Source organism: Styela clava, chromosome 6, assembly GCF_964204865.1.
Source record: "Styela clava chromosome 6, kaStyClav1.hap1.2, whole genome shotgun sequence".
Lineage (NCBI taxonomy): Eukaryota > Metazoa > Chordata > Ascidiacea > Stolidobranchia > Styelidae > Styela > Styela clava.
In genome coordinates, this window is record NC_135255.1 from 2,502,920 (window position 1) to 2,647,098 (window position 144,179).

At 34.9% G+C, this 144,179-nt stretch overlaps 9 protein-coding genes and 1 long non-coding RNA gene across 17 annotated transcripts; 3 read left to right on the forward strand and 7 right to left on the reverse strand.

The window, feature by feature from the left end:
- Positions 1-1,590: 1,590 nt before the first annotated feature.
- On the reverse strand, positions 1,591-16,459 carry LOC120331793 (prestin-like). Of its 3 annotated transcripts, XM_039398944.2 has the most exons (14): positions 16,229-16,459; positions 15,833-15,964; positions 15,213-15,370; positions 10,575-10,745; positions 10,098-10,262; positions 9,531-9,623; positions 9,148-9,290; positions 8,490-8,634; positions 7,287-7,400; positions 6,716-6,853; positions 6,394-6,536; positions 6,019-6,156; positions 4,995-5,425; positions 1,591-1,992 (listed from the first exon to the last, which is right to left on the reverse strand). In XM_039398944.2, the coding sequence occupies exons 1-14, from the start codon at positions 16,392-16,394 to the stop codon at positions 1,832-1,834; spliced, it is 2,298 nt and encodes a 765-aa protein (XP_039254878.2). In that variant the 5' UTR covers positions 16,395-16,459; the 3' UTR covers positions 1,591-1,831. The 3 variants fall into 3 exon arrangements, with proteins under 3 accessions (XP_039254878.2, XP_039254879.2, XP_077969967.1); XM_039398945.2 differs by lacking the exon at positions 10,098-10,262; XM_078113841.1 differs by lacking the exon at positions 6,716-6,853.
- Positions 16,460-28,632: 12,173 nt separating this feature from the next.
- On the reverse strand, positions 28,633-30,013 carry LOC120339406 (uncharacterized). The gene is made up of 2 exons (XM_078113772.1): positions 29,888-30,013; positions 28,633-29,565 (listed from the first exon to the last, which is right to left on the reverse strand). The coding sequence occupies exons 1-2, from the start codon at positions 30,011-30,013 to the stop codon at positions 28,633-28,635; spliced, it is 1,059 nt and encodes a 352-aa protein (XP_077969898.1).
- A 30-nt stretch (positions 30,014-30,043) lies between these two features.
- Positions 30,044-32,467, reverse strand: LOC144424432 (uncharacterized). The gene has a single exon (XM_078113773.1). It carries the CDS (start codon positions 32,465-32,467, stop codon positions 30,044-30,046), a length of 2,424 nt encoding a protein of 807 aa, XP_077969899.1.
- Positions 32,468-43,782: 11,315 nt separating this feature from the next.
- LOC120330948 (uncharacterized) lies at positions 43,783-66,057 on the forward strand. The gene is made up of 3 exons (XR_005567902.2): positions 43,783-43,824; positions 64,859-65,000; positions 65,285-66,057. It is a non-coding gene; the product is annotated as an uncharacterized LOC120330948 (long non-coding RNA).
- LOC120330947 (CCN family member 2-like) lies at positions 44,080-54,614 on the reverse strand. The gene is made up of 6 exons (XM_039397937.2): positions 54,255-54,614; positions 52,458-52,653; positions 52,195-52,348; positions 50,559-50,623; positions 45,464-45,663; positions 44,080-45,376 (listed from the first exon to the last, which is right to left on the reverse strand). The coding sequence occupies exons 1-6, from the start codon at positions 54,405-54,407 to the stop codon at positions 45,035-45,037; spliced, it is 1,110 nt and encodes a 369-aa protein (XP_039253871.2). The 5' UTR covers positions 54,408-54,614; the 3' UTR covers positions 44,080-45,034.
- A 6,973-nt stretch (positions 66,058-73,030) lies between the features above and the next one.
- On the reverse strand, positions 73,031-82,767 carry LOC120331680 (CCN family member 2-like). Of its 2 annotated transcripts, none has more exons than XM_039398802.2 (6): positions 82,437-82,767; positions 80,036-80,231; positions 79,487-79,640; positions 77,703-77,767; positions 75,247-75,440; positions 73,031-75,077 (listed from the first exon to the last, which is right to left on the reverse strand). In XM_039398802.2, the coding sequence occupies exons 1-6, from the start codon at positions 82,581-82,583 to the stop codon at positions 74,742-74,744; spliced, it is 1,092 nt and encodes a 363-aa protein (XP_039254736.2). In that variant the 5' UTR covers positions 82,584-82,767; the 3' UTR covers positions 73,031-74,741. The 2 variants fall into 2 exon arrangements, with proteins under 2 accessions (XP_039254736.2, XP_039254738.2); XM_039398804.2 differs by lacking the exon at positions 82,437-82,767 and adding an exon at positions 81,273-81,571.
- A 9,592-nt stretch (positions 82,768-92,359) lies between these two features.
- LOC120331025 (complement receptor type 2-like) lies at positions 92,360-107,377 on the reverse strand. Of its 3 annotated transcripts, none has more exons than XM_078113657.1 (24): positions 107,229-107,377; positions 106,605-106,793; positions 105,789-105,974; positions 104,966-105,148; positions 104,624-104,815; positions 104,047-104,232; positions 103,398-103,586; positions 102,830-103,015; positions 102,366-102,566; positions 101,485-101,682; positions 100,331-100,528; positions 99,904-100,110; positions 99,432-99,632; positions 99,055-99,252; positions 98,233-98,430; positions 97,804-98,001; positions 97,424-97,621; positions 96,206-97,054; positions 95,778-95,975; positions 94,444-94,641; positions 93,987-94,172; positions 93,432-93,620; positions 93,001-93,186; positions 92,360-92,591 (listed from the first exon to the last, which is right to left on the reverse strand). In XM_078113657.1, the coding sequence occupies exons 1-24, from the start codon at positions 107,293-107,295 to the stop codon at positions 92,557-92,559; spliced, it is 5,016 nt and encodes a 1,671-aa protein (XP_077969783.1). In that variant the 5' UTR covers positions 107,296-107,377; the 3' UTR covers positions 92,360-92,556. The 3 variants fall into 3 exon arrangements, with proteins under 3 accessions (XP_077969783.1, XP_077969782.1, XP_077969784.1); XM_078113656.1 differs by having other exon boundaries at positions 92,360-92,647; XM_078113658.1 differs by having other exon boundaries at positions 92,360-92,667.
- A 5,286-nt stretch (positions 107,378-112,663) lies between these two features.
- On the forward strand, positions 112,664-113,587 carry LOC144424433 (uncharacterized). The gene has a single exon (XM_078113774.1). It carries the CDS (start codon positions 112,664-112,666, stop codon positions 113,585-113,587), a length of 924 nt encoding a protein of 307 aa, XP_077969900.1.
- A 4,698-nt stretch (positions 113,588-118,285) lies between these two features.
- Positions 118,286-125,886, forward strand: LOC120331527 (solute carrier family 22 member 4-like). 2 transcript variants are annotated; one of them, XM_039398615.2, is made up of 13 exons: positions 118,286-118,549; positions 119,132-119,332; positions 119,455-119,667; positions 119,811-119,911; positions 120,149-120,303; positions 120,380-120,551; positions 120,932-121,052; positions 121,132-121,247; positions 122,222-122,436; positions 123,703-123,885; positions 124,614-124,752; positions 124,849-124,941; positions 125,324-125,886. In XM_039398615.2, coding segments are annotated over exons 1-13 (1,722 nt in total). In that variant the 5' UTR covers positions 118,286-118,537; the 3' UTR covers positions 125,325-125,886. The 2 variants fall into 2 exon arrangements, with proteins under 2 accessions (XP_039254549.2, XP_039254548.2); XM_039398614.2 differs by having other exon boundaries at positions 125,401-125,886.
- Positions 125,887-131,341: 5,455 nt separating this feature from the next.
- Positions 131,342-139,947, reverse strand: LOC120331065 (solute carrier family 22 member 4-like). Of its 2 annotated transcripts, none has more exons than XM_039398091.2 (12): positions 138,760-138,803; positions 136,341-136,539; positions 135,978-136,190; positions 135,795-135,895; positions 135,465-135,619; positions 135,214-135,385; positions 134,702-134,822; positions 134,509-134,624; positions 133,958-134,172; positions 132,909-133,091; positions 132,213-132,351; positions 131,342-132,045 (listed from the first exon to the last, which is right to left on the reverse strand). In XM_039398091.2, exons 1-12 carry the CDS (start codon positions 138,786-138,788, stop codon positions 131,949-131,951), a joined length of 1,740 nt encoding a protein of 579 aa, XP_039254025.1. In that variant the 5' UTR covers positions 138,789-138,803; the 3' UTR covers positions 131,342-131,948. The 2 variants fall into 2 exon arrangements, with proteins under 2 accessions (XP_039254025.1, XP_039254026.1); XM_039398092.2 differs by lacking the exon at positions 138,760-138,803 and adding an exon at positions 139,847-139,947 and having other exon boundaries at positions 131,343-132,045.
- Between the last annotated feature and the right edge of the window lie 4,232 nt (positions 139,948-144,179).

A 144,179-nucleotide genomic window follows, 5' to 3' on the forward strand; every position in this document is an offset into this window, starting at 1 on the left:
GAGACCATTCTATCGCATAAAAAAATAATACTAAGAAGTAATCACTAAGCATTGCTTCATTTTATTGGGAATATATACCACATTCGGTTAATTATTTCAAACTGGAAAGCACTAAATTGCTACAGTTTGAGATGCAGATGTGTGAATGGAAAAACGGAACACCAGGCATGAGAACGAAGATGAAGTCAATTGTACATGAGCATCTCGATGTGGTACTGCTGAACTTCGGAGCCTATTTTCTGGATGTTGAACAACTGAATCTTAGTTCTCTAGTAATATGGGTCGTTCAGCCAATCCAAGGTGAAGAAGAGGTTGCTCTCGACCACCTAACTGGTGAACTGCTTGAATTACGATAAGATCTGGTACAAAAGGCAGAGTTCAAAACATATAAAAACTACATCGAATTTTGGGCAGCATTACCAGAAGTTTCCGGGTATTGTAATCGCTTGCACAAAATGCAGTCACCATTCTCGTACGAATGTCAACAACATACCTTTTCAAACAAGTTTTTTTGCAATCATCGGAATTAAATCCGAAAGAAGAAAATAAATTCAATCAAGGGTGTCGATACACTAATGAGGGGCACTGGAAACAAGGTTATTACCTCGTTTTGCACAGCAGGGTGATGGAATTCAAGAGCAACGTTAAATACTGAACTATAGCGTTAACCTGAACACACATATATATAACTAAACAATTAGTTCTCTTTAAATATTAAGTTCTCTACGTATTAAAATGTAGAAAGTGCGGGGCGTACCAAATTTTGAGAAAGAGTTAAAACGGTGTATTATTCTGAAAAAGGTTGACGATCAATGGTCTAGTCTAGACACATGCAATTTAAAATATTACTGACATGGACTCTCTTGATTGGGGCGGCATGGTGTATTCGTGTTACGATTACTAAACACTACGTTTTATACATTTTGATGTCACAATCCAAGTTTATTAAATGTGTGATTCAATTGACATATCTCATATCTATGCAAAGTCGTCATCGTTGAAATCGCATTAAGTGCATAATTCGCGAAATTACCTTAGCCATATCATCACGTGCATATCAACCCTGGAAGAGTTTCATAAAGCAGAAGTTCTAGGGGAAAATAAAGGTATTATCTTTTCTTATAATCTATAGCAAGACAAGATAAAAAAAAAAAACGTTTGTCGACGTAATGTAGCCTACATGTTTGACAATGCCTAATTATATGCGCGACCTGAACTAGTGATCTTGATTCGCCAAATTCTCGATAAGATGGTTAGTCGTTATTCTCTCTTTTTCTTTCAAGCTCACACTTTCTATATGTCAATTTGTTATCTTTTATGAAATTTTGCCCTTCTAACTCTAACAAATCGCCTGTCCGGGTACATTTCATCTCCAACATAGCATTAGAGACATTTCCAATAACGATAGTGTTGGTTGCTACGCTGCTAACATCACTGTTAGTTCATGGAACCCATGATAAGAACATTTGAGCTAGAATGATTTTTGCGCTCGGCAAGCTATTTAAATGACGACTGGGCCCACTATCTATCCAAAACTTCGGAAACCAACTCTTGCTGTGCTATTATAGATTATATACTAAATTGAAGCAAAAATATTTATTATATATATTTTTTTAATTCTGTATGCCAGTGCCCTCCGTGCAAAACTGTATATTAGTGTCCACTAGGTTTTCGTTGTATAATGTGGTAATATTTATTGATATTGTCGTGCGTAGATACACTGCATAGTGAAAAAGAGAACAATTCAGTATTCTCTTCTTATTCAGTAACCAAAGTCAATCTTGATTAGTGTTGAATTTCATTTACATCTCTTAGTGGATGTAATTGTGAATTACACACTCGATGTACCGATGTCTTGGTGTTCCGAAAATGTTGTCAATACATGACCAGACTGCTGTTGACTCATCGCAACATGTACAGCGACGTCCAAAGAAATATACAATGCAGAATCTCTATCTTCCCATACACTCCGTAGCGTTTGTTTCACAGACTCTGAAAAATAATTGGGAGTCTAAGGCAGGGGTGTGCAACCTTTATTACAGGAGGGCCACCTAAAGGTAACTGGGTGAAGCCGCAGGGCCGCACCTTTATTTAACAAATAGTAATTGTTTGCAATTTTTTCATTGATCTTAAGGCATTATTCGGGATCCTTACAATAGTTAAAACGCAGAAATTTCAGAATATAAATGCTATTCAAATTCATTGTCACACACTTTGAACGAATTCAGTGTCAAACACGCTTTTATAACATTGTGTATTTTGCCACAGGATTTTGCTAGCTAGTTTTGACAGTGGCACTCGGGCCCTGGTATACGCTCTGCGACGCAAAAAGATTGAAATTGTTCGCACGTACCAGATTAACTAAACTAAATTGGCACATCTCTGTGGGCCGCACAATTTTTTCTTGCGGGCCGCAGTTTGCATAACCCTGGTCTAGGGCTCTAATTCACGTTGTCCCAATCAAGTGATGGGCATTAATGAATAAATTCTATGAAATCTGCTAAATAGTGCATTTGAAGATTTGCTCGCACGGTTGCAAAATATATTTTTGAAATGACTTGTTCAGTAACCTTGATGTTTCGTGAACGGATCTTCAGAAAACACAGTTCAATAGTAGGCTTGCACGTAATTGACAAAAATCAATTCCGTAATTACGGCAAAATCAATTACGTAATGACCCCGTAATTGCGATATTTTTCCACGCATTTAAACCTATCATAACAACCAATTGAATCCACTTCTTTTCCGAATGGGACATTGAAGTTGGGTTTTCATATTCTTGGCAGTACTACACGCCGGCGGCAGATGTTCAAGACAAATATCAAGGAATGAATTCAAATTAATTTTATTCTGATTTTTATCTTTTGTGTTAGCTTTGGTTTTCCTTTATCACCTTCGCAAATTAACCGTCCCATTTTTATGCGATCAATTTTATTTTATCATTACCGACACTGGTATACGGATATTTATGGAAACTATAGTTTTTTAAAACCACGTATAATCAAACGAGCGTATTCTCTCGTTTGATTATACTTGCGATTTCCTCGCGACGAAGACTTGTTTTTGCAGCGTCTTCTGCATTATCCGACATTAATGCCTTGTTAGCATTTTATAATGATAATTATTGATATAGACTTATTGACGATATTCCGATTACCATGCTTCATTTTACATTTAATCATTTCGCGGACTGAATGTTTATAACATTATATGCGATAAATTTAGATCAAATATTATTTATTTGCGTATAATTTAAATACCGAACTTAAATGATATGCCTTCTCCGAAAATACAAAGTTATATCGCAAAACAATGCATTTTGTGACATTTATTTTACCCTCACGACAGTTAATCATATATGGCCGAAATATTGAGAGGAATTGTAAAAAACATGAGCAAGGCCAAGTCCTGACTGATATATAACGATAAAACCGTTAACAGAACATCAAGATTTTGTAATAGAAAATGGATCTCGCACAGAATAAACACACTGGCTCATATTTGATTATATATGATAGCAGTTAAATTTTTAGCGGTCCGCGAGGAATCCGTCGTTTTGCTGTTTCTCTGCCGTCTCAATCGCTTTACCGATGCCGAGAATGACGAAGTTGCGTTGGTTCATAACGCAATCTCTCTTTTGTCGTCATATTGCTATTTGATAAGCACGACATTAATTATCACGGCGAGGTATTGGCGCGAGTGATCAATCGCTCTTTTCGCTTATTTGGTTCCAATTCGTCGCGAAAGCTCTTCGTTAAATTTCACAAGATCGTCGTGTTGAAAGGTTATGGATATTTTCCTGTTTATACCCCAAGTCTGAAATAAAACAGCCAAAAACAGTATGATATTCAATGTTCATATATCAAGTGTTGATATTAACAATAAAGAATGGTTAAGCATTGCTAATCCACACTTGGTGGGGAATTCCCCTTATTTAAACGCGTGACTATAAAATAGAATAAAATAGAAACGGAACATATATACCATAAGTAACGGAAAACTGGAACAAGTAAATAATAAATAAAAGTAAAATGGATACAAATGTTTGATAGACCATGTTTGAAAGATTGATCTCCTGCGTTCATTAGTCATTTCACCGGAAGAAGTTGAAACCGGGCGTGTTAGCGTCCATCGGTCTTAACACAATTCTCCCCCCTATCTACGGTTATTATGTACATTGGCCATGCTAGATAAGATGCGAGAGAAGTTGAAACCAGGTGTGTTGGCGTCAATCGGTCTCAACGCAATTATATCCCTTATCTACGGTTAAGTTGTGGGAGAAGTTAAAACCAGGTGTGTTGGCGTCAAACGGCCCTACTCAGTTCTTCCCCCTTAACTACGTTAATAATTTACATTTGCCATGCCAGATAAGTTGATAATAGGTTAGTAAATGGCAACGCGTCATGCCTTCCTTCACCTACGTAACAAGAGAGAGAAAAGAGAAATAAACGGCTGCGAATACCGGAACTCTAACTTTTTCTACTTGTTGAGCTTTCATTTTTCGCAATCGACGAAATTGTCTGCTTTGAAGAAATCTCGTTTCAATGCAATAATTACGACTTTACGTAATTCGTAACTTCCCTTCCGTAACTCCAAATAATTACGTAATTACGTAAATTCGTAAATTACGTGCAAGCCTATTCAATAGCCCCGTTCTACAGTCTAGATAACAAATTGAGAACAGCCTTCCCAACAATTAACAAGAGAGCTATGCTCAAATATATGGACATGTAGCGCCACCTAGCGGCAAATGGCACACACAAAAAACGAATCCCATACAGCTCACCGGAATATTTGAAATAAATAAAAATAATAGCCTTCTAGCGAAATATTTAATCTTTGAGCACCGAAAATTTCAAAGCGATTGGTCTAGTAATCAAAGAGAAAAGCGATTTTTTTCTGTGACAAAGAACAACAAGAAGAAGAGTGCCAGCATAAAATGCAAAACGATCGTTATGCCTACTGTCGTCTCCAATAAATAAATACATACATACCACAGCACGAAGTCAGCATCAGTGTTATATGTAAACCACAAAATGAATCATACAATTCTCTGATGAGTTTAGCGCCATCGCTGTCTATGAAGGAACTTTGCTTCATATCAAAAATGACATGACTGTATTTCTGCGCTGGGTCAAATGCTTTTTGCGATATAACAGAATGAACACTAGACATTAGTTCATCAACTTCAGAAGCAGAAACATCAGAGGCGTTGGAATTTTTCCTGTAGCGATGGTTGCCATCTCCGTTAACACTGGACATAATTCTTTTATTTCTATTATTTGAAGTTATTTGCAATGAAACATCGTCTTTATTGTTTGTTTTTCGTTTCTTTTGAAACTTGGATCTTACAATGTTGGATTTTTTTCGTGCAAATTCCTTGATTGGATCAAACCCAAGTTGTGCATATAATTGTTTTGCAAACCTAATGAAAATTATTTTGTAATATTATTTGCCAGAATAAACATATGGTCATAAGCATAACTCACAATGCAGGGGTCGGCAACCGTTTGTCGCCCGCGGGCCAAAATTGAGGGCTGCAAGACATTGGCGGAACGCACATATTTTTAGAAAATTGAAAACCTAACGGATGATACTTTTTATAATAAAATCAAGCAGTGATACATCTCTCGAATAGATTTATTTCCCCATTGCACTGCATCTCAAAAAATTCCATTTGAATATTTTCAGCGCCATTGAACCCTTTGCACTTAGCATCAACTTTTCTGCGTTTTGTTGCCATTTGTTTAATTATAATTAAATTATAGGCTCATTAAACGAGTAATTGTGAATTTTATATTTGTTCGGTTATAATATAATTTAGTCTACACGTGTCACATAATAAATTCTGTTACGTGAAGAATATAATCGTCAAAACAGCTGTTTTGCTACCATAATCCAGTGAAGAGTCGCGTGCCGGATTATATTACTCCGCGGGCCGTAGGTTGCCGACCCCTGACGTACATGTTCGATCAATAAAATATAAATTATTGAATATTAAAAAAGGAGCAACCTCACCTGTCCTTGTTGACAAAATAAAGCGGACTGGTAAACTGATAAATAAATATCTCATCATGTTGAGTACTTGTAATGTATTTCTTGCAGTCACGATATACATTCTCATGGCGCAGCTTTTGTAATTGTACCCCGGTCGCGCTACAAAAATATCAAGATAATTAAGAAAAAGTTTGCTAACTTGTATCCTAACACGAAACGATCCAATTCCAAGGATACTACAATCTGTCGATACTAGGCAGGAAAAACAATATCATATTCCCATTCGTTGTGTCATTGCTTGCAATGACAAACGGCAAAATTGTGGCACGCAGTGAATAATTAGGTTACGAAGCTCAGTAAAATAGGGTTTGAAAAGTACAGCAAAAATAAACTCACTTTCTGGTCCGAAGTATCACAGTGAATATGGAAAATGCAAAACCTACAATCAATCCAACACCGACTCCCAGCAAAACTACAGAAAACCAAGCTACCATCCACGTGATGGCATCCAAGCGACTTATTCTCCACAGTGGTTTAACCTGCAATTGAATAAAGATAAGTTTTCACTTAGAACTTACATCTCGCAACTGGAGTATTTTGATGATTATATTTATTCATTTCAAATCAGTTTTTGCCAGTTTTGTATACTCAATAGCCACAACACCATTATACGAGCTCCGGAATAATATTCCGACGACCAAATTAACATCATACGTACATTTTTCCACATGAAAGCGATGCTTTTTATATTTACAATGATTATGACTGCGAGAGCTGCTTGAGGTAAAGGTTGAAATAATGGTCCTATCCACAACAATACCGCCAACACTACAGCCGAAGATATGTAAGCTCCTAACTGAAAAAATAAAACAGATCATAAATTAATCATCTTTCACTTATTATTATCCCAATGCGACAGACGACAGTACCCAAAAATGTTTCTGTAGCGCGAAAAATACTAATAAAATATAACAACACAAAACCTCAATATAATTCAGAGCGATTTAAGAAGTATATGCACCGTATACAGTAATAATAATAAAATGATAAAACGCAACTTGGATGGTTATATTTCCTTTCCCATACCTAACTCTACGAAATTAAAAATTGCACAATGCCCAACGGCCACTTGCATTTTACATGAATGTTTTGTTTGATATGATTTGTAGATATATTTAGGTGTTATCGTTTCAAAAGTCTCGAAGGCAAAATACTTGTGCTTGAAAATTTTGATCATCCGCAAAACTTTGCTCAGATGCTAGTTCGAAATATTAAGCTATACTATGTACCTGTGTCTTGCCACCAATTTCTTCATAAATAACTGAACGAGAAAGTGATGCTGCACTTGGAAAGCACGAAAAGAAAGCACCGAATATATTACATATTCCAAGAGCGAGTAGTTCCTAGAAAGTGAAAGTAATACATAAAATTCTTTGCTACAAAACTTGTATCGCGAGGTCGTAAAGGGTTTCGACGCCTTCTACGAGTACAACTGTTGAATGTTGATATTGTATCACTGTATTTTGTCAATTCCTGGCAACGCTGTCTGTTCACTTCTTTCATTGTTATGGTTTCACGCTTGATTGATTTTGTATCTGCTTATTTTTGATTCTGATGATCGCATCACGGGTGCTGTGCAAGCTAATATATCGACACCTCAAAACCAAACAGTGCTAAGTCCACTTTTCCAAAAAATGACATTTTTCAATTGCTGATTTTCCTGGACTTAGCTCTACATTTTGGTCTATTTGCCTTATCTCTAGGTGCTCTAGATCTCAAGACAGCTATGGACATAACCCTGCTTTTTTTAGGGCATTTGAGAACTAAACAGAGCTGTGTCTACTATAGTGGACTTAGCTCTGGATAACTGCATTGTAAGTTGGGGCTAAGTCCGTTTTTTGGACATAGCTCCTCTCAAAAAATATAATACAAAGCGCTAAGTCCGTTTTTTGGACATAGCTCCTCTCAAAAAATATAATACAAAGCGCTAAGTCCATACCAGCCTCTATAATAACATAATAAAGGGGCCCTAAGTCCAATAAAATTGTTTTTGGTCCAGAAAATTGAGAGCCAAAAAGGGTTAAGTCCAAAAAAACCCCCCCAAAAAAAATTGGGGCGGAGCACAAATTTTTTTATACCATCTAAATATGGCCTTCATTGTAACTTTGGTGAACCATAAAAACTAGACATCCTCGATGTAAGGTATTAGAGAAATAAAAAAAAGAAACAAAAAAAAAACGTTTTTTGCGTTTTTCTCAGAACTAGAAAAATGGACTTAGCCCAATTTGGATTTCATGCGTCGATATATCTATTCTGATCGTGTAATATAAGATTGCATTATGTGATAATAGTCAGTTTAACATTGAAGACCGGTCACGTGTAAATAAATGTTGACAGAGCCATCTCTTCTTGTAGTGGAAGGTATCGTTATCAAATGTTTCGTATATACGAGGGAAATCTCATTGTCCTGTTTGAGAAAAATTGGGGCTCACCTGATTGGAATGAACTTCATATGCATGTTTTGTGGCGAAGATTTGGCACAGTGATATTTCAACCGTAAAAGCAACAATTGCAAGTGGTATGGCATCAAAAAACAATGAGACAACGTCAGCGCCTCCTGGTACTATGGGTGAGATGCTTGAAATAAAGTAGCACTATATGTTAAACAGCTATATTGACTATGTCTTGATGACAAAAATAAAATCGCATAAGGCCGTCAAATAGATAAGTAAGTAAACTGTTGATGTTACAGCCCCACATAATAATAGTATAAAATGTATTTATATAAAAGTCCAGCAAAAATTAAAAAGCAATGCGTCGTACATTGAACGTCAATTTATCATAACATCATCGAAAAATCAAGCGGGCGTAATTAAAGTTCGGTTGACAATATTTTATTTATAAAAAATTGTTAAAGATCGACTAAGTGTTAAGAATCACCACCGAAGGCATAAAAGGGCATTATATATTTGTCTGGTCTTAACCAGAAACATGCATTCCATATATTGCAATATATTCTTGAAACGGAATACAGGTAATTCACACTGTTCCGAGTATTTTATTATCAGAGTGAAGATTTTCTTAACATAGTTATAATTTATGTTACAGTCTCAAAAATAACGTGTTAAATAAAGATTGAAAAACGCCTACCCAGTTGGTACTTCCCCCACAGTGACAACCTTGTGCCCTTCTTCGAACTGTCCAAAGTAAGAAGCCGCTGTTGCTAGAATAACAATCCCCAACTCCCATGGAATAGGTAAAGGTAACTTCTTCTTGTATTTTGAGTTGAACTCCTGTTATTATTCAAACCGATATGATAAATTTCATAAACTTTTAATGTGTTAAATGTTTTATTTTCTATTTTCAAAACTAATTACATCAACAGAAGTTTTAAATCGAAGACGCCCGTTCACGACAGATATTAATCGCTGGATAGAACAAAATCAGCAAGGTCGAAAGTATATCGCAGACTAAATTTTTGAGTTGTATCGTTATTCCTGCGCTTCATATAAATATTCACCATGAATAATCACCTTTCCCGCCACAAGAAATACTATGGCCACTGAAGATATTACGATCGTTGCCCAATTCGCGGTAGTGATGTTGCGGAAGATATCAATGTAGGTCTTAATATATAAAATACACAGCGAGATTATTAAAAGTGGAATTGACAAGAATTATGAAAGCTGGAATTCTCAGTATTTAATTAGGGTAAAGTGGGATATACCGTGTTTGCAATGGCATACATTTTTGAACATCGATTTTGTCGGAGTTTTTAAGCGAACCTTTATTGCGAAATATGGTAAGAAGCTACAAATGATGAGATTATTTATTGACCAAACGCTTGAACACATATATATATATTACTAATAATGTCGTTCGGCTTCACAACATAAGAGTATTCCACGTGTTTTGGAAGGGGATATAGTTATCTGATCGCGGGACAGAAAATGTGCTGCAACTCCTAAACCTGTGAACTTGTGCAGTGAAAATAGGCATGGATTAGTAATTGCATCTTTAGGACTCAGTACAGTTTGATAATCGTAATTTTGTTTTTTGCGGTACAAATTATAGCTTGCGAGAAGGTAATACACACTTACATGAACCAATGCCAAGGGTCCAGAAAATCGTCGAACGGTGACGCCAACTAGCTTAGGAATTTGTGATGTTATTACGTGAATAGATGCTCCACTCACGAATCCCGACACAAGACTGTCGGACAGAAATACCGTCACAAGACCAAGGTTGAAGAGATACATTATAACCTATATTGAAACATATTTGGCTGTGTTATTTTTCGGGCATAATGTTATCGACTGATCTCACAAAAAATGGATATTACAGCCATGCTTAGGATATTAACTACACATTTTTGTTCATAAAATTGGAGATATCGTACTACTAGGGAGTAGTAATAATAATAGATAAATATATTATTATTTATTACATATAACAATAGTTCTGAAATCCTCATATTGGGAGGGGAATTTTAGATTGGACACGCCAAGTGCACTCGAGAAATGTTTAGTACAAAGTAATACTAGAATGAAATCATTGGCATTGAAGTCCTAATTTACCTGCAGTAATCCAACGCTTACAGCTAACGCAGATGCAACTTCAACTTTTCTTGCCTGGTACAATTTATGACATATGACGGTGGTACTTTCATTAAGGAATGAATCTGTTGAGTTACTTGACGATATATTTAAAATACCTTGATGATCACCACAAAAAGATGCGGGAACTCTCTGAAAACAAAAACACATAATGATGTGGCTTCGCAGTCAATAAAAAAAAAAGTGCGAAGGTGCCCTGGCCGATTTTAACAAGTTAGGTGCCCTAGCTTTTGTTTTAACTCTTTTAAATATAATACGTGGTAGAAAAGCGTTGTGTCGACTGCCGATTGAAATTGATTAAAAATAGGGCTGTCCAATTGAATTCCAAAATATCCGAATCATTTTGCGGTAATTTAAGAATAATCGAACAATTATGACTATGATTAATACCAACGCAAGCGGCAAATAAGTCTTTTAGCTACTTTTTGTGCGTAAATGACTCTCGTTTCCGGATACTTCTCACTCCTTTCTTTCCCACAGAAAACGTTAAGTTTCAATATCCTAATGCCCTATGACAGTGGTTCTTAAAGTATGGGTCGCGACCCAAACATGGGTCGCGGAAGGTTAAAAATGGGTCGCGACAAGGTCGTCAATGCAAGGGCAATCTAAGAGGAGAAGGACGAATTTTCAGCTTTCCCAATGTTTCAATTTAGCTTCTAAACTCTGGTATTTGAAAAGAATGAAATAAAAAATTTCATTCACGGAAAGACCTGTCTTGAGCTCATTGTTACATCACAATTCTGATAAGCCAGTCACGTGTATTATTTTTATGGTATCGGTAACCATGCAAGTCGCTTGTCGTTGTGTTGACTGCATGGAATGTCGTCTTAGTGGATTAAAATAACCAAAAATGGGTGTCTTTTTGGTAATGAAAATTGTAATAGACGATGCAATGAAAAAGCTCGCTTCTCGACATTAGATTATTCAATATCTAGAGAAAATGTGACTTCATCTCGAGGCACCATTTACCGCGAAGAAAGCAGTGCGTGCACATGTGACGAGTAAAAAGTTGTATATTGCGAGAGATACCGAAGGCCAGCTAGGATGTCGTGTTTGCGACGGACAGCGGACGCCTTTTCTGCTACAATTCGCGACAAGGCACTTGTGCGAGCGAGAATATTTGGCACTGACGGTTATCAAAACTAAGCTCGCAATCGCTTCGATACCCGTGACAACTTGCGTATTGCGTTAAGTAAAATAGAGCTGTGTATTGAAGATATAATGAAAAAGGAAATTTCAGTTTCATCAATCTCACTGAGTCAATGGACTGTTTCTAATAAATAGTTGTCTGTATTTGAGTCAAACTGTACCAACATTAAAAACACATTTTGCGTTTTTTTAGGATTGGGTCGCGAGTATTCATAAAACTCAGATTTGGGTCGCGCTCGAAAAAGTTTAAGAACCACTGCCCTATGACATGATGTTAACTTTTAATTAAGTAAGTTATCATCTGTAATCAACAATCAAAATGAGGTTTTCGCGGGAGTATACAGTCGAAAAAGGCAATTTAAGTGTCAAAAAATGATCGTTCTATAAATAGCATAGATCTGTTGAATTGGTAGTCATTATGTAATTTGAGTCGCCCTTTATTTCCGAAAATGATACACCCCACACATTTTGATAGTTGTTGCGTGATAATAAAAAGCAAGGTCATCAAACATATCTTACAATAAATCTACGACCACCATAAATACAATTTTTAATTTTACGCCACGGTTTTAGCTATCATAATTATTCTGAAATCGTTTTGTTTGAAAATCTCCTTTCGTCATACGTCTTCGGAGTATATATTGCATGTCTAATTTCAAATTAGTCAGAGTTACCATATTGCGTTGTTCGATCCTCATTGTTTCATAAATTAGTTACATCAAAGTATCGGATATTCGCAGGGAGAAACGAGTGTTGTAGCACTCTCTCGAATGCTACAGAACCGGTATAATAAATATTTTCATCCCGATGCGACTTGCGGCTTTTGTATATACCGTATTATTTCATACATCTATAGGGACGACACAAATATTTTTCTTCTGCGAAGGTACATGAAATGCAACTAATATTACTCGAAAAAACACCAATATAAATGAGTAACAAGGATATGCTAGCGGTTTCCAACTATTTTTCAGTGTGTAGCCAAATATCATTCCATATCTAAGGGAAATCATTTCATTATGCGCCCCCACAAACGATAAAATCCTGGAAATTAATTCTAAAAACAAAGTACGATTATCAGATATTATACATCCAGTTGCGATACAATCGTTTATGCAAAAAAGCTATCTCACATGTAGTATCGGTTAGTTGTGCATGAAATGTGAAATTCTTATTTTTGCATTTCAACGTTGATGAAATGAATTCATTTTCCGTTCCTCTATACTCGTATGATTAATTGTGTGATTGCGTCCTGAGTTCGTAAAGATCAGGAACCTCTCGTATATACATATGACACTTCCTTTGAGTGGCCAAAGAAAAAACAACACGTAACCCCTTTTCGGCGTGGTGGGTAAATTTGTTTTACAAATGTTTTGAGAAGCGAAAAGAATTGGATCACAGTCAACGATTTACATACATTTCTTTCGCTGACTCGGCAATTTCGTTATTGTTGAACATTTTGGTCGAGCGAAAAAAATATCGTTATGTGATATATTTTCACGCCACTCTTCCGATTTTTCGATTACTCATTAAAAAACCACACATTTTAACTAATTACTTATCGATTTTAATCGGTAAGTATGTTGATAGGTATTTGTCTGTTTGTCTGTCTGTTAGATGCACGCGATATCTCACGAAAGCGAGATTGGATCTGCTGAAGATTTTGCATGTGCCTTCATCATATCTCGTACCAGATGCCTATTGATTTTGGGCAAATTATGTCGTATAATTAGCGAGTTATCGATTAATTAGTGGTAGGACACAAGATGTCACTATGGAGTAAGAGCGCTGTTTTGGGAGATCCCCTAACTTTCGATCGATAAGTCTTCGGTCTCTGACCGATGTTCTCGTTCTATTTATTATTTGGTGCTGAATCTTGTGCTATCGCTCGTTAGTCGATTAATAGAGACGATGAGTAAGTAACATATTCCAAATATCGACAGAAGGGTATGCCCTTTCTATACGGAAAGTGCAGTCGGTATCAGCCTCAATAACTTATCCTAAACACAATTAAAGTCTGTTGTCAATAAATTGCGTTAAGATGATAATATACAGAACAAAAACGCTCTTATCAAGAGAGTGAAATGAGCTGACTGTAAAACGAGGTTTGCTACTTTAAACAGAAAGTAGAACACTCAACATTCATAATTTAAAAACTCACACTAAGTTCACGTAAACGAACTTTTTAATCGGCGGTGATTACTTGATTACATTTGTTTGAGCATTTTGGACAGTTTCGATTTCGAAAAAATGAAAACCCAACATATCATAATTAATGACATACTGAAGTAAACAATACATAAAATACAATGAACATGAGTTTGAAAGTTATTATTCAAGGCAAACAATAGGATCCTAACAAACCTGATGTTGGCCAACGAGATAATAAATAAATACTTTTCAAATTTTTTGTATTAAGTATTAATGGACCAAACATTTTAAAAATTCTGTATCACAGAATAACGTAATTATTTCGAATAGTTACGGCGTCCGTGAAGCCCAGCCATAATAAGCGGAATATTCTGTTTCCGACCGAAGTCTGCACAGCTTCACAACTTTTTGCGATATTTCATCTTGTGTATTCGATCAATCAACTATAGCGAATTGTTTGTTGTTCTGCCAACAGCCGGGATGCAAAATATTTCCGTTTAGTGATATGCTAACAAATGGTCTCGATATTGATATTATACCAGCGTATATCAGACGCAACAAGAAATAGTTGCACGTGATACTTGCAACTTAGAAGTCGGTGTGCTCTGGTCTGTGCTCGAGTTATCGCGAACAAATAGGTATCCTTTTGTATCTCAAAATTCCTGGAAATAACATGTGCTTTTAACATTTGTGGTTGCAATAAAATTTCTGTAAATACGTGTGAATTTGGTGATTTCACAAATCTGTGAGACGCTGTTTAAAGTATGCCGCCAGTGGTGTGTTTGTATCGTAACTTTCCTAATGGCAAGAATGTACCTGACAAACTTTCGCTTTCAATTTGTATATTTTTAGTCAGTATTTTTGTACTAGTAAATCGTACACATTGGTTACATGACCACTCTCTGTCATAGATACGCGTGGCAGCGCATTCGATCTTCGGGACCACGGCGTTAGCGTTTTTGCTGGAGAAGTGGAATCGGAGTGCTTGTATAAAACATAATAGTATAAACAGTTATGTTGCCGTTCATGCAATATCTCAGATAGCTTTATCTGCCCTGTCTACACCACATAGCTTATGCAAATATCGGTATGTAATGCAAAATTACTAGCACACCGTTTATTCATCAACTTAAACTCGAACGCAGATTTCTAAACTTTAAAATTTATCGCTTCAAAAACGAAACAAAATGGCGATTTCGCAATCTCTAAAAATAAATGCATTGCGGTGACCCGCACTTTTCGCAAAAAAAAAATGCGCTAATAGTGAACATATATCAGCATTATTATCCGAAAATGTACCTGGTCTAAGACTCCACTAATAAGTATACTGATCACAGCAAAAGTTCCCATTGATATATGCCTTGATGTACCAAATATTGGATATAGTATAACTGGAAAAAATGAGACGTATATCCCGACTATTGGTGGTAGCGTTGCAAGTAGTCCGTATGCCAGACCTAAAATACGATGAGAATTTAAAGATTAATCGATCGCGTAATTTTTTTGCGTCTGTAACAGGTGGTGTCGATCGTGCTAGGTCTTTTTTAGAGAATCATTCCCACAATCCCAATTAAAATTTACAACCCACTCAACCTCAGGAATAAATGCAACTTGACATTTATCAAAACAAGATGACAAGCTCTCATTTAAACAAATTGATTTTAACTCAAAAGCAGATACATTTGCAAATACCAACTTCGTTTTTACTTCTTGATCCTTTTGCATAGAACACAAAAATGCGAAAACGGACATAAAATCAATTTGTGACAAAACATTGGGATCGGTGATTAGAAGTTTTTTGGTTAACTCGTTTTGAACTGTGATCTCTTAATTTTTACCTAATTGTTGAAATATCAATGAGGCAAGAAAGTGTTTTGTCTGAGACATTAATGTTAATAAATTGATTTTCAATGGCGTACCTTGCGGTATATGAACTACTCCAACAGTCAACCCTGCCGCAATGTCACCAAGCAAGTTATTTTTTACGTCATATTTTGGCAACCAAATTAAAATTGGGAAGATCGAACGAAGGAATGTTTTCAATCGACGTCCTGAAACAAAAAATATGTGAAAGGTTAACACGAATATCATGCATCGCAATCACTGTTGAAAAGTGTCATAGAATGATCCTGACAAACTGGATTGAATGATTAATTAGTCTATTTATGTATATTCCGTTTGCCAATATAAGGTTAATAACATGATTTTGAAGTAATCGCAAAGCTGCGTCAGTGAAAGCATTCTATTTTACTTATACGAACGTACTAGTATAGGTTACAGCAATTTTAACACAGAAAAATGCAAACAAAATGTACCATTGCAAGTACAAGCTTCCAGCATTCTTTTTCGTAGTTGCTTGTCAACCTCGAGTTTACACTCCCGTTTTCTGTATTTTGCATCCAAGTCACATTCCAAACTTATTGGCTGTTGTGTGACGTCATTGTCATTATCAACTCTCCGTGTAAATATACCATTTGACATTATATTGAAATCGTATTCAGAACTAATTAAACATTAAGAAGAATTTAAGCGTTTCATACTGTGAAAATTTTACAATAATTATCACGTGCGTTGCCTTTACTTGGCATACGTTGCCCGACACGAAATTTAAAACATGAAACAATAAGGTAAAATGTTGTTGTGTAATTATGAAATGTTTATAAATTTACGCCATAATGAGAAACTATGATCTGGTTTGCATGGCCATCATTATATTGACTCATGATGAATTATTTTATGTATGATATTTAGATGGCACTAGAGCAAAAATCCGATTTCAGAGCCATTATATATTCAATTCAACAGCTTCGCCTATTTTGTTTTTCGCTCTACCTGGGTAAGGAGAAAATCTATTCGAATCTATTCCTTTGTTTCACAAGCTTCCGCGACTCCATTCCCACTACTACAGTGTTCATTTAGCTCTTTTCGGTTACTAGGTTCGTCAATTATACGAGAATATTTCAAATGCTCAATCTTTATATATAATTCATGATCTTATCGGACCAGAGCATTTCTTCAATCCTCACTTTGTTGATATCAAAAATCTTAGTTCAACAATATGACTACATTATGCGAAATTATTCATCTATGTAGCTTGTTTATGCTCCTTTCAAATGAACGTATCTATCTATAACTTTCTGCCCGACTGAACTGTTGTTTCGAATTGACCTCGCCGCCAAAACGTCGAGCGTTTATATTAGTGCAGATCCATGTAACTAACTGTTCAAGGAAACCAATTATCTCGGAGCACTTGTTATGTGCGTGGTTACCTAGAATATCATTTCAAGTGCTCATCCACTACAGGTCGTAAGATCATATCGATTCTTCTGTTTATAATGATATCGAACATACGCATGCTTGACGCTTGAATATTATTACAATGTCCAGACCGCTGTACCTTATCTGTGTGCAACATTCAAAGCAGGAAGCGACCTCAATCACTGTTGATCAGTTGCAAAATAGCAAAACATTGCTTGAAATTTATGAAATTTGTTTGTCGCAAATAGATTTACACCTACCAACTCTACAAACTATACATCCTGATCTATTCTGACAAAAATTGTATGGGTGGGATTAATACGCAATATCAGTACATTTTTATTTACTCTTGCCAATTTCATTTCGATATGAACTTTGAATCGCAAAATCTGTTTGGCCGTATGCATGTATATCATATCTGTTGTAATTACTAAATACAGTCCAAGCTATTATAATAACGACGCATCTAGCTACTCACAATAACAACCTTCCAATGGTTCAGTCCAATATCAAGAAAATGAGACAACAGCTTCGTACCATACGAAATGTCTCGTTACAGGCTTGCTATGTGGAAACAAAAGCCGCATGACGTCACCTACTCACCGACGACTGATTTCAATTGTGTAGCGTAGCATAGTTCGTGATAAACATGCACTATGTACAAAAACCACAGCACATACATTGATATTCAATATATCATTCCGACGATATAAATTTGAGAGCATATAGCCGGTTGTCCATTTTCATTTCATTGACCAGCATTTATGCTTCAGTATGTTTTCGATTGATTCGAGGTAAATTTTTTTTATAGTAAATTTTTAATGTTTAGTTGTAGCGTCACTCCGTAAAATACCTCGGTCCTAAAGCGTTTGAATATAATAAAGTATGGAAAGACTGTATTTTTTATTTCAAAATCAACATAATGTTTAAAAGATATGTGTGATTGTGTCCAGTTGGGCAATGAAACATGATCAAGCACAGGAGTGTCAAACTCGCGGGCCACATGCGGCCCCAGAGCCCTTCCAATGCGGCCCTCGAACCGTCAACAATAATTGTAACAACATTTTTTTTGTCTAAATGTAATACATTTTTTATTCCTTTTGAAGTGAAATCGATTGTTCACACAGAAAACGACAATTTACTGAAAGTAGTTTTGAAAAATTACAAAATTGTTTGTTTGCAATTTTACCCAATTATGGATACACCTCAAGCTAGCAAAAGAATACTTTGCTTAGCTCAGCAGTCAATATGACAGTTCTAAAGGTCAAATTCGAACAAAAATAAAAATCAATTCCAATCATACCTCAAGCGCTCCTATGTCACGTAATGGCGGGAAATGTCTGGTCCGAAACGTCAGTCATTTGTTTGTTTACTAATCTATATATGAAATAATAAACGTAGTATTTTTGCATTGCTGAAATAATCGAACATTCTCAACAATCCAGATTAACCGATGATCATGTTATTTTGTTAATTAGAGTTGGTACTGTAAAATCATTTTAGCCTGATATTAGTAAGCTGGTGGCACAAAAGAGATGCCAAACGTTAGGACATATGTAATAAAAAAACATTGAGTTCATTCTGTGTTTTTTTTGGTAAATTTTAGGGCTATATATTTAGATTAGGTCATTTTTAGTGTATGTATTATTCTTTCCTTATCAAAACTTTGTACAAAAATGTTTTGGATAGTTGTACAAAAACATTTATGATTTTTTGTAATAAATACAGTAAATTGCAATTGTATTGAAATGCAAAAATTATTATGTAAATGGCATTTGAAATTTGAGAAAATACCAAAATTTCATTCGGCTATTTAATTGCATCACAATATATGTCACAAACTACACCTATCTAAAAGTATGCTTCAAGTATACATTATCAAAATATATATATCAGAACTGTTTGCGGCCCTTTGCACAATTCCCAAAATGCAATGCGGCCCTCGAAACCCCACGAGTTTGACACATCTGATCTAGCATGTATTCACATTGAATAATGATTCAAACCGAAAATACTCTCTGTGGTTTAGGGCTTTAGGCGACTTTTAATAATAGTTTGTAACATTTCGCTCTCTATTAGAATATGGTAGTATACCACAGATTGCCTAAAATGTTTTTTGACTGTAAGTGTGTTCTTATATGTTCTGTAAGTGATGGTTGAGTTTACCAAAAGGATTGATATGGTACTGAATGGTTTCTACGCATACAATTTACGTTACTGATTAATATTTAGATGTGGATACCACGAACCGATTAATTTCACACGGGGTCGTTGGGGTTATAGCAATCATGAGTATAAGAATTATTACTGATTGAGCTATAATTATGTTCTCTGAATGTACGTACTAATTGCATGGTTCTATGGCGCGTAAACAGATTTACTGAAATGAACTATTCAATTTCTACAAAATGTCTATGGCCTCGATGACGATTGATAACTGCCAGAAGAGCTTAAGCTTAATTTATGATTTATTCAAGCATAAGGGAAAATTACCAATTACCGGTAAAGTTAATTTGTTACCCCTTCACATTAGTCGCCATTTAGGGCTGTTTTAACCCGATGTACTTGCGTCTGTTATACTAATAATGTGAAAGTACTTGGAATCGGCATTTGTTCTATAGAAACATATTGGACCATTTTATTCTTTTCAATTTATGTTCTTTATTTAATAATTAAAACATTGCGAAAATGTAACTGCTATCTCAGTTTATCATCTTGAGTTGTCAACAAAATGACTCAACAAACCCTTCAGCAAGACACAAAGTTGCAATTTAAATAAAACCTATGAACGAGATTATGTATCGGTTTCTGTCGTTTGCGATTAGTACAAAACTGAGGTTCCACATTATGCATAAGAGAGGCGTTAAAAAGAACCAAGGCCGATAAGATAACCTGGTTTTGCATTAATTGTGAATACTAAATACTACTCACTATCAAAATAAATCTTTCCGTGTAAGTTACACTCTTAAGAACACGTCTCAATAGTTAGGTATAACACATAAAATCTGAGATCGAGTTTTGTCTCAACTTGGCATGGCTATTAAAATTCTTCTGAATGATTGGCTGTGGTTCTAAAACGAAAAATTGAAGCAAGGAGGTTAAATAAAATCAACAGCATTCCAATTTGAACAAAAAACTTTCAAAAATAATATTGCTTCATCCATCTTCGAATGTGGTGAAACAGAGTTGATTCTAAGTGACGTGCAAGCCGAGGTGTTTTGATGGAAAATTGAACTTCTTTAATCCGCAAGCACGTAAAATGGGTTTTAATAACCCAGATATAAAAACTCATTACCTGATGATTCGTTTATATACTCCACATATGTGATTCAAGAAGTTATAGCGGGAGAGATCAAATAAGGTTAGGATTTTGGAGACTTCCAGAAGAGAGCGGTTTAGAATAGCCATAGAACTCAACCAGAGTTTTCGTGGTCATGCGTTAAAAATTTTCCGGAGGTATTTGAGTTCTCGTCAGCAGTGTGTAAAAATCGGATCAAGTTGCTTCAAACTTGCAACTGTACAATGTGGAATTCCACAGGGATCGATAATTGGCCCGATATTGTTTCTCCTTTTTGTCAATGATCTTCCTAACGCCACTAAATTGCTTGTCAAACTCGTTGCTGATGATATGGAATTGCATATGAACTGTGAAATGCAAAAAATTACAACTTGGATGACCAGTAATAAACTTACTATAAATATTAAAAAATCAAAATTCTTATTGATTAGTCCCAAAGATTAAGAAAAACAAAACTCTGTTTCAGGTTAGCTTTGATAAAGTTCTACTTGAAAATGTCAACTCTTTTAAATACCTTGGCATCTATATTGATGATCAGTTAAAATGTGTCACGGATTTTATTATCCGTGTGTTTTGGTTTAGTTTGTCTTTTTATATTTGCCTATATGCTTTTCGAGGACTCTTAATTTGGATATACTTCATCCGGGTCCGGTTACTGTGAGACTCCGACCACCATTGATTCGTGAAAAAAAAGAGCTTCTCTCTCTTCTTCGCTCGGCTGGGTTGGGTGTCGGACGTGTTTTCCTCTGTTCTCAGTTTTATTGTGTTTTAAGTGTTTTTAACTGTGAAGCTGCCTCATAACAAACCACAAATCCGGAATTCGAGTCTTCTGATTCTTTCAACACACAGAACAGAAACCTATCTGTGACAATGGCGAGCACGCCAGGATTTGGCGGAAGACATTGATGGCAACTCGGAAGGTTCTGACAATCACGAGAATGAAACAAATTCCATCTCGGACGAAGCGTTTACCGGAACCATTATCAACCCGGCGACTCCGTGTCTCAGGCAAAACATACCCACATTTTTGGTGAAGTACAACACATTAAAACAAATTTTCGGGAATTAGAATGTAAGTTTAATTCTTTAGAATCAGCTTTAGGGATATTTGAACGGAAAAGTTCATTTAACATGGCTAGGTTGTCTGACCGCATGGGCAATTTGGAAAGGGATGTTCACCAAGTCAATGATAATATTGCTAGTTTATCGAATGATTTGCGGGCACCTCCTAAATACAGTTTTAGGTGGGAAAAATGATGGAAATTGACCCCCAGGGAATAGTGAGAAATGTTTAAATGACCCTGACCCGAACCCTGCCTCGATTGGTACCGGTGCTGCTGGAAAAAAGACATGTTGACCACTTCAGGTTTGACTGAACCACTGGAGGTTAGGTTTTCCTCCCCTGTTGCTAGGCCACTTGATAACTCCCAGGATTGGTTGAATAGGCCAGAAGTTGTTACTACCCCTGAAAAGTATGGTGCTAGTATTTCATCTACATTCTGTAGGCCTGATAGCAGTCCTGGACAATCTTTGTTTGACTCCAGTTGTGTTAGAGTGTCCAAATTGATTCAAAGTGATAGGTACCCGGATCTATTTTATGGTGATGGTAAAATGTCCCCATATCGTTGCCATTTTGAAAGTTTGTGGGAAAAAAATAAGTGAATAATACCAAGGCTGGTTTAGTTTTGCGTGGTAAAGCGCTTGTTGTCTGACCTCCCATCTCAATTACGTTCGAGTGTTGATGCTATTTTTGAGCACTTAAAGGTGCATTTGCGTAAAGAAAGCATGCAGAGCGTTTTGCTTCCATGTTCAATAATAGAGTAACAAAAGAGAATGAATCTTGTGCCCAATTTGGAGAGAAATTGAAGCGCCTGGCGGTTAAAGCGTTCTCTGGTTTATCTTAAAATGTGTTTGATGCTTTGTTGCGCTCAAAATTTCTGGAAGGTTGAGATGTTGACATGCATAAGCACCTTTGGTATCCAGATCCCGAGTCAGTTGAGGAACTGGTGAGGGCAACAGTAGCCTTTGAAGATTTAGAACGTTCTCGTTGTGCACCTAAGTCGTCCCGTAAACCGATTGTTGCAATAGCGCAAAATGTTTTCGACGAACCTGGGGGAGAAAAAATTTAAAAACAGGCACAGTCATGTTGTGAGTCCTCCGAACAAATCGAGGGATTGCAGGTAATTTTGAAACAGTTGGTAGAAACGCTGTCTGCCCACATTGCCCAGTCTGGCCCCTAATATAAGTATTCCACTAGTAATAATCGTCGTCCTCGCTTACGTGGAGCATGTTATACCTGTGGTGATAGTTGTCCACACCATCCCTGGCCACATTGCAATAATCCTGGACATTTTGGTCAAGCTTGTCCCCATGGTACAAGAAATGTTGAAGCTGCTCCTGTAGATTTAAACTCCCAACAGCGACTATGAGGTCCACATTTGTCGCTGCGCCCACTTGCTCAAACATTTGTATGGACCAATATGATGTCGAAAACTCTAAACCATTTCATCCTGTTCCTAGTTGGGTTTCCCTTGTTGATTCTGGTTCTTCCCTTATCTTAATTGATTCTAGTTTTTATGAATGCATGGGGGGAAATTTGTCCGAATTAGAGCCATGTTCTGTAGCAATCAGAGTGGTTGCTGAGGCTTCTGCCCAAGTTTTTAGTCGTTTAATGGCGGAATTGTGCATTGACCATGTTTGTGTTGAACAATCCATAGTAGTAGCTGACATAAAGGTCGCTCAGGGGAGGTTAGGCATGGATTATTTTGTCGAACATGACTGTATGCTTTAGTTGCGTTGAGGTGAACTTGACATTGCGGGTAAAAATGTTTCTGTTGTTAGAAAACCACTTTGTGTTCTCAGTTGTAAAGTGGTAGTAAATAAAAATGGTTGAGGCTGGCTGTAATTTTTGTGACCGGTTTGCGAGTTTGGGGTTAATTGTGTTATCTTCAGTGGTGGATCCCTGTAGCTTTAGAATCCCAATTTGTGTGGTCAGCATGAGCCAGGAACCGGTGCATGTCGAGGCGGGTATCTTAGTTGGAATAGTTCACCCAAGGGGTGAGATTTACCAAATTGCTGAAATGTCCAACTCTGATCCTGAAGTGGGGGAAAGTTTGCCTGAGCACCCCGAGCCAATATTATCCGAAGTGGAAAATTTAAATGAAGATGAACAAAACCAACTTCGGTCATATAACGGAATCCATATCGAATGGGAATTGCAAAGCGAAAAATTGCAGAGAAAGAAGTAGATGAGATGCTATCTTCTGGAATCATCCAATCTAGCATGGGCCCGTACAATGCCCCAATCGTGCTTGTTCTTAAGAAGGATGGAAGGTGGAGGTTCTGTGTCGACTATAGGAATGCCTTGAGTGCGGTCGCTGTGGGGAACGCTTTAGGCCTGCCTCACAAGGAGGAGGTTGTCGAGACATTGGGCGGAGCCAGATCCTTTTCAGCGCTCGATCTTGCGAGTGGATACTGGCAGAATGGAGCTGGATGAACGAGATCGTGGGATAACTGCATTTTCTGTGCCTGGAAGTGGGCATTTCGTTTCTGTGTGCTTCCATTTGGTTTATGTGATTCGTGAGCACAATTTAGCCGCGTTTCAGAACAAATACTTTAAGTATTACGACTGTAAATAAATGTTTGCTTTTATACAATTTCGTTCATGACTATTTGCTATTGTATTATTTTGTTTAAATCATTTGTCTATGAGAGAGAGATATTTTGAAGAGGGGAGGGGGTACATGATCTTTAAAAAAAAAGTTGGTAGTTTTGTGTTTTTTTATTCGATTTTGAGAATGAAACTTGTGGAGTTTCATCCTAAACAAGAGAGGGATTCTGTCACATATTTTGTTAGCCGTGTGTTTTGGTTTAGTTTGTCTTTTTATATTTGCGTATATTCTTTTCGAGTACCCTTAATTTGGATATACTTCATCCGGGTCCGGTTACTGTGAAAATCCGACCACCATCGAGTCGTGAGAAGAAAGAGCTTCTCTCTCTTCTTCGCTTGGCTGGGTTGGGTGTCGGACGTGTTTTCCTGTGTTCTCTGTTTTAAGTGTTTTTAACTGCGAACTGCTTCATAATAAACCACAAATCCGAAATCTGCTCTTCTGATTCTTTCAACACACACAACAAAAACCTATCTGTGACAAATGGGCCACACATATTAACTACATCGCTGGAAAGCTGGGACGTACATCCGGAATATTATTCAAACTCGATAAATTTCTTACCATGCCAGCTCTTCGAATGGTTTTTTTCCAGTCATATCTACAGTATGGTATCATGTCATGGAGTAGCGCCAATTTGCATTATCTTCAAGTTTTTCTTTATTTTTTTTCTTGCTTTTCTCACAAATTTTGTTCTTCAGTGAATTCTCTCGTGATAGTTGCATATATATTTTTTTAAATACTCTGCAGTGCACAGTAGCCTCAATTATGTATAGAGAACTTGCACGGATCACATGACTTTGTTTACTGGACGGCAAAAAAAAAAACGTCCAGCTGGCTCCTGTCAGTTGCAAGTCGGATTATACGTTTCCGTTTTGTTTGGCTGTTGAAAATGGTTATTTCGTATTGTACCGTTGGCTGTACTTATAGTATATAATAGACAACGAAACGGATCTTCAGTTTTATTCCACTGTTTTCAAAAGATCCGGAACGTCGCGCAATGTGGATATCATCTATTGGCAGGACTGCTTGGTGTCAAGTCCAGAAGTCATCTCTCTTGTGTTTCACTGTTTGCGGACAGCACTTCGTTGATGATGAGTGATAATGTGCCGTTATCAATTTCTTTAAATATTAATAAGCTCCCTCATTTCAATGGAAAGCAGATGACCAACTACTGTTATTGGTAGACCTAGGCGTAGGCCAACTTGCTTGTCTACTTGCAGACTTGACTTATAAGCAGGTAATCTATTACTAAGTGTGAAAAGTTGAATAGATGACTAAAGTTTAACGCCAATGGTCCGCATCTCTGATCACCCTGGTAGTTTCACAGGTTCCAGCCCAATGCGGGGATAGTTATGTGCGAGAGGATTGCAGCTCTCCTTCCACTGAGGGTGGTTCACTTGACCGCTGGTCGGTTACGACATCCCCCGCCATCAAGTCCATGCTTCTGAAAACAAATAACTGGCTAACTAATCCCGACATAGAATGGTAATCGTACAAGAGACTGTGGTTCGCAATATGATTCAGTTGTTGCACCTGCAATCCTCCCTAGATAAATCCTATCCTAAAGGTGCTTGTACGACTGACCCAAAATGTCTTTTTATTGTCATTGGTAAAAAAGATATGCTACCCGGAATCAAATTCATTGACGAATAATGTTTGTGGTTGGATATGGACATAAATTTCAACACTTGATCGTTGGATTATATGAAAACTCCACAATTATTACGAAGCTAGTGCAGGATCATGATATCGAATGAATCTGTATCCATTATCTTACAGATATGGATGCGACCATGGAATAGATGAATGGCAAAGTATAAGTTGCAACAAGACGACAGTCGCACAAGACGTCGGCTTGCGTGACTCGATAACACATCCCCAGTATTCATTTATTAATGCTTATCAGAATGACAAAGTAACTTGTGATTACTGTGGATTGGTGGAGATAAAGTGTCCATTGTGCTTGAATGAAAGCAACTTCAATAAGGCCCTATCAAGAAAATTTTTTTTGGTTCGGTGGGTCTGGTAGTGAAGGTTTCAGTCTAAAGTTGGACACCGATACCACAACCAAATACAGTTGCAAATGAAACTTAGCGAGGCGTAATATTGCGACTTTGTGATCTGAAAGAAAATTCTGATGGGTAGCCGACTAGCCGCAACCTTTTGTTCAAAGAATATTATAAGATATGACTTAAGAGTCTAAAATTTTATTTGAGAGGGATGTTACTCAAGCTAATTTTCAAATGGTATTCATGGTACCAAATGTATCACACATTTTACAGTAATTATAAATTATATTTGAAAAATAAAGCACATCAAAAATGTATATTTAAAAAACAATCAGTTTTATCTGCAGATACCATTATATTGAGGTTGACCTTTTCAATGCTAAATTTTCCTTAGTCACAAGGCACACTTGATTCGCAAAGATTTGTGAATGCGCACAGTACACCAATTTGTCTGATGCCCCTATACCCCCCCCCCCCCCCCCCTCAGATAAATCCTGTGGTTATCACAGATGCGGTGGCGAGCGTATTCCTAGATGGCGAATTCAATTGAATTCTGGTTATTTTTTGCATGAGCATTGGTGTTAAACTTTAGTTATCTATTCAACTTTTCACACTTACTAATAGATTACCTGCAAACTAGGGAAACAATACCTCATGGCAATTGATGATTAATTCCTTACACAAGTCAAGTCTGCAAGTAGGCCTACCAATAACAGTAGTTTGTTATCTGCTTTCCATTGAAATGAGGGAGCTCATAAATATTTAAAGAAATTGATAACGGCACATTATCACTCACCATCAACGAAGTGCTGTCCGCAAACAATGAAACGCAAGAGAGATGACTTCTGGACTTGACACCAAGCAGTCCTGCCAATAGATGATATCCACATTGCGCGACGTTCCGGATCTTTTGAAAACAGTGGAATATAACTGAAGATCCATTTCGTTGTCTATACGTACAGCCAACGGAACAATACGAAATAACCATTTACAACAGCCAAACACAACGGAAACGTATAATCCGACTTGCAACTGACAGAAGCCAGCTGGACGTTTTCGTTTTTTGCCGTCCAGTAAACAAAGTCACCCCGTGCAAGTCCTTTATACTGTCGGAACTACTGGTATTCAGTAGTTGTACCTCATTTAGTTACTTTTTTTTATACTAACCTGCATCAGCTAGGTGTCGCTGTTTGAAGACCTCTCTAGGTCCCTCGCGACTCCGGTTACACAATTAACAAGATCAGTATTCTATATGCTTATTTTTTTGTGTTGACAAATAAAGGAATGATAGATTGAGATAGTGGGAAGCGATCAAGAGCGAAGTTGAGTTGGATTGAAATCACTATTTTTTTAATAGGTGCTGTCTCAGTGATGTGCACGGGTGTCGAGCCCCCAAGAAAAATTTTCCAACCAAATTATTGTCTCCGATATTCAAGCAAAGACCTGAGCAAATATCCTGGGATTTGATTTCCAAACTTTGCATTAAAGTGTACGATTTTACTATGGTAGTAAAAAACACGAATTACGCGGTGAAACAAATAAAAACCGTTTTTTTTTGTTCACAGCCTTTTACCTAGATTTCCTGTTAGCTATTGACATATTGAGAAAATCACCATTAATTATTTTGAATTTTCAGTTTTGTAAAAATGGGGGAATTTACCCAAAAGTTTATGTGATACAAAACAGCCTATAACTTTCATCATAACATAGGTAGGTGCTATTTTTTAGTTTTTGTTTATTTTCCTGGAGGCAAGTTTTGTAAAAATGGGGGAATTTACCCAAAAGTTTATGTGATACAAAACAGCCTATAACTTTCATCATAACATAGGTAGGTGCTATTTTTTAGTTTTTGTTTATTTTCCTGGAGGCAAGTTTTGAATGCACCATTGATATCTATATTTGACTGGGACCAGTTGTTGAGTCACATTTAATGTCACCTGTACTGCCGAAAAATTTAGTTCTTTTTCTTCTGGAATTTCTTCAGAAAGAATGGATGTTGCTTCTGTCACATTCTAAATATCCTCTTTTTGACGCTATTCTGAAACTTAGGTAGCCTGCCTCAAACGACTGGCGTTTTTTGTTGAAAGTTCTAGCCGGAGTGTTAATAATGTCTTGGTTATATGTTAAGTTTTACACCCAAGATATTATAGAATAAGGGTTCAACTGAATATGCTTGCACTTCTTTATTACACCAGCATTACACACAACATAAGATGTTTACAGCAACAGAACATACTAGCGAGTGACGCAAGTGCGACACGTTAGCACAAGACAGATAGCACAATCAATTATTAGGGACGTTACTCGACAAGGCATTGTTAGCCATCATCAACATCCCTCTTTGTTTAAGATAAATTTCATAAATTATTTTCAAATTCAGAATAGGAAATATTCACCTTTACCTATTACACAATTCATGACCACTACAATTAAGACACATAAATGAGCAATAATATTTAACACTCAAAATCAAGTTATAGTCATTACTGAGTCACATAGTCTTTCATCCAAATAGGAGGTTTACGATTTCGACGAGGTCTGGTTGGAACATCATTCGAAATCAGAGGTCGAGAATTGTCATTGGCAACCGGAAGGTTGTTCGGCTTATAGTCAGACAAGAATGGAATACTTGGTTCATATTTTTCGATATTACAACTTTCATCAGGACGGATATGAACACGATTTCGTCTGTATGTAACACCATTCTTCGATTTGACAATGTAAGATCGTGTAGCAATTCGTTTCACAATAGTTCCTCTATTCCATCCCTTTCGTTCTGGATGTTGAAAATATACAGCTTTGCCCAAATTAAGTTCTCGCATTGGTCTTGTAGATTTGTCATAACTCTTCTTCACGCTGTGCTTTCGACGCAGGCGTTTCGAGTCACAATTTTCGTTTGGTTTCGTAATTGTAGGTATAATCGATCTGGTTGATCGACCAAATAGCATCTTTGACGGACTGCTGTTCAAATCTTGACGCGGCGTATTTCTTATTTCTATAAGAGCTAGAAATTGATCTTCATTCGCGTTTGCAGTCCTTTTCAGCATATTCTTGAAAATTTTCACGGACGATTCAGCTTTTCCATTCGCTTGTTGATGTCCAGGTGAAGAGGTAACGTGCTGAATTCTCCAATCTCTAATGAATTTCTCGAATTCCGACGAGTTGAGATTTCTCCCACAGTCTGAGATTAACATCTTTGGAATACCATGTCGAGCAAAATGGCGTTTCAGACATATGATGATTTGATTCGTAGTTGTCGTCGTCATCACATCAACTTCGAAGAAACTTGAAAAATAATCAACCGTGATTAGATAATTTTTCCCTTTATACTCACATAAATCAATTCCAACTTTTTCCCAAGGAACACTTCCTTCGTTGTGTTGCAATAATGGTTCTTTCTGATTATTTGGTTTCGTCTGCTGACAAGAAAACAATTGTTAGCAATTTGCTCAATCTCTTTGGACATACCAATCCAAAAGACAGTTTCACGAGCACGGCGCATCATACTTGCATAACCTAAATGAGAAAAATGAAGTTGTTGCTTCATTTCGTTACGCATAGATTTTGGGATCCATATACGTTCACCCTTCAAAATAATATCATCTTGATAACTCAATGTATCTCTTATTGAAAAATGTGGTTTTACACAGTCAAGTCATACTTATGCTCGGGCCATCCATGTTTTATATATCTCAGCAACTTCATCGATTCATCATCTTTCATCATAGCTTGCTTTACATCTTCAATTCTTTCATCTGGAATTTGCTCTAAAGCGTCTACTTTCAAAATATGTGGAAAATGTTTAGAATTTTCGATAAAATTTCTGCTGAGGGTATCAGCAATTAATAAGGATTTCCCAGGCATATATTTGAATTGGATATTATATCTGTTCAATCACATCATAAGAGTTTGTAAACGTCTGGGCGCTTGACTTAATGGTTCGCTCAAAATTGTTTCAAGAGGTTTATGATCGTTGTGAATTATAACTTTGCGACCATAGGTATATTGATTAAATCGTTCAAGTCCAAATACAACAGATAAAGTTTCTTTTTCAATCTGAGCCCAATTTCTTTCAGATTTTGACAAACCACGGGATGCATATTCGATAGGCTTCTCATTCTGCATTAAAACAGCACCAAGACCATCTTTGCTGCTATCAACTTGTAGAACTAGGTCAAGGTTAGGGTCGTAATAAGCTAATACGGGCGATTTCGTAATTTTACGTTTGACCAATTTAAAAGCTTTCTCACACTTTTCGTCCCATAGCCATTCAACACTTTTTATTTTAGTAAGATTTCGAATTGGCTCTAGATCACTGGCAAGATTAGGCAAAAATCTGGATAAATATTGAATCATGCCACAAAATCGTTTCACATCACTGACATCTTTTAACGATGACATTTTCACTATGGCCTCTGTCTTAGCAGGATCTGGCTCTATCCCACTTGTTGTAATCTTATGGCCCATAAAAGTTATTTCTTCTTTCCTAATTCTTGCTTTGGTATCATTTAATTTGATGTTTTTAGATCGGCACCTGATTTGGAGATTTCTTGTGTTCTCTCTCAAACCCGCTTCCTCTTCAGATTTCGTGTCTCCACATCCAATTACTATGATGTCATCTGCAATCGTTATAACACCTTTCAATCTGAACAATGCTTCATTTAAACGTTTCTGAAATATTTCGCTGCTCACATTCAAACCAAATGGGAGTCTAGCCCATCTGTAACGAGAAAAAGGTGTGATCATTGTCGTTAACTTACTCGATTCTTCTTCTAATATTACGTGCCAATATGCTTCTTTTACATCAAACTTGGTAAACACTTTTGCATTGCGTAGCTTATGCAATACATCATCAAGAACAGGTAATCTGTAGTGTTCTCGTTTCAACGCGGCATTTAAAGGTTGAGGGTCAATACATATTCGAAGCTTTTTGTTAGGTTTCTCAGTCACAGCCATTTGACTAACCCAATCGGTAGGTTCATCCACCGGTATTAAGATTCCCCTTTTCACCAGGTTATCTAATTCTGATTTAACTCTATCTTGGAGAGCTATTGGGATTTTTCTACAAGGTAAAACTCTAGGTTGAAAATCAGAATCAACTTTTAATTTCGCTATTCCCAAGTTTCCCAAAGTTTGCGGTAGGTCAACATTTGCAATAAATTTATCGCTGTTTATTGTAATCAAACCCATTTCTTGTATTGTCATTAACCCCAAAAGACAGTTGAAATTATTCTTGACAACAGTAAATCTTACCTCTGCGACTTCATCATTTCGAGGATATTTTACCTTTGAAATTGCCTCACCAAGTGGTTTCATTTTCGTTTTATTCCACATCACAAGATTGTCAGTAGTTGGTCTAATTTGGTCTTTCCGCACATATTTCTCGCATATTGTGTTGACATCTGCAGCACTATCAATTTGAAATCTGACTTCATAATTGTTGACTTCCATCAGAGCAGTAATTCTTGAACTGTTGACGTTATTTATATTCTGGACACGTTGATGACCTTCAAGCGTTTCTTCATTTTGGTCATGTTCCTTCATTTGTCGAACATAGCTTGCGTTTCTACACTTTACTCGGAAATGATTTCTACCATTGAACGAATGACAAGTTTTTCCATAGGCAGGACAAAAGGATATCCCGAACTTGTGTCTGCGTCCACAAAATTTACATTCTTGGTATGCATTTGGAATACGCTTGTTTTTCGAAGCTCTGTTCGTATTTCGGTATTGTCTATTTTTAGTCGACAAAATTCGTTGCTCGCTTTCTGAAGATGCACGGATCTCCGTCGCTTGCTTTTCTGACATTTCATATGTTTGGCAAATCTTTATGGCTTTTGACATATTGAGATCAGTCTCCCGCAGCAGAATTTCTTGTAATTTACCGCTTACTGAAAATACGATTTTATCTCTGATCATTCGGTCTTTGTTTTCGAAATTACAGGAATCGGCTTTACTACGGAGTTCAACGAGAAATGTATCAAAATTGTCTTTGTACTGTATATTGAAAAAACGAAAAGTCTCTATCACCTCATTCTTCCGAGGATTACAGTGTTCAGCCATTTTCTGTAGTAGAACTTTAGGGTCATTTTCGTCCTCTGTATCACTGTATACAAAGTGTTCGGCAGCTTCAATCATTTGAGCACCTGCGCAATATAAGATTATTGCCTTCTGTTCTTCCTTTGACTTGCTAGTAGAACCGCTGGCTAGCATGAAAATATCAATCTGTCTCTTCCATTTCTTAAATGTTTCTGATAAATTTTCATCATGCAGATCAAGAGTCGACGGTAAGCGAATTTCAGATACCGCTGCCACCATGTTAATAATGTTAAGTTTTACACCCAAGATATTATAGAATAAGGGTTCAACTGAATACGCTTACACTTCTTTATTACACCAGCATTACACACAACATAAGATGTTTACAGCAACAGAACATACTAGCGAGTGACGTAACTGCGACACGTTAGCACAAGACAGATAGCACAATCAATTATTAGGGACGTTACTCGACAAGGCATTATTAGCCATCATCAACACTGAGTTTGAAAGCCTAATTTTTTGCAGTGAAAACAAATATTCACTTATTTTGGCAGCTCAGTACATATGTAAGCTAAATTAATAAAATAACAAATATCTTTAGTTTGTTTCGAAGCGTGACTAATTCAAGAGACCTATCTATAATTGGAGATTTTGAATGGTAGAATTTCTGATGGGTCGGTCTACAAAGCGACTTTACGAAACCTTCATGTCGATGTTGCCATTAGGAGAGTGAAGTAATATGAAAAACTCGCTGTTTTATATCACAAAAAACAGATTTGGAGGAAAAACCCCCCATTTTTACAAAACCAATTTTAAAAAATATGAGTGTCATTTTTTCCAGTAACCAATCAGAAAATAATATTAGAAGCCGAGAACTGAAAGTAAGTTAATCAGTGTTATCAATCAATCTGTGGGTTATCATGATTGTAAATAACTACATCTGAACCATTCAAGTATTTAACTGCGGACTGTCATCCCATGGCCACTAGTTCTAGAAGACTTCCATGAAGATAGAATTCAGATGGAATTCACACGAGAAGAAGTAGTAAGACTTCATGGAGAAGGTATTATAGGATGCCTTTCCCCATGGAAAGCACAAGTCGTGGTTAAAGCTGAAAATCGAAACAAAGTCTGGCAATTGATTACTAGCAGACTACCATCAAGTTCACTTTATTGGATGCTTTTTCATTGCTAAACATTTTAGAGTTAGTAAATGAAATCTCACAATATCGAGTTTTTAGTACTGCGCATCTCACAAGTACTTATCATCAAGTTCCATTGAAACATCAAGATAGAGAGTTCATTGCGTTTGAGTCTAAGAAGATTCTTACCAATTCACAAGACTGCCTTTTGGGATTACAAATTGGGCCTCTTGTTTTCAGCGAATAATGGAGCAGCTCGTGAAAGAAGAAAACCTGCGAGGAGTTTTGCCATATTTGGACAACATATTTTTTTTGTGGAGTGACTAAAGAAAACGACGATACATACGGACTACTACTGTAACATTGCCGATTTGGGAATACTAAATTGCTGAAGGTGACTTTAGCCCAGATCCAGAAAGATTAAAATCTTTACGCCAACTTCCAATCTCATCAAATTCTAGAGAATTAAGCAGATGACTTTTCATACTATTCTAGATGGATTCCTGACTTTTCAGATAAAATCAGACCATTAACGAAATCGACATATTTTTCTCTCACTGACACTGCTTTGGAGCTTTTAATGAACTGAAAGAGTTAATGCTGTTCTTATTGTCGTTGATGAAAATATTTCAATTGAATTGGAAACTGACGCTTCCTATATTGCTATAGCAGCTACACTGCATCAATATGGGTGTCCCGTAGCATTTTTGCGCGGATACTACATGAATCTGAACTATGACAATGCTCGAAGCACTGAGATGGAGAATTGAACTATCCGGTTACTCTTCGATATTGCATATATATATATATATATATATATATATATATATTAAAAACTAGGTAAAGACAGTGTTGCACCAGGCACTTTATCGAGGATTTCATGTGTCCTTCTCTATACGTCCCCATGTTGTGAAGGCCGGAGTAGCCTTCCACCTATTCTCTATCACGAAAACTCCGATAATTTAGTTTTCTGGTCAGCAATTACAAGATTTTTACACGGTAGAGCGAGGTCGATTAGAGTAAATACTTGTAAGAGACCCCCCGATTATACGAGCAAGTAAAGTGTGAGACAAACAGGACAAGTTTGAGAAAAGCAGGGCAAATATTTCATAAACAATACATGCGTCGTAAAACAAGACAAATGTGAGACGAGCAAGACAAGTTTAATTCAATCAGGTCGAGTGTAGAGCACGCAGGAAAAGTGTGATATAAACAGAATAATTGTGGGGCAATCAGGAAGGATGGTCTAACCGAATTCAGACTGGCTGTTAAAAATCTAGAACAATTGTGATACAAGTGTAGGAGATGCAGGACAAATTTGAGATAACCAAGAAAATTGTTCTGAAAGCCGTAGGAGATCAGTACAAGTGTGATACAAGCAGGGCAAGTGTGCGACAAGCATGATATCAGGGTGTCCTTAAGAAGTAATTTTCCAAAAATAAACAAGTTGTAAAAGCCGGAGTAGCATTTCACCTATTTTCTATTACGAAAACTCCGATAAATTAGTTTTTCTGGAAAGCACTTACAAGATTCTTAAACGCCAGGGTGGGGTCGATTAGAGTTAGACCATGGTACGGTAGATGTGCCGTTTTGATAAAAATTAGAATAAAAGCCTATACAAGACACCCCCATTATACAATCAAGAAAGATGTGAGACAAACAGGACAAGTGTAAGAAAAGCAGGACAAGTGTGAGACAAGGAGGACAATTTTGAAGCATGTAAGACAAGTGTGAGACAAGCAGGACAATTGTGGAGCATGCAGGACAGGTTTGAAATAAGCAGGACAAGTGTTGGATAACAATACATGTGTGTCAAAACAAGACAAATGTAAGACAAGCAGGGCAAGTGTGAGACAAGTTGATTCAATCAGGTCGGGTGTAGAACAAGTATGATGTATGCAGAATAAGTGAAGGACAAGCGAAACAAATGTGGAACTATTCGGACAGACAAGTTTGGTAAAAACGGATATGTGTGAAACAAATAGGACAATGGTGATGGAAACAACAAGTGCGAGACAAGTAGTGTGAGATAAGCAGGACAGGTGTTACACAAGCAGAACAATTGAGGGACATGCAGGGCAAGTGTTAGACAAGCAAGAAAAGCGTGATTCAAACAGGATGATCGTCGAACAAAGCAAGGATCCGGCCCGCGGGCCGTAATTTCCCCACACTCCTGCCCTAGGGTTCCGCAAGGTTCCATAAGGGACATTCATAACCTTTGACCTGTTGCGACTTCCGGATTCGCCGATGCAAAAAGAGGTGACGCCTGCGATTTCTTGCTCTGAACGTTAACGCGTCCAGGCCTGACTTGTGATGTTTCTTGTGAATAAAACGCAATGTAATGGTGTTTCGTCGATGGATTCATAAAATACTGTTTTCAGATGCAGTGTTTTCAGATACAGTGATTCCCAACCTTTCATGGCTCGTGGTCCCCTTTCAGAGGCTTTTAGCACCCCCTGTTTATCATTCCAGTGGCATTTATATAGTAATTTTGATTGGTGTAATCCAAATGTATTCCCATTATGTTCAAACAATTCATGCTCAACAAAGTGAAAACACCCCGAGTTATTGATTAGCTTAGTCCACGCCCTGTAGAACCTGTGTAAAAATACGTGACTGAAAGTTGCGTTTATGGTCATGCCCTGCCTATATTTATCTTTGCAAATTCCATTTTACGTATCTTTAATATACAACTAGATACACATATGTCGTTCTTTGTACATAAAGTATGAAAAGCTAAGCGTATAGCTAATTTTACTATGAACAAGAAATGTATTCACGAGCTCGCATAAACGCGTACAAAGGTGCTAACGTCATTCAGAATTTTTCTCTGAGCTTGAGCGCGCCAATATGATCAGAAATGAACCCGTGTGGTGGAGCTATATTCCCTAATATTTTGGGGTGAGACAGTGGCCCAGATATCCCAGAAGAAATTTGGAAAATAAACTACGTGAAAACCTGGTCATGTCACGGCACTCTTTTTCATTACTGCTAATAAACACCCCCATAAACAATTTAATAGCAATTTAGTGAAATAATTGACAAATCCATTTCTTTCCCGATAAAAAATTGCTCTAGGAACTCTTCTTTAATTATATAATTATAGATAAAGAATAAACAATCGTCACCTGAGATTTATTTAAATGCACATTTTATAAAGGTTTAGATGCATGCATGCCCTCGTGACACATGGCAAAAAACAATGAGAGTTTTGCGAATTTGTCACCAAGCTAGTTAAGAGAGAAAATTAGTTTGTTTTGAAACATTTATTCTAAAAAACAACATTTATTGTCAAATAAATAAAACTGGCTGTTAACGAAAACAAGCGCATTTATACGCGAAAGGTTTGATATCTTCCCACCATGCGCAACTTGCTTTCGCGCGATAGATCTCGCGTTTTATTCAGAAAGCAAAAATTCTATGTTACGCTACATGTCTCTATGCTACAATAGTTCTTATATAAGAAATGGAATATGATTGAACAAATGGACTCAGTAGTGATAATCAATGATGTCTTGTTTACAAATGACCGCCAAGTGACAGCACCTCACAGAAAATGAAAGAAAGAAAGAAATGTAGTCTAGAATAAACCATGCATAGAACTGGTATTTTCATCCTATTAAATCAAACCAAAAAACAACAAATTTGAAGATATCAATCGTTTTTAAAAGACTGATTATTGTTTGGTGAACTAAGTGGTTAGGTCACATAGCATTGGAAATATACTAACTCCATTGCACACGAGTTTTTATTGCCTCGGAGTATGCAAATATTTACCTTGTTAGTTATTGCGTTTATTTATTCAATCTTAAAACACAATAAGTTTAAATAAGTTACTCACAATAAGTTTTTGTGAATATAGTTTCCGGAGTAATTTTTTTTGTAAATTGACAATGTAATAAATATCTGCATTTAATGTGTCATCTGGGTATTATTTAAGCGTATTTAATGTACTTTTTCTAGGTACATCGGGGTACGTGAGACTCAAGATATAGGGAGAACAAAAACAACCGAGTGGGTAGAATAACCACAATGGAGCAGGGAATGCAGTAGCGAGATTAAAAAGGAACGTACAAATTGTAGTTTCTTTAGAAACGAAAGTGGAAACTCGATAAATGCAATATGAAGATATCCACGCTATTTTTTACTCCTTGAACACATCATTAGCACGGTAAGCGAGGAATGGTCCCATTTTTAGGAGTCTTGAAATAAAAGTTGGGACCTCGGTAACTCATTTATGTTTTTCATTGCGACCACAATTTTGTTTGCATTAATCAGTCATCTTTTTACGCCTTTTTTGAGATTTTTGCAATTGCACTCTTTTTCCACTATTATTAGTTTATTAAATAAATTCAATACATTAATGCTTTATTCGTGTCAAAATGAAAGTTTCCATTGGGTAGATCGCAGACAGAACTTTCGAAAACGGTCACGCTGTGTAATGTTTGTTGTATCCTCCTATTGAATGGTATTGCTGAAATTCCGTAATTGTTACTTTTAGAATTTAACACATATCCCGACCGGAAATATCTGATGTAAGAACTTGCTCAAACAGTAACCAACAATGAATTAACGCTCAACCAACATTAAATTTCCCAGGGATACAATAAAAATATTGAATACCTAATAATAAAATTTACAATCCGCTATTTTGTGTTATGTATATGTAGATTTTAAAATTTGCCAATGCGAAGAAATATAATCCAACGTGATGCTGATATATCAGTTGTATGTCAGATCATTACTTTAAATTTGACTCACCCAGTAGCGCACCGAGTTTGGTCCATGCCTTAAAGATCTAGTTTCTCGAAACAATTCAAGTTTTATTCTTTTGTGTTAAATTTACATTTGGATAATACTGATATTGTCGTTGTATATTTCTCATGCCAACTACATGTGTTGAAAAGTTCAAGCAAGAATCAAATTCTTCCCTCCTCAATAGGTTGTCAAGCAACAGGGAAACAATCGCCTTAACCTAATGTCGATCTGTGGCTAATAAATTATTTTTCGTGAACTCTTGATTAAATATACACTGTCACCAGCTTTATGTAAATTGGGAAGAAGGAAGAATTTTAACATTTCTGTAAATCAATTAAACTCATCATCATAAAAATTCTTCATTGCACGCTATTCTTATCACGCGGTTTTGCCACAAACTTACAAAAATGCGACTTAAGCTGTTTGCTGACCGTTAAAGTCGGACCACCTCGAAGATTGATTTAACAGTTCACTTGTAATCGTGTTCTGATTTGTGTATTCACTCATAAAAATTGTAATATCCTGCTTTAGCTGAGCAAATAGATCACATAGCAATAAAAGGACGAGTAAAACTATAAGAAGCAAAGCCGAAACCTCTGTACGGGATGAATGTATATAGTTTGAAAGCTGGTTTCGCAACTCAAGTAGAATGAACGGTAATATCAATCAATATAATGCCGTTTCAAGAAAGTGTGTGGCAGTAAAAATAACATTTTTGCATTCATTCAATACGGTTCAATCCTACAAATGATATAGAAATGTAATTTTGAAAATTCAACTTTGATGTGCAAGCTATATAACATGACTCATACTTACAATCAAATTCCTAATCCTTTGTGCGGAAAAACTTTTATATTTATGGTAGTGTCCCTTATAACTTATTTCAAATACTTTCATTGAAATGCCGGGACATACTTATTTTAATAATGTGTGTCTTTGTGAATCATAGACGGGATTGGTTACAATCAGTCCCAAGTAATATTACGTCATATGCGTAGGTGTTAAAATAAGTAGCGTATATCAAAATAGAAATAATTGCTACTTTTGACGTGCGCGAATTAACACGCAATCAATAATTTTCGTTCGGTTTTCACAACTGAAATAAAGATTGAAATTCAGCAAAAGATTGTAAAAGCCTATAAACCAACTTGCTATTGTGTTGGACATGGCTGTAGGTTATGTGGAGGAGTTTATGCGCTGGGAGTCTGTATCGATCTGTGGGATACGGTAGTTATTTTTAAACAATTGTGTATTTATGGTGTTTTAAAAAATTCCTCTTAGCATACGTAATAAAATAATTTTATTCAAAGCTGCAAATTCTGTTCCTATTACAATCAAACCTTCCTGCCTTTAATCATCCACCTCATATCCCCGACAGTGCGCTTAAACATACAGCTAAAAATTAAAACGCTCTACCCAGATCACCAGTTACCACATAAAATTCAAAGTGAATGGCATATACTACAAAATTATCTTTTGAATTGCTACAAAGCACCATCGGAAGCCTGCTAGATTTTAATTATTCGATGTTGTCATTGAAAATGATCATAAGCAATTCTTCAATTTTTAAAATATGTATAAAATAATCATTTTTTTCGTTTTAACTCGTATATTCTGGGAGCGATTTTTCATTATATTAATTTCATATCGGTCAACTGGATGAAGCGCAATTCAATTGCATATGAAAATATATATATTACAACCATCATACGATTTTGATGAATGACAATCGCAATAATGGGCAAAATATTATAAACGATTAGAAGTGGGAAAATTTTCGGTTGCTCAAATATAATATAATAATATTCAGTATATTAGTTTGTTACTCGATTATGACGGATTTTCATGTTGATTATATTTTCCTTGTAGTTAAGTGATTTTTACCCCTCTACCAACCCCAACTAACGAATTATTTAAGCAGAAGATAGTAATTTACAAAATTCCAAAACTTTCAACAGCTATTTATCTGAAGTCATAACAAAATGACTAACTTGGACAGGAAAAATCCGAAGTATTCCAATTATTATGTTCGTAAATGATAGCATTTCATGTGACTTTTTAGTGCGAGTCATTCGTGCTTATTTTCCGTCAGGTTGTCGATTATGTAAAAAATTTTACACATCTGGACTTGGGGTAAATAACACCTTTGACATGTAGTTTGTCTAAAAATAAAGCTTTACCTATATTAGTACTTATAATAGTTGCTTGTCAAACATGAAATTATAGTATTTTTAGGAAATGTCATAAAACTCAGTACATATACAGGAATTTATAAATAATTATAATTATTTCAAGGATAGGCTAAAATAAATCGTTTAAGAAATTACAACAAAATAGGGATGTTAAACGCAAACGAGTGATAAGTTTGCGAGGTATTGTAAAAACGAGTTGTTTTAACTTCATATTGATTTTGTTTTGCCAGGTGTGCTGGGTCGTTCGCGGTGAGACCTTACAGCCAGGAAATATTCAAATAAGGATGGATAAACCAATGTTGCAGATGGCTTGATTTGTCATACGACTATAAAAACTCACAAAGGAATATATCTGTTTTTTTTTCTTTCAATTTCGTGTTCGCGGCTTTATGCAGTAGATACGTGGTCTTTGCATACACTGGTGCGATTTGATTCGGATTATCTCCACATTTAGTGGACTATATTAAACCTGCGTACACTTGAGCAAGGTCGATTTCACGACCATTTTGACTCGACTTAGACTTTACACCAGACACGATCAGACGCGATTTCCATTTGTCGAAATCGGACGACCCCAGTTTAGTCCGAACAGACATTCCAACTCGATATTTGTTAGCGCGCAATCCACGAATCACGAATATACTTCAAGTATATGATACATGAATGATTGATGTATATATTGCCAATTACGATGTCCTAGCGAAACTCCAATTGACCGTGAATTTAATTTAAGTACTTTTGGTGGTAAATTTGCAATTTATGGTTTGCCATTTCCATGACCTTGGTCTAATGTCAGGTTTTTAACTAAAAGACATTGTTGCGCAGTTCCCTTCCTTTTATATCGTTTAAAAATAGTTTCTGAGATCTCGCATGATACCGCAAAATTGTATCGTTTGTTTGCAAAGCAGGCTCTAATGATAAGTGCTCTAATCCTCGCAAAATAAACTACGGAGGCTTCAAGAAGTCATTCTCCTCATTTTGTATAATCAGTGAGAAATATAATTTGCTGAATCATTCAAAATTCAATTATACACTAAAGTGTAGAATGTGTAGTTGGAATCGCGCTGAAAATCGATGTATAGCGTTTTAGCATGATTCACAATGCCACTCAAAAGAGGAGAATGAGAAAAGAGACTGCAAGTGGTATATAATATTTGCAATAATGCACAAAACAAAAACCTAAACAAACATCATCATTGGATTATCATAGGATCATTGCTTTTCGATTAAGACTATAATTCTCATATCCAGCATTCCTGGTTGTTTGCAAAACTAATCTCGTTTTTATTATACATCGATGGTACTCGACGCTTTCGTCAACAAGAAAGCAAACAATCGTTATGAATACATAACAATTTCGTACACCAGGAATTTATTTACCTTACATCAATTTTTCAAATTCCATACGTATATTTAAACTAAGCTGAGACAATCTAATTCTCATTCCACAATTTTGAAATTCTTTATGTACCAACGTGGAATCTGGATAAAGTATTCGAAGCTTTGGTCAGCTGGATAGCAGTGTGCCAAGAAGTTGGTTTAATATATTTTCTTGAAAATGATTGTATCCACATTTTTGAGGTTTATTGATTACTGTTGTAAATCATACATGAACAAGGGTGACTATAATCAATTGTAAAAAAAAAAATTTTTTCTTATATGCGACCATATGTGAACCATCGATAAGATGAGTCAAAATAGAATAATTTCCATGGACGAGAAATATAAACACATCTATATACAACGTCACCTCAAAATTCCTTACCTGTAGACTCAGCCGCTGAATATGTGTTTCTACGAAATGAATTACGTCGATAATGACGTAAATTACAATATTCAATAATTTACAAGAAAGGCCTGAAAATCCCCAACCCGGGCAAATATTTGAAAAGCTAAGAAGTAGCAATCTTCAAATTATTCAAAAAAAAAATCGACGTCAATCGAGAAAACAAATAAGGAACTTTGAAAGTAGAATTAATGAATTTTTTATTTGAAGTATTTTTTGTTCAACCTGAGGTGAGATCATTGCATGGATTGAATGAAATTAAACGAATATAGATCCATTTCAAACTACCTTGCTTGTATATGACTTTTTGTATAGGAAAATTTTTACCATTTAACGTTGTTAAAACCATTTTAAGTAAGTTGGTTTTAAATGAAAAAGAAGAATTGACTCGGAATTAAAATAAAATATAAATTATATTTGACTTTTATTGTATTAAGATATTCAACAATTTGAAGATGAAGAAAAATATCGTATTATAAGAAGGTAGTGAAATTTGAAGATTTCAATAATGTCACTTATCTCTATGTAATTGATCATTGTAAGGTGTCAAACCAATTGAACGTCAACTTGCAAAAGGCCGTCGTGAATTGAAAACTTATTTAGGTCTTTTTTTTCTGCCATAACCAATCGGAAATTAATTATACTCTGCATAATTAAGATATAATAAGTAAATTTTCACTTATGAACACTAACGTGTACACGTGTTTATCCAGTTCGCCTGGATAAACACGGCAAATGCGGGAGATAAGTTTAAAATTTAGTTTCAATTTAATATTTCATATAAAGCAATATCGAATTCTTACGCTTCCTCTCAAATTCCGTCAGATTTCTGACAGAAGAATAATATATACAGACCCCCGCGATGCCAAAGCAAGTTTCGTTCGTTTGGCGTCCACATGACATATGTGTGCCCACTTGCCACGGTTTGTGGACTTAACCCCAGCTGCACAAAAATTATTGTAAAACGGTAGATTATTAGGTAAACATAAACGTTTATCTTACTGTTTGGTATCATAAAGTGATTCAACAAACTTCAAATGACTAGACAATGATCCGGAATTCGGAAGTAAACATTTTCCTGTGAACTATGATTCTATTTGATTTCTTGATCCTAGCATAATATTTCTTCCCTTAGAAGCTTATAGTTTTGTGACAGCTTCGTGTAATGGTCAGGTGATATTCACACACCTACTACGTATTCACAATGGTCGGGGTCACTGACTGTAAAATTTAAATAAAAGCAAGTGTCATGTGGGCAAGGGCCCGCTTGACAACAATTCTGCAAATGCTTATCACCTTTTCAGGGCTTACTTTTACATTGAGATCGCTATCTACGCCTTTGCACATCGTCTGTCTAAAGTTCAATACTTTTCAATTGAAATAATCTGGTAAATCTCATATTGATATCGTACATATATGCCTATATTACGTAGTACTTGTACTTTCATGTGTCTTTTGGTTGCCCTAAATTTTACTGCATTATGCGTGTACTCTTTCGACGACTGCTTTCTTAAAATTTCCCGGTTGATCTCACTTGAAAACTAGAAAGCCCGAAGAAATGCTGGGCAATTGCTGCTTAATATTACAACCTGGCTAAAGTGATTATTACTGTTAATTAATTCATTAATAATTAATTGAGAACTAATCATTCTGAAAACAATAACAAAACTCAATGGTATTTCGCACTGTATGTTATGCGTCGAGAGGTATTGACGAATTGGAATGGAACGTTCGATTACCAAGTTGACAGAGCCGGTAAGAATGGGTTTTGTTCATGCCAAGTACTGAATTTAGTGTTTGAAGAAGGCAGGTTCATTAACTGGTCTGGTTACCTCTTCTCTAATGTGTAACAATTGGTATATTAGATTGGGGGAGGTTCGTGGGAGGAAATTTATGTATCCATACATTTTATTATTAATCTTTCTGCGTATTCTGTTGACTGACATTTTATATTTTACATACCTCACAAGAAATAGTAATACCACGGTAATGTCGTACATTCTCTAAAAGCCATAAAAAGGCACGATGTTCAGTTTTAATTTGTTTTAATACGATTTATTTTGCAAAATAATAATTAGTTAAAATAATTAAATAAAGAAAGCGCAGTAAAAATGGAAGAAAATAATTTAAAAATGACAGTAAGAATAAGAAATATGCTAACAATAATAAAAATAATATTACGATGATACTTTCGTCGGTATACGAAAAATATATGTAGACTTGTCGTGACAGTGAATAGAAAAATATTAAAAAACTGTTCCATAAAATGTGTTCAATGACCTCCGACATTTGATACCTGCCTGATGTTCGCCAAACACGAAGTACAACAAAGAATGTAAAAACATGGACACTCTCGCAATTTATTATCTACTCATAGAGAGTGCTTATTTTTCAGTAAATATTTTTGTTAATAAATATTTAGATTTGTTTTTGCTTAATTTGGAAATTAATTATTTGGGAACCTGTTTGTGGAACCTAGAAGAACCACATATTTCCAAACCGAGTGACAATATAATTTAGAGAGAGACTCAATTGTGTACGCGTATTAGGCAGGCCATAAGCTTGAATTTGATTTCCAAGCAACAAGTTGGGATTTTACATGCTTTCAAGGCGCTCCAGAAGTGTGTGTATCAATATGGAGGTAACTAATTTTGTTCGCCTACGTTACATCAAGTTTTGTAAAGGGACTGAAACCAATGGGCAGGGGGTATATTCACTTGGCTAACACAGACATTCCCCGAACCTGTAATAGAACTAAAATAAGGAAAATCGGAATAAAATTATGATCTAACCCCTGGTACACACACTGCGGGAGTACCCCTTCAAGAGCAATGAACGACCGGTGGTTGAATTTTGAGGTTTCACAGACATTGCCAATGCTCTCTTCCCGGTTGGGAAAGATGATCAGCTAGCTCAAAGTTGCCTAGCTATTTTATGTGAAATTACGCTTCCAGCATTAATTTGGTCATATTGTTCTATCAATATCACCCCTGAGAGCACGAATTGAGTTTGAAAAAATTTCGTTTTCATTGTTGATACAGTAGTCACCACACACGCAATTGAGAATAACCATCATTTTTCGCTTCATTATGTAGGTATTAGAAGGTGATTTGACGACAGAAAGCGGATTGTTTTCACAGCGAAAGTCCATTTCAACGGTTTTGGTCATTTGCGGTTTGCAGCATTTACCAGAATGTCTGCATGTTCCACAATATCGCGGTCTGTATGACTTCGTCGTTAAGCACCCACTGATAGAATATCGAACACGCTTGCTATGACGTAGAGTTTTGCGGCAGGATCTTTTGGGCTGTAAAAAGAAAATAACAGATTTTATACCATCGATCGGTCAACACTATGTGCCTGGCAAAATGTAGAATTGAAAGATCTTTTTTACCTTTCTCGGAGATGTGTTCCCCTTACACGGTCTCACGATGCAAAGTCTTGTTTCTTTAGTTAATTTACATTTATCGTTGTCGTTTGTAATTCTCTCGCTGACTCCAAATCCACATGTTTTTGTGCATGGTGACCATTCAGTCGTTTGAATCATGCATGATGTCGCGGGACTAAAAATAGCCGAAGTTTTCCCTCCCCTCGCTGAAAGACAAAATTACAAAGTTTGTTAAATGAAAATATTTTTTACTTCAATATTCTGATTACTCAGCATGTTTTGGATTTGTTCACAAAATGGGTTAATACCTGCAATTAAACTGTATAATTGAGGTACTTGGAATTGTTTATATGGCAATTAAGTGGAGATTTCGAAAGGTGACAAAACTGAGAATTTTTTTTAGGAACATGTGTTGTGTAACAAACTTCATAGGATAAAGATAAAAATATAAGGTGATCGTTTGTCATTTGTCATATACCAAAATTTATTTATCAAAATATTTTCATTTAATGAAGCCTATATTTCAGAGAAGTGAAATAGAAGAAGAAGTGAAAATATTGTAAAACTTTAAACAGCTATTCGGTAATTTGATGTGCGACTCAAATACAGTCGTATACGCGATTTTTATTTTTTTTTACGGTCGTTGGACATCACAGAAAACGCGAGTATAAATATGAACCTTATCAAGAACTTATCATTCTGGAGAATTACGTCTATGTAACAATTTTGAACAGAAATTTTACACAAATCCATGTATCGTTGTTTTAAACTGTCACAACGCTTACAATTTAGCAAACAGACTTTGTTTGGTTTCCGAATGCATTTTAATTTCGTACCAAACCGTGCGGAATGCGCGATACAATTTCCGCAATCCAAGATCTATATTTAGTAAGTAAACGGGAAGTATCAGTTCAAAATGACGCATCTTTTTACTTGTTTATGTCAAATTTGTAATTTTATTCTGCGAAACGTAAACTGCTTTTATTTTGGTCAAAACAGACAATAAATTTGTTCACGTAACCCGTGTTTCCGATTTAACAAATTTGGAGATGAGTGTATATGTCTTAATCAATTCATAAATCCCACAAAAATAATTCAAAAGCATTGAGCCTTTTATTGGTAGACTGAAAAGAATTAATTTAATTAAAAATAATTAAGAATTAATTTATGTATATGCAATAGAGAGTGTTGTTAGTTTAGTCACTTTTCCACCTAAGCAATGAACAAATTAAGCCACGCTAGAGAGTCTGGTTGTCTTCTGTAGCGAATGTTGTGCGCTGCGAAATTTATATTTCACTAGGTTTGAGCTTGAAATTTCATTTTGGTAAAAATCTTGGTATTAGAATTCCCACGGGCTGTCACGCTATTGGAGTCAATTATTTCCAAAAGAACGACAAATGTTGTTCAGAGATATTTTTTTTTGCTTTACCTATTTTTAAACCAATATTGTTATGCTAGATCACATATAATGTATCAGTGAAATGCTCACTCTATCCAAAGATCGAGTTAGATCTATCGTAATTTTATAATTTATCAAAATATTATCTCTCACAAATTAGCATGTATCATTACAATCTTCGTGACCATTCTCTGGATAAAATTTGCCGAAATATATTTTGTTTCATTCAAAATATTTCGGGCATGCTCGTTTAAGGCGATCGAGTGTGAGAGGAGTTTGACTACCAATTTTGTTTTCAAATACCTGTTTAGTAATTTGGTTAAAAAATTGTTTCATTGATATTGTTATATTATGATTTTTAACTTCAATTTTTCTTTAGCAAACATATTCACTTGACACTAATTTTTAAGTGAATCTTGGCGGTGCAGTTCAACTATTCCAGTAAACCCCATTCGAACACGTCATCAAAGTCAATATGAACAAACTGTGCGTTTTGAATGCAAATATGCAAATTTGTATAGTAAATAAATTTTTCAACTTGATATTATATCTTCGACCTTAAATCATCATAACGAATACTGTAATTATCTGCTACTCGTGCCAATTTCTTTAAAATTATATATATCTTAAAAAATAATTTGAGATGAAGTTGTATATATTTTTGCGCTATTTTAATGACTTGTGTGGCACATGGCACCAAGAGGTCTGTCATTCTGAATGGAATTTAGATTGTTTGTAACAATTTTCCAATTTCGAGGGCAAATTCAACAAGAAATGATTACGTGATTTGAAGTAAGCATTCCAGTCATATTTTAGTAAAAGGAATTGAATATTATCAATATAGGGTGAAGCAGAATTGACAAGATTTCTAGTTTAGAACAAGGAATTCGTCGTATCAGAATAATTGCAAAAAACTACTGCCCGGCGTGAAAGGTCTGACTTGATTCTACTATATACTTGATTCTACTTTCTTCTAATTGAGCTAAACGAGATTGAATACTCCCCTACGTAACGTTCTGGGCGGCGTACGTGTTTAGCCCATTAATGAATGTTTACTCATACTATATACTAAAAACCTTGTCTTGTCATATTAAGTTCTTTATATAGAGAATCGTAAAATTGCACAACAACAAAAAGTATGGGGAATTTGTTTCACCCCAAAACATCCTACATTTTAAATAGTCATTTCAGATTATTCACGGTTGGTTAGAAAGTCCAAAACGGTATGAAGTGATACATTACGTGTTTTTAAATTTTGGGTCGGTTCAAGATACAACATGAATGATTTGATAGTTTGGCATGGGAATATGTGATTAAAACGTGTAACAATGAATCTTCATATATATGAGTTCAAGAGAGAAATTATTAGAATTACAACTCGGATTTTAGGCTCACTGTCTCCGTTGACGAATTTCGGAAAAGAAAACAACATTACAAAATATCGTTGTTTTGATGACGTGCGCGCTATTTTGGGTCTGCGTGTCTTGAATAATTGTCTCGGAATTCAGAATCATTGTTGAACATTGGGGAGTAGAATGTAGGCAAACTTCTTGGTTACAAACACCAGATATTCCCGAACCAACATGCTTGGACGATAAGTAGGATCGGCAACAGTTTTTGCCATAATTCCTCTAATCAAAGTAAGATTTCTGGGACCTATTTATAAGACCTGTAATAGTTTACTCAAAGGGCGTTTTTTTATAAAATTAACACATAAGAGTAAATCATCAGGAGTGAGTGTAAATCTCAAATATTTGTTAATTAATCAAGTACAAGTTGTGAATTATTTTTAAGGATAGTCCGCATACATCCGCCCATTACACATATATTTGTCCAGTTCGTCACACACACGACAATGAACTTTATTTTTCAAATCAAAGACAAAATCCACTTTGGCATCCACTAAATCACATGAGTTCCGATAGTACAATTCATTTTTTCTCGAATACCAATGAATTTAATATATTTTGTTCTATTATTAGGAAACTTGACACATTTGGTCAATTTTTTGGAATATTTAAATATAATCATGACTAATTAATTAATAGCGTCCGTTCAAGAAAAAGATATTCTGGGTAAAAATTATAAACGATGATGTCACAGTCTTCTTCATAGGGTTTAATAGGATTAATAAAATTGTTACTAATCACTTCTATTTTCCGAAGTGATTTGACAAAAATATCCTACTCGATTTGCGAATATATTGATTTTTGACGAAACTTATTCTGCGCATCTAAAGTTTAAGAATTTCAACTTTCTTCGTTATGATTGGCACCTTATCGCTCTGACTAAACTTAAGTCATCACATCAGTCTTCATCAAAGAGTTTCCGGGTTTTGTGTGATTACTCAAGTCCTAAGGGAATCATCAACAGAAAAATGCCATATCCGATATTGTTACAGATCGAATTTTCTAGACAAAAATTAGCAATGATGCTTTTTATCCAAAACCGCAAATTTCTACTGGATTGTCACCTATTCCTTATTGTGTGACCAGAATAACAACCTACGCGCGGGTAAGAAGTGACAATTATTTCTATTTTCTCAAACTTGCTACTGAATCTACGCACACCGCGGAGGCAGTTCTGCGAATTATTAAATGCTCGAAGTACGTATATATTACGCATGGTAGCACGACGCTCGCGCGTTAGTCGTATTCGACTTTCACAAAGTTGCCGAGCTGTACTATACTTTCGCAAATAAAGAAGCAAAAACAATTGGGCTAAAGAAAAACGTAAATTATTCCTTCAAGATGTTTATTTCTAACACATAAACATGATAGGAATGAATATATATGGTTGGCGCTTGAATTCATTTTGGAAAATAGGGCATTAAAGTAGTTAAGTTGCGTTAACGGTTTAATTAACTCAATATAACACATTTATGCCTGGTACAGAAATACTCTTCTATGTTAGCTTAAGATATGTGTGTCGGTACATGAGAGGCGAGAACAAAGGCATTTAGTTCGCTTATCATTGCATACCTATATTAATATCAAAATATTAGTATCAGAGAACATACTTGCAAATATGTACTTATGGTGTGAAAAAAATACATGGAAGCTCATATCGTAGCATCGATATTATACGGACCATCATAGCACGTTGGGTGTCTTGAAAAAAAAACAGCGGTACATCTGAAACCTTGATAGTGGAGGTTTTCCGGGTCCAGGTACATGTTCCGAGTCATTTATATTAAAGTCGGTGTCAAAACAACGAGTCTACATTTTATTTACTTAATTATCATTTATTGGTCTAAAATATGTGTCATTATTTGGATTTGTTGAATTGTTTGCAAATTAAAGTGATGCCATGTTGGGTTCAGTGGGTCTGTCGTTTTACGCCTTTTAATTTTATACTATGCCGTACAAGAACCACCGATACTTCCGTTCCACCAATAAAACACATTTGATGACGAACAAGCGTCGTCGGGTTTAGAGGCCACCATATGTCAATTGTTGGTCGCATTAAATACTTAAAAATGCTTTTATTGCTTCAATAGTCTTTTGTGCGGCAATCCCGATGTTTGACCATTCGTCGCAAAAGTATAATAATGTCAATATAACGAAATTCGACAGTTTGTCTACCGCGATAGAATTGTATTGTCAAAGGTTACACGAATTCTCAAATTCAACGATAAAACCTTATTATATTAAACAAATGATGGTGAAATTTTTAATAACTATATTATCGTTTATTATTTACCGGCTTCGGTTGGGTGACTCGAGCATCTCCAGTGTCCACAACAATTACCTGATGATCGAATCAATCTAAAAATAAGAAAAGTCACGTCAAATTGAGGCACAGTTGGATTAAGCAAAACCTGAAGATTTTAATGAATGTTTTCTTGTTAGATATGAACATTATAGTAGTTTTTGAACGATAGTTGCTATATAACATAATGAACTTGAAATCAAGTAAAAACGTTAATTGTTAATTCAGCTCCGTTGGAAAACCGAATGACAGCTGAGTTGATGTGGTTTATGGATAACTTAAAGTAGAACAAATCATAGACGGGAAAATTATGACCAGATCGTGCTGACGTGTTTCATTAAAATGGGGCTTGCTTTTTGTATATGCACTACTTGAAAAATATTATATTCTTACTGATACGGTGTAAATCACGTTTGGAATTACCCTATCTCTTTTGGTTATGATATATTCATGGATCAAAACTTCTCTCCTACCTCTCTTTCTCTTTCAGTTTCAAAAGGAGCTATTGAAGGCCATGATTTTTTTATGATATATTTCAGAAACTAAGCAGTCAGACTCATAGCTAATAAAAAAAAAACGCACGCTCAGTCGCACAACAATTTTTATTATTATTTATATTGAAAAAGTACGTTCTTCCATTAAATTGTGATCTTGTGTCAACATTGCGTTCAATAGATTGTGTTATTTTCGTGTTTATGGTTAATTGTACTAGGCAAGTATGTATGTTTGCCTCATTTGTGCGAGTACGAATAGATGATTTTAAGACTAATAGCGAATCAGCATGGAATACGATACATTATTTTAGCATTATAACTCGGGTACTTAGTCAAATTCCCGAATCGTTTAGCTGGTGATTATAGGATAAGTTTCCACACTTTTATGATCGCGTGAGATATATTCATGTGGCTTATTGGATTATCCGTAAAATCCATGTTGACAAATTTATTCTCCCTTTATTGCCGGTAGAAATCAATGTCTAAACGGTCCCTTTTGCACAATTCAAATGTAACATTTTTCCTCGAGTAAATAGAGACCCGAAATGCCACCCTCTTAAGCTAATGTGTTTTCAATAAATACTTGCCCTCCTCGTAAAAGGGGTTAAATTTTTCAAGTGTGTAACATGGAAGAACCTTGCATTTTATACCCGGTTCAACTGTAAGCCACAGTTGAGGCACGACCCAAAGAAAGTGTAAAAATCATTTTAGGAGGGTGCTTCAATTTGTGTCACCCGTGACGCGACGTTGACGCCACCAACGTCATTCAATCGTCCTAACAAATAAATGGAATTCAAGGCAATAGAGGATTTCGTAATTGAATGCTCGAAATTTGAACGATTAAGCAATTCAAGACATCTGCTAAATTCGAGATGTATTGCTTTACTTTTTTATTGAAGACGAAGCGTTTTTTTTTTATTTCACTAATGCCCTGTTATTTTGTATCATCAAATGCACCAATCCTAGTGTAGAGGCGGAAATATTTACACACTTATTTTAAAAAGACGTTTTTTGATGTATCTCATTTTTGCAATGCCTTTGATACGAATTATTGTTTTTTTTCGTAAATGCACTAGATATTCGTTGCTCATACGTTCATGATAGTTCCACTCTAGCACAAAAATTCAAATTACCTTGGATATGCACAGCTTGGTGGTGCTGGTTTACATTTAGATACACAGCCAAGATCCCCATCAATACACGAGCAAGTGATTCGACAAGTAGGTGAAAACAGAGCCCCATTCGCATACCATTTGTTGGCGACGTGACATGATCTACCAGGACGAGCTAGAGAAATACAGACATGAACTTAGCACCAGCATTTCGTATTTTCATGAAGACTATATATCGAGTCTGAATTGACCGATCAATTGTTTAAATTGGATAAATATAATACCTTTGCATGTCCCTGTATTTTCATCACAATGTAGACCCTTGTGGTGATCGCAAACTCTGCGTCGATTGCATTTTTCTCCCAGTTGTCCGGCACATATTTTGCAACAACCGCATCCGTCTGTGATCAAGCTGACACCGGGTTCGCATCGTGGGGTTGGCGGGCAAGAACATTCTCTACACAAGCCGTGCTTCTTCTCCTGTACCGAGGTAAGGGTGAAATTTATAATGAATATATAATGCGTATTCAAGCACACCACATGAGTGATAAAATCGTTAGCTATAAATTTAAACTCAATATACTATTTAACTTGTGAAAATTAAAATAAAAAACGAATTGTATCAGATGACCACGAAAGTTCCCATGACAAAATTACACAATCGTTTGATCAATAATACTAAGACTTGGCTAAATTTATTTTATAAAATATCCAGTTTTCCCCGTAGTGTCACATAATTCAATTTCACTCTCCATGGAGCGGATAACGCGATATGAATAGGGAAATTATGTACATAATATACGATACGAAAAGCTAGTTTTTCACTTTTAGAACCATTATCACATTGCAATAAAATCAACGAGCGTATTTTCAACGTCAAAATTTGCACACCATTAATCGATTTTTGCAATCTCCCGGGTATTAATGTCTAGACTGAACCTTGTACCGTGCAATGTCGCACAGAATTGGGAAATCCATAGAGAGCCGAAAATTACTCCCTAACTTGATATTCGTATTTAAATTGTCGTGAGTCATGAAAATTCAGACTAATTTGGACAAAGAGCAGATGACTTTGTTTAAGCAATAATGTGAAATAAAGTGGCATATGTGAACTTTGAATGTTATTGACTGGGTAAAATTAAGTAATCTGACTACTCCTCTCTGAGGCCAAAAGTGCACTTATTTCATTTACTGGATGAAATTTTTAGATATTTTTTTACGTTTTTTAATAGTGACTAAATTTAATTTACAAAAGATTTAGACGACAAAATCAAATTTCAAATAATATAATTTTGGGTAATATAGACTGTAGGTTATCTTCGTCAGTCTGACAACCTCAAAACTTTTACCTAAATTGAATATATAAACTTCGACCCCGAAACGCTAAAATATGGTATTGAAAGCTCAAATTGTTATTGCGTGCATTTCGGGCTCAATCACAATGTAGAAATTTTCAAAAACTGAATGAATAGTAAATAACTAAATTGAAAAATATAGTTTTTGCCAGTTTTTGCGGATAAATGAAATTTGGGTCTTAAGTCTCCATGATATAGACCAATTCGTAAATTTGTTTTAAGTTATTCAAAGCAACAACAAAAGAGTGCCGAATATGAAGAATATTAGTATTGGTTTATAATATTTTCAAATAACTTACGACTTCTTTGATGTGAATCATTATAATGGCTTTGGAGGAAAGTCCTGATTATTATTATTGTAATTATGTTTGTGATTTGTTTGTGTTGTTTTAATCATCAAACAAGTTTTTTTTTCATACAAATGAGAATTTCACCTTTACGCGTAACCAATTACTTGAAATGCCTGTAAATCATCGATTTTGCAGTTATTAAATGTTCTAAAATTACAAAATTAAGTCATCTCATTGTATGCGATGATAAATAAAAATTTTATGTCATATTCATAAATGGAACTGTTGTCATACGGGAAAATGATTTATCAATGTAGAAAATTAAATGTAATATTGCTCAAACGTAATCATACCCGTTGTCAGTCACACTAGAATTACTGACTAAACACACTTAAAATCTGTTTCACGTTTTTCACTAATTCAAAAATCAATTTACCGTTGGATAAAAATCTCTTTCGGATTCATTTCCCAGTTCGTCCTCGAATACTTCATATTCATCCGCTTGTGTTGCAGGTTCATCTGGTTGAGCTTCAACGAGGAAATACGCCATCAAATACACAAATACGTTTAATCCGAATAAAATCCTCATTTTGACGCGAAGTGTTCAGTTCAAAGTTCAATACAAACACCTTGGTGTGAAAAAGTACCTCAATTCGTAGATGTAGTGTTGACTTTAAACAAAATAAAGCCACAATTTTCACGCCTGATTTCTAAATAGACTCGTGTCAATAAGCCAATAATAAGCGAAAGCTTGTCGTACGTAGATAATTGAGGTTTATCAAACTTAAGTTGACTAACAACTGTGAAAATAATAAGATAATTTTGGTAATAATGTAAGGGGATATCGTTACACCCGCATTTCTCAAATTTCACGAAATAAAATTACAGCTATTTGTAAAACAGTCGCCTATATGTCAAGATACTTGGAAATCTTTCAATGACACATGAAAGGCGAAACAAATTTGTGATTTTTTCGAGTGATCTTCACGCGCAAATAAAATTTTCGATATCCACGTTAAAATTAAAGCCGGTGAAATATTTACACTCAAAACGTCTCTCGCAGCCTAAAAATGTAGGCCAATGAATAACAAAGATTAAGATTATTGTAAATAAATTTAAAGCATTGCAATGTACAATCCTGATGTCTGCCTTGTGCGCAATCAAAATTTAGCGTAATTCAATGGATTGACGTTAAATGTTATTTTATATAATTTATTTTTCATCCAATATTAGATATGCCGATTATCTCATTCAGGAATGCACCAATACCAGTACTAATCTATGTGCATATTGAAGAAAACATGATGGTGGGTTTCATGGGGAGCTATCCCACATTATCTGTATTCATCCTTTCACTAAACTATTTTGAAAAATTCTCGGAGAAATTTTAAATTGTTAATTACCTAGAAAAGCGCATCTTGAGCTTGGGATTTAGCCCAATAGATTTACTATGGTACTTATTCTTGTAAGCATCAACGTCCCTAATCGCACAATAGTGATAGAATCCAAATATAGTTAGAGCAAGACATGAGGCAGTTTCTTGAACCCGACAAATTTTTCACATTTTCAGTTCTAGTAACCTCATTCCGGGCGCTATGATTCTCATCAACTGGCAACTGTCGACAAACAACACGACCTTTCCGCACCAAACGACGGTAGACATTGCCGTCGACTGTGCTTTTCGAGAGCGCTCACTTGTATTTATATAACCGTCGGAATCGAGAAAAATGCATTTTCGTTTCGAGAATTCGCTACGTCGTCTTATAAAATTGTTAAAATACATTTTCAATACTCTTCACTCTCGATATGAGCAATAATACCGCGATCGCTCATTTTTTTCTCGTTTTGAAGCGAACATGACATCACTAGTTTTCATCCGACTCGTATCATCGTCTAACATGTGTTTATTCAGAGTTAATGTGGCAACTTTTATGAAAACTGTGATTTAATTTGTACTCTTATTCAAAATTCCCGTTTAGTTGAAAACGTGAAGTGGCAATTTATATAATTAGCCCTATTAACTATACATTGCTCAAAAAGTTTATCGTAAACACGAGAAAAGGACAAATACTTAAACTGTACTTATCTCAGCTGCAAACATGGACCATACTTACTTTGGTTCATGTTTGATTAATAACGTATTAGCCTGTATCGAATCATGATTCTTGGGGTGTAATTTTGGCAATTATGAACATATTTATGACAAGTTTTGTGAAAATGTGGTTTTCGAGTAATATCAAATTCGTAGAATTTGAAGTAATATAAAATATGAGATAATTTGATAAATAAAGAGATTACGAGACAACAACATTGCGTAACCCAAGTTTATACTAAAATAGGTTACTATATAATATATTAGCTTAAGATTGTAAAACCATTACAGCAACTGTCTCTCTGTAGATTTACAATTTATAGTGTTTTCTTTTGCTCACTTTCTTTTAAATCCAGCAACGGAAATGTCCCGAATGAAATCAAAGGGTACAAATGTAAAATACAATGGTAAAATCATGACGAGGACAGACAAATAAACGCCCTGAAAATATTTGTTTTAATAATATTAACGGGCTCTTAAACGTGCCAAACGCTCTGTTTTCATGCAATTCACATTCGCTCATTATCTAGAATTTACTGAATGACTGTCTGTTCACTGGGCTGCAAATAACAAACGGGAAAAGAGATGTGTATGAGGTATGGTATCGATGTCCTTGCTATCCTGCATTTCATATATTTCGTGTTTCTCTTCACATTGTCTAATAAACTTTATTTGAGCAGTAAAACAATTCACATCACGCTATTTGGACAATCTAATACATATATACGTATTCACATATGCATAATCGAAATCAAAAATCCGAGATTTTTCAGTTATTGGAGTGGAATTTGCGTTTTGTCTGGTATATTACGGTTTATGTGTTTTTAAATAATTGCGGTTTCGGTAATAATGGAGTTTGTTGAACGAACGACATTCCTGGAACTACCTCATACAAGCGCAAAATATTAAATACCGATCAAATGACAATCCTTTATCACTGTTTACATAACTGTCTCGTTCTATATAAATCATGTGAGCTTTAATAAAGAAGATACTTCTAATTTTTCGAGTGTTACTGATATAAAGATCGTCATGTTAAATAAGAAAAGATGAGCAACGTCGTTACTGGGGTCGAGAGTATTTGAGTAGTCTCATTATCAAATACCTATCATTTCTTGCGGGTTATATGATTTATTATAAAAAATAAACTTAACAAAAATATTTTACAAATGAGGCTACCAATGATGTCACATTTCCTTTATCAAATCATATTTGAATTGACAAAGAAGCCTCTATATTTGTCACCAAATCTTCCCCACAGCAGTGGCGAGAAACGTTTCGAAATCAAAGTTAAGTCTTGGAATGGCAAAATATTTCCTCCCAGCGGTATTGATTACGCAAATGCTATCCGGTTTAGTTTCGCAATCAATATATAACTTAGTCGTCATCCGCGTTGTAGAATACAGTATATATATGGGCAGAGAAGTTTTTGTACTTTTTAAAAAAATATTTAGCTTGGGCGTAACAAAGTTATAATATCATTAAACCTACTTTCGTTGCATTTAGTCACATACTAGTTCTAACTTTGGGTACTTAATTAAAATAAAAAAGATGATGGTCCGTTAAATTTCAATGGAAGTTTCTTTCATTTTGTACATTGTTCGGCGTTTTCGCAATATTTTATTCGATGATTCAGTCATAATTATGTAATTCTTATTATTAAGTTTTAAAAATCTTGCTATCATTCCACAATGTATGTAGAAATTGAAATTATTCATTCCAGGTGATGTGTTTGCGGCGCGTTACAACTTATCAATATTCAATCGTCGTTCTGTTCGCAGATTCTAAAATTTTTGAATACTTAGATCTTTGAGTGCACGAATATATCTTACCGATTTGCTTGGAATTTGTCGTCAAACACTTTATTTACCGCTATGTATTATGTGGTGCAAAATTGTTATAGTGGCAAATAATTTAGTATACAGTTCACGACAAGCTCTCTCTTCCGATTAAAATTTATATGTGAAGCTGAACCATCAATAACTCGTTTACGGCGCTGCAACTGTAGATTTGTTTTGAATCTGTAATTGCTTTTTCCATGACAAAGGAAAGAAAATTTTTTGTATATAACAAAAATTTTCATATTTGGCACAATGACACTTATACAACATGGAGATCTAAAACCTCGGGAACATTTTATTGTTCTGTGTCGCATATTTCGGTCAGATATTTGCATGAACCCGGCCTCGTTACAATTTTTCGACAACTATATTATCTTAATCCCGCATGTCAAAGTTCAATCAAAAATCTAATTCTGTGGCGTAGAAGATAAATTGGATTTTTCCACGGCTCTCAGACGACACAAAGATTTGTATCTGAGCTTGTTGTCTCAACTTCGATGTCATTCGTGATAAAATCTAAGGTTCTTAGGTCAATTTTGCTTCTGAATTGGTAAAATACGAAGAAGAGATAAACTTGAAACTTTCCACAAAATTCAATGAACCTGACAAAAATGAGTGGTGAATGTTGTATCGGCTTTAACTACAAAACGCGAATAATTTTAAATGAAAAACCGCCAACCCAAATCGTGAAAAGGAATGAAGTGAATTACACAAAATTGGGCATACAACGATTATGTGTATGTTTATATTTAAAAAAAAAAAACAGTGAATTTTTTTAATTGTTTTATTATTCATGTTGTCATCGTTAAAGAATTATTTTGAATTCATGTGAACCAGATGTCATCATTGAGTAATCAAAAACAAAATGCTAAGAGATACTTGTGATTATAGTTCCTAAATATCTTCATTACAGAGATTGCACCTAATAATAGTTTAAACGCTTTAATCCTAGCTTTTTCTTTAGCTCTTTCAACAAATGTTTGGGGTGAAAATATCAACTACCATGTTGATCATAATTCTCTGCCAAACACTTACACCAGAATAATGATATCTCAGCGTCAAAAGGTTCGTATGATACAAAATAAGATTGCGCTTTAACAGGTGGTTAGTTCAATGTGTCAAAATTAAATTTATGTTTCAATTTTCCGTGAAAATCAATTCGACTTGGCTAATTTATGGTCAGATATTGACGACTCCGTCGGTGATAACATTAAACTGGTGTCAAAACATAAACAAACAGCTACCGAATTGGAAATTAGTTACTTCGCATTCTCTTTGTTTAAATTTGAAATTCTTTGGAATGTTATGAAATGCGCGCTCATGACGTTATTAACAAATGTGAAATATTTAGCTGTGAAGCTGAATAAACACATTAATTTTTATGAATAAAGAACGAAATCGCAACTGTTCACTGACTGTGCAGTTATAATGATTTGTTAGAAATTTTTCTTATGTAAAAGGTAAAGAAAATGTACAGTACTTGTTTAATTGACTGCCGAATTACATTTCACATTCATGTAAGTCCTAATCTTAGCACCTGAGTAATGTCATCAAACGTCAATCTTTCTTGTGTGTAAATATTTTTGAAAAATTAATCGCAAATAAAACTCGCTCGAATTTGTCACACTTTGCAGGCGTTGGTATCGTCTATTCAAAATATTGTATTGCGAGATAATTTTTTTTTTTTGAAACAATTTTTAACTTATATTTTTTCCACCGGTAAAAATTATTCGACAATGATTGATATAATGTTAGTGAAACAATTATTCATTAATGTCATCTCCATGGTATGCGTTGTTCGTGGATAGCAGCGGTTCCCAAACTTTTTCTTTGTGCGTCGTAAAATTATCAGGAAAACAACTCATGGCGCGATTACACGAAAAAAATTGCTACCTTTATATAAAGCTCAATTATGTGATTGTTAATGTGTACTTTAATAATTCTATTTTAAATTTTGTAAGCATATGAGGCCTAAGAAATAAAGGCAAAAGGTCAACTCTTCTTTCTCATCTCTGCCTGATTTTCTTTTAAAATACCAAAAAAATCATTCACGTTCGCTAAACTTGGTTCAGAAGATGAATAAACAACTGCAGCTAGCGGAATTGCAACAGGTTACGAACAATAGAGGCAGACACCAAGTACCAGAAAGTAAACGACATAGAAAGATAAAAAATGATTTATTGATTCATATACACAGCATTTAAAATAAACAATAAAAGATTTATAATAAATACAATTATAAAATATTCAATCATATGTTAGTTATGTTTAACATAAGTCTGTTAGAAAATCGCACTTTTTGGGAACCGCTGGTATATAGGTTTCTAACAAATTTGGAAAAAGGTGCGTATTACATTTGCGAACTAAATACAATTGGAAGGATCAAATATTCGTGGAACAGCGTATACAGCTTTTTGAGGCAGTAGCACCTTAAAAATTTTAAAATTAAGAACCTAATCCTTTTGTGTCGTGGTCCCACCCAACGTTGGTTTTGGCAAGTTCATGTCTAGAACAAATTTTTACTTGTTTCGTACAATCTACTGTAAAACACACAAAAATGCGATTTATACTCTATTCCCATCCCTTCACATCAGAACCTGGGACATGAACGTGCCATAAACTGCCTATGTAGCCTACATATCATCGTGGTGCCGTACCCTTTTGTTCTGTGTATTGTTCAAGAGTTTTATTTGTATATTTCATGTCATACTATAACGCAGCAGTCCTAAACTGCAGTTATACTTGTCGGGGTGCATGTCGCACATCTGTGTCCAAGGCCAGTAAGGTCTTGAACCTGTATCCCGTCTCTTTTATACCGTTTACCTATTATGCAGATACTGTTACATTTTTGAGGCAAATAAACATACATACATACTTGATTAATTTCTGATCACAGTTTAGTGTTTTTGTTTGGTTGCTAAACCTCTTTTAACAAGTTGTTATAATAGAAAATCGTAATCCTAAAAATCGTATATTTTGATCAACAACCCAATTTGCCTTGTTTACAACTTATATTTCTACACAAACACATTTTGTCACAGAAAGGCGAACCAAAAAATATGGTGACTGGTTGAAAACAAAGTTTATTTGTTAAAAACAATGATCTTAATTAGCCTCTGAATCATACATATAGTTTACACCAATAATCAAGACACACCTACTTTTATTACCACATCGTCTCATAACTTTCCAAAATTCTGATTTCGTATGCTTTCTCGTAGACAGGTCAACAAACCGCGATTAAAACCCAACATTTGTTAAGCACTCCGTACCTTTTGTAGAAAGAAGCTAAAATTAGATTCAATATAATATATGCGGTATGAATGTCATACATGAGGAGAAGTCCCTATCTATGGGCCGATACTGTCCAGTATAAGTGAGCTTAATCTAGACTTCGAACCGTACACGGTAATTCCCAATGGCAGAAAAACAAATTGACATTTTCCGATTGGTTTTATTGTAAACAAAGGCCCTAACTGCATAATTGTACTGTGGTCGGTAATATTGGCGCCAAACTCGGCGAGTAAACATTTAGGTCATTGCCGCGTAATCGACGGATTGCAAATTGATTGTGCCGTAAAGTTTCGACAAACAGACATTGTTTGACTGACTCGTAATTCGAAGAATAGGAAGAACGAATACATGATTTCATTCAAGTTAAAATTGCTAAATACAAATGTGGGCCATATGAAATTGCACATAATTTTCCTTTTTGTATTGATCGTCCATGTTGTCGTTATTTAATTTGAATGTGAAACTTAAATTACTACACGAAACTATTAACTTCCTGGTAAATGTCTGACATGCGATAAAAGAAGCTGAGAATCCCGCTTATGTCAGTATTTGAGATTTTTTTTTTAATTACACAGTTTCATTCATATTTACTGAGGTTTAAGACTTTTAAATAATTCGGTTGACAACTTGTTTAAATTTTTTATGAATATTGGTTATAATATTCTAAATATTAGTTAATAGATATTAAAATTATAAATATAAAAATTAGTTTCTAATATGTTCATGTATTTCATTCCTTCTCATTGCTGCAAACAACTATCATCTGCCTCCAAACAAGTTCTTTTTGCGAATCTGCTAAAATGTTATCGTTGATAGATATTTTTGTTGCTTTCATTACATTTGAAATAAACAAAAATCTTTCAGGTATTCAATTATTTTCCAGAAAAATTTGAAATTTACAGCTTCGACCATCGTCCTGGTCAAATTATTCTATTGTTAACCAGTTTTTAAATGACCACAAAATACAAATCTAGTTTGCAAAATTTTTCATCCTGCAAATTAAGTTTTTTCTTGAATTATAATGGCATATTTGGCAATAAGTACCGGTTTTCAGTGCGATGCATTATTGGTTTCCGAATGCATTTAGCGGTATTGAATTGCTCATTTGGAATTCGGAAAACTTCCGAAAAGCTAAATTTAGATGTCGAATATTGAATGACAACACGACCACTCATATTTATAAAATTTTTACCAAAATAATGGTTATGTAACATAAACTACAAATTTATGTAAAACATAGTTGACATGGGTGATTTTCTAATATTGGGCCGAGCAGAGCTGTTTATTCGTATAAAAATGTAATATTTGCAAAAGATCTCAGCAAGAAATCGTGTGGAACTGGTTTTAACTAGTTATTCTCGATACAGCTTGTTAGGTTTATGCACGTAGTTCTTAATACGTTAACGGATCAATCGAGTACCCCATTAACAATTATTTGCAAGTTTGATAGTACTACATAGTCATTTTAAACAAATGTTTTCTTTTACTCCTTCTTTTTTATGATATCTCCAATGGTTTAGAATTAAGATGCCCAAAAGAATGAAAATGCATTAATAATTTTCTCGTCGGTTTAAAAGACATTTGCTATTGATACAAATTCATTAGGTGTTCAAAACCCCATTAAGCTCTGCAATTTACGTAACCCGATATCTATCTTCCTGGTACTAAATACAACATTATCACTCTTAAATTTTTTGCTAGTCAGCAAATTTGTTTGTGTATAATGAAATGAATACAGAACATATATATAATCGACTTGGAATTCTTTATTGAGGTCGTTTATACAAGTCATGCACAATTTGCAGTATTCGTATATATGCACGAGTTCCCAAAGGCAATTTTTTAATTTTTTGTCAAGTTTCAAATGTATTTGTTTCAATGTTCTTCTAAATCTAAATCACTGGTTGAATCGTATAATTGAGCAATAATAAAATATTACGAAATGTTTAAGTATTAAGTTTTATTATTATTGTAAGCGATGCACAAAAATTCCTATTTTCTTTATTGGCAGAAAGAATTTATACACCACACAGATAGGTTTTAAATAACATGTAAGGGTATTATAGCATATTGCATCAATATCATCATATATATACAAAATATTTTAACAAACAGAAAAGGCCGCAATTTGATTTGAAAGGCCGTGATGATTCGAGTTGTTTTAGTTGAAACATAATCAGACATTAACTTTCAAGAGAAATATCGTGCCATAAACAATACTTTCTCAAGCGAAGGTGAACAGTATTTTTTGTTATTGAAGACATATTTAACAAAAACCACAGCAAAATGATCTGACTTAGTCTCTGTATAATTTGGTCGTGACTGCAAACATCTTGTATGATATATTAAGTCTTCTTCATATTGAGATTTCATGACAAGATGATGAGTATCTTGACGTTTTGTTATAAAGCAACAAGGGCGCGTGCTCAAAGTACATCAATTTACAGATGAAACAAAATTGAACAATGGGAAGTCTTATCACATCATGCCACCGTATGAACGTAATTGTTGGCATTATCTCGACCAGGAAATCTTTAATACAAAATTCACATTAAATTATCTTTCAAGTGCATCTTAATCGTGTCACATACAATTAGTCTTAAAAGGTGAAGTTTTCTTGGTGCTATTTTGCAAGTTTACATCGTTGGTTGTGTTGGAAAAACTGAAAGTCAAAATATATAATTTATGATATGCTATGAGAAATTTAAAAATAGGTAGTTGTATGTATTGAGAACTAATCTGATTTCCTAATAATCCACGTCCTCGATTCCATTCCTTTCTTTGCAGACTTTTCCTCGAAGAACGATAGGCTTCTACTTGGCATTGCGGCATGATTGAATTAACTATATGTACAATAATAAATAAGCAAAAACCACCCCAAATGGCGACATAGAAAGTGGTATTGTGTGTTCGTAACGAAGTTCTTCTTTTACTGCAGATTAATTCTTCATTTTACAACCAAACCCAATGAAACAATTGTCTGTTTGAACCTAATAGCACAAACAGCCATACGTGAGCATGAAGAAATAAACGTTTTGGATCGTCTTGTTTCAATCCTCGTTTTCCAGATGTTTGTTACAACAGTCCTTATTTTGATGAAACTTATTTCGTCTAAACAGTTTTAATATGCTTGCTGTATTTTGTTCGTGTTTTGAAATCCCCTGTTTCGGATAAAGTAGACATGTTTCGATCTTTATCTGTCCATGTCGAACACTTATATTCAATCGATAAAACGCAATAGGAACGTTTTAAATCGAGTTTGTTGATCGACTCATTCATCCTCATGTCTTGATATTGTCACGCTGGTGGTTAAGTGACGTAGGTATGTAAACGTTTCCCTAAATAATAACCGAAGCTGATTTTTATCGATTGAATTTCTAGAAACTTTTTGTTGACGCGTAAAAAGTAAAACTGGATTAAAATGAAAACATAAGGATTTTTGTCGTGTTAGTTCCGGGTCCTAAGACGAAATTAATTGACTTTTAGTAGACTCGAAATAAAAGACTTTAATAAACCGACAATGAATTAAACTATTGAGATATGTCTCGCCGTCGTGTGATTTTCGACCTAGGTCAAAAAAAGTTGCTTGACTGTTTACATGATGAAAGTGTACCAGTGCACTCATATTACGCTGGAATGCCAATGTGTGACCTAAATTAAATAATAAGGGTTACCAATTACCATTAGTGCAATTATTTAAAAAATGAGCTAATATTATTTTGAACACAAAATACACATACATTGTAAGTACGATTCTTTATGAGAGCTGGGGCTGAATTTGCAGTGTTTGGTCTGAATTTAATTTTGTTACAGTCTTAGCATTCCAATCATTCCGATTTTCCCAACAAAAGATCTTCGATTACATTATGACGTCACAGTGGTTGAAATAGTGAAAGGTGAAGTAGATTGTCTACGGTTGAACAAAGTATAATTCGTCACAAAGTATCCAATTCAGGTATATTTTTACTCGGTACTTCAATGAACTACACTTTTACGTGCAAGTGGCGTAGTGTTAGACAAAGAGGTACTTCAGCATGCACAGGTGAAAAATATCGTCTTCTATTAATAATTTCTCGACATCCAAGCAAAACGGTTTGCTGTTATCTTTGGCATATGAACTGCGAGAATTTTTTTTCATTGAAATACAAAGAAAATGAAAAGTGATTATTATATTCAATCCTAGCAAGCAACACATTGGACTAAATACCTAATAAAATAACCTTGCAAAACAATTTATAGAAACAGAAAGTCTCAAAGTTGAAGGATGAATCTGGGAATACCACGGCAGAAACAAAACTGGATTGGCGACGTGGATATACAACATTATAGATTGCATATTGTTTTCCCATATTGCGAGAATTCCAATGACCCATTTGTTCACTGGCTACAATAAAAAATTGTTTCAGCTTTTTATTTAAAGTTTACCTGTTTGGGAATCGTACATTTTCCATATTTAGAGTTCGAGTAGGCTTTTTTCAAATTCTAAATTTTAGTTATTACAATCGTTTGTCATCAAACTAATATATATTGATTTCAAACGATCAAATTGGTAAGGCTAAAGGAATTTGAGTTCAATGAAAATTGCTCAATAACAATGCAAAGCAGACTAATAAATATTAGAAATAAAATTCCTGTTAAATTTGTCCCGGGGGAGAACGTGGTATGATGAAACTCTCAAATAAGCTCTGTATATTTTCCAGGTGGCGAACTTTCCATTTTTTAAACACTTTTGATAAATAGTGAAAGACAAAATGCGTTTGTCGATACTCTATATCGTTTTCTGAAAATATTTCAAGGCTCTGTCATAGGGCTCTTGAGAATACTTCGACAGGGATTTGATTATATGCAGCCACGTGCATAATATTTTACATTCTTGTGTAGCGTCACGTATATCTGTGACTGATGAACATGGAATTTTATTATACTGTTCCGGTGACCATTTCTTCTATCTGACTCTCTTACGAGATGGATGTCAAATAATACATTTTTTATCAAAAATGAGGTTATTTTAAAACACGGTGGTACAAGGTTGCGAGGTTGAAGGCCCGCAAAAACTTTTGAGCGCGAGTTTCCTTACTTTGAATATATTAAAAAATGAGAGTTTACCGTTCTGATCAGCCTATTGTTATGTTGCATGGATGACGTTTTTTGTTTTGATAAAGATATATATAATCCTCATTTTTTTTAAATTGCTTCCGAGAAGGACCGTGGTATTTTCGTGTCTTTTCTAGTGTTTGGTTTTGTTATATGTTTAAATGTATATAATGTATATAAATTATATATTTTTTTATTATATATTTTTGCTATAGCTTCAAATTATAATTTTTCGTGACAGCTATTACTTGAAAGCACACCGGACACTTTGGTTTACCGTTGTCGTGGGCAAGGAAATCTGTTTCCTCTCAATTTCCCTATGTCATCTTTCTTTTAAGACTCATTTTATGATTTAAATTTGACTAATTTTATAACTTGCAGCGTGAGCCTTGTGCTGTCGTCAAAGAACAACCAATATCGCCCAAGTTCGGATTTCGGGACCTAGCTAAACGAGGTCAGTTTTGCGTTTTGCCACTGCTGTCATACGGCCCACGCTTAAAAATAAATGAGTGATTTACAAAAATAAAGGCACAAAACGGCTCTCCAAATCAGGAGTTGCTTGACGCGATTTTATGGTGCATGGTGGAGATGAAAGACTCGACTTATCTCATCGGCAGAGTGCTGTCTGCACAAGACAATTGATGCTCCTGGTACCGATCACAGGACGTCATTCTCATATCGGCACCTTCTTGACGTTTATAGATATCACATCGAGATTCCGTGATTTTAACAAACATCATTCCCGACATCGGGATTAGGAAAAGGGTTAAATCTCCGTATCCCATCCAAGTTTGAATATCTAAAAAAAACTCAAAATGTATTGCCAATAAATACAAACAGTTGCCAATGGTTTAGTATACTAATATATACGTATATATACGCCAAATATAAAAATGTTCTGCGGTCCGCACGGAATGTGTCCGGTGCCAGGGTTTGGAACACTCTGTGTTATATAATGAAAAGTACATTGGCCAGTGTATCAAATTCTCTCTTATGCCATTACTTATAAAACCACGAAAAATGGACTAATGCGATTCAAGCAACGAAAGCGAGTCAATCTTCAAGACCATGCTTGAAAATCAGTCCGAGTGAAAAAAAGAAGTGTCTGAGCAACTGCTTAAATTTCGCAATCCAATCGCAGTTCAATCAGGTGTACCGGGTGAAAAATTAAAAGTATTCATATTTGTATCTCATCGTATTTTGAATGTTCGAATCAACGTGAATTTCTCCTATAACGTTCACAAACACTCAATTTATTTTGGCAAACAGTAGCGATTATGACCAGCACGTCACGACCGAAAAAAGTACCCGCTCACTCAAGACGTTCTGAAGGCAATTCTCTAGCGGTTGTTTTGAGCTTTCTAACCTGACGCGATGAAGGCGGGCAAGTTATTTTTATCATTCCTGCATTATACAAAATCTGTTTTTTCTACTGCACCAAGTAAGCGTATTGTAGCATTCCGCACCAACGATTTTGTTTTCTTCCGACCCAAATGCTATCATTTGTGGGTCAGTTTCTTTGCATACATGAAACGGTTCATAACGATATTTTACTACGAGCATGGGTTGGGTTGGAATATTAATTTTCCACGAAATACTTTTAGTTGTTACAAAACGTTTGTTTGCGATATCAATAGTGAAGTAAAACATAGCAATTATATGAATGCCTGTTCAATTGCGTTGCTTTTATGTCATCTATGTTTGGTAAACGAATTTAGCTAATCGAGCCATAAATGAATACATTTACACAAGTTTTCAAATGTTGAGTTACCATGCACTGCCATTAAATAACACGAATATTCATTGTAGTAACTTACAATGATTGCCACACACAAGATATGATCGCGACATTTTATAAATTGCGGCTACATGCGCACTTAAAATTTTTGACGCAAATCCATCTTGAGAGTTTGTAGATTTTCTGTTATTATCGTAATAAACTGGGTGAATTTCGGTCGCAAATCAGGTCTTCCATCATGTCACAAACACGAAAATTGCTACATTAATGCGGGTAGCTGGTAATCTGGATTTTTGATATTGTGATTGGTGGGTTACAGCAGATGAGTAGTTAGTCCTGTGACGATGTGGTTAAGTGAAAATGTTTCTGATATTGAATGAGTGACATGCATTGAACCTTAGTTTCGTCGTCATTTTTCATATTTAGTTTAATCGTGGGTGAAATATAATATTACAGTCTAAATAGTAGCTAATACTGCAAGAGGTTTCATTTAATTATATGTTTTTAAACCAAAGCAGGAACACGACTTGACTTACAACCGGTATATTCATTTAAAAAATGTGCTCAAAGCAATGTCCTTATCCTTCGAAAAAGTGAAAAAAAAACTGATGCTAAGAGGAGAATATTAACAGTCTCTGGTACGAATCTTATGAGCGGGTGAGAAGAATTTCCATAACACGGTTTTTGGAAAAAAAATGTGGCGAAGGATTTTCGTGGACAGGATAAGCTTTATAGTTCATGGATGGAAACTAGTGACTAATCTGGTAGAACGTCTAAAGATCTTGTTCAAGGAAACAAAAACGCAAAAGATAATCTGCTTTCTCAAAACATCTAATTATCAAAGCTGGTCGCAATTTATTTTATGACATATCTTTTGAGATCGTGATACGGAGCACTGGAGAGATTCCCACTGTTTCTCTTAAAATATTTTCATGGTTAAGCCATATGACGAGATTGCAAATAAGATTTATACGGAAAGTCATTTAATGAATGTTAAGATCAATACAATTGAAAAAATTGAAACCCGATAAACTTTAGACTTAATTCAGTGCTAGTATTCTAGTGCTAGACATGAAACCGGCGTTAATTTACCGATCGAGAAAAAAATGTTTTTGATGGTGAACATTTTGGTACATACATCACGCGATTGAATTTTTTGTAAGAATCAACCATGACAAGCTCCATCAAAAATTTTCACCGTGAAATTCGAGGTACGGGAAAATTCTTTCGGTTAGTAAGATAAACAAAGTTGGCAGTAATACTGTACATCTGGGCTATATGCAGCACAAGTAATACGCAAGCTGTCGTCATAGGCGGTTGGGAATGTATATTTCAGTCTCTATTTGTATATGAAATTTAAAATTGTCAAATCGAAAGCCGAAATATTTTGACAAAATAGGTGACAGCTGCAGTGAAAACACTCTTAGTGTCGCGGCAACATTATTATTTAGGGGCGGAAGCAGTTTATTCATAAATTAATACTGCGCAGTAAATACTTTTTGTGTTTCTTGAATCTCTGAAATTATGTCCATATGCCCTTTGCAGTTGAGTAACGCATTTTTAACCTGAATGTATCATTGGTACAAATGAACATTTTTGTTCAATTCGGCTGCTTCATTCATCATAATTACTGCATGAAGTAAATATAAGTGATATGAAAGTAAATATCATGTTGCCAAAAATAGAACAATCTTTAAAAATTGAAGAGACTATTCCCTTACAGTCTTATGTTGATGATTAGCATCTGGGAAATTACATATTGCAGGACCAGCTCATTAGTTTCATTTTGAAAAGAATAACACAGACAGGGCTTTCAAATTAATTCCGTCTGGGATTTTGTTTTACACGCCTCGCCGGATAGTTTTTTTCCTCAATGATAATTTAATTCAATTAAATGGCTTTGTCTGAAATATTCACGAACTTCGTGAAATCTGCAATCATCGATCAGGTTCGGTGACAATGTATATCTTGAACTCGCGATTTCTTGTGTGACTCGTATATTTTCAAGGTCTTAAAGATTTCGTGTTTATATTGACCAGTGAAATAGTACGTCATTGAACCTATGCAACACCATGACATGAAAGCTATGACCGCAATTTTTCGATGAGGTTATGAAATCATCTTCGGCAACAAAAGCTTTTGGTAACCGATGGCGTTGATTCATCATTGGTAAACATATGCTATACTATATGTTTTCGTCACGGTTGTTGTGGAAGATCGAGGAGAAATGTTCTAATGCTCAGTATTACATTTCTATTTGCCAAGGTTGGGATATATGCCAGCATGCACTTCCAGAACAGCGTGGATCACCCATATTTTCGTACAAATAGAGTTTAATTGATTAAATATCGATATAATAGATTTTGAGGCGATATCATGGTGAATAGTTTTGAGAAAGTTGTTATCATATAATGTTTATATTCTTTTAGCCACGAGAAAAACAGTGACGTTGATACAAAATGTGCAATTTGGTACGTGAACAAAATTTAAATAAACAAACAAATTAAACAAAACAGTTTATCACTTGAGCGTAAAGTTCACTTTTTGAGTCCGGTACTCGTATTCCACAAATAATATTACTTGATTTTCTGTCTCGACCGTTGTTCTTGTTTTATAACGATTTCAGAGAGACAATATGACCTATTATAATAAATAGTGATTATTAACGCCTCGCTGGGCCCTTTTTCTTTATCATTAATTACAAACGCTTTTTAGAACTATCGATCTCAATCCTATCGATCGTTTTACCTGGTAGATGACTTCTTCGAAAACAAACTATGATTAGTACCATCTATTGTAAATCCCTGTTAAACTACTTATTTTTTCAAATATTTTTGCACTTATTACCTCACCCGACAAAGATCAATTGTTCACTGGACCCAGTGTTCACCCATGTCCGTTTCGGGGGCTTATCCTATAATCCAATCAAACACAGATTATATCCGGTGATTTTGTTCATCACTTTGTAGTGATGTTTGTAAATCCGCACGTCATATTTATCGCAAATGTAAATGAAGCATTTAATTCAACTGTATTGCAATAGGGCGTGACCTTTCATTTCCTGGTCACAACTCAGACAATGTAGGTAGTTGCCACTTACCACTGTGGTGTCTCAACACTGTTTAAGGAATCATCAGACTTGTTAGTATTGACGTCATTCTAATAATACACATCACGTCTATATATGATTGAAATGTCAAAAGAGAAAATAAATTGGGATGAATATTATAAATATAAATGAGATAAATAAACTACGATGAACCAATTACATGAAGACAAGATTTCAAAGCTGAGAACTAGGTAAATCATTTTTACTTGACCTACTAAAATTCTTCGAACTGGATTTAGCATATTCCATGCTTTTTGTACTGTCTTAGTTTATTGAGTTTATTCTTCAACAATGACAGGAGATGTAGATTATATGCATTATATGTCATTTGTGATGGATGCTTATTTGTGATTTAAGGTTTGCTGTCGTAATTGTCGTACCAATTGCTTTTAGTCGCTATGGTTTTGATCCACATCCGCCTTTAATTTCCCGTAGATGTATGACCCTTGCAGCGTAATTTGTGTAATTATTTTGGCAATACAAGTTTATTTTATCTATCCTTTTCCGGATGTTGTTAATTGCGAGACACCTGCTCTGCAGTTGTGTGGTCGGTTGCATTAAAAACCACCAGAAAACCGATGCATTTAGGTAATAATTCAACCGTTCTAAATGTTTCCGAAATAAACATTGGTATTGTAAAAACCACTTAATCGTTTATCGGACAAAAGGTGTTGATGTCGTGACGCAAGTTGTACTATTCAACCAGTGGATAAGTTCTGAAAACAAGAAGGTCTTTAGGTTACTCGATTTGGTTTGAAGTTGAAATCTTCAATTTTCCATTCTGTTAGTTTGCACTGTGTTAAAATGGAATTACTAAAACGTGGTATTGTCGTAGTCGATGCGTTTTCAGAACACTCATATATTCCAAATCACTTCGACCATCACCATCCGGTTGAACCCAGAATTACTGAAAGTTACCTAATATGAATCATGCCGACATAGAAGTTTGCGAATTTAACTGGGAATTGAATTGCTTTGTACACGTTTCAATAGTTTGTGTCTCCTCTGTAGTTCAGTTGAAAACGAGTGGTATTGTACAATTCCAACCTGCTCAGATATGCCATCTGTCGGACGCTTCGATTATAGTGTCACTCCGAAGTTTCGCAGACGCAATAAGAAAACTATGTTTTTTTGAACGTGCATTTTCTATGTACGCGTTTTTTAATATTGTGAATATGACAAGACTTTGTGAGAGCATGACTGCATACGCTAGCATCTGAATAAAAGTGAAACAATCACAGGCAGTAGGGGGACATTTGCCAGTGACCCCCGGACGCATCAATTACTACATAAAATGAAGTACTTACGTACATACAAGTATTGTACCACTACCAACACCGAGCAGAGAGAAAAAGGGTTAATACTCGCAGTAAGGGGAATTGAACTGAAAAGGTACTCTATTTCTATTTTGTGACAGGTTTGCAGGTTGGCCCGAACCAGATATATTGATCTTTTTATAAACTAGATAGTTTATATATATATATATATATCGAGCAATAACTCTTCCGCGGTCAAAAGGCCGTACACGATTTCATGTATATTCTACATCGACGTTGCTCTAACATTCATTCGTTCGGACCCCAACTGTTTACATAAAAAAGTCGATAGACCAGGGGTGGGCAAGGTTTTTTTAACCAGTGGCCAAAAAGTTTGCCCAGCTAGTCTGGCGGGCCGTGTAAGTGTGACTTAAAAAGTAACATTTTATGAACAATATTGTCAGTGTTACAAGGCAAACGTGAAAAACAATATGCCTCGTGCAAAACTAAATTCAACCGCAATTTTAAACAAATTTCTTGAGTTATTTTTAGCTAAAACATCAAAATTTGATTTCAGTAGGGTTGTGGCAGCATCAGGTGGGCAGATTGAATTACCCAACGGGCCGGATTTGGCCCGCGGGCCGTTCTTTGCCCATGTCTGCTATAGATGGTCCTTTTCGCGTAGCTCGTGAAAGAAGTGATCCGTAGCATGGCCCTAACTATACCCCTGTTTAATACCTGAAAGTACTCGTCCTGACATTATGTAAGGTTTGCAATTCAAATCCGTATCGTATTTCATATTCATTTAATAAAAAAAGGATTACCCATGTTTCACAAAATCCTGGAAATACAAATATTATCATACGTAAATTAAACGCTCTATGTCAATCTTACATGATTACAAATATGTATCCGCGAACATATCATATTGGCGGATGAACCAATTTGCTGCTGGGTCTGCTGAGGTCAAGTTCGAACAACGTAAGTTTGGCCGAAACAGTTAGAGAAAAATCAAGAACACAAACCTTTATACAAATATTGGTGGTTTCTCAATATCAAATTTGACAATTCCATGTGATCTAATTCCATCAATATCTAAAACCCCTTGTGCAGTACAAATTTCCATTGCCTGCATTTGCACGATAAATAAATGAGTGGAGAGTTCGTTTGATCATTACGTTATGGTTATTCATAATATAATGATAGTTGTACTCTATCTACCTCACCACGAACACCTGGAATCTTGACATACGATACCCGAACGAGTTTTGATACATTATTTACGTTATTCTTCAATTAACCATGCTTATGTTGTGAGGGAGATCGGGTTAAAACGGAAAGTGTTGGATACGCTTGTTGATAATACCAGACAATAATTTGTCATCGAACGCAATTTTATAAAAGTATGTTCTGAAACTGATCTGCATTTTCTCGTGCCACGTTGGGCTTGTATTTGGCGAGTAGGTTTTGTTGAGTAACGCTCAATTACCACTTCCTTTCGATTGAAGCAATTCTCGTGTCATAAATTTGTTTTATTTTTTGACCGAATCACGAAACGCATCCTGTTTAAAAGCCCACAGCAATTGATCCGTTAGATCTACAAGTACTGTTTACATAGGAATGATCACAATATGAAAATATCGCAAACACAACACAAAACATTTGTCAAACATGCTACTTGAATAAAATAAAATCGTTTTTGCTAACTGCAATTTGTTCAGATGGCCTTAACAAGGTACGGAATAGGAGATAAATATTCCGTTTCCAACAAAGAAATGAGAATCTCTGGTAAAATCTATTACTTCAAACCACGTAAAACGGCATTAACTCATGACGCGACTACTGCAACAAAAAATAACCAATAAACATGCATTTTAAAGTACATAGGTGCAATTGAACAATTTGACAAACAAAGGGCAAGATATGAATATGAATAAATATATTTTAACAAGAAAATACACACTTTTGAAACTCACTGAACATGTGAAGTTTTACTATTTTATTTAAAAAACGTTGTTTATGACGAATTTGGGTTGAAACATCCGATATCCCCTTTCCATAAATAGTGCTTGCTGTAAGAATGACAAGGCACTCGAGAATAGAAAGGTCTTCGTAACTGCTTCTGCGCAAGTGAGTATTACTTACTTTGCAGATATGCAGCAATGTTAACATAACCTCATTTATAATGACCTCATTACTATAGTGGCGATGTTGGCATAAATACCATTTTCACTTCTTAATTCAGAGACTCTAATAACACAATAAATAAAATAAAAGAAAAACTTTTTCCGCATTTGTATGAAGTTTTGAACTTTTGTTACCGTTTGAGGTTTTGTGCCAAATAACTTGACATCATTGTTCATTCAACAGCAGATCTGTTGCCCACCCATTTGGGATAGCTAAAGCGTTCCTCTAGTGGACATCTCAAACAATTGACACAATGGCGTTGAATGTCGAATCTTTTTATGAGTTCTCCAGTACATCAAATATGCCCGTGGGTCACGTGTCACGATAGGTGTCACCAATGAGTTGGCCCTGTACAGAGTTACCGGCGAATTCATTACTATCGCAAAATTTTCCACATTCGCAGTTTTGAATCACCATTAATTTGCGTTTCATAGTGTAACTAGTTGCGGGACTGTCTGGTTCTGAAGACGTAGTGTCACATCGGAATTCAATTTCCGCGGTTTTTGTTGCGCTTGGTCTGCAGCATTTGTCAGAGTGTCGACACGTTCCACAGTATCGAGGTTTGAAGGATTTCACTGTAAGACATCCACTCAATGAATAGCGAACACGCTTGGTGCGTCTCATGTTGCGTCGACAGGAGCGTTTCGACTGAAAATAAATGAATAACTTAAAACGTTTCCAGTTACAAGATATCGTGCTGTGGCATAAATATAACCACAATGAAGACAACATGAAATATAAAAATTACAAAAACGCACATTACTTTTCTTACAAGCGTGCTAAACCCACAAGCGATAGCAGCAATTCCCAGACATACCTTTCTCGGCGGAATGATTTCTGTGCAAGGTCTGACAATGCACAGTCGTGTTTCTTTTGTCATTTTGCAGTCTTCATTATCATTTGTCACTCGTTCGCTAACTCCAAAACCACAAGATTTTGAACATGCAGACCATTCAATTGTTTGCAGAAGACATGAACCGCGGAAAGACAATGCAGATTCTTTTCCTCTGGCTGAAATAGAAGTCAATTCTTCACTAAAGTTTCTTTTTTGGAATTGAAAAAAATGATATAAAATAGTAATTATCAATGTGTGGGAAGAAGACGAAATAAAAATGCAAATACGATTAACTTGTACCAGAGGGGGAAAATTTAAAAGGGGAAGAAAGTACAGTTTTTCAAGTTGTCTTCGATTTCTTATTATTCAATGTCATTTCCTATAACTTTTTTTGCCATTTTGTTTTTGATGACGTAATGACGTATAGCAACGTCGATCTTTTCCCAAACAAAAAAATAAATTAAATTATCTCTGAATATTGTATATATATATATATATATACCTACAACTAAATAAAACCCCTAAAGCTTTTTTTTTTAATTGCGCAGCATATTTGTAGAAGAGTAAATCAATTTCCCATTCCGATCTCTACGTCATTGCAATTATTTAACTGAGGCAAAACTGTACTTCCGGTTTCAAATTTCAGTACGGAAGTCGGTTAACGAGTGATGATATGTAAAGTTACTCGTTGTGTAAACGTGGTGTTTTCTACTTTAATTGAGCATTCACGAAACATTTATCACACACATGATACTGGCCAAATATATCTTTAACCTGTATCAGCTGTCTCAAACTATCTTTATGCAGTTGCATTCGCATATTTGGTTGCGTGTTGTGGTGAAATTACACACCAGTGCATCTCCCACGTAGAGGTGAAAGGGAGAGCAATATAAACTCAACTATCAGGTGATGCGTGTGTACTCACTAGTATAGTAGGAGAAAAGTTTCTTTGTCGCATATAAGGCGTAAACGTATACAGAACATTTGAACAAATACCAGCACCTTAAATCGAATTATTCACATCACAATGCAAAAGAATAGTTGAAATACGGAATAAGTTGAAAATTGTACAAAGAATATTCAAAATTCGCGAAAAATATTTTCCCATTCATGAAACTTCCGTAAAATTCATTGAAATACGGAACCAAAAATAATCAGTTTTCTAGATTGTCGAAAGATATGCCTGTGTAACAAATATCATAGAGAAATTGCAATTCGAAACCGACGTAACAAGACTAAAGCTAATTGATTCATAGTTAGCTCATTTATTTGGAATATTATTCCAGGAAACCAACCTTAAACATAGATAATGAATGATATATATGAATTGAAAAATTGCCAGAGATTTCATACAGCTGGCAGTCGTGAAACGATTGCTACACATTTTGTATCATGAATTTAGAAAACTCGGGATTCATATGTCAAAAGTCGTCTGGAAGTGCTTTGAGCAATATGCCGAAAGCATTATTTTCTGTTTATATCTTGTTACAAAGAATTTACAGAACGTTTAACACAACATAATCTTGAACCGGGAATATTTTTGAAGTAATAATTAAATTTTCTGACCGCAATTTAAAGTTTAAACAAGCCGAAATCTGTTAAGTTAATTCGAAGTAGGTGGTACAACGCTGTAGGTGAAAGTAACGTGGGTTCAACTACAGTCATGTTATCTGTTGTTCGCTTCCGAATTCTCTGATAACGTCTAGTTATCTTAAACTCGTGGATTACACTTACTGTACAATACACCACCAACTTTTATTAATATTAATTTTATTATTTATTTCTTTAAGTTTTATTATTTGATGATTTTAATATTAACAACAATTTGAAAACTTTAAAAATTGATCAGCAACTGGTGCAATTGACTTTACGACCTAAGTCTTTTCTCAAAACTTGAAACAAAGCAAGAAAACGCAAGTAGACCTTCACGCGAAGTTAGCAAACAAACTAAATGACCACAAAACAACTCAATAGGCTCATCGCGATGGTTTATAACAACGTTCTGGTTTCCAGTTTTCTAAATATTTTTCGAATAATAATAACAATTTTGTTCTGAGTACCCTTTAAGTGCTAAAACACATAGAGCATGCCGTTTGGTGGTTTTGTTAAACTAACCATTAAACGCTCAATTTTGCCAAGTTTGGGTAATGGTATGATTGGAATGTGGAAACTTCTGGAATCTGAATAAATTGTAATTGTTATGATGTTTTCTTTGTCTGAAAATTAATTAGTGTTTTACTATTTTCGATTTATGCCTGTAAATGGTCACAAACTGTGTTTTTGCTCACTTCGTCAAATTTATGCAAATTGATTTTTATATGGTAGATTCAGTTTATATTTCATGACCAAGATAATATATTTTGTTGTAAGTAAACATATTTTATAGAGTTTAATATCTAATCAGCTGGCACTAAATTTTAATTACCAATCTCACTTACCGTATTCACTTGGTCTTCCATTGCATCTCCACTGACCACAGCAGTTGCTAGTTGAACGAATCAGCCTGAATAAAAATGAAAGTTATTCAATTGGTTTGCCGGGTTACATAATTAAAAAATTCCCTCAATGACGTATACATATATGATATGTCATTAGATGTAAAAACGAGACACAAGTTCATGAATTATTTGTAGAACGAGTTTATATATATTGGAGATGATTTCAGAATTTTAAATTACATCAGCGTTACATCATTGTGCTGACGTAACTACATTTGAAAGCAGAGGATCCGTAAAACATGAGTATACTTGTAGGTTTATAATAAAATTACATTAGTTATATTTCCTGCTTAGCATTTAACAAGAAAGATTTTTATTGTTCAATACGACGTTTATATTATAAGCATTTGTCTTCATTTAAAATCAAATTACGTACGGGAAATAAATAGCTATATTTGTCAAAATATTTATTACATAAAAGATAGGAAGACTAATAATCGACTAGATATAAAATTGCTTCTTATCTTTGTTGATTATAGTGTAAACTTCAATAATGATTTAACTCTGTTTGTGTTCTATTAACAACAGCTTAGTTGATCCCAGCCAAACGTAATGGTTAAAAATAGAAATTTTGTAATACTATATTGTTGCAAATTTTCGTGAGCTCATATCCAGCCACATCTAAACTTTTTGCACGACTGAATAAAAGAATTTATTGGAAACGAAAATAAGATAACTATTAGAAAATTATTTATTAAGAAATAGTCCGTTATGCACTACATAAACTACCCATAAGATTTTTATCAAGTCTATCATGATTTTAAAGATTTTTTTCATTATTGAAGAAATGTTTATTTTCTTAACCCGGTATACTCAGGTAGTTTTCTATGAAAAATACAATGCGGTTTTGTTAGATATCGATATCGTGCGGAAATTCAACGTCAATACTTCATCTGATTTCTCAAATTGTATAGAAAGCAGAAAATCCAAAAATAAATATATCCTTGTCTCATATCTGTTAAGACAACTGAACTTTCTAGCAAATCGAAATCTACGTACTTAGGTAAAAATTTAGTAAAATTTAGTTTTAGGTTTAAATCCTTAGGTTACTTAAGATAATAAAAAGTATAAAATATATCAGTTTAGTTGCTCCCAAATTTAAAACGAATAATACACAACGATCATTTTAGAAGTGAGCCTGAGTTGATATATGAAGTTTAGAATGAGTTCAATTTTGGGGGTAAAACGCTCATTCCGTGCGGGGGCTTTTAATAAATATTTTGGTCACAGTCAATTAATGGAGTGCGTTCTATTTACACTTGACATCCAAGTCTAATCCCCGATCAGTGAGCGAGAACTTATTTTCAAACATTTAGCAGTAATGAGTTTCACCGGTTATATTACGTCATTGGAAAAGAACTTTTGAAATTCGATAAAGTCGCGACCTCGGTGTCGACCCTACCGATTAAGGCATTATATCCAGGTGGCCAGTAGGTTCATTTTACGTTAGGGACCAGTGGAAGTTAAAAATTGAAGACACCAGACTAATGGTTTGTAAGCTTTGGAAAGAATGTAAACGTACGGGCTTTACTCGTCAGCGTAATTCGAATTTTTTTGTAAGAATGACGGCGCCACTTCACTTTCTGTAGTGACATGGTTTGACCCGAGAGTAAATCAGGTCATCAACACTGTGACTGTCTAATACACGATACGCAGCATTTTTGTTTAGATAAATGCTTTTAAGCTTGGTGCCCTTGATACATATAATGAATAAACAAACATACTTTGGATAAGCGCATCCTGGTGGAGGCGGCTTACATTTTGGCATGCATCCGATGTCTCCGTTAATGCAGGAACAGGTGATTCGACAAGACGGAGAAAACAAAGCACCGTTTTCATACCATTTGTTAGCTACAAAACACGATCTACCAGGACGGGCTGTAAAACAGAGTATATTATATTGAGTATAGTGTAGTATATTAGCAGAATATACTTTTTGGAAATTAAAGACTGCAGGTAAAAAAGTATGTCGAACAAAGTTAAAAAATCCCAATAGAAAGAGGAAAATTTGATAAGCGATTTAGATGCTAACCGAGTGCAAAATCCACCCCAATCAAAAGTCTCAACGACTTTTGGAATCTTTCCAAAAAAGGATTAACTCGTTGCTAATGTAGCATGAATTTGAGTGAATCCACATAAATCAAAATTATGTGGATTGATCTCTGACATGTTTTATTATCATTTTAAAAACACGTCTTTGAATGCAGCTGTCTGTTTTCTCTTAAAAGTGTCGGAAAGCTATGTAAATTGCTGTTGCAGCTGTTTTTTCATACCTTTGCATGTCCCTGTGTTTCCATCGCAATGTAGACCTTTATGATGATCACATACTTTTTCGCGGTCACATCTATCTCCTAGTTGACCAGCGCATATTTTGCAGCAGCCGCATCCGTCCATAACAAAACTAACGCCGGTCGGACAAGAAGCAATTGGCGGGCAAGAACACTGTCTACACAGGCCAGATTTTCTTTCCTGTTCGAAATAAAAAATAAAAAAATCATATATAAACAACCATAAAAATACCGAATATAGTTATTTCAACAAGAGATGATTATTTTTCTGTAAAAACCTCATCATTCACCACTGATTTCATAGTATGGATAAATATCAAACACCCGTTTCTGGTTTACATTTCGTTTTATATTACATGAGATTTTCTTTCTTCTTTTCTTTCTATGCAGTTTTTGGACACGTCGATGAACAGTATTAAACGGAAGTAACATAGTAGTAACATACTAAATACCAGAAGAATTAGAGTCTATTCAACCCGCCTCACTTCGCACATTTTCAAATATGAGTTTTACAAAAAAAAATTCTCCTACTTTTCCCCAGTTATATTTTGTATTGGTATTAGTAATTAGCATGAATGAAATGAAACAGAAAACCTGTGAAAAATATTTAGAGACCTCCCAACGTGTTTATCTGGGTAAATCGGAATGCATTTTTATAAATCGTATATTTAATAATAATATCATTCTTGCACGAAAAACGTGGATTTAAAGCTTTAAGACAGTGTTAAAATGGGGTCAAATATCCGACAAACTCAAATTTAACACCACAATATTATAATAACTACTTATTCGCTTTGCGGGCAAAAAATCGGCAAAAAATGGGTTTAAAATACTGGATTTGCAAATCCCTCAAGCACAAAAATATTGGGATTTGAAGAAAGAGTAACCAAATCAATAAGTTAAAAATCAAGATTTATTTGCGTCAAGAGATTTTGAAGTACATTCATCTGATGCACAAAACGCAAACAGGAATTTGTAATGATAGGCTTTGTGATGTGCATCAAGAAAGTCTCTTACTAATATTGGACAAAACAAAATAAACAAAAACAAAAAGTATTTAACAAAAAACAAAATCGTAACTCGTCCAAATATATTCACAGGGCAATGACATTAGACAATAAATAAATTTCAGTCGAAATCCACTTATTTTCAAATATTTCCAAGTTTTACGTATAATTTTCAGTTTATCAAAATCAACAAATAGTAAGTTTTAAACACCCACAGAATCCTTAGTGTGGCACATTTCTCAAGCACACCACTTTTGTCATTACTTCGTTCATTCCACACACGGATGCATAGAGACGGCATTGTTTTTTTCACATATTCAACTTAACAGCATTCAGAGATAGCATACATTTATCCAATTGCCAGCATGCCCATTTTAACTATATACTGTAAAATCAGCACAAAGTTCCAGCGTGGTAGGCAATCACAGTGCTCAAACGATAGATAACACTTCGAGCGCCTAGCCGTTACAGTAGCTTCGGAGTGAACCATTTAGTTGTCGCAATATGTGTTCAATCCTCATGCCCATTACCCCACTTTAAGGTATACTAATGGCAACGATAGAAGTATTCGATACTCATTCTTTCTGTTGTATTTTTTTCAATTGGGCAATATCTAAAAGCGTTAACACGTCGTGCCCTATTGTTCGCATATAAGTACTTTGTACCAGAGTCGATTTAAAAAGTCAAATGTAGCAATATCAGATAGCGGTCGCATAACAGATTTGTTTGATTGTGGATCTCAAAGTGTTATTACGACGCGCCGGAGAGTGTTGACAACAAAATTGCCATTTCTGCATTGTAGTATTTAAATTGAGAACAAATAATATAAAAGTGCAAAGTGTAATTAATAATTTTGGATGTATGATTTACAGAGGATGTTAAAGAAGGACTGGAGACGCACTAGGTCGACAAATAACCGATAATAATGAGTTGGCATATTGAAAAGGCAAAAATGCCCTTTTTCACGCGACAAGCTGCGCGAGCACACATCTGAATACCAGAGAATGTTTTGACTACATCATACAAGACCAGTTATGTGTTCAAGCAACTACACGTGATCGACGTGATGACAAACGTTAACGCGAAACAAATCACTGCATTTTCATATAGATGCAAGTGTTAACATAATATGCCAAATACCCAGCGGAATAATCAATAAGAACACATTGGTGACCTAAGAAACGTATTGTTTAGATTTGAAACGATTTCCTAATTTTTGCTAAATTTTGACATTGTGAGCAATAAACGAAATGCCGATTTATCATACCTGTCTTCAAAGAGCTGAGTTTTAGATAAAATTCATGCTTCTGAATCCCAAATTAGGTGTGAGGAGATAGATTACACTGTTCTTATCTTATAAAAAGAGCCATTCTACTTACAGCAGGATATAGATCTCGTTCTGATTCGTTTCCGATGTCTTCACTATTCATTGAATATTCTTCCGATGACGTTGTCGCTTCTTCTTCCATTCCAAACGATTTCGTGACCAGAATGAACACTAGAAAGAGTACCTCGCCTCTCATCATGATGTTTTTGTTTTCTTCGTTAGGCGAAATGTTTCTTTATAAAGTTTTTGAGATTCTTTTCTGCTCAATTAAGTAGGTTTTTCGTTTTTCAGTATTTCATACAACACACCAATTGCGTAATCTATATACTGTACAATTGAATAGAACTTGATACTAGATACAATATGTGCTGTCGAAAAAGTATATTACTTGTTTACCAATTAGAATCAATGTACAAAATCGTGATTTTTAGGTTTTAATATACATGAATATTGATACAATTCTAGCTTCGAAAAGAATTTTAGATAAACGGAACGAATACGATATTAAAGACGTCAAAATCTAGACATAATATAATTTAATTGTAATTATAAACATAAACACTAATAACTTTTTTGCAATTAGGGTTAATGAAGTAGACACATGCTGTAAAGACAATAACATCCATCTCCCCATAGTAATTCATCGTTCAACATCATAGGCCAGACTGTGTCTGTAATAGATCTACCCTATACATTTATGATACTCGATAATAAATAGACAATATTAGCTGTGTTTGTGTATAGCATTCTGCACGTTAAGTGGCACCTACGATCCTCTTTCATCTTATTTCACTTTACGTCATGCGCTCGCGGAGTTATGAACTCTTTTTGAAAGCATTCCTGGGTGTCAAAAGAAACGTCGTCTGCTGAATCCGATACTTTTAGCGGCCAATTCAACCCTAGGTTGTCTATTCACTATGGGGCGACGGCAACGACGCTGTTCCTTTTCATATTTATTGTAAATAAAACCTTAAACACGCATCAAGGGTAATTTCTCATACAGGAATGTGATGATTTTCAGTCAACAAAGAACTAGATTAACCAGAAATACTTTCAATTGTGCGTGGTGTAGGTGTGGTCACGTGTCATGTATTGTAATGAGCGTGCGTAAAATACCGTTTGATCATTTGTTGTGAGTCTTCTTTGAGAAGAATATTTATCATTTTTGCGTATAAATATATAATAAATATTGTCAATATGAAAGTCTGTTTTGAGTAAATGTACAGTAATCAACTAAGTCGTTAGGATCAAAATAATTTTTATTCCAACAGAATATGAATACTAAGAAGTTTCGACATGATATTGCAATTTTTTTGACGGTGATACGAATTGGCATGTGCATTTAAACCTAATGCTGAAACTTGAAAAATTATATATTTGATGTACAATATCGAAACAATATCACAGAAAATATTGAAAACCATGAGCATTGTGCAACAAGTATAATCCGGTTGAAATAACCCATAAATTTTGTGTTTACATGTTTGTTTATTTAGCAGTAAACAATCAAGCGAAGGACTCAACGCTGTCGCTCAGAGACGATAATCCAATTTTTATTGTATCAAACATCGATGTTACAAAGGTCAATTTTATAGCTCAAAGCGGTTGAACGATACATAATTCTGAGGACTAATCTGAAGAGTTATTGGTACTGTGAAAGCCCACTGTCGTGAAATTGAAGTATTATTTAGTCCATTCAAATTAAATACAAATTCTTAAATGCATACTATAAAGTTTAAACATTAATATTTACATTATCGGAAAATATTCGTGAGATGCTGACAGTTTTTATTGCACATATATCTCAGCCAGTATATCAAATTTAAATATATTTAAAATTCATCACATAACTTTACTAATAGTTTTAGCCAATGTGAGATATATTTGGAAGTTTTGCAATCCGATACAAAGTCGAGCATAGAAAATGATATGTAAAATATTTGAACGATCAAAGTTTTCTATTCGATGCTCAGTCTGTTTTTACTGTGCTAAGCTTTTACTTATTCTCACGTATCAACCATCTATGCACTACAGCTTTCTATTTTATTTTTTCGTTTTCTGGACGCTTTATACGAAAAAGCTCTGTATATTTCCATTTCTCCAAAGAAAAAGGCAAAATCACCGACTACGTGCAGCTAATAAATATTCTCGAAAAATTCAAGAAAACGAGTAGCAATGAGGCATGTCGATATCCTAACAATTGAACAATCGCAAGTCGGGATTACGTACCTAAATAATTTATCAGTTTAGCTTGTTGAGGAAATCATATTACCTGACAAAGTCGAATATCAAACAGAATGATTATCCTAGTAGTTTCATAGCGTTGTAAAATTGTTCCTTGAATTTATAAGATACTAATATTATTAGTATTGGTGTATTAACAAATAAATACCATCCAGTGAACAAGTTCAGGACAAAAAAAACTAGCTATTTTTCAGAAAGGTAAATGCTAAAGTTGAAATTTGCTTCTAGACTTCATACTTCGACTGTTCGACCAGTTGCTAACTTCTATGATAACGTATAATCTAATAATAAAGTCCTTACTGTTCTTAAAAATAAGCCCCTGTTTTACGGTTCAAGTCTTTCAATTTTACTATTAATAGTGGGGCAGTGTGAACGATTTAACACAAAAATCTGTCACAAAACTTTGAACTATGTTGACAGGATCCGTTTGCAAATGCTCACTTGCAAACTTGCACGCTTGTAAATGCCCGCACGCTAACTCTGTATCCCGATTTTCGCTCATGCACTCTGTGCGGAGTTTACGCGTGCATTAATGCTCGCACCTACTTTAGAAGCCGTATTGACACTTGAGGCATACACAAGAGAAAGTTTCATAAATATGTCACGCACGAGGGAGAGAGAACTATTTAAACACATCGAATGGCAGCAACAAGCGGCGAACCGTCAAAACATCGTAAACAACTCGTACATCATGTTCTATTTCGTCGTTCTCGTGTTGAACAGTATTGTATGCTTCAAAAAAGCATTAAATGTAAAGCATATTTTTTAAATGCTCAATACTTTTTTGTCGTTAATGCAAAATTTAGAACGAACCCATACGCAAACGTTACATATGAGTTTAAAATATTAAAAAACGGCTATCTATTGCCCAAACCTAAATTAACGTGAAATCGTGTTGAAATATGACGTCATATATCCCATTATAATGTACCGTCACCTGGGCGATATAATGTTACTAGCGTCACGGCGCAAGCATGTGAGCAAACAAGGGCAAACTTCCGAGTATATTTCTGCTAGCCTAACCCCGTGCCCATTGTTTGTTCGTGGGCTATTGTCCTCTTAAGGTTGAAGTGGTATGGGGCGGAATAGGGATGGGTCATACTCATATTAGACCCTTTTATACTTAATCTTCACTGTATTTAGAATTATATTACTAATGACTGCTTCACAATGATAACCGACTTCATTTCCGTTTAAGATATCAACTTAAACATTAAAAAATAATAATATTCGCGTCTGTTTATCCAGTACAATAACAACAAGCGTCGTGACACTCCCTAACTGACCCTCGACACAATGACCGATGTCCCGCATCACAAACCAAGGCTACAAAAACAGGGTTATTACCCCGTGCTATTCTGCTAAAATATTTTCCATCGTACCTCCTGAGAAAACGCTGTACATGCTGTATCGGGCGCATGAATGACGACCCGAGTAATATGTAATATAGCATCTATAATTTAATGAATGAAATTATCGAAATTTTCAAAATTTAGTTTTATGTGTACCAATATCAATGACCTAATTAATACAACTTCATAAGTTTTGAAAGAAATTCACTGTTGTTTATGATTCATCGAATATCATGCTCATGAATGAAAACACATTTTTAAAATAGCATATTTGTATTGCAATCGGTGTAATTAATATTCAATCGAGGAATTTTTTCTTCTTTATGTTTTTTATTTTTACTTTCACCAAGTACGGTTCCCAGTTCCAGTCCATTTATTTCGTTGAATTAGGTCTTGCGAATAAATAATATCAATGACGGCATAGTATGATTACAAAATCCATCTTTGTCTGAAAACTATTTATATTTAACTTTTATTTATCAAACGCCACTACAGACGCCACAGGTCATGTAAAATCTGCACCAATGTAATAAAGCTGCCGAACTTTAAGATCATAATCAGTTCTTAAATGACAATTTTTGAAGACCGGCTCTTGATTTAACCTGATTTTGTTAAAGATATTTCAATATTGTTTATTGAATCAGAAGCTTTACCATAACGAACATGAATTTGCACAAAGAACTCTTGTGTGAAACAATAACATTGTGGGTTTCCCTTCAATTCGTGACGATGATAATGCATCTTAGATTTAACGTGAGGAATATTTGCATACGTTTTACCTCAATCATCTGCGGATTCTTTATAAAACGCGCTGTTCACGCTTGATTTAAACTTAATTTATATCTAATCAATAGACTATTCCTCAGTTGAAATATTTTTTTTAAAATAAACAAGGCGGATAAAATCTTATGCAAGCAGCAAAAGTGATACAATCTCCATAACTTATTTATTTAGCGATTCCTTCTGTGAACATTTATACAAATAAAATACAAATCACACTCTCACAATGGTATTTCAATAAAATATTTACCTGGATTTGTATGAAATTATTTTCACTAAAATATATATTCACCGAAATATAAATATACGGTCATACAAATTTATAACAAAGGTCACTATTTTATTTCAAATATTTTTGGATATGACGTATTATTCTCATTGTCGTCTAAGTAGAATAGATTTCATTGAAAATTACGTTTGTTGCTTTTTGGTTCAATTGATATCAATTTATAACTTTAGGTTTGGTTGATAGCATTTGGTTGAAGGCATAATGAAACCGAATTATCAACATGAATATTATGTTACGTATACCCCAGATTTGATAAAACGAGTATATCTAGTTTTAATTCTTTGTCAGATTACTGAAAATAATTTCGAAAGATGACGACACATCACATTTACTGACTACGACTTGCAACTCTTGGCTAAGTTTTGTTTGTGCATGCTTATGCCTGATATTAACATATTTCAATTTACACCCACAATTTTTTTTTGCTTGTTTACTGAACAGCTAACTTCCTGGATAATTTTGAATCTCAAGTTTGGTACAAAATTCTCACGGAAAGCGCTCATGGAAGTTATAATTGATCATCAGGTGTTTTGGACGCCTTCGCAATGAACGTAGTTCAAGAGAATATTCATTAGACTAGAAAACCAGAGTGCAAATGGCACCTTCTCATTTATTTATGCTTTATTCTAATTATTTCTATATTTGCCCAAACCTAGCACGTTCAAGTTGAAGAAACTTTGAAAACGTGGTGGTATGTCAGCCATCAAGTGATATACCAATATCAATAGAAGTTTTTTTATAACTCGTACTTTATTTCATCTTTTTTTATATTTAAGTTCAGTTCGTAAGTTACTATGATCGATGTATGCACCAGTCACATAATACCGGTATTCTACTTAGCAAGTATCAATACTTGCGTAAAATACGTGAGCCGTTGATATGCGTTCAAACAGTGAGCAAATGTGATCCTATCCTTTACCTCCGAATAAAGCTTAATACTTGAATACTATTCACTTGCGAATTAGAGTTCAAAACAACTTCCGGTCAATTCGATAAGTGGACGAAATACCAATTTAGTTTTCAAGAGGCAAAAATAACATTCCCATGTGGCGGGCGATGAAGTTGGCTCATAAACTCGTACACTCCCATATTATCAGTTATACGTACATCACGAACACCACCAAATATTTTGATTACCTATTACTCTAGGAGAATTCATAATGTCTTATCAACTATGAACTAGGGATAATTAGAATCGTGCAACTCTATTTATATATAACCCGTGATTGATTTGGAAAACCACATTTCATTACCTGTGAGATAATTGATAAGTAAGTTTTCCACTGTTGGCATCTTCAATCATTATTGTTTAATTTTGGTCAAACATTCGGGTGGAAAATGTCAATTTTTGTGTTATCATAAATATTTTTTAAAAAATCATGTCTTTTTAAAGCTTCCAATATTTTTGCGATCTGTGATGACACCTGGCCAAATAAAAATTGTAAGTAAAATCCTAAGAAAAATTGTTGTTTTGTATTCTAAATTGGCGGTTTCTTTTTGCAGGTATCCCCAAAATAGCACGAATATCGTCGAGTAATGACGATATAAGTAGTAGTTTGCAATCACAACAGGGGTAAAATCCTGTTTTTTAAAACGTGGCTTTCATTATCTAATATCATTTGTATTTCAGTAAATGGACTAAAACATACATACATATTTATACTGTATAAACTTTGCTTCAAATCCGAGGGAGAAATGAAAAATGTTAAAAGATTATAGTTCTCAGTCTCATGAAAGGGCGAAATAAGGACGGACTATATTCAGTGCCACATACATATTTTCTTTTCCTGTATCATATCTATGTCTCAAACCTCGCAAGCAGGTATTTCAAATTCCAATAGATTTCCCTTTCCCCATTGGATTCAATTTATTCGATGTAAGGTCATGGAGGTCGAGGGTATACTTGGGAATGAACTGATAATCAATTTGGAATGTCTAAAGTCACATAGGGAAGTTTGAGACATATCAATATACAGTGTTACACATATTTTCTGAAGAATACTTTGTACTTTTCCTGCTTTATTTATTTCTGTGGGTTTATGAAGTCATCCTCGTAAAAAAGTACTAAAGCGGAAAGCGCTGCATGGTTGTACTTTACCAGCCTTTTCAGACAACAAACAGGTAAAAATAAATTGCAAAGTCATCGATCAAAAAGTAACAACATGGAATATTCATATAGTCTGAGTTTGTAATCGAGTCATGTGATAGTAATAAACCAAGGTTATTTATTGCATCCAAATCACAAATTCAACTTCGTTGCATATCATTAATGTAAGTCGTCGAGAATCGCTCTAAACATCATTCGTCATTTTGTGTTGACTTATTTGGTTGTTCACTAAAACTAATTTACCCCACCAACCACTTGCAATTTTGGTTACTGTTACCTCATTATAACCCATAACAAATTTTCTGCGTACATTATCTAACAACATAAGCTGAAAAATAATTAAATGTTCTGGGAAAATATGCTGCGGTAAAACGCCATCTCACAAAATAGACGAAATCTAATCATTTTTCTGACTAGTGAAAAGTGTTCAAATTTGTGAATCTACATCATTGATCTTGTATATTTCTAGTATAATTATAACGATAATAGAGCTTGCTAAGCTCGATTTAGTGAGTATCGTGATTGACGGGGCAACATTATGTTATCGTGCGAACGAGCAAGTTCTAATTGTTCTCTCGCTTTGATGACAAAACACAGCAATTATTTTGCGACAAACTTGGATTTTGAGATTACCAAGTTGTGATAACACGAATCAGCCTTTTTAAGATGATTTTCCTAATTTATGTCGACGAGTTAAGCCTAAGGTGTCTCGATCTTAACAACGAAATGACAAATGCATTTTACGTGTGGTCCATTGGGAACACGCCCATGTAACTCATACTTCAATTGCAATCAAAAGCAAAAACAACCTAATTATTTCGACGGCAAAATGCATTCTTGACCAATTTGGCGCCAAAATATTTGTGCCACTCCGAAATTTCTATTTTTTTATTGAAAGAGAGTCAAGAAAATCATTTCAAGCAATTTTACATTTCTCGTTGTCGAACAAATGTGAACAGTCCAAAGTTCACTTCGAACTAAATAATGTTTAACAGAAAGTGTCAGCCTTTACTAGGAACAAGGTTTTATACAAGATATTAACACTTTTATCAGTGTTATAACGGGATTCATCAATATCCATTAAAGTCTTTACTGTAAAACTCCACTATAGGCACATTTAAGAAAAGATTGAGCAATCACAAGAAGTAAATATTCAACAGTCTCCTCTGGTTGGGTCGCCTAACAGCTAGCTCTACTGAAAATTTTACACCGTTTGAACGTCACTTTCTGCTTAGTTTGCTTATTTTTGTTTTTGATTTCGGTCTAAAGATCTTTGTCCAAGCAGCTAACATCAGCATCAGCAATCAATGCCAGGTGTGAAAACAATGCTTGCAGATTAATCAGCTGTCAGAATTTTAAGCCTGCAACAACGCTATCTTCTAAATCCATGCTATAAATAAAAGATTAAATAGCAGGTACGAAACCAAGTAAAAACAATTGTTGAAAGAAAAACGAGATTTCTGACTCATATGTTGACTCGTTAGATAAATGATGAGCTATTATGGTCAATCCTGTATATGCTATGTCAAGGTGGCCCAAACCCAGGCCCGCAGCCTTATTGTTTGTGGCCCGCAGCCTCATTATCTGTGACCCGCGTCGCATTTGCTGTAGGGTAATAGAAAGATCGCATTTAGTGTTGTCCAGTCATAAAAATAACCAGAAAAATCTTTTGACACATTGTTACATCACTAATGTCATTGAATTGACTAGTGATGATGATTATAAATTTGAATGATGTGCTTGTCTAGTCTAAATCATTGACTGACTTACTATCTTTCTGGTAGGCAAAATATGCTGACAATATAGGCATCATATAGAAAACTAAAAAATCGAATGCAAAATATCTTAGCCTAGGTTGTCGTATGCATGATAACTAAATATTATTAATGTTATGGGTTATGGCCTAACATTATAAATCCTGCCGGGTGTCGGTAAGTTGTGTCGATGACAAAAAATATAATCTAAAACGACATTTTAGAATCTTGTGAGCAATGAGCATTTTCCAAAGTTGAGAGATTTTGCTTTGGGAATCTTATCGATGTTCGAAAGAACTTACATTTTGCGGAGTCATTTTGTCTGTTATGAGGAGTTTCAAATCTTACACTAAATGTAGGTGGAGAAAGACTTTTGCAAGTTTTAGTGAGTTTTTTGGTGGTTTTTGCATGTTTTAGCTTGGTAAATGACAAATGATGATCAACGTGTTTGTACACTAAAGGTGTTTGTTTTGTATTGAGCAGTTTACCTATTCATGGCACTATTGTGGCCCCCGAACAATGCAAAAATAATTTTGGCCCGTCGAAGCGGACAACTTTGAACCACCCTGTGCTTTGTGATTCATACTTGAGAAGACTCGTTTTCACTCCTATGTGTACTGGTTTACGCTAAATGCGAAGCATCCATCTAATTATTAGTTTATGCATATAACAAGTATTTTAGTTGTACCATTAATTTAGCATTTAACTATAAAATAAAATTTTTCCGTATGGATATGTGGGTTCGGAATAGATTGACACTCAATCAATTTCTAGAACGTTGAGAGGGATAGCGTGCGAGAATGTGACGTAACGGTCGGACGAACACCAATTTAACCGCCAAATAGGAACATGATAACCCTCTTAATTTGTTGACCCACTCACTCTCCCACCGATTAACAGATTAATCCAGGTGGTACAAGGATTTTTCTTTCTAGAAATGACATTCAATCTTAATTACGCTTTTTCGCCAGACAGTCTCCCGCACCCTGTTCTTTAAATAGTTTTTCTTTTAATTAGTTCTTAATAGGCCTTGTAATTTGGGTTATAAATGAAAACATTCAACCGCAAAGATAATTTGTCAAACGAAGCAGTGGACATAGTTCTGAAATAAATGTTCACACATTACTATATAACAAATATAAACTCCTTGTCTGACATACCCGTGAGGACGAATATGATTTATATTTTGCTAACTTTGGTCTCTCCTAGCGGTAGAAAAAACTTCAATCAACCGCGTACGCGGATTACAGTTATACTGTGGTTGCGTGCGTCGAGATCCAAATAATGGATTGTTGCCCAGAGTAAACTTTCAGAAACAGGCTTTACATTATGTTTGAAATCGTACAACTCAGTGGGTAATCTAACTTGAAACCTTGTGGGACATGGATTACTTCAATCATATATTGGGTATTAGCTATTAGGTATTCATGGTTGGATGAAAAAAAAAAATTGCAACAAAAGATTCGTTTTATTTTTGTCGGTTAGCTTGTTAAATCACACCACTTCAATATATAGAGGATGTATAAAATACACTTGTATGACGTAGTTCATCTCCAAAATCGTCTGTCACAAATTGAAAACTGTTGATATTTCATCCAATTTGCTCTCGAATTTAGATTGAAGTTGTTAGAATTCCGTCCTGTCGTTTATCTATCTCCCATTTGAGACATATCCATCACCCCTGAGATTAATATCATGAAGTAATTGTCATTGTGCGAGTAAATCGAATTGTCGGTTCTAAAAATATAGTTGGGAGCCTAGAATGAGGAGACGGCAAATTTTAATTATGTATTTTCAAACACTATACCATGAATAGGCCATATAATTAATCCCGTACTTCCAATGAAAATTTCGGAAACATTTTACTATTTGACGCTATAAAGCAAATACCAAATGCTCAAAAGGAATTGGATGTTGCAAGCGAGCGATTTTAATTTCAATAGTTGAAACAATTTGTTCAGTGGGATTTGATCTGTATTAATCCATAAACTTCATTAAAAAGGAAAAAACATGAGATATAATATAGAATTTTGGAATGTGATAATTTTATTGTTATTGAGTCAATACATAAACAAAACTGGCAAACTCACTCATTCCATAACACATTGGAATATAATCATCCCATTTTCCATAATGCCCGCAAGTAACCGAAGATTTAGTAGAAATTATTTGATATCCAGGATAACACATAAAATAAATTGACTCTCCGTGATTAAATGCATATTTCTTCGGGAAATATTGACCATTGAAGTAAGTTGTTGGTGCATAGCAATTTCCTGTATATAAAATTTTTTCCATGCTTAGTTGCATTTAAAAAAAAGATATATATATTTGTTGTTTTGAAAAAATAAAAATTTCGCAGTCTGTGGTACCAAGCAGACTAAATTTTGATCAAGATATTATATTTTTTTTACGTACAACTTATAAATATGTATATTATTAATGGCATATTTTGATATATATATAGTTTCACTTCAGCTCAAAGTAAAAAATAAATTAAAGATAAAATAACCAAACTCACTCATGCACTTGGGTGCTTCGCGATCCCACATTCCTCCTGGCAAACACTTGGCTTCGTTGGAACGAGACATTCCTTCATATTTCATGTAAAATCCATCGTTGCATGAATAACTGATTTTCTCCCCGGGTTTGTAGTATTTTTTCATTGGAGTGTGATATCTGTATCTCATATCATCAACCATACAGTATTCTGTGAAAATAGATCAAATCAATAGAAAAGTTGTATTCGAAAAAATTGTTCAACGCAATACTGATTTTCTTTTTTTGGGGGATATATAAATTTTGTTTGACATATATAATATGCATAGCCAAAATCCAACACGAATTCGTACATCGGTACAACAACCACCACACTTGATCTCTCTAAAAGTGTACCACAACATTCATTTAATTACCTACGATTAGAGATTTTTGACGAAATTGTATTTTCACGAGTATGAACCTTACTTAGCCTACTTTTCGTGTTTTTTATTAAGTTTCGATGGACCAATATTATTTCAATTAATAAATTATTTCAAAAGAAAGAAAAAAATCATCACAGCATTTTTGTACTCACTTGTACATTTTTTAGGCATTACAGTAAAAGTTCCGTCAGATTTACAAATTGCATACTTTGGCATCGATCCAGACGAGTCATAATATCCATGATCACATTCATATTTTATCCAGTCGCCGGGCATGTAGTACATTTTGGAATAGCATTTGTGCAAATATACATTATGTTTAGGTGACTTACAGAGTTCTGTAAAGTAAAATATTTTTATTGCGTCCCCTACACTTCACCATTGAATCGTTCAGGGCAAAGGAATATTCACAAATGACAACACTGATTCAGTATATTCATTTGTTGACTAATGGTTTGATCTGGCTTATTTCAACAATAATTTAGATGGGCTTGCTTCCAGATTTTCACGTTTTGTAAAACCTTTAATGCTTTGATAGCATTCAGAAGAAACAGCATTGTATCAAAACAACCTAACAAAATCAATCAATCAATAGTTAAATCAACTTACTTTTCGGCAATTCTACACACATCGGAATCATGTCCCATTTTCCGCCATTGCCACAAGTGCTGTACATTTGATTATAGCCTGAATATTTCTTGTAAAATCCAGATTTGCATTTCACGTAAAGTCTGTCCCCAATCATGTAATACTTCTTATCAGGTTTAAGCATTTCGGAATTCATTATAATTGGCGACTTGCAATACGCTGTCATGAATAGAAAAGAACGAATAAATGTATATTAAACTGAATATTACACTATTAGTCTATAATGTGTTCGATGTGTGTTTTATCAATGCTTTAGGGAAGTGTCCTTGCTTTATTTATAAACTAGTAGACATGATCACAAGACAACAGTCTTCTTCTCCAATTTTTTTCTTTGAGCTTAAACTTCTATTTGTGTTTGATTATAACCCGAAATTTTGGACATATAGGATGCTTTGTACAAAAGTTCTCTCTAAAAATTTAGAAAATGTTTCAAATTCAAATCTTTGGCATTGGAGGCAAACTTGCATCAGTTGCACAAATTTTTCAATCACTCATTTGGTTTTCTGCTGAATCGCTGTCAGGACTTGTCAATAGCAACGATCTTTTTAGACATTCTAACTCTAACCCCATGGAATTTTATTGCAGACTCAGATTTTTCTAACAGTGATATCTTTGAAGTAATCTGAGTGACAGCATTGCGATATAGCGGAGTCAGTGTTGCAAGAACAGCTCAGATTTGTCGAATTTGAAAAATCGCAATAATTCGAATTGAATTTTTATATAGTATATTATCGTAATATACTTTATATGTGTTTATATTGTACTAAATCGAATTGCACTCTTTGGGATTTTATAGCAGATATTGGGAAATTTCTAGTACTACAGCGATAGCGAATTTACAAGATCGCAAAAATACGTATCAAAACTAATTATAATCGAGCAAATTATCTCACATTAATTTGTCCGCAGATTGCTGTGGTATTTTAGAATAGTAATGCTTTTGATCTGTGTGTAAGTCGACGCAACCGCGAGTTACGTTCAACACAAATAAATTAGTATAGAAAGTCCTTTTAAATTCTTGTAGTTGCCATGGATTGAATATTACGCAACAGAAAAAGACATTTACGGTGAAAAAGTCGGCTCTATTGAACGAATGCCTAATCGCGGCGACGCGGTTCAGAAGCCGTTGCATGAAAATTTCCGATGTTTGTGCAAAGCGTCCTAGCAATTTCCCAGCAATAATTGAGAAATAATTTTTTTGGGAGTCAACCTGTATTAAACAGTGTATCCAAACTTGCCAGAATACACGTTAATCGGGCAGACCTGTATTCACAATAGCTGACTTTTCAACTTACGCTTCTTTTCATGCATGCACATAGGTGGCATTTGATCCCATTTTCCGGATGACAGGCATTGTGCTTTGCTGTATTTTTCTCCACGATACAATATTATGTGTCCTCTATCACAGTAATACACCAACGTATCGCCAGGATAATATCTTTTTTTCATCGGACTATATCTTCCGTGATCGAAATCAGGTGGCAAACAATAATCTAGATATTTTATAGAGATTTCATGGTAAGTTATTAAATATACATAAATAGAAATGTCATCAACACGCATTGGGGAGGCAAATTAGCCTATACCACATTACACTTTTACGTCATTTGTGAGTAAAACATTCACGATATTCTTATTATAATCTAATTTGTATGTCAAAAATTGTTCAAAATGTTCGTGTAATTCCACTGTTGTTGCAAAATTAATTGTAATTGAAACTAACCCATATTTCTACGTATACACTTGGGTGGTTTTCGATCCCATTGGCCGTTTTTCAAGCAAGTTCCATAGTCCCTATGGTGTTCATGGTGGTCGTTGTTGACGTGTCCATGTTCATGGTCATCATCATCATCATCATCATGGTGGTGGCTTTCTTTGTCGTGGCTGTGGTCCTCATCATCGTCGTCATGACCATGTTTATGGGCATCATCATCGTGGCCATGCTGGTGGCCTTTCTTACCGTGGCTGGGGTCGTCATCGTCGTGGTCATGTCCATGTTCATGGTCAGCATCATCGTGGCCATGCTGGTGGCCTTTCATACCGTGACTGTGGTCGTCATCATCGTGGTCATGTCCATGTTCATGGTCATCATCATCATGGCTGTGATGGCTTCCTTTGTCGTGGCTGTGGTTGTCATCATCGTGGTCATGTCCATGTTCATGATCATCATCATTGGGGCCATGCTTGTGGTCTTTCATACCGTGACTGTGGTCGTCATCATCGTGGTCATGTTCATGTTCATGGTCATCATCCTCATCATGGCTGTGATGACTTCCTTTGTCGTGGCTGTGATCGTCATCATCGTGGTCATGTCCATGGCCATGGTCATCATCATCATGGCCATGTTCATGGTCATCATCATCATCGTGGTCATGTCCATGTTCATGGTCATCATCATCATCATCATGGTCATGTCCATGTTCATGGTCCTCTTCATCGGGGTCATGGTCATCGTCATCCTCTACTTTCATATAACCATCTTCGCATTTGTACCAAACACGGTCTCCTTCAGAAAACACTTTCATTTGCGGCTCATACATCCCATGTAATATCGCCTGCGGTTTACAATAATCTAAAAAATGATAAAAACACATGTAAATTAATAATACGTGTAAATTGATTTATTTTTGTGCATACGCAAAGTACAATCGCAATAGAATATGTCCTAGAACCAAAATTTCTGCTTTGATCATGACCATATAAATTGTCTACGCCAATAACTGTTGTTTTCATTAAAGGAGAAATAATGAACAGAATATTCTGAAACATTCGCAAAAATTAATCTTCATTGTTCATTTTTTCATGCATTTTTCATGCATGCAGTAAATCTACATTGAACAAATATATCATCCAATTAAATTAGTATTATTATTCAATTGATTTAATGAATTTTTGTGTACATTTGTTACAATATTTTTAGTGAAAAATATACAAAACGTACTCGTGTCTCTTCTCACACATTTTGGGATTTTCTTGTCCCATTTTCCATTCAAACACGTGACGCATTCAAACCGAGATTCATCATAGAATTGCTTTTTAAACGCTATATTACACATGATGTAAACACGATCTCCTTCTTCATACATCCTTTTAAATGGTTTGAAATATCCATTTGGATGTTCTGGAGGACTGCAATATTCTGAAAAAGAAAAACAATTCCATGCACGTGCAGTCAATTGTTGCTCCACATAGAAAACATCGAATTCTTATGATTTTGCATATAAGAAGAAAGGGTTTAGCAAATTCCGCAGATAGTTTAGCAAAAATAAACAAACATATATGAATACATATATTCTTTCAGATTTTCAGATAAAAACCCACTGATTCTCGTGTCTTTACACAACGGTGGTTTGAATTCCCAATGTCCACCGGGCTTGCACGTGCTGAATTCATACCAATCAAATTCGTAGAACAACCTATATCCCATTTTGCAACTGTATTTCACTTTGTCTCCGATGGCATATTGAGATTTCATTGGCATTTGAAATCCATTATCGATTCGCGGCGGAGAGCAGTAATCTAAAAATTTTGTTCAGTTTAGAAAATATTCCAGTGTTAGAGAAAAGTGTGAGCTGTGAACTTAACGAGTATAAATATTTTTTTTAAAACCTGGTAGCAAATTATTCTTCTTTCTTATTTTGAAAATGATAGTGAGTGGAAGCAAAGAAATATATATTTACGAATCCGTACCCTACAAACGACTTGCGGTAATTGGTGCCAATTGTAGTTCACCCTGAGAGAGACACTTACCCATTTCAGCTTTTATGCATTTTGGAGGCTCAAAATCCCAGAGTCCGTTATCTTTGCAAGTTGCAAATTCAAACCAGTCCTTTTCAAAATAAAGCATGAATCCCGTATTGCATTTATAATGTAATTTATCTTTTGGAAGGTACATTTTCATAACTGGTTTGTAAAATCCATTTTCAATCATTTGCTTCTGGCAATACACTGCACAAACAAAATGAAAGTTTCTTACTTGTTTGAATTATTAAAATTCTAGATTCAATGAACAAATGAATGCTTTAGAAAAACTGTAATCAACACTTTTATAATTACGGAGTATATTAAAATTTTTCGCGGCAAAGACAATCAGTAATGGTGCCATTTGTCATCCTGTGTGTGGCGCCATCCTAACAAGTATGTCAAAGGACATCTCACTAGTGCCCTGATAGGTTTGATACCATGTCTCAGAACTTAACTTTATTATCAGCCTAAACAAAAAGGCACGATTTTCAGAAATAACTCTAAAAATATCAGTTAACATCTATAGCATGACACAAATCAGGGTTCGAAATTACGTATCAACCTTGACAGTAGTACTTCATTAAGTTTGTTGCATATCATATTTCGTATGAATACATGAGGTAAATGGATACTTTTAAATAAAGCGTTCAAGAAATATGTTGGAGCATATCGCTATGATAAATATAAATAAGCAGGCTTAACCGTAGTATCCACCAATAAGTTGATGATAACTGTACAAATTCAATAGCTCATTAGATTTATGTAATCATTTTTATTGGCGAAAAATTGTTTAGGGTTGTTTAGAGAATAATTAGTTTATAATGTTACTTTTTTGACTGTCTGTGCACTTCAGTGGCTCTTTATCCCATTTGCCATTTTTCATGCAAGTTGAATACTCGAATCCATCGTCGTCGTAATACAAATCATATCCCTTTTTGCATTTATATCGGAGTCGATCTCCTGGTTTATACATTTTCATAGCCGGCATATACGATCCGTACATCATGCCAGGAGGGTAACAGTAGTCTAAAAAATACAATATGAACAATAACATTCTCTTCAATCATCAAATTAATAAAGATTGCACACTCAAGATAGATTATGTTCCAATACCATAGGGTAGAATTCTACCGAGGACAAACTAAGGGCATTCTTAAAATAATTGTAAGTTAGTTTCATATAGCTTTATCTTGCTTCATACATACTTTGCAATTTAGAAATACACTTCGGAGCGGTATGTTTCCATGTTCCATCAGGCTTACACTCGTCGTAGGAGAATGGTTCTTCGTCTTCGTAATGTATCATGTAATCGTTTTTGCATTTGTACTTAACCGTATCTCCGATGTCGTACATGTACTTTTGAGGCTGCATCATACCGTGAATAATTTCCTGGCCGTAGCAAAATTCTGTAGGAAAATAATAATTAAAAAATGCGTCTATGGTATCAATTCAACTTCAACAATAATCTAATAAAAGCAACACCATCAGCCCAAGTATGTCGCACTTTCACTCGCAGAAGTGAAAATTGGAGTTGACGCATCCGTTTGCTCGGAGGGCAAGTAACCTTTTGTTGGGCTGTATACATCATATCGGTATGAAGTGACAACGCGTATTGAGCAGCTTTCTTGTGAATTAGGTTTTGTTACATTCTGGGGATGAGATGACGCTTCTACTTACTTTCATCATCGCTGACCGATCTTCTACACATCGGAGGTTTGAAATCCCACTTTCCGTCATTGCGACATGTGCTGAATTCAAACCAATCTTTACCGTAAAATATCTGATAGCCAGTTGTGCACTTGAAGTATAATCTGTCCCCTTCTTCATACATTTTCATTGCAGGCATATACATGCCATTAATGAATTCTGGAGGATTACAGTAGCCTAGAAATACAAATCATAATTTCAAATAATCCACCACAAAAAATGAAAAGGATATGGGGTGACAGAAAATATGAAAAAATTATACTTAATTAGCAAACAGAAAAAAAGATGAACAATTGAGAGGAAATGGACATAAAACAGCAGAACAAAATTAAAAATAAAGTACAGGTTGAAAGACAGCAAAACAAAAACAAAAAAGATAAGGAAAGGAACATTTTACTTTTACTCATGCTTCTGCATTTTGGTGGCTTGAAATCCCAATTTCCGTCACTTTGACAAGTAACAAACTCAAACCAGTCCTCTGGGAAATAAAGTTGGTATCCTCCATCACACTTGAAATACACTCGATCATCTTTGCTATACATTTTATTCATAGGTTCATACGATCCATGCATTATCATCGGTGCTTTGCAGAATTCTGAAATGTATATTATGCAAATAGCTTTACATTCTTTGGCTGTAAAATATCTTCTCTATTTATTACTTATCGAACTTAAGATCGGTAAGTATGTTGATAGGTATTTGTCTGTTTGTTTGTCTGTCTGTCTGTTAGAAGCACGCGATATCTCACGAAAGCGAGGTTGAATCTGCTCCAAATTTATCATGTGCATTCACCATAGCTCGGACCAGAAGCCTTTTGTTTTTGGATGAATTATGTCGTATAATTAGAGAGTTATTAATTAATTAGTGATGGGACACATGGTGTGGAGTAAGAGCGCTGTTTCGGGGGATCCGATACGGGAGCTTTCTATCGATAAGTCTTCGGTCTCCGACCGATATTCTCGTTATTACACTTACAAGTTAGAAACTTAATCCAGTTTTTACCAGAATATTGTTTTTTTTTGTTTGTTGCAGATTCTCAAATCAAATATTCATTTTCTCAAATACATACTGAGTAAGTGTAAATCATAGAAAGTTGTGTCAGACTAAAACTATAAATGTGAAACTTCCGTTGTGATTTGGGCACCAACAGAAACAATCAAGAACTTTAATTTATCATTTATTTCTGATATCAGGAAACTATTGTTTGTTTTTTCATTAGCCTGTAGCAAAACTAGAACATAACTACCATGTTAAGTGGCCCGCGCAATTATTAGTAAATTACATGTGGCTCTTCGGCCAAAAAGATTGGACGACCCTGCATTAAAGCAATATGGTTTTAGACGTCCCATTGAAAAAAACATTGCGTCAAGTTGCAGATATTTGTATTATTCTCCATCTGCTTGCGTGTTTGATAGCTTAGGTAGGACATGCCGAAAGAAAACGTTTCCACTAATCCAATCTAATCATCATCTTTCTATGAATCAGTGGCTGCCCATTTGGCGCGTTGTTTCCATCCCATTCTGAAGTAACCGCAAATCATAAAAATCTCACTCATGTCATCCGGTCTACATTTAGGAGGATCGAAATCCCATTTTCCACCAGTCATACACGTTGCCAACTCGAACCAATCTTTTTCAAAAAATATTCCATATCCGTCGTTGCACTTAAACGATACTTTATCCATAACTTCGTAATATTTTTTAGCAGGCATGTAAGATCCGTTGCTAATTTGGAGCGGTTGACATTTTCCTATATAGTGAACATGAATTAAAGCTATGACATGTCATTAGGACATTTGATGTAACTTATATAACTGACCAATAATTTCTTTCATACCTCCATACAACTAACTAATTTATCGCATTTAAAAACAACGGGCTAAATTTCCTTGCGGTCTGGACGAATATTCAAAATATAGTATTAACATTTTGGTTCAGTTGTGAATAACTTGTATTGCCACTAAATTCTATATTTGCGAGAGTTTAACATTTTATTAAATTTTGGTCATATATTTCACCACAAAGTGTGCTTACTAATATGGATTTAAAATAAAACGCCTAGTAATTCATAATATTTTCACTCTAAATCTCGAGATATCAACTCCCAAACATGCCTTTAAATTCTCTAAACGGGAGTAATATTTTGAAATTAAAATTTTAAAACAGAATTAAACATATTAATGAGTCAAAAACCTAAAATTTTGAGAACCGAATCCAACATACTCAATGCCCTTTACGTTTTTCAGAATCAATACTTATCGAGCTTGCAAATTGTACTTGAAATAAGCAAGAGCGATAAAAGTTGAGAGGTAAGGAGTTAGGGGTTTGTATTTAAAATAGTTTCAGATAAAAAAATAAATTACGAAATTATGAAAAGAAATGAAGGTAATGTCATGAATTTTCAAAAACCTTTCACAATGGCGGTGAACGTACCAGAATTGTCAATTTCGCAGGTTACAGACATATGCTCCCATTTCCCAGTTTCCATGCAAAGATTTGATTCGTAAATCCACGCTCCTGAATATTTAGCCATGTATCCTTCATCGCATTTGTAGCTAACACGGTCCCCAATGTTGTATTTTTCCATTTCAGGAACACTGCGACCGTTTTTTATCATTGGCTTCATACAATATTCTAGTAAAAATAGGTTCAGATAATATTTTTTAATTTACACAATAACTGAGGAAAATTTTACCCAATACGAAGAATTTAAATGTAGAAAAAATTTCGTGATAAAGAAACTGACTTTGTTTTAAAGCAAACTTGTTTTGCAACGCAAAGTGCGAAAGGGTTTTTGTAAATTGTACATTTAACACTTTTCAGAATTTGTTATCAAAATGATAAGAGATAACATTTATTTCAAGAAACTAGCTAAAGTAAAGTCGTTGTTATCATACTTTTACACATCGGAGTCATGTGTTTCCATTTTCCATATTTATCGCACGTGTTTTCTTCGTATATCTCGGCTTTGTGTTGCATTGTGTATCCGTCTTCACATTGGTATGTTACCTTTTCCATGTATTTGTACTTTGTTTTCGTGGGTAGGGAACTTCCGTGTTTTATCATCGGAGCGTCACAATATTCTATAATTAAATTACTTCTATATGACATTAACAATCACTTTATTATTTGATTATATTCTATGTTCAGCCAACCTCGACTAGGCATTGCATTGTGAATATATATGGTTTATGACGCCCTCTACTGAATTGAATCACTGTCCAGGTTTATTGTACTGAACAAATATTCTCGATTTCTTAGTTTGCGATGTTCTTGAAGCATGACATTTGTGAATGCTGGCCTACTAATTCGCAATGGGGGCATTTAAATTCACAAACATCGAAAAATTCAAAAATACCAATACTGTATTGCGAAACCAACTTTGAGATATTGTGTCCTCTGATCCTCAGCGGCAATCTCTAAAAACTTCTAATTTGGAAAATCAATATATATTCTGAGACTTACTCAAACAATGATAAGGTGGCATGTCCCATTTGCCGTCGGATTCACATAAAGGCATGTCATATGGTTTGTCTGATTTTTTGTGATATCCGTCCATACATTCGTACATCATCATTCTTTCACCTGGCTTGTATCGTAGCTTTGCATATGGTTTATGATAAAAGTTGGTGTGGTCAAAAATCATGCAATATCCTTTGAATGGAAATTAATTTTTTGTACAATCATATGTGCAAATGAACGAGTCAAGGGCGCTGTGATGACACTATAGATTTAGGATATAAGGTGCTTCGGCTTTCAGCTTAAGTGAAATTACGTTTGCGTTTTTTTGTATTTATATATATTCAAGTTTCACGAGAAGAAATTATATTTTTCAGACATAGTCGCAGTCATAACTTGTGATCTTCTGATATTAGCAAGGCAGACCCGGTAAGAGAGAAAAAGCAGGAAAAAGAAAAACCTGCGCATAATCCCAAAACGTACTTGCTCTAGTGAGTCTAGGCCGTAGGCCAGTGCGTTGTAGCCATCATACCAGATATTAAAATATACATATTTTTCATTCGTTTTTTTCGTTTGTTTCTTTATGATGAGAAAGTATCGCTGTCACTACCAGTATGTATACGTCGAAAATAATTGCATTTATATAATTACTCACGTTCACATTTGTATGGCTTCGTATTCCACATGCCGTTAGACATACATCGGGCTTGTCTGTATGTGTATGTCTTTGGTTTCAAGAAACCTTCCATACAATAGTAGTAAATATTTTCTCCGGGAAGGTATTTTGTTTTCCTGTAAGGACGATGATTATGCATTCGATAATCGGGTGGCATGCAATATTCTGTAAAATAATATTTTAATTTTTAAAGATAACATCTTATCGCTACTTAATGTCTGGTATTCAGCATAGCGATGTTGAACTCGTTGGGCTAACAAATGCGAATACCTTATTTGAATCGTGACTTTTATCTTGAAAATCGTGAAACTCTTATATTGACATTATAGATTTTCAAGACGTAATCCGCGCAATAAGTTATAAGATTAAACTTGTTTAAAAGATTTATAGCAATTAATTTACAACAAAGTCAAAAGGGTATAATCTTTATTCACGTTTGTACGCAAGCTAACAGTTAACAAGCCCGTAGGGCAGATCATGTTATTCGACTTTTATCTTCATTTTTGACTCGAACGAAAATGTATTTCACCGATGTTTGAACTATTTTTGAACTTACTTTTACACATTGGCTTCCTCATATCCCACATCCCACTGCTTTGACATGTCGCAGTATTGCTTTTCCTACTTCCGCGTACGTAGGACATGTAATAACCTTCTTCACAGGAATACTTGATTTTAGCACCTTGTCTGTATTTGTCCATTTTAGGTTCATAACTTCCATACTCCATATCAGGCATCTTGCAATAGTCTGTAAACAGCGTAGCAAGATGGTATTAGTTTGAAACAGAGTAAAACGATGCAAGATGAAAATACCATTGTTCAGAACTGATTGCAAGTTCCTGATTCGGTCATAGATTATAAAAATCAGTTTCAAACTTTTACATAATAAAGTTCCTACCAAAGCATCTATCGGTACTAGTTCTTCTTGCTTGCTTCCATACGCCGGTGATAGAGCATGTTGAATATACATATCTCGAATGTTGGCCAGGACATGCATAATAAACCTTTTCGCCATACTTATAATTAGGTTTGTCTGGGTAGAAATCACCACCGAAAAAAATCTTAGGATTCACACAATATCCTAGAAAAAATTTAAATCAAGTAAATATTTGGAATTCATTTAAACAATTGGCTCTTGCTAGTTTGAATAAACACATTTCGATTATGGTTAGGGTTACCATATTTTTGTGACTTCAAATCGGGACGCCCCGAAAGACAACGACCCCTTAGCTGTGATTTTATAACGTCACATTTTCCGATTTTACTACATAGGCCTACATTCCTACATTTAAAGCTGTTTCGGCGGTCTTTATCGACCATATTTTTATCGAAATTTCAAGCGCATATTCTCTGTCCAAATATCGGGTTCAGTTCGAAAAATTGGAAGGAATTGACGTTAACGATACCGGTACAAATAATTCGAATTTAGACTAATTAGTATTGGTTTTACATGCGATACGTCTGCCATCAATGGGAATAAGCGGGAAACGAACGCATTCACCTTCAGTAAGTAGGCTAGCGCTGCGCTACACAGAAACAACAGTAACGAGAACATGTTTGTGTATTACGCTGGAAAAGTGGGACTTTTGACTGACTAATCGGGACGGCGGGACAAAACGCTGAAAAGCGGGACTGTCCCGCCTAAAGCAGGACGTATGGTAAGCCTAATTATGGTAGTATTATAATGAGTAATTTAGTTTATTTAAGTCCGAAATACTTACTTTGGCATTTGTATGGCCTGTTGTTCCATTTCCCATTGGACATACATGTCGAGGTCATGTATCTTGTCGATGGCACATAGTATCCGAATCTGCATTTGTATTCAATCGTTTCGCCAACATCATATCTCATTTTCGAGTACTCTTCGTGTTGATAGTCATTATGTTTTGGAGCTACGCATGTTTGCCCTAAGAAGTGAGTCAATATATAAATATTCATATATATTTCGGTGAAATTCGACTTAAATCAAAGTTATAACTTTTCTTTAAGCTCTGTGACGCATTTTAATTCGGTTCATATTGTGTTAGCATTCGTGTTCGATACATAATTTAGACCGATCCAGTTACAAACATCGTAAAAAATCTAGCACTTGCTTTCATTTTTCGAATATTTTGCCTAAACTTGAAGAATAAATGCAACCTCAACTGCAACTTCTGTTTGCATAATAAGCACTTACGTCTATATTAATAGTATTCCTAACACAGGCAACAATAATTTAAACACATAGAAAAGGGCATCAAGCATAGCGCATGAAAACGACCAACCGTGTGTGTTTCAGCCTCCTAATCAGTTGATCAAAATGAGTGCCCAGCAGCTACGTGTCTATGCTCGTAGTCTATACATTTTTCAATATCAACAGCGTACTATAGAGACTAATAATTTTACTTTTACATGACCCTTGTGGAAACAAACGTCCGTTATTGTATATTGCAAACTTAAAAAATAAACCAGAGCCATCTTTTACTTTTATGACTATTCATAGCAATAGCTAGAGATGAAATACTAAACATTGAGATATGCAAGAATATTTTACTTACCCTCCTGAATACATTTTGGAGGTGACCTGCTCCAACGGCCACGAAATTGACAGACTATTCTTGCTGCCCCTGTCATCTTGTATCCCTCGTGACATTGAAAAGAAAGCACGTCACCAGGACTATATCTGCCGTTGTAAATTTTAGCTGTTGTTTGCATGTATGAGTTTTGCACATCTGGACTGCCGCAACCTGAAAACAAAACATCCATCAATGAAAAATAGACCAGATAGAATGATCTTGCAAACATGTCTTTGGAAACTAGTTAAAACTCGACACTTTTCTTATCATCAGAAAGGTTGCCACAAAATCCAAATGACCGATTTTTGACTTGGTGACAAATCACCCAAACTTATTTTATTTGAAGAATAATCATATATTACCAATGGTAATCAAAAAAACTTACAAATGCTATGCATAATTCTCATAGCGGTTAGGATGCTAAAATTGTACAATACAGATTATATTGATTTATATTTGTTATATTTCAGGTTTTATATCATTAATAACAAAATCTCAAATTACAACCAATGAAATGCATATATCATAATTGTAACCTAATTTTTTGAAAAAACTCGAGCAGGTCATATTTAGCTGTGAATAAAATGTAATTCAATGCAAAATTACCTTCGATGCAAACGACTAGCGACATTGCAGCTAAAATCACAAACGCGATCGATGTGATTTCTCTCATGATCGGTGTCTTTCGTCGCCTGTCAACAGAAACAAGCACTGATGATTTCTTTCCTTGCCTTTGGCGTATTTATATGAGTTCGTTTCGCGCATTTTTTTCAAGATCGTGCCACGAGCATCTCAAATCTTGATTGTAATTAAAGTGTCAAGTTTACGATTTGCAGAACACGATATATTAAAATCGTAGTAATTTCGAAATTTATGCGAGACCATCGCTTGCACGATGTGTTATTCAACAATACTTCGTTCGTGACTAAGTATTCGGTAACATTAGGCAATGATGCAGCAAAAAAAAACAGGATATAATCTGGACTGTGACATTGACATTAATGTCAAATACGAAAACAAGACTCTGCCAATATGAGTTAGCTGCTATCATGTGAATTTCATTTTATTCTATGTATATAATCATATACCTTACACCCGACGTGAGGTATAAAGCAAAACATCATAGCTCTGATTTTTCACATAGCGGGTAATTAAAATAATAAATTTTATGACAAGCATTCTTCCAATGGATATATTTAACTATATATATATATTTGTATTCCACCTATGACAATATACACTCCCGTATTTCAAGTAATTGAACGTGAAAATGTAGAAAATACTGTCATGAATCGACCTAGAAGTATCACAAAATTCTTCAGTGCTGGATAAAATATTTTGGAGCAGCATTGCAATGAACATCAAATCAATCTAAATATTTATATATATATATATATATATATATATATATATATATATATATATATATATATATATATATTACACTGTGTTATCAGAGCTTACTAAAAATAAACTAAACGAGGAAGGTTTAAAAATAATATAAATATCCAAATAAATTTAGAAGTACCTTTCAAGCCATCATACTGAAAGGAGTAAAATGAGGAGAATAGTGAAGTACAAATGATTAATCAAATACAACAGAAAAGTTCAAAAATTTTCAAAATGAAGTTGAAATGAATCATACATCAGAACGAAAATGAGGAAAACGATATTACACAAGAACCATTTCGCATTAAACAAAGACATGCTTTACTCAATACAATATGTGCTGGGTAACATTGCGCAAATGTTTTATTCAATTTATACATTTTCTTTATCCACAAATATTGTTTTCTCATTAAAAATATTTTCGTATACGCATCGCTCTAAGACGAAATATTGAGATTTACAGGCCAAGCGATATCTTAGGACAAAATTCCGATATGTTCAAATGAAATTTTACAATTTAATGTCTTTATGTTGCACATACGTGTCTACACGTATCTAAACGTGCACGCGATGTGTTGTGAATATATAGCAAGACAAGGGTAAGACAACATAAATGTCGACACACTTTGCATGTAATTTGAAAAATGTGTGAAAAATTATTTATTAGCATTAAACCAACGCTGAACACTTGACGTCAGTAAAAAAAACATAGTAATGAAGGAAAATTTCTGCCTATAGACATATCTTACATTTCTTACAAAACTTTTATGTAAAACTTTAACAATGACAGAGCAAGAACATTCATTGGCCATGTCAAATATGCTATAGTTATATGAATAATAGTTCAACTACGTTTAGAAATGGACTTGGCTATGGTATTAGTGTAAACAAATACAATATAATACCACAAAGTCTGCAACGCATGCCAAATTCGATTGTTTCAAGCACTAGAACATTGTAATTATTTGGGATTATTAAACACGTATATCAAATGGAACTCAATGTCTGAACTTGATCACTTAATTAAAATTCACGCATTTCGTTGCAAATGGTTATCTAAATAGGCTGAGAATTCCACAATGGCATGACAACTTGTTGGTCTAGATTGGAGTGCGTAATATTTTATTCCTTCTAAAATTTAAAGATACTTAATATAGCATATTATGGTTAGTACGTTTCAACTGATTCACTGATAATAAAGCGCAAATATAAAATAGAGAGAAAATGGAATATATTCTCAGTAAATGATTGTCAAGTTTATGTTTCACGCGCAGGAAATATTGTGTCGCCTGTATTGGGATGTAAAGCGCGATGAATAAAAATTTTAAGTGTTAACATTTTTAAAAACAACTGATTCCATCTGAGACAACACAAGATTTTATATAATGTTCATGTGACGCAGATTTGGTCTTGACTGAATATTTTATTAGAAATTTATTTGAGTATTAAAATTCGATAATCTCACACTGAGATTATGGTTGAATACATCTCAACTCGACACGGCTTAGAATATATAATTACCTAAATGAGTACCACAACATATACGGGCCCTTATACCACCTTCTCCAATAGCGATAATCATAATTCAAGTAATACCAGCATCGGTATATATGCTGACTTTAAATTTTTGCAAGAACAATATTAGCTCGCCGACAAAGAAGTTTGCATTGAATAATACAATAAGTCTGTAACTAACTCACCTCTGACCCGTCTTGTAACGGGACAGGATTCAACTAGTTTCGCTTTGTCGGGGTCAGTTTCAGAAGACGACGCTTTGTCGACTTCAATTAGTTATTCTTTTTATGGAAGCAATTGGACTTACTACGGTGAATTTGACCCCATTTCCACTCACTCCCTGATATATCATCTTCTGAACCAGACGCTCTACTTTCTCTGACACTGTGGAAGTATACGCTGTGGCTGACGAGTTGTCCCCGCTTCATCCTTGCCATTAGAATGTGAATAGAAGATTCGTTTTGCCTGAGTCATACAGGCCTTATTTGCGTTTCAGACACAGCTTTAGTAAGTTGTCTTCTCATCACTGCTAATATTCTGGCCATTGAACATGCTTTCCCAGTGAATTTATGGCAATGCATAAAATAAACTGGTTATTGCGAAAATGACATGCCAATTAACGCGTGTTTTAGGTCACGGGATGAAAATAATTTTATTTGTATTTTTTCAATTCTGGACTAACCACTATTGTAAGAAATACCGATAAATAATTCTGAAGTTCGCAGGCAAACATGATTCGCAATGAACGGCCTCAAATTGGAAAATATCAGTGTGAAGACGACGGTGCTCAACTTTTCTTATATTTTGATGAACTCGAAAATAGTGAAGTAAATAGGAACGGTAATGTAATTTAGAGCGAGGCATCCGATAGTTTCACATTTTTAAATTGAAATGCACGACATGTTGTTTCTGCAGATTTTTTTTGGCTGTCGGTGAACATAGCTTACTGCCGATATTTTTTTTTTTGAATAACAATTCAAATTCCTATATAAGAAGATGAGGCGGTTCTAATATTTATGTTTGGCATTAGAAAAATTACAGCAAGTTACTTCTGAAATGGTACATCTCCCATAGAGTGAACCTTTCAGTGAAAATTATGTACGTCTTTCCGAAGATATCTCCATATTGGTTGGTAATGTATAGAAAAACGTGAAGTTAGAAAAACAGTTTTGGGGAGTTTTATATTTAGGATAAAGTATAAAGAACAACATTTGCGGATATTCCGACATGTGACAACATAAACTTCAGAACTTCATTTACCTCTTATCAGTGTAAAGCAACGACTAGGCGTTAAGTCCGTTGACTCGCCAATAATTTCATATTTTATTGAGTAGAACGCACTAGTAATGTAACAATTTGATCCGAAATGGCATTTTAAGTCAACTCAATAAAATATGAAATTATATATATATACCTCTCATTTATATATGCCTGACAAAAAAGCAGATGCACAGAATAATAAATTTGTTAAACGCGTAAAAAATAGGCTTGCACGTAATTTACGGATTTACGGAATTACTGAATTATTTCGAGTTACGGAAGCGAATTTACGAATTACGTAAATTCGTAATTATTGGTGGAGCACTTTCGCGATTGAAACGAGCTCTCTTCAGAGCAGTCAGTTCCGTCGATTGTAAAAAATTAAAGTTTAAAAAGTAGAAGAAGTTAGATTTCCGGTATTCGCAGCCGTTTTTCTCTCTCTTGTTACGCAGATGGAGAAGGCATAACGCGTTGCCATTTACTAACCTATTATCAACTTATCTAGAATGGCAAGTGTACATATTAAGCGTAGATATGGGATAGAATTGTGTTGAGACCGATGGACGCCAACACACCTGGTTTCAACTTCTTCGGGTGAAATGACTAAAGAATGTAAGAGATCAACTTACCAAACATGGTCTATTTGTAAATGCCGTGATAATTAACGTCGCGCTTATCAAACAGCAATATGACGACGGAAGAGAAATTGCGTAATGAATCGACGCAACTTAGTCTTTTCGGCATCGGTAAAGCGATTCAGACGGCAGAGAAACAACAAAAAGACGGGATTTCCCATGTTTATTCTGCGCGAGATCCATTTTCTATTACAAAATCTTGATACTCTGTTACTGGTTTTATCGTTATATATTTGTCCGGACTTGGCCTTGTTTTCACAATGCCTCGCACTATCTCGGCCAAATATGTCTTTACAAAATCTTTAAGTCTTTACCAAATGCGGCAACTTATTTTGATTTATCGTCGACTCAAATACCACCGGCACTCGACCAAACTTGTGTCAATCTTAGCCGATAGGATTGTCGACTTGAGTTAGAAAAGTAAATTAATATTTTCGTGAGTGCAAAATAAATGTCACAAAATGCATTGTTTTGCGATATAACTTTGTATTTTCGGAGAAGGCATGTCATATAAGTACGGTATTTAAATTATGCGCAAATAATTAATATTTGATCTAAATTTATCGCAAATAATGTTATAACATTTAGGCCGCGAAATGATTTAATGTGAAATGAAGCATGGTAATCGGAATATCGTCAATAAGTCGGCATCAATAATTATTATAAAATGCTAACTAGGTAGTAAAGTCGGATAATGTAAAAAACGGTACAATAACAAGTCTTCGTCGCGAGGCAAGCGCAAGTATAATCAAACGAGAGAATACGCTCGTCGTTGATTTATAAATTAGAAACCCGGAATTTTTATTTAATACGAAACTCGTATTAATACGTTAATACGATTTTAAAAAAGTCAACTATCGTTTCATAAATATATTACCACTTACCAGTGTTGGTAATGATGAAATTGATCGCATAAAATTGGGTGATAAGGTTGATAAAGGAAAATCAAAGCTAACACAAAAGATAAAAATCAGAATAAAATTAATTTAAATTCACTCCTTGATATTTGTATTTAGCATCTGTCGCCGGCGTGTAGTACTGGCGGAAATATGAAAACCAAACCGTCTCAACTGTCGATGTCCCATTCGGAATAGAAGTGGATTAAATTGGTTGTTATGATAGGTTTAAAAGTGTGAAAAAAATATCGCAATTACGGGGTCATTACGTAATCGATTTGGCCGTAATTACGGAATTGATTTTTGTCAATTACGTGCAAGCCTAGTAAAAAATGATATCGAAAAAATGATATCTGCTGCAACAATGACCAACACTATTGAGTTAGACGACGTTACAAATTTGGTGTCTGTTCTCGAAAGTACAGTCCTTAAGACTTTACGCATCGAGATACCTGCCATCATTGAACAACATATTGAGAAACATCTAGAAAGATCTACTTTTGACTCGACACATGCCATCACCAACAGTGCATGCTTAGAAGAATCTTTAACATCTTTGAAAGACTCTATAAACGAGATCAAAACAGAAGTAACATCCTTCGGTCTAATCAAAAATGAGATTCATGAAATAAAAGAGAGCCAGCACTTCATGTCAAAAAAGTTTGATGAGCTTTGTTCCAGCCAAAGTGAGCTCAAAAAATTAGCAATCAAAACAAAAAAAAGAGTGGCTGACCTAGAAAATCTAGTACAAGAACTAGAGGAGGAAATTGACATTTTAACAGAGCGACAGCAAGACCATGAACGTCGCTCCAGACTTGATAACCTGGAATTCCACAACATACCATTCTCAACCGGTGAAAACTGTGAAAATCTGATTACCGACTTGTGTAAAAAAATTGATGTCCCCATACAATCATTCGACATCTCAAACTGCCATAGATTATCAAAAAATAATAAAAAAAAACCATCACCAATAATTGCCAAATTTATCAATAGAAAAACGAGAGACCGAATAATAAAGAATCGAAGCAAAATCAAATCACTTGACATTTCAACAGTTTTTCCAAAAATCTCCAGGTCAACCAAAGTATTTGTCATCGAAAATCTTTCGGATACCAATAAAGACCTATTTTTTAAAGCCAGGGATTTAAAGCGTGCTTGTGGATATAAATTTTTATGGACAAATAATGGAAGAGTTCTTATCAAAAAGAACCTGGATACTGCTACCATCCCCATAATCACTGAAGATGATCTGCTTTTAATAAAGTAGGTTATTATATGATATTCATGTCTATTTATTAACTTTTAATATTATCAAGTGTATATATATCCATTTTTCATATTCTCCCTAAGATAAATGGCTAATATTTCTAATTGTCTATGTGACAACATAGAAGTTTCAAATTTGAATGATATTCCAGTTGATATTGATTTAACAATTATTCACATCAACATTCGATCAATTCAAAAAAATATTGACCCATTAATTGAACTGTTGTCAAAATTCACTATTCCCCCTCATATAATAGCAATTAGTGAAACAAAATTACATACCGGTAATAGTCACTCCTCCAATATAAGCATTGATGGATACAGATTCATTCATACCCCTTCTGCTTCAAAAGCAGGGGGTGTGGGTGCCTTCATCAGAAACGACATTACTTATTGTGAAGTTAGTGACTATCAACTCAATTATCCAAATTCTGAAGACTTATGGTTCGAAATTAGCCTAACAAATGAATTCAATAATATGAGCATTGGCATCATTTATAAACATCCGAGAAGTGATATTCCTGAATTTACAAGCATTGTTGAAAACTGCATGTCAAAATTATCTAAAAAACATTTTATAATAGTGGGAGATCTTAATATCAATTTACTCGCATCAAATACCAACACCCAAATTGCATCTTATTCTGATATGCTTACTTCCTATAATGCTATTTCTCTCATTTCAAAGCCTACTAGAGTTACACGTAGCTCTTCCACTCTTATAGACCACATGTATTCAAACATGACAGATGTGCAAGTTAATTCATATGTGATATCATCTGATATCACTGATCATTTTCCCATAATGTGCTGTCTTAAAGGCATTAAACCATCCACTATAAATGATGTCATATTATCAAGGGATATGTCTTCATTCTCTATCGATGAATTTCGGTCAGATATACTACACATAGTTGATGAACGCTTTGTCGCGTTAAACTTGAATTGTCATAATTTTGATAGACTATTTGCAGAATTTATGCATTCTATTGCTTGCCTAATCAACCGCCATGCCCCATTGAGACCACTGTCACGTCGACAAATAAAGATAAAGCAAAAACCGTGGATAAATAAAAAATTACGTGACAGCATCTGTTTAAGACATAAGATGTTCAAATCTCACCACTTATGCGGCAATAGTTCTCAATCCTCATACTATAAAAAATATCGCAATTCACTAACACATGCCATTGAAGATGCCAAACAAATGTATTTTCAAAAATTGATTGCCCAAAACAAAGGCAACCCCAAGTGTACTTGGCGAATTGTTAATCAAATAGCATCTACTAAAAATAAAAAAACCAAAAGTGTTAATGAAATTGATTTGGAAAATGGCAGAACCATTAAAGATAAGTCCTTGATTGCACAAGAATTCAATAAATATTTTTCCACTGTTGGGTCCAACCTTGGTACTAAATTCTCCAATGATATGGATGGCTTTAAAATATTTCTAAGCAAGCGTGTAAATCAATCCATATTCTTAAGTCCTGCAACAGTGAATGAACTGACCATGGAAATAGTATGCCTCAATGAGGATAAAGCGGTTGGCGCTGACAACATTCCCAGTCGTTTCCTTAAGTATGTGGCAGACATCATAGCACCTTGTATAACTGAGTTTTTTAATAATTCACTTCGATTGGGGATATTTCCATCTTCACTGAAAATTGCCAGAGTAATTCCAATCTTCAAATCTGGTAATACAAAACAAATTTCAAATTACAGACCTATATCCATATTATCTGCTGTTGATAAGGTTTTTGAACGTCTAATTTACAGGAGGCTAATGGACTTCTTTACAAAGCACGATGTTATAAATAAATCACAGTTCGGTTTTCAAAGCAATCACTCCACGTCACATGCCATCTTAGATACTATTTCTCATATATATGATAAATTAGAGAGGAAAGAATATGTCAGTGCAACATTTCTCGACCTTAAAAAAGCTTTTGATACTGTCAACCACAAAATTTTAATGTATAAGTTGTGGCATTACGGTATTAGGGGGGTAGCAAATCAACTCCTTACTAGTTATTTGACAAGTAGAACTCAATATGTTCAAATAGGTACATATTGCTCCTCTGTCTTACCTGTGACCCATGGGGTTCCCCAGGGTTCGTCCTTGGGTCCGGCTCTGTTCTTAATTTATATTAATGATCTTGCATGTAGCTCCACTCTATTTTCCAAATTATTCGCTGACGATACGAACCTTCTCGATAGTGATAAGTCTCATGTTGTGCTTCAATCCAGAGTGAATACTGAAATACAAAAGGTTGCTCATTGGATGGAACTTAACAAACTAACATTAAATGTGGATAAATCAAAAACTATGTTGATAACTCCTAAAAAACCAAAACGCATTGATGGTTTAAAAATCCAAATTGGGGGGACTATTCTGGAAAATGTGGAATCGTATAAATATCTTGGTATCGATATTGACAATAAATTGAACTGGGATATTCACATATCCAACATTACCGTTAAATTATCTAAGGCGGTAGGAATGTTGTATAAACTTCGATCATACACCTCAGTGTCAACTTTACGTATGGTTTATTATGCTCTGTTCCAGTCCCATATCCAATATGGCATTGCGGCCTGGGGTTCAGCAAGCAAAATGTTACTGCATCGTATTGAAGTCATGCAAAACAGGGCAATCCGTGCTCTTACACACGCCGGACCTCGGTGCAATTTAGAATCCTACTATTATAAGATGAAAATACTTAAAAATGCAGATATTTATAAAACTGAAGTGCTGAAAATTATGCACCAACATCATAATAAAAAACTGCCGGCTGCATTCTCCGGCTATTTTGTTAAGCAAAGCGTCATTCACTCTCATGCAACTCGGTCTTCTGCCAATAGCTCATATTATATGACTCGCTATTCATCTAGCCGCACACAAAATTCCATTAAGTTCATTGGTATAAAACTTTGGAATATGCTTCCAGTTACCATACGCTCTAAGAACTATAATACATTTAAAAAAGAATTAAAAAATCACTACCTCAATGCTTATAACATCCAGTAGTCTAATTCACTGGTCATCAATCCTGTATTTGATGACAATTTTGCTGAATGTGATGTTTTTCTTATTTGTTCATATCATTCATTTCCAGTGTTATTGAATATTTTCACTATTCTTCCACAAGCTACGTTACCCCAAATCTCTTTGCCGTGTACTTAACCTCTCGTATTGTGATTCTGTTGCCCAAACTTCATTATGTATTTATACCTCCAAAACTAATTCCCTTATTATGGTTTGCTGGGAATTCCCCGTAATTTATCTCCGCAAGGCAGCGTCATGTCAATCAGAAGCCCGACAGCTGTGACGGTGCCGACCCGAGCATGACGCTGACGATTTGAGCATTTTTTCCCCTCCTGACGCGCTCTTGTTTTTCTCTCGTTTCTCATGATTATCTTCGATTTAACTATTTTCTCCTAACTGACTTCCCCAATTCGACTTACATTTTCCAAATTGTGTTCATTCAAAAAATATATATGTTTAAATCCTGTTTATTTAACTTCATCTGCTGCTGTTTACAGCTATTTAGGTGTCGCTGACACGTTAACTTTATAGTTTATTCGCGACTCCTCGTTTATTGCAGTCGAATTATTGTACGTCTGTTATTTCTTCTCTCGATTTATTTTTACTGTTTATTTGTACAATATTTCTTGCATGACGGAAATAAATATCTGAATCTGAATCTGAATCTGAATCTGAATCTGAATCGAAATTGTCCTCGATGCATCGAACAGACTCTGTTTGGTTGGACAAAATAATTGGTAATGGAATAAACACCAAAGACCAAAGAGGCAGACAGACTTCGAAAATGACTCATGAAAGTAGCGCCGCAGGGTTCCGCGAGTATGTTCGAGGGGTTTACGCAAGTTTTCATTGAAATTCGAGAGTCTGTAATACTATTTGAATATTGTTTAAATATAATCAGATACACGGGTATAATATAATCATATAATAAGTGTGCTTAATAGTGTTCTGTGAAAGACCGTCATGTGTTCCGCGTCAATTGATGTTTCATATCTTATGACAACAAATATAATAATATATTTAAATACACGTGGAATCAATTGTACATGGGTCATTCGAATACTGTAACATACAAAGCATACGAACAGAAAATAGCAGTACTTTGTATCAAAACACGAAGCAAAATTTATTATGATCAGTATCTGCCGAAACTAATCGAAGACGGAATGATTAAATACAGGAAAAGCCTTGCATTTTAAAATGCCAAAAGAATACAGACATTTTGAAAAGAGGACTAGGCCCATTAAGTAACTATGGAGTTATTTTCGTTTTAAAATGGCATACGAATACGTAATATTGGTCTCCTATTGAAGTAAAAATTATAACATTATAACGACCTTGGGTCGAAATATGAGGTCCAAGAGTACGTCTGTTTGCTTTGAGTTGTACGAAGCCTGAGAAAAATTACCACGTGTTTATGTGACACGGCATTACAAAAGTTTTGCACAAACCTAATTTTTCTCAAGTTGATGTGGAATGTGGATCACGTCCGCATGATAATATATCATAACATTGTCTGTGGCAAGTTCGCTTTCCGGAATGCGCTGCGTCTCGACGCGTTATATTGATTACAGTACTTTGTTGCAGACTCTACTGCTAATTCAAGCATGCTTTTTTTCTGTATCACTGTCAATGCGATCAGGAGATTTTTATTCAAGTCGGCGTATTTAAACTCGTATTACTCGTGTGATTTTTTGGTAACATAACTTTGAGCTTCTTAAAATATGACTTGTTCGATATTCGATCTTTGTGTTTAACGATTTAACAATTACTCTTTTATCACTTACTATTTGATGAAAGCCTTGTGTCTTCTTCCTCAAGACAACTGCTACATCCTTCTTTCAAAAAATCTCAGTTAAAAGCTGAAAACATTTTGCTTAATATTCATTTCCAGATGAACTAATGAACGACAAGGTGTGTGTATTTGAGTTTTGCGTTGTAGCATTTTAGATGCAGTACGTGATATGAATTGCAAAATAGACCTGAAATAGAAATGAATACTTTTAGACGGTGTTGAAAAGTTTTTTTTCATTGAAATCACATGTCTACGTATATTTATTATATTGCAACCGCTATGCATTGTTAAGTTTGACTCAACTTAAAATATAGAAAAACGATTATTATACATTTAAACAGGTTCCAATGATTATTTAATGCAGTCCAATAAAAGATATTTTTGGTCAAAAATACGTTTGATGTAGCTATTTTTTATATTATTGATCTTGATCACCGTATAAAATAAACACTATATTTGTATACTTCTTCATGAGTTAAATATGTGAAATTAAACAAGTTCAAGGAAATGCTTGAGAGATAAAATTTCAGTTGATAAATTAAAACTGTGGCAATCAAAACCTCGAAGTTTATTAAATTCCTTGTTTTTGGAAACAATTATTTTGTTGTAATTTATGATATCAATTTTAAATAATTGTATAAGTATATGTGATTAATATCCTAGTATTTCAGAATATCCATATATATATTTAAATAATATAGAATTCATCACAGAAGATAATGAACATTGACGAAGCATTTCAAAAGTTGAGGAAGTGGGGACGTTATCAAACCGTCATTTATATCCTTGTGCTTGTTGCTTCTATCCCAAATGCTTTTACGACCATACGATTTGCCATCAATCATTTTGAACCGAGTCATCGATGTAGATTATCTGATGAAATTGAAAATTTATTGAAAAACGTAAACACTTTTTATTTTATTCGTAGTGGGGCTTGATAAACAATCAATAATTAATTAAATAAAACGAATTTGCTGTCTACTATTTTTGTTACAGTTTTCAACAAATAAACTCTCCATTGCAGAAGTCAAACGACAGTGAAGAAATTCTTAACTATTTCATACCCAAAGAAGTCGATAGTTATGGAGAGATAATTAGAAACGAATGTCACATGTACAATCGAACTTATTCTGCAGAACTCTCGTTTATCAGTTCCAATAATTCTGTTGACATTATACCGTGTATGAATGGATACATATTTGACACGCCGTCGAATCATGATAGCGCAGTTACTGAGGTATAAATCAAACATCAGATCTTTCAACCTAATTCTTTGTTATTCACTCTTTTTTGTCTTTTCATTTACTCCACTTACTACTTACTTTATTGCGTTATTTTCTTTGAGGAAGGTATAATCTTTTTTTAATTTACATTTTTTAGTTCGAAATGGTGTGCAACAATAACTGGAAAGCACCTTTAGTCATTACATTCTTCCAGACGGGAATGGCAAGTGGATCTGTAGCGGGCATGCTTGCTGATAGGTAAATTTTTACCTAGTGCAACCTTGACGCGATTGTTTATGGTATTGCATTCCTACATATTCACATTCGCGATACGAAGAAGACTGATTCCAAAATGCCGTATAACACACTATTCACGTTATTGGCATTGGCATTAAACGGGACATGTAAAAGTCAGTTTTATAAACCTCTTACATTAGTAATGTATGTTATTTATAAGTAGCAAATAACTTCTCAAAATATATTCGTAATTTGTAGGTATGGTAGAAGGCCAGTGTACCTGCTCGCGACTTTGGCTCAGATTGGATCACTGGCGTTCATAGCTGCTGCATGGAACTATTATGTATATCTGGCTGCAGCTTATTTAAATGGAATGACTGGAATTATCAATTATGTTGTTGCTTTTGTATTAGGTGAGATTCATTTTTAAATGTGTTTCTTTACATACACCGTGCTTTTTAACCTAATTTTCACTTTACTTCACTTCAGCAACGGAGGTTATTTCGGTGAAGTCAAGAAATTTTATGGCTATTTGTTCATTATATTCATTTTCCATCGGATATGCTATTGTTCCGTTGATTGGCTATTATACACAAACATGGCGTTCATACTTATGGGCATCCATGGTACTTGGCGCTTTGATCTATCTTCCGGGCTACTGGTATGTATTTTATGCGGCAAATAAACATTTTATTAAATTTTCATTGTCAAAAATTCTGAAAGTCAGTTATATTGTTACATTTACTAGTTTATAAATGTTTGGTGGCGTTTCGTTCCTATATCTAGCACCTGACTTCAGCAGAATATTTCATCTGATTATATGCGTCGATGGAAAAATCAGTTTTGACTCCGAAATCCCTCGTCTCGGCTGTAACTATATTGGCTACGTCCGCAACAACAAACTTACTTCTTTGAAAACCTAAAATCAGTGCTGTTTATAGATAAAAATATTTGTATATTTTCTATAAAAAAACACAGAGTTATATTTACATGAATTTACTTCCAACTAAGTTGAACTTTTAACCATATCTTGGTTTTCAGGCTGTTTCCAGAATCACCACGTTGGCTATTGACAGTCGGTCGGAAAAATGACGCGATTGTAGGTTTGAAAAAAATGGCAAAGATGAACAAAATGAATATTGATTTTGCATCAATAAAAAAAGTATTGTGATTCAATATCCAAGTTTTTTATTCTACTATTATCTTGGTAGTTAATTTTACGCTAAACAATTTACTTTAAGGTACAAGGAGTTGATTTCCGTAATACGATGGCATCTTTGTCAGGGCCAATAGAGACGCTTCGCATATTTTTCAAATCTACATTAACCTCTAGATGTCTGGCAATTTTCTTCGTTTGGTAAGTGAGACAAAATCATTGTTTGATATCACGCCCCAGATTTGTATCATGGTAGTTATCTCCAAGCATTTTTATGACATATGCGTGATATTCTAGAAATATTACTAACTGAAGAAAAGTTACCAATTTCAATATTGAGGTTTTAAGCTGTGCTGGTTTGAGACCGATGGCAATATTTGAAATACCTCATAAGGACCTTGAGCGACAGTCAATCATCGAAACCCCTCTTCTTTGGCAATTACGTTTCATTTATTAATAATTATAATAGAGCATTGCGGATATATAAATCTGTAAAAAATTCGATAACAAAGTTGAGTGACTCGTTACGAGTATATGGCAGATATATTTTCGTGAGATCAGAGCTTTTTGCAAGGCAGTTTTGATGGTGTATAAAAGATTTATAAGAGTATATTAAGCCTTATGGCGCATCGCGCTGAGCGTTGTCCATACGCTCGCCACCGCACCTATGAGTACCCTGCGTGGGTTCGCAGGTTCGAATCCCACGCGGGCATAGTTATGTGCGAGAGGATTGTTGGACTCCTCGCTGCCGCAGGGTGGTTCACGTAACCTCTGGTCGGTTACGGCTCCCCCGCCAGCATGTTCATGCTTCCGAAAACAAATAATTGGATAACTAATCCCATACCCCAAATGAACTGGCAACCTGACTAGAGGCTGTGGTCGCCATTCGATTAGGTCTTGTCGGCTTTCCTCTCCCCCGAGATAAATATTTAAATCTTACCCTATTATCAGGATAAATTGATAAAAATATCAGCATGGCCAAAGACGGGAATCCGAAATGGCATTGTCGAGAAAGTGTCGGAAGCAATTTTATTGAAACTGCCTCGAGGAATATAAAGGATTTATAAGTATTATCACATTATTGCTACACGAGGCAATAATTCCTTCCCCGCCTACCAGATAATCAATTTCATAATAAGCAAAATATAAAATATTATTTTTTCATATTTTTCAAGGTTTGTAGCAGGTCTTGTTTACTACGCAATATCGTACCACTCAAAGAGCTTCAGTGATGATCGATACTTAAACATATTGTACTCAGCATTGGCGGAAATTCCCGCACTTGTTATTGCATATTATGCAGTCAACATTTTCGGCCGTCCAAGATGCACAACTTTCTCTCTTTTGATCTGTGGAACTTCGAGCATTATCCTACCTTATTTACCAGAAGGTTAGATATATATATCTTCAGTTGTATGCGAGTTTGTATTCTGAGCAGATAGCAATTAAGCAACGAAACAACATACATTACGTTGTTCAATACCTTTTCCTGTTAAACATCAATCTATAACTTGTTACGTGAGTAATTTGCTTCGGCGTCATTTGTCTGTTTTTCCAAACGATATTTTATTTCCTATATTTTTCACACAACAAAAGGTAACTTGTGAAAATGAATATTTATAGTATTTGGAATTGCTGCTGATATTTGAACAAATGCAGCAGAACGAAACGCGAAAGCCAAACAAACTATTATCAAAACTTATAGTGTACCTATAGTCTTGCTTATCGAATAACACCCGACTTCTATGACCACAGCACGAGGCGCAAATTTTAATTTTTATAACGTCATCACACACAACTTAAAAGTGAAAAACGAACTATATTTTTTGAAATGAATAAAAGTAATAACCTTCTAGCGACAACAGCAAGATTTAACCACTTTTAAAGAAGCTTGAATAAAAAAAAACAGGAATTGTTCAAGTGTGTAAAGCTCTGCAAGATTTGATATAGGTCCTTGACGATTTGGTGACAATATGATTCGATTGCAACAGTTCAACGCACTCGAAATAGATTTATACTGGATTTCTAAACTGAACTGTTCTATTGCGTATAAATTTAATGATATGAAGTCTTAAAAACAGCAAAAAAGCTATTTCCATTGGATTCTTTTAATGTTTATTTGTATACAGATGTATTTTCCGAGAAAATAACGTTTATAAGTTCAATCGAATCTGTTTGAGAATAGTCCAGATTCCATCTGACATAACCAATAAACAAGAATATCGGTCAGAGATCGAAGACTTATCGATCGAAAGTTAGAGGATCCTAAAACAGCGCTCTTACTCCATAGTGACACCTTGTGTCTCATCACTAATTAATTGATACCTCGCTAAATATACAACATAATTCATCCAAAAGCAATATGCTTGCACATGAATGCACATGCAAAATCTGGAGCAGATTCAATCTCGCTTTCGTGAAATATCGCGTGCATCTAACAGACAAACAGACAATTACCGATCAACATACTTACCGATTAAAATCGATAAGTAATGATCGCGAATTACAAATCTACGTTCGTATTACTTGCAATTTAAGTTTTATGTCAATACGTCCTAAAATATACATAATATATATATTCAATACAACACCAGTGAATGCTTTCATAATACTCATGAAAATAATTTAATTATTAAAAATTATATTATTTTTTCAGACATTTCTTTAATCAGGACAATAACATCTATAATCGGAAAAGGTGCTGTAAGCGCAGTGTTTTATATCACCTACTTGAGCACATCTGAAATAGCCCCCACTCTACAACGAAGCGCAGCAATGAGCATGGCATCATTCTGCAGTCGTATTGGAGCGATCGTCGCACCATTCGTCATGTTCATGAGTAAGTATGGATTCACATTATAGTTTATATATAGCGTCGGTCTTACAGATCTTTTTCGGGAAAAAGGTGTTTGGAACAAGTTATAGCGCACTTACTCAGAAACAAAGGAAAACCTACCGTAAAAGGGAGCCTGCTTAACAGTATATAATCTACGACTACGTCGAGGTATACATAACCGTTTATAGGCATATAAGCACACAAATGAGTCTACAATCCAAATTTTGCGAATATAATCTGTATTTAATTTTTGTTCTTTCGTTTATTGCAGTATTTACCATTGAAAAGATCATGAACGTACGTTTATTCAAGCTTGATTTTAATTTTAACAGGTAGAAAATGTATTCAAATAAATTATTAAAAAATGAATAGACGAGAATATCGGTCAGAGACCGATGACTTATCGATCGAAAGTTAGGGGATCCCCCAAAACATCGCTCTTACTCCATAGTGACACCTTGTATCCCATCACTAATTAATTGATAAATCGCTAATTATACGACATAATTCGCCAAAAATCAATAGGCTTCTGGTACGAGATATGATGAATGCACATGCAATCTGCAGCACATCCAATCTCGCTTTCGTGAGATATCGCGTGCATCTAACAGACAGACAAACAGACAGACAAACAGACAAATACCTATCAACATACTTACCGATTAAAATCGATGAGTGCTAACACGCAACTTCACCATTTAGATATATTTCATAACACTAATAATATACAGATAAAATTCAATACTCTATACCAAACTGGATAATGGGTGGATTGACAATTCTGAGCGGAATCATTTGTATCGTTCGCATTCCGGAAACAATAGGAGTGGAGATGCCAGATACAATTCAACAAGCTGAAAGTAACAAACGGTATATGGTTTATATGTGTACTTGAACAGTTATTAGATTGGATTGAAGTTAGAAACACCTAACAAGTTAACTATATATTTTGTTAATATTTCACAGATACTATGGATTCAATATATTTCGAAAATTCGAACCAAATAAATATACCAATCAAAGCAAGGATAATCACACGGAAAAGAAATTGACAACTTGGTAAATAATTGTTCTTGTACATATGAAACTTAGTAGAACCCTTACGATGAACCTTTGTAATATTCGTGGTTTTTCACCTTCATATTTTGTCATTCATTCATTAGCCATACGGTTTTTCACATACTTTGACCATATAATTGAACATTGCGGTACCTAATCTAGTCATGCATTGGTATGTCAATTGGCATAACGAACAAGCGCAAAAAAGTAATGAGCGTTCAAAAGACATGATGAATGTGACAGTTTTGTTCATAACGTCTATTAATCAAATGTAATTAAACAAAAAAAGTTTGTACAGTAACAAATTTTTAATTATCGTAATATTATTCTGTTAATTTTCAATTAACAGAATTAACAGAAACAGTTAATTTTCAATTAACAGAATTATCGAAGATTTGCCTCAGACTTTAGATTGTATTATCGGAATAATACTGGAAACTTTCTCTTTTGCATCAACAGTGACCTCATCGGCACGAGCCATTGAAACGATTTTGATCTTTTTCACAATGTTTGCGTGTAAACCGAAAACAAAAAAATCATTTCTCATTCTAAATAACTTCTGTAGAAAAAAATGAAATGAACTAATTTCTAGTTGATCGAAAAAAATCCTTGTCTCGAAATTGTGCGAAATAATTTATCCGCGTGACGGAAAAGAAAAATCTTAAACGCCTTTAAATAGAATGGCCCAAGCCAAAATAAGTGAAATCCCAATAAAGGAACCGAAAAAAATGGAAAGAAAATTAAGATTTGATTGACCTTATTTGACTATTCTTGTAAGGTATGCTGTTGTTGTCCGGTCAATCTCTACTCAAGGTACAATTGTATAAGTTTATGTTTTATGTTTTGTCGTTGTTGAATTTATGTTTAATTGAACGGAGCAATAAAATTAAAAATAGTCAAAAATATATTTATCTCTTATGTAAAATTAACTGAAAAGTGGATAACTTTTAATTAATACATTATTTAATATCGCAGTCTAGATTTGAGAGTCTGATATATAACTAAATTAGTAAACTAGTCAGCAACAACTAACAAATCGAGCTAAAAGAAAATTCGTGAGCAGGAAAAAAATTTCTCGCAGAAACCAAAGCATTAGTACTCCAAATGGTTCATAATTATGACATTGAATTAAATGAAATGTCAATTGAATGTATGTTCCAGATCAAAACTGAATCTCACCAGTTTGGTGTGTCTGGTGAGAGAATCCTGTCAGATTTATTTCATCTGTCCAAGCCTGCAATCGCAGTATTTGTTTTACCAACTGTTAATAGCCAACGTGGTGATTTGGGGAACAACCTGCAAAATATTATGTAAACGTGCAAAAAAGAAAAAACACTCTGATGATTTGAACGTTAGTCTGAATTCATGTTATGAATCGCTAATTTTACATGGAATGATTTTGCGCATAATAACCAATCGAGGGAACAATGGCATATCCAATGGAAAATATTTGCCTCGAACCAACTGCCTGCTAACGAAATTTCTTGACTCAAAATATGAATAGAAATCCCAAGAAGCAGCCGTGATAATCATGGATATAATCTGGGCCAAAGGAGCAAACAAGTACACTGGTAGTCTACAATACCTTCAAAATTGGGCAATATTTCGAATGATCGATTACACGATATTATCTACATCGGGGTTTCTCAAACTTTTGGTGTTACGGAGCCGTTGAAGAAGTTTATTATTATTCACGGAGCCCATAATAAATTTTAAAAATAAAACAAACAAAACAACACATTGTTACTTAACGATGAATGTTCATGGGTAAGTTGAAATTACTTTACCCAATTCAAAAGTTAAACCTTTTATAACATAAAAGGAACTCAGATTGTGTACCAGCTTAGGGTTCAAGTTATGCGACATCTTGGTGCGCATACTTCAGGAGGTCCAAAATTTTAATATACAAACCGCAATGAATGCACTTATAATACAATGGAAGATTAATTGACCATAGCCTTCACATTGATTAGCTGAAATTTCATCTGAATCCGGGGAAATATGACGCGTGACCTCGACGTAGTATCAGAATGAATAGAAAGATACATAGCACGCGCAATATTCTACATTTCATCTTTAGTGCCTGGGGTAGCATGTTTCACATGTCGTGGGGCTCTTTAGAAAAATTTACGGTGTTTTTCATTTTTTAGTGTATATGATATCGTTTCAATCTATAAAAGGGCATAACGCATCGCCAATTTTGATCTGAGATGTTTTATAAATTCAGAAAAGTAAACCAGAGATACGAAGGCTAGTAGGCACAAGAGACAGAAAGATTAAATTAGTATTCCTCCACTGACAGTCAGAAATTTGGTTTGCACATTCACTAATTTGAATAATCTTAGCATTTTCCTTAAAAACTAAACTAAAATTTTAAAACGGGATATTCACGCATTCAACAGTTGAAGCAGCGCACACGCTAGTCCCATATGAACGCTTTTAATGCACATGGTACGAATGCACATGCTTCGAATCAATGTAATTTGGGAGCTCCCAAAATATGTGCACCAAGATGGCGCACAACCTTAACATTGTATGTGTACCAGGTTAGGGTTCAGGTTGTGCGCCATCAGTTCTGTATGCGATCTGCATCGTCACAGGCTGTCAAGTGTGACGTCGTTAATTAAATAATATTTTAATCCACCCTATTCTCAACAGTAGCTAGCTCAAGGGAAGCGTTGGGACATGATCAAACATTAGGACCGTGGTTCGAACCCCACATGGTGGGGTGAGTTGTAGGGGTGGACCATTAAACAAGGAAGAGAGACAAGTCGAGCAGTTGAGGAGAAAGGGTCAGGCCCAAGGAGCAGCCAAGGGAAAAGAAACGAAAATCGATTAGCGGGATGGCCCACAGGGCGAGATCATCATCGAGGTTAAAGAGTGACAGACAGCAAGCGTGCCCAATTCAGCATCAGGCCAAGGAGCAGCCAAGGAGAGAGAGCCAAGAGATTCATCATCGAGATTAAAGATTGACAGACAGCAAGCGAGCCCAATTCAGCATCAGGCCAAGGAGCAGCCAAGGAGAGAGAGCCCAAGAGATGAAAAAGAAACGAAAATCGAATAGCGGGATGACAGGGCGAGATCATCATCGAGGTTTAAGTGAGAGAGTGCAGGAAAGGCAGCCCACGAGCAAGTGAAGACCAGCCAACAGAGAGTGCAGCTGAGTACAGAGCACCAGGGCGCTGATCTGGGCGTGGAGGGGGGAAGGCAGTCGACGAGCAGTGTGTGCAGGTGAGGGACGTGGAGGAGGAAAGGCAGTCGGCGAGCAAATTGTGAATAATAAAAAATATAATCCAACCAACAGTGTGAGTTTAGCTGAGTACCGAAGAAAGTAGACCGCTGAACTGTAAGTAAGAAGGATAAGCCGTAGTGGGGCGTGGAGGGAAAGGCAGTCCGGTGACAGATGTGGCCGTGGAAAAGAGGGAAGACCGGATGGGGGCGGTGGAGGAGAGGCAGGCAGTCAACGAGCCGATGGAACGGGGGAGGAGAAGAGGCAGGCAGTCAGCGAGCAAGTTAAGAAAAACCATATGGGGCGTGGAGGAGGAAAATCAGGAAAATTGTGAGTTCAGTGTGAAAAACAAGTAATAATTATTGACGACGACGACGAGATGATAAAAATAATTAATAAAGAGGTGGATCCGCAATTCAAATTTCTTGATTGAAAAGCGGCATTAAAAATTATTAAAGCTAAGTTTTGTTCTAGCAAACTCGAGGCAGTTTTGATAAGTAACGATTTTATATAGTCGTAAGTCGACTCAACCACAGTTACGTCTAACACAATTAAACCAATGAACAATGAATGCATCGGTCATGAACTGCTCAATCATAAATTGTACTCATTGAAATTTATACGCCGACTTTTGGATTTTCGGAATGGCGATATTTTGCTTAAAAATATTCTTGAGGGCTGAAAAAACAACACAAATTCAACAAATCAAAATATCGCAAAAATATGATTTCTATGATTTCAGATTAGCACGTGTTTGATGTCATTTTAGAATATTAATATTTCATTTCATTTATGGTAACAGTTATCTCAACTTAAAGGCGAGTAACAATGAACACATAATAAACAAATGAAAATAATAAAAAAAATGAACAATAAATCTGACAAGACATTATAAATGTTCGCATCAGCCACGGATTGAATATTTTATGCAACAGAAAACTCGTTATCCGCTTAAAAAGTCTTTTTTTCAACGAATGGCCTAATCGCGAGGAATGTTGCGCGGTAATTTTCGATTCCAAATTTTAAACCGACTCTCTATTTAGAAAATCCTGGCTGCGCTGCTGCTTATAGATAATGTCATATATATAATTGAATTGCCGCAATGTTTCCATATTTTGACGCCACAGTTGTCAAATTTCATTAATGTTGTTATTGCTTCTTTGGACAGTTACAAAATTAGCCGAGCAGTAATCGATTAGTTTGTGGAGCCCCTAGGTTTCTTTCACGGAGCCCTGGGGCTCCGCACGGAGCACTTTGAGAACCTATGATCTACATCACTCAGGAAAAATTATAGTAGGTCTTCAAATGAGTTTATACCTCGAGTGGTTAATCTTTTATATCTTGTGCTCGTTTGGGGAACAACTAAAATACCTGTCAGCAAGTATGCCAGCTATCGATCCACTTGTTATTCCTGATTGAAAAACTGTAATTTTTAGAGGTGCTTTCAGTCATTGTTGCAAAGCATTTCAAACTTAAATTATAATATAGAAATTAAATTTTAAAGTTGAGTACATAAAATGTACGATAAAAGGGGACAATCACAAAATAGGGGGAAATAACAATTTTGAAGTACTTATTATCATGATTCGGCAACATTTCAAATACGTTTCCATTCGTACATGGTATTATGTAAAAGATTCATTGGAGATTATAAGAGACATTGCTGTAGAATAATTTCTGTGATACATGTGTCAATTACTTTTATTTCTCATTCCATAATTATCGGCTGGCATAGGTATAATTAGTTTTACTGCAAGTAGTTGCGAATATATATACCATGTATTGCATGTTATATATATATATATACGTCATGGTGTATTCCCAAAAACCTAAAAGTCAGATTCGATATGAACATATTGGCTTGAGTAAATACCTCATTACTTATCGATTTTAATCGGTAAGTATGTTGATAGGTATTTGTCTGTCTGTCTGTCTGTCAGTTAAATGTACGCGATATCTCACGAAAACGAGATTGAATCTGCTCCACATTTTTCATGTGCATTCATCATATCTCGGACCAGAAGCCTATTAATTTTGGGCAAATTATGTCGTATAATTAGCGAGTTATTAATTAATTAATGATGGGAAACAAGGTGTCACCATGAAGTAAGAGCGCTGTTTTGGGGGATCCCCTATCATTTGGTCGATAAGTCCTCGGTCTCTGACCGATATTCTCGTTTTTCATTGTTATGCAATACCCAGAATACTGTACATTTATTGTGCGTCTTAGCTTGTTTCAAGCAAGATTTTAGATCAATCCTGATCCCAAGTTTGGCACCCCTGTCATAGATTTCATGCTGAACCCGGCTATGTCACTTATCTCATTGTATTTAAATCTTGGTTTTCTGACTGACTTTTTGACAAAATGATTAATGATAAATCGAATTAATTTTAATAAATCTAGTCTGACATGTGTTTACTACTATACCGTAGACCAGCGGTTCTCAACCTGGGGTTCGCGAACCCCGGGGGGTTCACGAGAAGATTTCCAGGGGTATTTGGATGGCAGTCGAGTTTTTATATGTTGCTGTTTTTCAATATTCTTTATTACTACCAGGAGAAAATGCGTGCCCAGTGAAACGTAGATTTTTGCTGATCGGGCGTTGTTGTGATTATGACGCAACAATGTGAAATTCACGGCTTTGCAGGCAAACTGTGAAATCTCTAATGACTGCGTGCTGCGAGCATTGGAGAAAGTGATTATGCTTATTGAAACTTGGAAGAGATTTTTAGAATTCATTAGTTAGACGGAGGACAAGGGCAATAATATCAACACGAAGATTTAATTTAGTTACATCTGGTCAATTAATTGTTGCTGCAACAAATTGTTAGTCGATATATCACAACTTTGTTCGGTATCTGATTACCGGAGTTTCGCATTGGTTGTTTGGTGACTCGAGGGGTACTTGACAGAAAAAAGGTTGAGAACCCCTGCTGTAGACCAAACAATTTGATAAATCGCGGAGAATCATAATTGCTGAATGGCTGCTAACACAATCGGTATACATAGCAATCGTCCTCATTTATGATTGTTACACATGTGGTACAATTTTTATCTGAAACGCCATACCCTCAGTACTCAAATATAGCGTATGGTTGTAATACCGATCCGAAAAAAAAATGCACGAATAATATAAAGGCCAGTGATTGATGCAACAACATATTCAAAGCTGGACGTTTTGTTGATCTATTTTTTCATGGGACATGAGTCAGACTCTTGGATTAAGCAAAATCTGTTTTTCATTTCATTCCCCTATGCCCACTCAGTGCTATGAGAGAATGCGTGCTAACTCACGGTAAGATATGAGTCTGTTGAATATGCATTGGTGTCTGTGTTCAGGTCGTCACTGTCACAAAACTACTATCAATGATACAACCACACAATTATTTCCATTACAAAATACGATCAAGTAATCTCCATTCAACAAAGTAGTCATAGTAATTTCATCCGTATTTAGAGCTTCAAATAGAAATCGGATAAATACTAAATATGGAGGAGTGAATAAATTAGATTAGTTAACCAATTTTCTATGTATGAAAAATTCCGTATTATTTACACTCAAGTTTTAGAAGGCGTATCGAATTCAATAGCTAAGAAATAGACCATTTGAATGTCTCCATTTTTGCTTCCTTATTTCGTCAACTGACACTAATTGTATAAAGTTGGTACTAGTTATGAATATACAGCAAACAATATGGCTATGGTGCTAATCCTGTATGTATACAAATATGATCTAAAAGTTTTCATTTTAAAAAAAAGTGACGCAGTTGAAGTTATTCACAAAGTTAACAATTCCCTCTCCGCGTGATTATCTTTGTTTGAACTGTTAATCGTATTCGACTGGAATTTTTGACATATATTCAATCCATAGTATCTGAAAAATATATATTAAAAAATAATTAAAAACCCGGCGCGCTGACTGAAGTTAAAATTCCGGATAATTTTTATTTCTATATCCGAACAAACTCATTGAAAACAAATTATCAAGATATAAACACGGCCATGGTTATGATAGTGCGATAGCAAATAAAAAATATTTACCGTTTGTTACTTTCAGCTTGTTGAACTGTATCTGGCATCTTCACTCCCATTGTTTCCGGAATGCAAATGATACAAATGATTCCGCTCAGAATTGTTATTCCACCCATTATCCAGTTAGGTATGGAATATTGAATTTTGCCTGTATTAATTCGATAACGATATGTAATAAATAAAAACAAAGAATTAAATAACGCGCTTTTTATAATTTATTATAGTACACATTCAGTAAAAGGTTTTCAATATTTATATTCATGCTTTCTTGTCGTTTTTGTTCTAAACTCATGATTAGAGAGACCCGCCGGATCCGCTTTATCTGTGAGGGTATAATGTCGATCTAAACGTATGTTGTGTATCGGGCGGGACGTGGCCTATAAATGAACACTCGTTCCAATAAATATTTTTTCCCTCCCGATCGCGAATGGAGCTCGGATTGAGTACCAACTTCACCAGAAATTTAACACGATTGTAAGATGATATTTATGACGTCAATATCAATGATTTATTTATGTCGCCAGATGTCACTGTTGAGCTCTCTTTCTCTTGCTGTACTGCATGCTGCTTAGTGCTATGGTTTATAATGTATATGTAATATCCGTAATATACTCAAGCATCCTGAACAGTTGTGTGTTTACCCACAAACAAACAACGATTAAATGCATAAAAACTTCATCAAAACATAAGTAGTCTTGTACTCACCCATAAACATAACAAATGGTGCGATGAACGCTCCAACACGACAGCAGAAGGAGGCAATACTCATTGATGCACTTCTTTGTAAAGTGGGGGATATTTCGGACGTGTTCAGGTAGATAATATAGAAAACTCCACTTACAGCGCCTTTCCCAATTACTGATATCACTGTTCTGATCAAAGACAGCTCTAGATAAGAAAATAACAGTTTTGATATGGATATATATGATGTTTCTTTTTAACTATCTGCGCGAAAACGAGAAATTCCACTTTCACTAGATATAAAATTTATGTGTTATGGTTTAAGATAACTTCACAGTGAATTTGAATTGTACATTTATTTAGAGGACATATGAAGTATAGGAAATATCAATTAAACTATTTTTTATGGCGTATAAAAATTTTATTAAACGCATCCTCACAATATTTTTTTCTAACTACAGAAAAATGTTGATGGTTAGTTTAATAATCTTGGTTTCATTTTAAAACTTTACACCATTCAGTTTGAAAATCATCAAGACTGTTCGAATCTAGTAAAATATATAAGAACTGATATAAGAATTGTCCAGACGGGACCGAACAACATTGAGTTTAAGAAACCCTGATCTATATAGTATCCCACTATGCACATATACGAACATACGTACAACCTCACACACGAGAAACGGCTAACACGTAGACATAGGTATAACCATCGTAAATTATTGTTTTCCAAACCTGATGGTATTCAAATATAAACAGTTTACAATTTTAAGTTTTTTATATTGATTAGTAATCCTTTTCTCTTTATTCCTGATTTTTATGCATTTCTCTATATGTTTTACACCAGGAAAAACTTATATATATATTGAAAATGTTTTGTTGTAATACGTTAAATACCAATGATTTTCACATGATATTATTTCGATAAATTATAAATTTTGGTAAATAAACTATACAACAAAACAATGGTCAAGCAATTCACTGTACTCATGTTGCACTCTGCCTAGATATAAAAATGTTTTAGGGCTTTAGGCAACTTCATGCTCATGAAACGAAATAAAAATAAACCTTACCTTCTGGTAAATATGGAAGAATAATGCTAAAAATTCCGCATGTTAGAAGAAAAACAGTAGTGCATCTTGGACGACCAAGCCTATTCACAGCATAAAAACTAATGACATATGCTGGTATTTCCGCCAATCCACAGTACAATATGTTCAAGTACCGATCATCACTGAAGCTCTTTGAGTGGTACGATATGGCGTAGTACACGAGACCTGTTACAAACCTTTAGAAATATATAAAAAAAATGGTCATTCATATGCTGGATGCAGCAGGTACAATTAAACGTTCACATTTATGTTTAATTTTATAATGGTCTCACTTTTTGCTTAATACGAATTTTACTGCAAACGTAGATTGTCGAAATGATGCTACAGTATTGTATCTTTACAAATGAATATAATACAGTTATACTACATAAAGCGGGGTCTACACTTTTTCAGTTTTTGGTTACGACAAGTGAACATGTCATTTCGAGATCCTATAGACTGTATAGAGTATAGATATATTCTGATACTATTTACTAATGAGCATATAAACAATGTTAAACTATTCTACTTACCATACAAAGAAAGCTGCTAGAAATCTGGAGGTTAATGTAGATTTGAAAATTATGCGAAGGGTTTCAAGTGGCCCGGACGGCGATGCAATTCTAACGTGAGAATCAGCAACACGTGTCTTAAAGTAAATTGTATTGCGTAAATTTAACTGCCAAGACTACTTTATCTTTTGAGTAAATTAATAAATGAAAATACTTTTTTCAATTCTGCAAAATCAATATTCTTTTTGTTCATCTTTGCCATTTTTTTCAGTCCCATGATCGCGTCATTTGTCCTACCAACTCTCAATAGCCAACGTGGTGATTCGGGGAACAACCTGCATACGAGGAGTAATGAATAAGAAGAGTAAAATTTGTATCTATGTTGATGAGAACATATTTAAAGTGAACCAATGCCTCGGTAAAGGTAATATACACACATACTATATATATGAAAATTGAAAAAGATGAAGTTAAATAAGACTGCGGTGCCGGCGAATTTTGTTGTTATTGGGGCTTGTCAACGCTTAGATTTTGGAATTCCAAAGTTTATCATCCCATCGTGGTAGATGTCGGAGTTAAGGATCCAAAAAAGAATCGGAAATAGATTGAACTTTTTCGGATTCTATATATCTGGACGAAACTTCCAAGAAGAAAGAGTCGTGTAATGTAACGAATAGCAAAAATGTAATGTACAAAAGTAAATAATACATCACATGATTGACATACCAGTAGCCCGGTACGTATAGCACAGCACCCAATGCCATAGATGCCCAGACATATAAACGCCAGTGTTGTGTGTAATAGACAATTAACGGCACAAGAACATATCCAATTGAATATGAATACATTGAACCAACTGCCATAAAATTTCTGGATTTCACCGAAATAACTTCCGTCGCTGAAATATATTATTGTAAAGATTATATTATATAGCAAACCACGGAATACACGAGAGCATGTATAAAAATATATCTTACCTAAAACAAAAGCAACAACGTAATTTATCAATCCTGACACACCACTTATATAAACTGCAGTTAAATATAAATAATAGTTCCAAGCAACAGCTGTGAGCGCCATGGATCCAATCTGAGTCAAACTTGCGAGTAAGTATACTGGTCTTCTACCATACCTACAAATTATGCAATATGATTTGAGAGTTTTGAAACAAAAATTTTAAAAATATACATCAATGGCTTCAACTTTGTTGCAAACTTCACTGTCAGTGGTATTAGGTGACACTGTAAGTATTGTATAATAATTAAAAAGTAACAAACGTTGTTTTTCAATCATAATTGCCACTTCACCTGTCAGCAAGAATGCCGGCCACAGATCCACTTGCCATTCCACATTGGAATAACGTAATTGCTAGGGGTGATTTCCAATCATTGTTGCATATCATTTCAAACTGGAAAATACGAAATAAACCGTATACTTCGGAAGTAATACCAACGCATATGTTAGAGAAAAATTATCGAATTGGAATCTACCTCGGTAACTGCGGTATCATGATTAGGCAGCATATCAAATATGTATCCATTGGTACATGGTATGATGTCATAAGATTCGTTGAGATTTATCAAAGACAATTGTGTAGAATAATTCCTGTTATACATGTGACATTTACTTCTTCTTATCAGTCCGTAATTGCCGACTTCCTCGGGTATGAAATGATCAAGAATTTTCTCCCTGGCGTTTGAGTTCTGCGAATGAGAAAATTTTTTATGAAAAAACTCATAACCAATTTTTGCCAAGTAAACTATTTCAAGTAATATATATATATATTATGCTTCGTTTTGTTTAATTGTTGCTTGCTTTTCGTGACACACGCTATCTTACAAAAGAGTACTTACGTTTTTCAATATGTTTTCAATTTTATCCGGTAATCTACAACGGTGATTTGGTTCAAAGTGGTTTACAGCAAACTGCAGTGTAGTAAAAGCATTTGGCAGAGACGCAGTCAACACAACGATATAAATCAGCGTTTGATAACGTCCCCACTTTCCCAATTGATTGAATGCATCGTCAATATTCATGTTCTTGTGTGTTCTTCTATTTTATAATATAATTTTGACCGCTTTGACGCTCGTGAATTTAAATAAAATAATTAAAAATGTATACAATACGGGGTTGTATCGTTTTTTTTAAATGTATATTATGCACACTTGGCATAGTTGGTCTAACGCAGTATAAAGAGCACTTTAAAGAACTAAACTAAATAAATATATTAGTATATATCTCCATAATTGTTATTTTCTAGAAACTGCAGTATTGACCCAAATTGTGATGCGCTTCCTGATTTTTCTGAATGTACTAACGTTGATTAAAATTGGATTTTGATAACACCACACTTGTTGTAGATAGTATATCTGCCTTGACTTTAATTATTTGCTCTCCAGTATGGTATTCAATGTTATCAAAACTGTTTTAGGGAATTATCTTTCAAAACTTCTGAGAATGCCACCCTGTTTGCAGCTTCAAAAACTGTGAACGGATTTCTTCGAGTATTGCGTTAGCCTGCAAAGTACCTTAAAAGTAAATCGTTTGGTAACTTATAGAATATATTACGCATAATATCAATGTGGGAAAGTATAAGCCTGAAAATATTCACATGAATTCTTTGAAGAAATCGTGAATCGTGTGGTATTTGAACTGATAAACAATATGATTGTAAACATTCCTACGCCGTTTTGTTGATTAACTAATGGAATACGTGGCGCATAATATCCATGTGGAAAATTTTGAGCCTCAAACGATTTACAATAATTGATTTCAAATTTCAATAGACAATTGTGCAAAACGTTAAGTATTTATTTATGGATTGAAAAGATGTCACGTGCACATATAGATTATACTGCTCTATAGAGAAATTTTCATAACAACATTTTTTGCGGTATCCAAATATGTGGAATTCACTACACCATAGCTGTTTTCTGGTCGTATTGTCTCAAACTGTTCCAATCCTGGCTTTTGGCGAGCTCACTTTACTTGTAAATCCACCTCAAATTGATATTTTTAATTTTATCCTGAAATACCAGCTTATATTTTCTAGACGTGTTTTCTATTCTATTTCTCCATAAAAAATGCCTATTTGAAAAACGCAGATTTCGTTGTTCTATTCTAACATTCTGTATTGAAATTACTGCATCGAAATATTTGGTATTAAGTAGTTTTAATAAAAAATCGATATTATAACGAATTGTGCGTCTCAATACTTCCTTCCCTGGTTTTGTAGCGAGTCAAACACATAGCATGACGCGTCGTTACCGGAAAACCATTTAAAATGACACTCAAAGCGACAATTGATAATAAATGAAGATGATTCGGGTGGTCAGTTGAAAACAAATATGTATTATATATATTTTTAAGATTGACAACCATATTAAGTTCCATTCCATAAAGAGTCTAAAACAGTGGTTCATCATCTTCTGCGCAAGACACTCACTAACGGTTAGTTCACTCCCTACTGAGTTATATTACAATTAATATGAGAATGGATATGGGGACACACTGAAATATGATATTGTATAGAATCAATGGTGGTTACCACTATCAAGTTTTTTGCGCTGGGCTATAGAAAAGTAAGATATGATAATGCATATGTTTTGGCTAATTAATAGGGATTTTACATTCTTTGTACGGAATGACATAGGGTAAAAACGTGGCAGCATTTATTTCGATCAAGTGAAGCCACGCCACGAGGTCAAAAACTCGCTGGTGGCAAACAATCGCAGCTTTCTTAATTTGAGATAATTTTTAAGAAAATGAATGTCATGTAAAACTGATTGTTTTATATTAGTCATTTAATATTGCGACCATAAAATTGCTAATTTCGTTTAGTAGGAGAGATTATTCTTGGGTCGCGAGATTTACAATTTTTTTTTTAATTCGGGTCGCTTGAAAGAGGGGCTGGAAAACTGCGTCATAAATCATATATTAAAGGTCACCTTACGACACAGGGGATGGATTGTGACGTGCTAATAAAATAACGAGAATATCGGTCAGAGACCGAAGACTTATCGATCGAAAGTTAGGGGATCCCCCAAAACAGCGCTCTTACTTCGTAGTGACACCTTGTGTCCCATCACTAATTAATTAATAACTCGCTAATTATACGACATGATTCGCCCAATATCAATAGGGTTCTGGTCCGAGATCCGAGATATGATGAATGCACATGCAAAATCTGGAGCAGATTCAATCTCGCTTTCGTGAGATATCGCGTGCATCTAACAGACAGACAGACAGACAAATAGCTAACAACATACTTACCGATTAAAATTGATAAGTAATATCAACATCACCCCTACAATAAACAGAATTCGAAGACATAGATGCAATTTATTTATGTTTTACACCCACAAGTTCAAGTTTTTAAAATAACAATGTCCGTAGATTTCCATGTATTAAAAGGAAACGTCTAAAAGAACGATCGAGAAATGATTGCGGGAAACTTGATAGGATGTGAATGACGCGGCGTTTTCAAAATATCATATGCGCGTTTAGGAAATCCTGCGCGTTGTGAGACGCGTTTTGTTCTCATTACCGTATATGTCGATAAACAGGGTGTATCTGAAACGGTATCAGATCAAACTGTATCAGAATGAAATCCTCGGATGTTTTAAGGCATTTTATACCAATATTACAAATTTTATTTTAACAGAAGCATTCAATTTATCAATGATTCACTAGTCCAGAGAGGGAAAGAGAATTGCTTTATTGTTATGTCATAGGTATTACATGTCCTGATCCAACATGGTAAGATAAATTTTCCAAATGCTCAATAGAGGCGTAAATTGACGAGGGGTAATACTGTTTTCTGTAAATTAAAAAAACCTATTATAGGAGCGTTATAAGATGCACGGCTCGTGTAGTTTGAAACTGAATTCAACATAATGTCCTAGAACTTTGCCCATTTGCGTAGGAAATCCTGTAGTCATAATGTATATATATTATCGTATTTATACTGTTCGAGTAACAGAGCTAAAATCATTCTGCGATTTTGTCACTATGAGTATAAACGACTAGTGAAATATGGAAACCGCAGGTGCCTCTCATTACTACCTGCCGTGCAAAGGATTGTTGAAATGAAGAAGCTAGAATAATCGAAAAGTTATTTCAACTCTCAAGGATGTCCTACTCCTATAAAAATTATCTGGCATGCCAACTAATTTATAGCTAATTTTATTGCCCGGTACGTGTCTTCTGGCAAAGATATGGTAGAAGTAGACCTCGGAAACGAACTAAGGTTTGTCCGATTTGCACTGTCCCGTTTTTTGTTCCAGATATATGGTAAGCCTGTACATATATTCAAATAGAATGAATGAATATATATAACGGTACATAACAAATTACTTACGTTTGTCAAAGATTCAGATTTCATGGAAACTCTTAGAACAAGAAAGCGATGCTCAAATATAAGGACACGAAATCCAAAGCAATGCAGTAGTCCAGTGGCTCCCAACCTTTTTACCCTGTAAAACCGGTAAAATTAAATAATATGTACCCGCGGACCGGCAAAAATTGAAATGAGTTGAAGAGAAAATAATAACATATACTTGCGTAGTGTCGAGCAATCACTATGCAGTGTAAACTAATAACATAGAGTCCATATAAAGTTTTGTAATAATCTTTAGCCACTGAAAAACAACAACAACAAAAAACGATCTATAGGTCCACTTTGTGTTCAATAACATTATATTATTCCATAACCTTACAATCAATGAGTAATCGAAAGTTAGTCGCTGCGGAAAACAATGGCAAGGATGGTCTTATTAAAATCGATATATACTGGCTATATGACACTGCGACTGAAATATTATGTAACAGGACCTAACACAACGGGAGTATCTGTTTCTCAAAGTAGAGAACCCTGACGCAGCTCTACCAGGAGCTTTTTTTGGGGGGAGGGGGCAGAAGCTAATTAAAAATAATGATGTCCTCATAGCATAATTGGGTATGTTTGGGTACGAATTTAAGATGTAATTCTTGATCCTTTGCAAATCCTAATGAAACATTCGAAAAAACACGCTGAGATTGGATGCAGTCTGATATCCAAACTCATCTGCAGCAATTGAGAAATGAGTTTCCAAATCCAATCATTCTCAAAGAGGACAGTCTGCAAGAAAACTGCCGAGAAGAATTCTCAGAATGCAAATGCAATTTTAATGCAAAGGACGACTTCGGAACAATGTCACTGGGCGAATTCTGGGTTAAATATGCACAAGTGCACAAAAAAGTGGGTAATGTTACTCTGCAAATTTTGATACAATTTTCATCAACGTATTTATGCAAAATTGTTTTTTTCACACCAGTACACGTGAAGACAAAAGCACGGAAACAGCTTAACTGTGATGGCGATTTACGATGTGCATTATTCTCCACAAAAAAACTTGAACAAACCAATAGATCCAATTACAAATTGGCCATGTTGGTTAAGTTCACCTCGCACATTATTTAATCATTTCAGTTGAAACCAGGTACGATGGCGTCATTAGGCCTCAACACGAATTTTCCCCATTATCTACGGTAATATGTACATTGACCATGCTAAAGTTATTAGTCTAGTACAGGGTGGTCCAAGGTTGTCGGCCTCGCGGGCCACATCATAATATTTGTATTGTTCGTGGGCCACAATAGTGTCAGGAATAGGTAAACCGTGCATTACAAAACAAAAACTTTTTTTTATCAAACTCATGTTTGGATAACTTGCCGATTGATTGATTACCAAATTTGAGTTACATGAGGGTAATTACAAAATTTTCTGACATTTAGGTAGCATTTTTTGTAATATTGTTTAGGCTGGTTGCAAAAAAACACCCGTAGGAATCATATTGGTCGGACATTACATTAATATTTAGTTATCATGCATAGCTAACCTAGACTAATAGATTCCTCATTCGATTTTTAGTTTTCTATGAAGCCTATTTTGCTAGCATATATTACCGACCCAAACTATAGAAACCAGTTTAGACTTGCCAAGCACATCATTCAACTTCTCTAGTTGCCTCAGCTAGCCATAACACTAGACAATTCAATGACATTAGTGATGTAACAATATGTCAGAAAAGTTTTATGACGAATTACCCTCGCGCAAATTCAACGCGGGCCACAAAAAAATGGAGCGATGTACCAAGTGTGGCCCGCGGGTCTGGGCTTGGACCACCCTGCTTTAGTGAAAGGCAGACGCTACTTCCATCGCGGTAAAATTCGAATGAGGCGATTTATTGACTACGTCATGCCTTCCCCCACCTTTGTAACGAGAGAGAAAAAAGAAAAAAGACTGTGTATATCGGAACCTGAACTTCTTCTATATTTTCCCTTTTTTTTGTAAGACGCATAGGTACGTTCGTGGCACTAAACGGTGTGTGCCAAATGACGTATATATAGGTCTATATGGCACGGAAAGTTTAAAATGAGAAAAAGGTCGATGTTCTGGAGTAATCAGACTAGTGAACGCACAATTTACAGTTTAAATTGTTAAAACATATCTGAACCGGTTGAATCACTTTTACATAGGAGCGCATCGTCTTATTTTCACGCTCGCGGTATATCAAATACAAAAATGAGTTTTTTTAATTATGTAAAAAAATAATAGTGACAAATGAATATTTGTATTAAGTTACCTCGGTAATTTTCTGATTCCAGCTGATTTTGGTGCGAGAAATCCTCTTTCCATAACTATATTGAAAATGATTCGGGGAAAACGATCATCAATTTGCTCGCCAAGTGATTCATGAAAAACCTGAGGTACGTCATCAAATGAAATAACTAGATAGCCATTGGAGACCCCCGGCTTATAGATCCCCTGCATGTTCAATATTTTACTCAAAAATGGACTCAATATCGACACCGCGTGTCCCATCACTAATTAATTCATAACTCGCTGATTACACGACATAATTCATCCGAAATCAGTTGGCTTTTGTGTTTGCAAAATTATGCACATGCAAAATTTGGAGCAGATTCAACCTCGCTTTCGTGAGATATCTCGTAACATACGAAAGTGTCTAACAGACAAACAAACAGACAAATATCTATCAACATACTTAGCGATCGAGATCGATAAATAATAAGAGAGGATAAGCAAATGTAACTCAACAGTGAAATATACGTTATAAATGTAGCAGTAAAGCTACATGCTATTAGAGGTTTTTTGGAAACAACTATAAATTAAATTAAATTTCGCTCCGTTTTATTGGATTAACACTTTGTGAAATTGTTGAAATACTTGTGCATTTATTTTTGAGATTCATGGAATAGTTGTACGCGTTCCCCATTTAAAAGCTGATCGATACAGGATCATTTTTATTTTATAACGTATTATAATATGTTTGACAAGCCAACTAACTACTAATACAGGACGTGTATAAAAGTGACCATACATCCAGTAAGTAATACACTTACAAACGCAGCGATTGATGTTGATTAGGTGTGTTTGCAAAATTATACACCTTGCAAGATCAAAAGCGTATAATTTAGGGTTCGCATATGATTTTGTATAGCATTTTTGATTCAATATTAAGCTGAACAAATATTTAGGAGATTATCTTCGCTCAGCGACAGCTCGTTACATGTGGTATCTGACTGGAGGCGAAACTTCAGAAATTTTTTGACTAGTATGGTTATCACGTTTTGATATTACCGCTCAGATATTTTTGCATGAATATTACTGCATTGCCGTCTGCATAGAACTATAACCGCTATGCAGGTTTATCTTCCCTAAAGCATTGTAGCATATTAAAAAAAATGAGACCATTATAAAACCATTATAAAAACGGCAGCAAAGGTGAGTTACAACTTTTCATTTCAACTAAAGTTAATATAAACTTTTGATAGTGCCCAAATCAACTATCTAGAAGGTGCGCTTTGCAAATGATAAATTTGGTGAAACATAATAATAAAGGCCCGATCAGCGAACTTTAAAACACCCCAGATCGCAACCCCTGTTAAGATACAAATTTTGTCTGCGCATTGTGGAGGCTATAAGCTATGGCGAAAAAGGTCAAGACGTACTTGCAGGAGGCTAACCGTTTGTCGAAAACGAGCAAAAACAGAAATTTTTCTTCGATTGTTGGCGTATTACCGGTTTTGTAGAAACCAGTATTTCTACTTAGAGTTAAGCATTGATAAGTTTCTAAAAAAAAGACGATCTTGATCGCATTAGCAAATTACTTTAAAAGTGAATCGCTTGGTATTTTATCTGATAAAAAATATGATAGTAAACACGCCTACGCCAGTTTTTTAATAAACCAATAGAATATCAATCAATTGTGAACCTAAAAATATTTGGAAGAATTCGTGTAAAGTTTCAGTTGTGCGTGGGCAGAAGTGAAAGACAACATAACGCTCCGTCGCTATGGACTCAGGCACTTACCTTAATCAAAAAGCCAATTATGTGACCGTTGTGCGTGGGATTAATTATTTATTTATGGTTTAAAAAAGATGTCGTCTACACTCAAATTTCCAGAAAGCACTGCATTAGAGAATGTTTATGCTAACGTTTTTTTCGAGGATTTCATTTGTGTGGAATTTACTACATCATGGCCGTTTTCTGGTCGTATCATGAACTATTTCAAGGCTGTTTTTATCGAGCTCACTTTACTTGTAAATCCACCTCAAAGTGATATTCCTAATTTTATATTGAAAATACAGCATATATATTCTATATATATGTATTTCCTATTCGATAC

Bases quoted from the DNA above. Each gene is read 5' to 3' on its own strand.
- LOC120331025 (XM_078113656.1), bottom strand. From the start codon at position 107,295: ATGAGAGAAATCACATCGATCGCGTTTGTGATTTTAGCTGCAATGTCG. The intron at 102,567-102,829 runs GTATGATAACAA...TATTTTTACTAG, and splicing joins CATGACTCCGATGTGTAAAA to AATATTGTATGAAGCCAATG. The intron at 95,976-96,205 runs GTTAGTTTCAAT...TAAAATATCTAG, and splicing joins GTGTATACGTAGAAATATGG to ATTATTGTTTGCCACCTGAT.
- LOC120331065 (XM_039398091.2), bottom strand. From the start codon at position 138,788: ATGTTGATATTACTTATCAATTTTAATCG. The intron at 134,173-134,508 runs GTAAGTAGAATA...ATATTTCTAAAG, and splicing joins CTAGCAGCTTTCTTTGTATG to GTTTGTAACAGGTCTCGTGT. The intron at 133,092-133,957 runs GTAAGGTTTATT...TTTCTTATCTAG, and splicing joins TCTTCCATATTTACCAGAAG to AGCTGTCTTTGATCAGAACA.
- LOC120331793 (XM_039398944.2), bottom strand. From the start codon at position 16,394: ATGTCAAATGGTATATTTACACGGAGAGTTGATAATGACAATGACGTC. The intron at 6,537-6,715 runs GTACGTATGATG...ATTCAATTGCAG, and splicing joins TCGCTTTCATGTGGAAAAAT to GTTAAACCACTGTGGAGAAT. The intron at 5,426-6,018 runs GTGAGGTTGCTC...AATTTTCATTAG, and splicing joins TATTTTGTCAACAAGGACAG to GTTTGCAAAACAATTATATG.
- LOC144424433 (XM_078113774.1), top strand. From the start codon at position 112,664: ATGATATCTGCTGCAACAATGACCAACACTATTGAGTTAGACGACGTT.
- LOC144424432 (XM_078113773.1), bottom strand. From the start codon at position 32,467: ATGGTGGCAGCGGTATCTGAAATTCGCTTACCGTCGACTCTTGATCTG.
- LOC120331527 (XM_039398614.2), top strand. The intron at 120,552-120,931 runs GTATGTATTTTA...CTTGGTTTTCAG, and splicing joins ATCTATCTTCCGGGCTACTG to GCTGTTTCCAGAATCACCAC. The intron at 122,437-123,702 runs GTTAGATATATA...TTATTTTTTCAG, and splicing joins CCTACCTTATTTACCAGAAG to ACATTTCTTTAATCAGGACA.
- LOC120339406 (XM_078113772.1), bottom strand. From the start codon at position 30,013: ATGCCTGGGAAATCCTTATTAATTGCTGATACCCTCAGCAGAAATTTT. The intron at 29,566-29,887 runs GTAAAGCAAGCT...TCTTGTCAGCAG, and splicing joins CAGATGAAAGAATTGAAGAT to ACGAAACCAAATAATCAGAA.
- LOC120331680 (XM_039398802.2), bottom strand. From the start codon at position 82,583: ATGATGAGAGGCGAGGTACTCTTTCTAGTGTTCATTCTGGTCACGAAA. The intron at 79,641-80,035 runs GTATGAAAAAAC...TCTGTTTTACAG, and splicing joins AAACACAGGGACATGCAAAG to CCCGTCCTGGTAGATCGTGT. The intron at 75,441-77,702 runs GTAAGTGAGATT...CTTCTATTTCAG, and splicing joins TGGAAGACCAAGTGAATACG to CCAGAGGAAAAGAATCTGCA.
- LOC120330947 (XM_039397937.2), bottom strand. From the start codon at position 54,407: ATGAGGATTTTATTCGGATTAAACGTATTTGTGTATTTGATGGCGTAT. The intron at 50,624-52,194 runs GTAATTTGAATT...TCTTATTTTTAG, and splicing joins CCAAGCTGTGCATATCCAAG to ATTGATTCGATCATCAGGTA. The intron at 45,664-50,558 runs GTAAATAATAAA...TTTGTCTTTCAG, and splicing joins GAGTCACCCAACCGAAGCCG to CGAGGGGAGGGAAAACTTCG.